Raw genomic sequence first — 142,821 nt, forward strand, 5'->3', positions numbered from 1 at the left:
TTTGAGATTTTCCTCATTTTCAATGGAAAATCTTTTACAATTACAGCAACACAGTTACAATCTATACAGAAAAAATATTGGGTTGTCTGGGGAGTCCTGACATGCCAATATGCACATACATATTCAAGCATGCTGCATGTGTTTTGGGGGTATTAAAACATTTTTTTTATTTGCTACTAAATATGGTGCTGTTTACAGGTTAGAAGAAATTATTTAATAGAAACCATATACATCTATTAGAAACCCATGTGTTCCCACATGCTCACCAAGAAACAGATGGAAAAAATGGATGGGCATAATAGCTCATTAAAAAGTAAATAGCACTTTCTGTTGATAACCCGGGGGGGAAATCTAGGAGCTACATGGAATCCACACCACACTTCACTCCTGTATTCTCAGGGGTAGGAACCAAAATTTCTCATGGTGGACATGTACTGGCGTGTGTGGTCGACAATTTAATGATGTCCTATGGACCTACAGAAAACCTCACTGGTATCCTTGTACCACTTTGCCTATTCCTGTTACACCTAAGTGACACCCTCATACAACTGTACCATGGCAGATATGGATGCTAGATTGAGTAAACAAGCTTAGGAACACTTTGCATTTAAGTGTAGGCTTGGCGTAAATGTGGAGTTGCAAGGAAGCTCAATGATGAAAGCCCTGTTTAAGACAATGGGTGGCAGGGCCAAGAAATTGTAGATATTAAGGTGGATATTAATGGGAAAAGACTTGAAGGTTAACGTTTTTAACCACAGACATAATCTTTAATGTCATTATGCAAACATGGGACAAATATGCCAAGCTAATATATAAGGGTTTGGAATCCATCAACTTTTTTGTATACCAACATAACATTTAAAATATGTTTTGCACTTCACATCTTATTGTAGTATGAAACGTGTGTCCTTACATTGAACTGATTTGCCTGCTGGAACAGTTTACATGAGCTAGGACACAGATTAATAGCTGGGGTCCCTGGGGATGAGCTCCAGTACAGTAAAGTATATTCATGGCTCTTCGGTTTCCTTCGAAATGTGGCAACCAAAGAAATACAAATTTCACCTACTGTACAAACTGCTGAGAGCAGGGTCACAAGAGACCCAGGGGGTCAAGAAGACCTCAACGTGACCTTAAAATACAGTCCATCCCAGGTCTATCCAGGGACATTCAGCCTAGCCAGGCTGCTTTGATTTCCAGATGAACTTTAGCTGAACCTCTGCCTGGGGGAAGGAGGCTGCAGGACAGAGGTGCTGAGAGGAGGTCCCGGGACAAGCCATCAGCTTGAGTAAATATTGAAGCAGTCCATCGGATGGTTGGGGTAAAATAAAGCTGTCAGAGCAGGGTAAACTAAAGGGAGCTCACAAAATGAAGAGAAAGAGATATTTAGTGCTCTTCAGAGCCCTAAGGGCACCTGAGCAAAAAAGATGTGGAGAGTGGTCTTGGTGGATTGGTGAAATGGAGGAATAAGAGGAAGGTCATTTTTAGGACACCACGTCTTGGCTCACCTAGCTGCTAAACCGTATCTTTTCAACGAGCATTAACTGGCACTACGGTGGAACATATTTACCTTTAAGTATTGCTTTTCTGTTTTCTTAATGTAAACACAAGTGTGTCCTGTCCATTCCCAGCAGCTAAACCAATAGACATCTTAGGATGAATCATGTTTGACTTTCCTAAGTTCCTTACGAAGTGGGATGGCAGTACCCAGAAAACCAGTTTAGATTCAAAGTGGTGAGACAAAAAAATGCCAATTACATCTTAAAACGAATAAGTTGTCAGAATATCTCCTAAAGCCATGTGCACCTTGATTTATCTTCACATGCAGAGTTACCTATTCGAGATGTTTACTATATTCCTCCCTGAAAACTGAGGTTTTCCTTAACACAAAATTAAATGCCCCGACAATTCCCATAGGTGGCAGTTCTGTGTGATAATATCGGCCGATTGTGTTGATCACATCGTGATTATTTAGGAGGCAAAAGGCTTGTAAACCTTTAAAAGATCAATGGAAGCAGCATGTAACCTGCTTTTCCAAGCACACAAATAAAGGATAAAAGTGTTTTTGATGTCTGCGAGCACACAAATCCCATCCTGTCTGCGGGGCATGGACAGTTTGGAATATAAATACAGACCTCACATGCAACATTCTGAAACCCCTATTCAGTTTTAAATTGTGAGAGTTTTGTTGGCTTTTGTTATGGTCAAGATCAGACAAAAAATACAAGGATGTGTTCCTTGTAACCAAGCAGGTCTGATCACCACATGCTAGACTGGAGCCCGGATTAATTTGAATTGATACATTCGTTCTCTTTACTATGGCAATGTTCTCAAAATATTTAGAATACATATAGCAACTAATTCTTAAATGTATAACTGAAAATCTAAAATGGTCACCACCAACTACTTAGACATCGTGCCATATGATTTATTAATGGATGATACCGATTTACCCATAATACGCAGCTGCTGAATATGATGGCGCTATATCAATGAATATGAAATAATCGGTTATTGCTAGGCCAGATTTTATCTTGGCAGAGAAATCATTTGTATTTTAATTCGTATGCAGTTCTTAAACATGAATTTCAAAAGCCTAAAATTAGATAGATGAATTTATCTTTAGTCAAGGAGATAAAAAAGAGACTTATTAAGTAGTATAAACAAACCCGGTTTTCTTTATTTTTATTTCTCCATAGAAACGTAATCTGTACTACCAAATGGTTTAACATATATAAGAACAATTTGCACACTTTGACATATTATAGAATTTAATCTGACTCTCCCTTTAAATTAATATATTATAACATCCTATAGCGCATCTAACACACCTTACTGATCTCTTACAAGCACTGGTGTTAAATGGCATCTATACATTCCCATTACGCTGAATTCCAATACCAATTAGTTCAGCAGTAGTGCAAACCTTTATTTTTCTTCATATGAAAGGTATCATTTGTATTAAAAGGCCCTAATCTTTTTATCACACACCGATACCTTTCACACTGCATAACATATATATAAATGTGGACCCACATTGAGGACATATGACCTGATTTATTGTGTAGACCAAAAAATAGAAGTGTCTCAACGTGCTGCTCTCCCCAAAACAGGGTGTCCCTGAGAGTAATCAACGAGTTCTTTTTGTTTTTGATCAGTTGATACAAAGGTGACTTTGTAAAATATTTTCTCCTTTAGTTATATAAATAAGAAGACATTTGTAGAACAAAATAAACTATATACAAAATCTGGGTAAACCTTTAAGTGTCACTTGTCCGTTTAAAAACTCTTCTATACTGAGTTTGGAGAGGCGTCAGGTGAAGTGGAACTAGAAAGGTCTGATACCTCACTGCCCTCCTTTAGTGACCCCTGTATGATACAAGGGGCCAGACCTTCCTTCTCTCTCTTCTTCTGCTTCATCCTTCGGTTCTGGAACCAGATCTTCACCTGGGTTTCGTTGAGTTCCAGAGTGGCCGCTATCTCCACCCGCCTGGCTCTGGTCAGGTACTTGTTAAAGTGGAACTCCTTTTCCAGTTCGGTCAGCTGCTTGGTGGTGAAATTGGTTCTGATGCTGTTCTGCTGGGTGCTTAAACCATAGTCTGCTGATTTAGCTGTTGACAAAGTAAAATCACACATTAATTACCATTCATTCAAAACTTGTTTTTAATATTTTGGATGACGGTGTTATTCTGCTTGATATGCATTAGATATTGCACATTTACACTTGCCATTTGTAACCCAAAATTCTTTAATCTGTTTCATAGAGTCATGTACCCTGTGTTCGACAAAATGTCGCCCCTTATCAGTCAAAACGAATAAATATCTGTCTATGATGGGAATACACATTTTCCAATCCGGTGTAGGTTTCTGAAATATCCAGCTAATAAATGATGCTGTAATTTCTTCTGAAGGTTCTGGTGACTTTAGTTTTTAATGTTTCTTATATTGTAAGACACTATACATGAATCGGTTACATGAATCGTCTTAACACGATTGAAAGTAAAACACTAACTCTTCAAACGCACAATATTTTAGTTTTATAACACGTCCCAGTGATTGCTGTTAATACTCTCCCCACTATTCATTCTGTACAGCTTGATAATTATTAATGCTGTAATTATAGTCTGTGTTAAAACTTTCTATACAATTTTCGTAGTAAAAATAAATAAACAGTAATGGTGTGTGTAACCATAGCTCGCAGATTTGTTTTCTTCTGTTAACACTTACAGAGAAATGGTTTATTATGGCAAACAGAAACCCTTACTGACATGTGGGATCAGATAGGATTAATTGCTTTTTAATGCTCTTCACCCACAAACAGATACATTGTGAACTTGAGGCCTGACTGTAGCAAAGGCAATAAGCTCATCATAATGTGGAGGAACTGCTACTTACTGGTTTTTGGTGGGTTTCTCTTCACTTTCATCCAGTCAAACGTGTTGGAGGCTTGCTGTTCAGTTTGGCAGGAGAAGTCCTTTTCCTCATGGAGTGCTTGGGGTTGGTGGTTATATGATTGCAACAACCCTTGATGCTCTTGCCCATATGGATGCTGGTGATAATGAGTGGAGCCTGCCACTCCTCCACAGTAACCTTCAGTCAAAGGGCCGGTGTTGGAACCTGTGTTGGCAGTATATTGGGACTGTGGAAAGTAGACTCCATCTGGCTCTTGGCCCATATAGACCTGGTGCCCATAACTTTGACTGCAGGACTGTGGAGTGTAGGTTGGTATGGAATTGGTGTAAGGGAGAGTAGCGCTAGAGGGATGGTGATGATGATAGTTGTGACTCTGCTGATGGAGATGGTTTGGAATAGCACCAGTTCCTCCTACCATAAATCTTCCATCACCGTTATAAATGTCAGTTGTGCCTGGACAGGCTGGAAAGGAAGGTGTCCCTTGGTCCAAATGATGGTATCCTCTGGGTGAGTAGGCGCTAGTCCCACGGTTACAAATTGCATACTCCAGAAATGAGCCCATTCTAGTATTGTCCATCTGCCAGCGATGGAGGAGGGTCAACCTGTTTCAGGGGGATTCCTTCTGCCCTACAACCTTTAGGTAGTATGTCAAAGCTGTAAACTTTCATCCATGGATTGCCAGGCTTCAAACCCTCTGTCCCTCACAGAAAGGACACGTGATTCTCTGGGGACCAATCGCTGAAGACCTCCTGAAGCTTGTCAGATATCTTGCCCCATCCATCATGCCCTGTGACATTTGCATGACAAAGAAACTTCAATCAAACCCAGCCCATCAATCTGATAACGACACGTTAGCGTCAGAATCTTTCTTCAGAGCCTCTAAAGAAAAACTTGGAATTATTCAGGACTTTTTTAAGTGTTAAAAGACCTCAAGCAAAAGGGAAAAAATGTGCCAAATTGGATGAGAACTTTGTTTTTAATCTAAAGAGTTTTTCCTGGAGCTCCATCTGGCAGTGTGAGGAAGGACCTCTTTTCAAATATGCGTTTTTTTCCTCTCTTTTCATTCTGATAAGGAACATACCAGATTATATTTAGAATCCCTCTGTTCTACACTTCCAAATGGAATAAAATGTAATTAAGTAAATATAAATAAATATGCATACTGTGTTATATTAATCTAGTCATGTTACAGCCATCTTACAAAACTCCAGCAAACATTATGATTGATTGTATTTGTATGGTGTATGGATCCTCATTGTATACAATTTTACATGTATAGGAAATACATACAATGTTGTACAATGTTGGAGTGTAGTAAACACACACAGAAGTGGCCGGTGGATACAGTTCTGTGCATTTCCTCTGCCACCCTTAATTCCTGTGGTTTTTATCCTCATAACCCACTGGGCTTGTGGCATTGAAGTGCCCCAGCTCCTCAAAAGTCTTTGTTAGAGGAAGAGGATTGGGAAATAAGTCTCTCCCACTCAGTATCCGTATTAAAAGAAACAGTTAGGTAAGCAACATTTATTTACTTGTTACAACATGGGAGACAAGAGCCATGTAACAATATAACGCCTACTCTCATTTGTAAAACTTGTCAGAAAACCAACTGGCTTCTATAGACTGGGGACCTCGGACAGAAGTTCATGTTATGTACTTTAGCAGCAACTCTTTCATCTAAATCGCTTTTAATGAACAATTTGTACAAGAGGTTTATAGGTCCCACAGGAACTGCTTTGGGCTGAATTTATGATGGTGAATTATTTCGAGGATTATGCCATTGTGTTAATAATATGATATCGTTTAATATGTGCTTGTGCTATTACATCACAATACTCAGAAAAATATTTGAGTATATATATATATATATATATGTGTGTGTGTGTGTGTGTGTGTGTGTGTAACTGTGTCTGTTCCAAAAGATGTGGGGATTGAATTCAATCTCACTCTAATTTCTAAAATGTCAAGAGGTATTATTTTAGAGACCGCGTAATACATTTATCCCCATGATTGGAAAGTATAAAATACCTCATAACCTTAACCTTGCATTACTATAACGTGCCCAGTCTTCCTCCGTATTCTGGAACCCCTAACTTATTTAGTCATTAAAGAATAAGCATTATATTTCTCTTGATCATTATTATTTATCCATCTGACCATAAGAATGGACCGAACGTTTCACCTGGATGTATGTTTTTGTTTTGTTTTGTCTTTTGTGTGTGTGTTTGGGGGGGAGCGCATTTTGTTGCTGTGCGGTTGTGTAGTTAAAATTTGACATAATTTTCCTTTTGTATATGTCATACTGACAATATTATGACTTCCCAAATGATACTTTGTTACATTCTGTGCGTATTGCTTGCAGGCAGGGAGTTCTGAATGAATTAATGCATTTCTGTCAGTCTGCCAATTTGTGTCTTATTGCCTGGGTCCCGATGAAGCATCATTCCAAAAATGAATGGCTCCTGTAGCTTTTAGTTCTTGTATTGTTCACAGTGTGTCCGTCTATGATACCAGAATTGTGTGGACAAATATTGTTGCTGGCTGTGCTGCATGGTTATTCTGTGTATATTAGTGTCTGCCTTATTTTTTGTGTATTGGTGGCTGTTCTACTGTGTCTATTTGTGGCTGGGTGACCCTGGGTATTTTACTAATGGTATACGACACTGCATGCATTTAGAGATGGATCACTGGCTCTGTGTTACACTTGATATATTTTTGTCTGTCCTTTACTCTGCTTATATTACCCAGCATATTGCTGCTTGTGTGTTTCTCTGTGCCTAATTGGCTGTATATAGTGCTGGTTGCATGCTATTCTGACTGTATGTTACACCATATTACTATGTCAGAGTTAATTCTTGTATGTTACTGGCTATGTTACATTGTGAATGTTACTGGCTGTATTGTACTGTGAAGCAGCATTGCAGGGGATCCAGCTAGAGTCAGACCCCCAGACCCCAGCTGCTATTGCCTATACCCACAATGTGGTCTATTGTGGTGCAGAAGTATGATCTCCCCCTCCAACACACCACACTCTCTTCTTCTGATACTATGCCTGTCTGAGGGACCAGGGAGTTTTATATTGAAGCACAATATCACAGCAGAGACCTGCAAAGGAGCAGTAATAGAGAAATCTGAATGAAAAGAAAGCTCCTACCCATGTCTTCCTGGGCCCCATGAAACAAAATTCTCAAACAGTCCCTTTTTGTGAAACACATATCTCCCTGCTTCTTTCCACCAGTCCACCAATTATGGCATCCACATTATCCCAACCTCTACAGGTAAGAGATGAAATTGTAGTGGGAGTGGTGGTGGTATTGTCCTTCGCCAGAATTAGCCAATATGTATATATATATGCTCTCTATGCCAAGATCTTCTCCGGATGTGATTTTACCATTTAAATGCCACTCATACAACTGACCCATGGACCTTAGGGTAACCCTGACTCTTTTTAAAGACCACATTGCAATTCAAAAGCAGGCTGGCAACGTTGTGTTCAATGGGCTGCTCCTACCAAAACTCAGACAATATCCCTGACTCTTATGCCACAGAGACCTTTCACCAAGTCTTAGCCACCTTACATAAGTCTACTTTCACTCAATTTATCTTCACATGAAATACATTTTAAGGGAATTGTTCCAACTATTCCACTCCATATGGAAGCATCATTGGTATTGAATATCCTTTCTGGAAATATTTTTAAATCTTGTAAAAAATTGCCTCATTCTTATTGAGAATTAATAGAAATTATAGAATGCAAGAGGGGAAAAGGAGGTGACCCTACGAATTAATATTTCCTCAGCGTCCCAAGACAACTAGGATCCAACAAAAGTGTTGGTAGGAGAGGCTAGATGCTTCAACACAAAATGGACTTTACATGAGAGGACATTCTTTAACTTTGATACCGACACCCACTAGTAATATTGTGTCATAAAACTCATAGCATTTTATGACAAAGCAAAGGGGATTGTGGGCAATCACATGAACCTACAGGCCTATGTAGTTTTGGCACCAGCAGCTACAATGCTTTTTTAAAAATACATTTGTCAACAGTTTCACTAGCACCACTTACATATGACGTGTGATATTTACCCACGGTAGGCCTTGTCACCCAACCATTTGTGTATGTTATTTTAAGCAGTTACATAAGATAATATTCTATATACTTTATATATTCAGAGCTTTCTTACTGATTTTAAATGCAATTGTTACCTTTTGTAAACTATTTTAACCCATATGGTTTCCATTCTGGGCATGCAGTACATTCTAGCGGTGAATTTCTACTGAGATGTTTGGATGGGGTCGGTCCCTGGGCGACATATTTCTTGGAAGCACTTGTATTCTATAGTTCTTGATTGGAGTGGATACTGTTTTTCCCACCTTTACATCAATTGTGGATTATATTGTTGTTGTAATGGAGTGCTGTGTTGAAGATGATATTCGCTACGGGAAGCATTTGTTTTATGTGTTTTCATATTTTCACTTAGTCACTTCATTTTTGTTCTTCCCCCATCAGCATTATCTCTCAAAACAGTTCATGTCATTTTAGTCAAAGTTGATACTTTTTATCAGGCCAACAGAGAAAGTGGAGTCACTGGTCTTCAGGGCCTCTCTTCTTCAGTTTGTGAAAAGAGCTCCTGAAAAATGGTGTGACTATTATTTATTTGTTAGCCATATAACATGTATCAGGTTTGACTAAACATCATCTTCTCTTGGACCAATATGGCTATATCCATTTTCCTTATAAAGACTGTTATGAAAGGTGAATTAATGCAATAATACAAATGTTTTCCTGTATCATAGCTCTCACTGACCACAAGCTACTGATAAACAGCTGATATTTACCTCTGTCTCTCCTCCTTTGTTTCATTTTCATTCTCACTCTGTGTGTCTTAGTAGAAGACTTCTGGCTGCAAGTTAAACAAAGAAAGGGAGAGACAGAAAGGATTTACAGTATGTTACAGCTAAGTTCGCTATAATTGCAAATAATTTATTCACTTGTAGAAGAAATGTTCAAGGATCTTGTGAAAGTGCAGGAAAAAGGAATACGGTTCTTGTGAAGCCCACCTGCTATGTGAAATAGTTGCATGTTAGTCTGTGTGATTCTGGCTTTGTGGTATTCCCATTGTTTTGCTGTGTTTCTATGTATACATGCCATTCGATACTGTCTGGATAACTGAATGTATACTATTCTTGTGGGGGGTTTTTAAGTTTGCAAGAGTGTTTGATATCAATTTATTAACTTTACTATTCAGTCTTTAAGGGAAAATCTGATTTCACTAATCTGCACACAAGGCCAAGCTCTTGCATGATATGCTCACTGGATTGTACAAATTTCCACTTCCGTGAGTAAACCCTCACTGTAGCATGGCTTCATTTGTGTTCTGCTTGCTGTATATTAATATCTGTTGGTTACTAATTGGGTCCCCCTATTGTATCGACTGCATATAGTGAATGTCAGCTTTTTAGCAGACTTCTTTACCTAATATACCGGTTTTTCTTATTCTGTCAATACTAGTTGTCATACCCTTTGAATGTGTATACTGTAATAATTGTCTTCCTTTTTTATAATGTGTTGACTGGGTAGGTATTTTTTTATTGGCCATGTGTTTTTCCATGTGTGTTACTGTCTGTCTACTGCATTGATAGCTGTGTAACGCTGCTTTTAATTCCGTTATTTTTATTAAATGTATGTAACCAGATTTACGTTCAATAATTGAGATTGAAAGGACAGAGGAAGCAGGGGGGTAAAGGATACAGCACATGGAAGCTGTGCTCTGTGTGTTGCACAATAGACAGTGTAATGGATGGGCACATTCAAGGCAGATATATTAAAGAGCCATCATTCAAATGCTTTGTATGGTGGATAACAAACCATATATGTTTGTGTGAAAGATCTGATCGAGACTTTATTACTGGACAAGCATGGTCTTTTCAGATGAGTAGTGACTCAGACCCCAAGGCAACACCACAATTGCAGTGTTTCCATGTTTAAACCCAGCATTGCTGTATAAGATCTGTGCGAGATAGAAACATCATACACAGCAACTTTATAAATCACCCTGTGCCAAAAATATGGCAGGTGGATCCATTGCTGGACATTGAGATGAATGTCGAGCTTTGTTCCTGCGTGACAGAAGCTACAGTATCATTAAACATTCAAGAGCTTGGGCGTGAGTAACATATTGCTTACTTGCCTAGTTAGTTTAACTAGTTAGGTTTCATTTTAGTTTTGTTTGGGAACCAAAATCTAAGAAGTCTTGATTTTGTTAAACAATCCTTTAATAGAATATTTTTGTTGACTATACATTAAATAAACAACATTTGTGCAAGGTCACCAACAATGGTACTTTTTCTCTATATGCAATAATAACCAAAGCATACATTTTACACATGTCAATGGCGTGTTCAGAGACACAGCTAGATAGATCCAAACCAGGATACATTCACACAACAGAAGGGGCCGCAGTATAACGTGTTATTCCACCGTTTTTTCTGTGAGGACCAAATATTGCCTTATTATTGCCTGCTTTATTCTGGAATAAATTACAATTTTCATTGAAGCTGTGTCCTTCTTCTGGTAAATATACTGAGTCAAAGCTGAGTCCTGGGGTAAATGCCAGCTATTTTATACCTCTCATTATAATTTGTTTACTTTGATTTGCAGATTTTAACCCTTCAAATTCCAGAAAGGTGGCAAGGGATTGGTCACAGCTGTGGTACTCAAACCGTCTTTCTCGGCAGAGAGTTTCGCACAGAAAAGAGGTTTATGATTATGTGATAGATTACTCATAAAGAAATAGTCATGTCAAAAAATGACATAACCTTTCCTTTAAAGACATATTTTAATAAGAGGACTTTGTTGTTCCACATTGCCTAAGGCTGTCTGTAATGAAACCGATGCATGTAGCAATTAAAATCTATTGCTGCATTTTCTTTCCTGACTAGATGTAGTATGAAACATGCTTGTGTCTGTTTTGCTCACAGTGGGTTAAATAAATAAAAATGTAAATCTGACTTGATATATTTAAGTAATTGCCACATTAGACCCATTACAGGATGTGGAGACTAGAGTAGGACTGCTCACATAGCAATAGAGTGGATGGCCTCCCTTCATATAGTGATTTTATTTAATGGCATTATTAGGCCATGAACACAATTTTTACTTAACATTTTTTCTTACTGATCACTATTTCACTCCAACTATTGCTTTATCAATCCTGCAATTATAAATTTGAGCAAAGTAATCGTTTAACATCTGAATTAGTAATGATGTTTTACAATGGTTACTGCAAACCCTCCAGAATGATATGGTAAATGGCAGAATCCTGTTCAACAGTGGCCCCCATTCATGATATCCTGCCTCTTCACCCCCCCCACTAAAAGACTGTTGGAGTTTTTTCTTTTATACCTGCCACGAGGGAGCACTGATATAATCTAAGAAGCAATCCCAAGTAGTGCCTATGAACATCAGATGACAATATTTAAAAAAATAGGGGAGATGAGATTTCATTTTTAAAATAACGCCATCCATCCATTTTTTTTTTTAACTCTCCAAGTCATTCAGTTTAGCAAATATTTGTGTGTGTATGTGCATGTATGTACATATGTGCATGTATATATACCCCATGTGATGGGGTAAAACAAGAGTGAACGCTCAGTGGGTCTGAACTGTGCCTAGACCCTGAAAACGTTCTAGGTAGGTAGGATAGGGGCCAAAGAAATTAACCAATGAATGTAGGAGTAGAGTTGCAAGGTCTTTAAGGGTTCTTCTCAATTCCTCTTCTGGGTTTGGGACGAGCACTAAGAAGGGAAGACCTATCCAGGTGAGGTAGGGAAACCTTAATCGTATAATAATCGTATGCCCGTTATATATAATTTGAAAGTATTGGGGGAAAGTTTGTGATTTAGAAGAAGTTGTTTTTTAAAACAACATATAAACACATAACAGTGGGAAAAGGGGAAGGGAAAAACAAAAAAAGGACAGCCAATGGATATACAAGTGCATTGCAAGACCCTGATGCAGCAGGATAGTCCACATTATGGCATTAACAAGCATGGAAACAGCCCGCCAAGGAAGAGGAATAGCGCCAATAATCAACACAACAATACCAATAGGCCAATGGCATTTGGGTGGAAGGCTCTGACAAGAATCGGAACCAATAGAACCAGGTCCGTCGGTGCCATTCACCGAGGTGATCAGAGCTGGCCACCAACTTCTCTATAGCCTGCACATTCTCAACGCTCATTACCCATTCCCTAAAAGAAGGCAGGGAAATTTCACCCCAATGCAGGGAGACCAAAGCTTTCGCCTTGTTCAGTAAGCGCCTAACCACCGATTTTTTTATAAACAGAGACCGGCAGGGAAGTATGATGCAACAAACAACTAGCGGGATCAAAAGGTGGCAGGGAATCAGAGGAAGCACAATAAGTGCAATTGTACAAAGTTGTATAATATATATATTTAGATAAAATGGAGGTCTTGCAATTCAATTACTGTAATAATGGTTGTTTAGGAAATCTTTATCCATGTGAGTCCTGTTATTCTCCCCTGAACATTTTATGTTTCATTGTTTAAAGATTCAAATTTAAACAATAGCAGACAATACATTTAACGCAGAATGATTTGCTAAATACAATGTTTGATAGCATGATCTGCTGAGGTAAAGGCTCAAGTGCTTGTATACAGTATAATGTAATGCTTTTGATTTCTACCTTCTGAGGATCTTGTGCCACAGATGAAAAGCAAATTGAGCTAGAAATGAAATAAAATCTACTATTTTTAATTTTGCCTAAGGACCTGATGCTATACATATGTGTGCTTTAACATTAGTGATGACTTCACTATAGAAGATGTTGACTTTGCCTTTAGATCTTCTTGGCAGATGGATTTAAACGTTTGGGAGCAAGTTCTGACAAGTTTATGATGGAGCCATTCTATTTCAGTTTCTTAGTTTAGACTACGAGGGTCTTTTTAACATTTGGATATGAGTGTCTTGGTCCTAGGGGGCCCTTACCTCCACGGTGCCAAACTATTTAGTTACAGCTCTGAATCTGATGGCATTATTATTATTATTATTCCATTTTATTTATAGAGAACCAATAGTTTCCATAGCACTATTACACTGCGAGATAAAATTAACAACATTAACAATATACAGGAGCACATTTAAGACATACTGGTATGAAAGGAGAAGAAAAGTCTGCTCTTGCAACCTTACAGTCAGGGATGAACCAGGACTAAAAAAACTAAAATGACAGACCTATACGTGAGGCCGTATGCTGCACTTTCTAGTGTTTCACACCAAAGCTTTTGGCATTTGCCCAGTCAATGACCAGCCCTGTCTGCTTATGGTTGACTTTAATTGTGAACTATACCATCCTAACAGGGAGTGCTTCCTTGCTAGGGGTTCATTGGATATGCTATTTATTGCCACCTTCACACCCGTGCAGTAGATAAATTCACCCCCCCCACTTTGATTATTGATACTACAAATTGGGTTATGCTTAAACAAAATAAAGTATTGAATGTAAAATTTAACAAGAAGAATTTAAAGTGCAAATTAAAAACCGCAACAGATTTGAGTTCCAGTAATGGCATTAAACACTAGATAGGTGTTTATTACCTTTAACAATGTCTCCCTGACAAAGGAACCATCTACTAACGACACAATTTAAAATCTTATCTGGATTTGCGTACATATATATCTCTATGGTGTAAGACAATGGTGCTAACTAATGCGGACATTAGCATCAAAGCCTTTTCTTAATAACCATTAATGCTAACCAGTTTCACAAATAGTTTTCAAATGAGAATTTTGCTTTTTTTGCAATGAAATATGAATGAGTAAGAGTGTACAATTAAAGGCTTATTGTAATTCAAATCTGAAAGTTTATAAAGTACTGGAATAAAAATTAATAAATTAACTCCATGCAATAGTCATTTTCATTCATTTAAAGACATTCAAATTATTATATTTTATTTATAAAGTCGTCAGCGTGTTCAGTAGTGCCCCTTAATGTGGTAATAAATAAACAGAATGCCATGAGTTACCACTAACAAGAGATGCTGCAGTCTCTAAGCTTCCAAATTGGGAGAACCAATATTGTAATTAAAATAGGGACAAAATGCTTCTCTTTTTTTATGTCTGGTATAGAAAGCCACTTTCTAAGCCTGGTGGTAAAAAGGCTTATTATACATAAACTAATCAACACAATACTTATGATCACCGGTTTTTTTAATGCATTGTGAAATCTGCTCCCCTTCCCCTGAGGGGGCACTTAGATCAAGGGGGGCTCTAAACAGCTGCTTAATTTGTTTGTATGGTAACCCCGATACTGGATATAAAACTGTTCCCAGGTTGCTGCTATATGATAAAGACCATAAGTGCATAAAACAAAGCAAGAATTTAGTGCATACCCAGCGAATCCCATTCAAAAAACACCTATCTAAGGCATAAATATTGGGGATTCTGTCAAACTATACGGCTAAATATTGCTTACCCCACCGCTACGTCAAAGTACCCCAAGTTTGGCAAGCCCTATTTAATTTTTTATGGCTGTATTCCTTTTGTATGTTACAAAACATACACATAGATGCATGCATACATTATGCCCTAGACATGAATTTGCATAAGAATACTCACATATGGGACACAAATGGTGACCGCCCTAATGCATAGAACGTGGCATCAGCCACCAGCTTGTACTGAGGCGCCCCCTATTGGATGGCAAGTTACACACATCTAATTCCTGTTTAACGTAGAGCTGTTGTTTTCAGTCTTCATCACATTCAGTCTCAAATACTGTTACATAAAACACAAAGCAGTGTCGCATGGCAGTATCTCACATTCTTTTCCTGATCGTCCAGCTCCATAGGGTGGCAGGTGCCTCGTGGTCACTGTGACTATGTGTTAGCCTGTGTGTTACATAATATTTATACCCCTGTGAAACAGAAAGTCGTGGTTCAACAATGTCTTGTTCCTAGTCACCCAGGTGTGCTAAAAATGTAAAGTATCAATGAGAATATACTTCAACTATATCTTTCTTATATGAATTCATAGCGGTGCCAATAATTGTGCCACACATATATTTATTTATTATAAACCTGTGTTGTGTTTGCAGTTGTTTAATATACATGAGAACAGAGTATTTATTTTAATCAAGGGTTAAACAAAAAAGAAAATGTATCACAGCCTTTTTTGCTCATATTTACCAGAGGTGCCAATATTAATGGAGGGCACTGTAGAATTGCACCTAAGGTACCCGCTCTTAAACAGTCATTCTAATAATCCAAATAATGACACATTATGGCGTAATTGGACATGCTGTACGTGGGACTGGATATGGATGTTATGCTTGTTACTCAGCCTTTCCAAATGTGGTGTATTCATGATCATAGTGACCTATATCTTAAACAGACACCTTATTTATTATATTTATAATAAATCTCCTGCGCCTTTTATATACTCTGGTATTTTAAGTGCATGTTCTTATACCTAGAAGCTGACAGTCGCCCGGCCAAATGGTGCCATCTTGTTTTAATTTCATTTGGAGTTGTGGCCTCCCATGCCTTCTTTGTCCTGTGATTTCCATTCTCAGCCATGCTCTTGTTTTCCTGTTTGCAGCCGGCTTAGCTCCCATGGTTGTCCCTGGGAATAGGCCGTCTCCATGCCCCAGTTGTGGGAATTAATGCTGTCACAAGTAAGTGGTGTTGTCAGCACATCTGTATAACTCAAAGTGCCCTGTCCAGACTCATTGATTTCAGCTTTTTTCAAGACTCCATAAGATGGTAATTTCTAGCCCCATACAATGTCACTTATTTTTGTATTTCTTTCTGCCTTACCATAGCCACTGCTATTTAGTGAAGGTTACAACATATTGTGACATTACTGCCTGGTGTTGTCATACAGCAAGGTGATGTGGCTATTTAAAGCACCATTAAAAAGGTCTATTTTTTTCTTCAACAATTGGAACATAGTTTGCCCCCTAGTCACAATACTTAAAATGACTAGTTTTGCCTCTCCCCCTTGTTCTACATTGCAGCTCTGCTAGAGGATTGTGGGAATTGTAGTTTAACCAGAAGACCTTTTTCCCTGAAGAGAAAAAAGTAAATGTGATGCACCTGCCTTTGCAATACCTAAATTGGTTTATTGAAAACCAAAGTCCCAGTCAGTTGAATGAATGTGGCTTAAAAAGATAACCTCGTGGAGGCTTAGATCTGCAGTAGCCTGTTTTACAGCCAGCAAGGAAGAATAATGATGCAGATCCCTGAAAACAGGACGTTTGCATGGCTGATCCCATTGTGTACACATAAGGAGGGATTTAATTCATATATGTTAGCCATTAATCATTATGTCACAGGCTGGCCTCCCTTGCACTGGGCATTTATTCTGTCCAGTAGTACCCTGGCTGTGTTTGGTGACACTGACCAGGTGCATCCATACTACCAGAAACAGTCCCTCTTCAGATACTTCCAATGTAAACCCTGTGTGCACCGCTGGGAATTTATTGAAGAGGTTGTATATGACAGCTTTATTTCTGGACTCCAGTCTCTATTCTGACAACAGGTTTCAGTGTAATACTTTAATTATGTCACTCTTCACCTCACCAGTCCAAGCAGGTGCATTGCATTTCATGGGGATACTGTTCCTGTGCTTTGTGGTAATGATAACTTTATATACAAGAGGTTATACAGGCCACTGTATATCTAAATTATATGTATATATAAGATTTTATATAGAAGTAAGAAATTATATAATTATATATAAACGAATATTTGCTATTGATGCGTGTCATACAAGTATTCGTTCACTTTACTACAGGAAAACATGGGATCACATTTCCACCAGAAGTGTCCAGTATCCACACCCTGATCCCTGAGTGGGGGCACAGTGGAGACAGAGCTCTCTTCATCCACCGCAAGCCTTTAAAGACGCTGGGTGCTGCTCCTTAACGAAGACAATCACGCAGAGGTAAGTCCGGCCGCAGTAATTAGTAGTAATAGAAAAGTTGCGGCTGGAATAAAAGTGTCATTTATTAAGTCCGGGGAGTAGGGGGAGGATTGATCGCTGAGCGGCATCTTCACCGAGCTGCCAGCAACTTTAAAAAGTCATTATAGCCTCGCAGGTCCTTGTTAGAGATGTGTATTGATGAGATGTCAGTGTTTACATTAGCAATATACACGATTACCGCAATTCGCATCCAGTCTGCTGCGCCCACGGAAAGCATCCAGTGCCCCTCACTGTGCGGCTTTGGCTCCCCCTCCTCGGGGGGGGCGCTTTAACAAAGCTCAGGCCCGCTCCTGCCCAGGACCTCTCTACGGACCAACCTCCCCTTGCAGTAACTAAGCTCACCCACACCATCTGCTATTCATTCGTGTCTCCCCTCATTCAGATATTACATCAGACCAAATCCCATCTTCCTCGCCCAGTGTCCTCAGTCCTCACACGCTTACAAAATACCAACACATCCTTCTTATTGCCACATAGGACGCCGTAATGAAGATGATAGCAGCTAAATCATATCTCTCATCCCATAGCCCTACGGTAACACTTCATTCAACAGGTTCCTCTAGATCCCATCTTGAAAAATATCGCCATCACAAAGTATCCTCCCATAGCTGAATTGACCACCCTTAGATTTATGTAACCCCAAACACTTTATTCATTCTGTTAGCCAAGAAGGCCCTGCCTACAAACAGCTTTAAATTCCCCTAAGCCTCTATTACCCCTAGGCCTCACATCCTATTGTTATATGGTCCAGGGTACTAGACCATTCGAGGTAACAACAGTCCTTGCAGAGTATATCTTTAGAGTCGCCCTAAGCCTAGTTTTGACTCCTTTCATATTAATATATAATTAAAAGAAAAAAAACACTAAGCTAAATATATAAAATATATCGTTATCGATATTGTGTGACTTTAAGTTATCCCACTAAACAGCTTATTTTATACTATAAAAATAAGTATAATGTAATGTCATCAGATCTGTTTGTTGCCATTTGTACACAAAATAATACCGGTTGTCCACAATGATTACCATAATAAATAAGGTTTCTTTACTGACCCACACAAAATTTGTATACATTGTATATATCCTATAAGACCAACTGCAATACTACTGATTTCAGTAAACGACAAGAGAGCTGTTTGTATAATATTTTATTATGCCGATGAGAAAATAATGTAACAGCAAAATGTACATCGAATGTGATTTGGGGACTTTTCAGAGAGAAAAAAACATTTTAACTGCAAGATTCCCCTGCTGTGCCTCCCAGACTGTGAAAGGAAAGTGTTAGAAAGCACTGGAGTACAAAGGGTGCACAAAACCCCATTTTTTATTGCTTGGGCTAGCTAGGGGTTTCCATAAATCAGAACAATTTATATGTGATCCGTATAGACAAAAAATGCACTAATTTCTTTATAATATCAACATTTCCATCAGACTTGTGCAGATCTCGCATGATAAGATGTGTCTCCTGTGGATTTTTGAAGACCATTAATATTTTATGCACAGATGCTTTGGAGATACAATGTTACAATTTATCCCACACTGAAGCACAGTTATACACTCCCCACTCACAATAGCAGCCCACCATAGTACACATCTGTTAGTATTGTTATATTTGGTTAAAAGATGGGATTTATTACATTTTGTTTAAGGTCTGGGGTATAATTTAGCATGGTACTTGTAAGTCCGGGGCTGTGTTATGTGGCAAGTGTGTGTGTGGGGCTACATGGTAGGCCTATTGTCTGGCCTTTGCTGAAAGCGCCATTTTGAGGGTCCTGGACTAATGTTTTCTCCCTTTCTTCTTAATCTGTCTGTACTGATGTTCATTATTTATCACCTACAATCGTCTGAATAATACAATTTTATGAGGATTTTATGTACGTCATATATGCAGAAGTGTCGGTTTACCTCGAGATATTTGTTTCTAGTAAAAGACATTGTTATTATTATTAGTACTAGTAGTAGTATTATTTTAACCCACTTATGTTTTATTATACCTAAATCAGATTCAACATGAAATAGTGTCTCAAGGTATAGAAAACAAATAATAAAAAAAATCAAGAAATAAGCCTTGGCTAGATGTAAAATATTTAGTTCATTATTTTTACATTTAAAAAAAATAAAATCGTACCAGAACCAAATTTTAATTGAAGATGTCGAAAAATAAAACGAAATATTGATACCGTTAATAAAACGGAATATGATACGATATTAATCAATGCTAATAAACCAGTTTCGTTTTTGTTCGTTAATGCTTTGAGATTTTTTTTTTATGCTATTTTGTTATCAGGAATATGTGCTTTAACTATACATGGAATTTAATAAATTCTTCTTTGTGTCTTTGTAAGTCGGGTGGTGATGTGCGGAACGGTTTAAGGAGGAGATAAAAAAAGGCAACCTAATAATCGTAATTAACTTTGATTTTTTTTTTATTAACATGATAAAATTAACACACACATTGTTATAAAGACGATTATTTAGTCTATGAAAATAATGTACAATAAATATCAAATCCCTAATAAAGACTTTAAATAATCTAGAACGAAAAAGTTCCTTCCTATGAAATCTAAATATTCATTTGAATTCCTGAGGCTTCACTAAAATAAATTACAAAATGATTCATTTGTCTAAACCAGAAATGGTTTCTAATTCCGAATCGAATTTTCAAATCGTGATTTCACATGATTAAGATACATATACTCTGTGATAACAACCAGCGACTGATTTACCGGATTCCTTAAATAAATATAAATTACATTTACACATATTTTTGTGCCTGTGATTAGATCTGTGTGCAATAAAAAGCAGCTTTCGTTAAAAATCTAGCTGCTGGAGATCTTTGCTGCAAAGTGTGCTAGTGAGAAAGTCAATATCTTCTTCTGAAAAATGGACAGGACTATTGAGGGATTCGTGCAAGCTTGAGATACCATCTGTAATGTGTAGGCAGGAGTCTGAAGAGAATAAAGTGAAGTCTGACAATAAGGAGTTGTCCTGTGTCTCTGAGAGGACATTGTCCATGCTACCCACCTCTATTCTGGGCTCAGTCTCACTGGTGGGCGTTTGGTACTTGGGGCTCCTTGCGGTCGACTCTTGGCTAGAAGTGTGCTGTTGGCTGGTGGTTATGCTGGCCAGTTTAGGGTTCTCAGATTGATGCTGGTCAGTATCCCTGAATGAGTCATTGCTGTCCATTCCTATCTGGTATGGTGGACTCTCGTCTCCATCATCGGTAGGGTCACCGTCATCCAAGTTGGAGAAGCTCTGGTCTCCATCCAGTGAGTCTTTATGCTGAGTTTGTCTTTTGTGCTTCATTCTCCGGTTCTGGAACCAAACTTTGACTTGTCTTTCTGTCAGATCTAACAATGCAGCTATCTCCACCCTCCTGGGTCTGCACAGATATTTATTAAAGTGAAACTCTTTCTCCAGCTCAAGTAATTGGGTGTTGGTGTAAGCAGTCCTCAGCCTCCTTGAGCCCCCGCTAGTATCTTGAAGCCCGGGTGGCTCTGAAAATAGAGTCAGGTTGTTAGATATTTAAACGTTGCCATTTGTCACATCGAAATATCAACCAAAGGCATTAACCATCATGCTGCCATTAATCCAGTAAAGGATTGTTTTGTAATGCTTCGCTGCACCCCCCCCCACACGCCACTCTGGTGGACAAAGGGTTAAGGATTCTTTGCTACTAATTCTTGGGAACGAAAAATCTAATGCCGATCTTGTGGTTAGATCTGTACAGAACCACACTTCTTGTGTGTCTGCCAACCGTTTGTTGATACAATATAATCAATTAAATATATTCCTTCATAAAAATAACAAAACGAAGTGTCACCCATCTTAATTCCACATTACACAGTAGTTTGAAATGATACAGATCTGTGGCTGCAATTTATTGGAATGTCGCAAAATGAGACAGCCCAACATGCCCTTTATCTGTGAAAATACTGGATTATATGGCTAATTGTGGTAAGACTGGTAAAAGAGGAATTACTTGTACAAATGACCCTCACCCCCATTTACAGACCTGCTGGAGAACCTCCTGTAGATTCGGGAGCTGGGACGGGTGGGGACCCCTGGTTGCTCTTCTTAGCCGATTTTTTCTCTTTCATCCAAGGGAATTCGGTGGCCAAGTGGCAAGTCTGGAGCTGAGGCTGTTGGACCAGGCCATTATCAGACCGTTTTTGGCTCCTGGACCTCGGCTGGCTGCCGGATCCGGGATTCAGGCTGGGGATGGTTTGCTCAAAAGGAGGAGGAATTAATGTCGACTCCTTGATTGATGAAGTTTGAAATGTCTCCAGGACAGCAGGGAAGGACGTCAGGCACTCTGCTAGCGAAGGCTGGCTGTTTATGAATCCGATCTCCCTCTCAAATTCAAAATTCATGGCTTCCCTGGGCCAGCCTGGGGGTGGGAGAGCAAATATTAGGGTCCCAATAATCCAGAGGCCCTATTATTGTATATTGCTGATAAATCAGGCGTATGGGGACCCTACCGTATTAAACCGGAGACTCGGTGACTTGCAGCCAATTCCTGGTCACATGACCAGGGCTGACCAATAGTACAGTAGGCCTGCTAAAAACAGAGAGCATTATTACTGCAAATTAATTCGTACTTATGTGTGGGGGGTTCCCAAAACAGGTCCCTGTTTCGTTTATTATTTGCTAATGCTGGTAGCCATGGAGGCAGAAGTGGAATTTGATGAACAGGTAGATACTTGGGTGTTGGACAGGAATAACATCCATCCCTATTAAATGAAGCCCTCTACACAAACAGGATAGACCTCCTAACGGAGCAAACAAGCAGCATATGCGTAAGAAATCGGGATCTCAAATATGAAGTCTATAAGACTAACCTCTCTATGCCAATATTTCAGATATCTAACCCATTAACCCTTCAGTGCAATTCTCAGGGCAAGTAAGAAGCGCTTTCCTCACCTCCAGAATAAATCCTAATGGAGAGGCTGGAGAGCTGTTGGGAATCCTAAACCGTTTTAAAAGAAAAGTGATCAATCTTTCGAGTGGAGAGTCACTGTCAGACAAGAATTTCGGCCTCCACTGCAACCGACATGGGAAAGAAACTCTGAAACCTACCAAGACAAACAAAAGACAATCTTACCCCAGCGAACTGGGGGAAAATAAGCAAGAAATGGACCTAAAATAAGCAGAGTGGGGCTGAGAATGTGGAGGCTTCTGGTCACAATGAGCAGTTTTCATCTGGAGCTGCTCATTTCTTTAGCTTGGTAACTTTTGTTGTTACAAAAATTCGTGTGGGTGGTGGGGGTATAATAGAGAGAGAAAGCCAGCCAAGCTCAGTAAGGATAAAAGTGGTGACAAATGAGGGTAACTGAGTCCGTGTAAGTTATTTTTACAGGAAAAATATTTTTGTTTAGATTATTTTTTGTCATTTTATTTTCCTGGATCACAGTTAAAATCTTCTGGAATTCCTATTAATCTGATTTTTCCATAGAATATCACAGAAGCTGAGGTCTGTTATGTTGATCGTGAAGTCAGACATTTATCCTGCAAGAGCTGCCAGTGGAAAAAAACAGATTTTGGAGGGGAGGGGGGCTCTGCTGATTTTTTTGCCGTTTCTCAAATAAAGCTGGGAGGTAAGGATCTATTTAGGGATTTATTTTTTAATGCGAAATCCTTATCACTCCATGGGTGATATGTTAGACCGTACAAAATGTAGACACTGAAACGTATAAATATAAGAAGCAGGCTTAATGTAAACGAATGGTTCCATGTTTCTAGCATTTTACATTGATAATAGTATGCATTTACCGATAAATGCACGCATATATGTGGGATCGAATGTCTCAATAGAGAAGAATTATATTAGGATGCATACACATGTTTAAGCGTTGTCTATATGTGTATGGACAGATGTGTGTTATTTTTTTCCCTTTATGTAAAATTCATATATGTTTTGAGTCCATGCCAGCAGAAATACGTCTATATATACAAATGCTGACTACATATTCTCAATTGTATGCATTGTTGATATACTGATCCGTACTTAGAGTTGTTAGGATACTGTCGTTTTTATTCTACAATTCTGTAAAAAAATTGATATAATTAGATGCGTTTCTATATACATAAATTGTGTTAATTCAATGTTTATATTGTCAAATATTGCAACACCAGGACCCATAAGTGGCAGCATATTAAGAAGATTCAGATTTCGAAATATACCTGTTTGTTTTATTCGTTTTAGTCGGCATTCTGGACTCGTTTTATTACGAAAAAATAAACATCAATGTTTTTTTCTCTTTTCGCCGATGGCGACCTTCAAGATTCGCCCACTCCACGACCCCACAAACATGGCCGCCTTCTATTGTACACACACACAGCTGCCTGAGATACTTAGTACTGCTTTAGCTCCGGCACACACTGAAGGCTAGAAAGACGTGTGATATATCGAGAATCCGAACATGTGTCACTTCTCCCTATGTTCTCTTACTGGGATCACTAATACATATATATTCAATTTATTGTATAAACAGCATAATGCGCGGAATAGCTCGAAATTACAATTGACACCGTTTTAATAAACTGTGAAGTCCACTGGCTGCGTTTTTATTTTCTTGTCAAGGGAGCAGTCTATATATATATATATATATATATATATATATATATATATATATATATATATATATATATAGCTGGCTTTATTGTATATGCTTACTGTAGAGACACTCTTTAATGACTGATATAAATCTAGAGTCACAGATGTGTCCGGTGACCGTGTCTTAAATTCTGCACGTCATAATTTTAAGATAAAACAAGATGGAAGTCTTTAATCATCATGTCTTCTCCCCTGTTGGTTATATTCTTTGTCTGCACTTTGTCAACTCTAAACCCCAAGTATACACTTCTTTTGTGTTTAGATTTTTTAATTAATTATTATGTTATGATCCCACCTCCAAACACCAAGTACAAGCCTCCTTTATTTTAGATTTTTTTAATAACCTCCCTGTTGTTTTTTCCCTTTAAATCATTCCCCAAATTTTTTTTTAAAATGTCTTGCCTTAGAGATTTTCCCATATTCCCTCTCCCTCCCTCCCTATTCTTGTATTTACAGTCCCAAGCCTTCAATCCTTTGTCTGTTTCTTTATATATTTGTTGAATACTCAGAGAGGGTTTACCTTGATACAAAACTAGATCAAGTTTCTCTACCCCTTTCCATACTTCCTTCCATCAAATATATCCATAAGGGCAACTAATAATTAAGAGTAAATATTGACATTCCTGAGTCCCAAGCACATACAATTTTAAACTTGCTGGTGTGGATTGATGTTAACAGTGACCTCCAAAGCTCTAGGAATGGAACCAACTAGAAAAATCACATTTTATAACAGAAAGTTTATTCCAGATTTCAACAGACATTTTTTTTTGCAAAGAAATATGACCTACAAAGAACAAAGAGATGGTGGGGGTGGGGGGTCCCGAAGATACTGTGCAGCCTGTCTATCAGAGGCAAGACAGTAACATTTGGATTGCTCGTCTCATGCCTCCTGTCTCACTAATAACGTTATCCAGAAGTACAAGTAAACAGAAACTAACATATCTCTAAATTACTAGAATTAAATAGGATTTCTTTACAATGACATGGGAAAACACAACTTTTAGAACATGTAAATACTCAAATGGGGTACACTTTCCTTCTTAATTCTTATAAATACGTTAATATGCTGGATAAATAATACAAAACAAAAAGTTAGAAAAGGAAAAAATATTTCAATCGGCTTTATAAGCAGCAATTCTAGAGGTCTGTTCCCAAGATCACGCAAGCCTGATAGTCTCCAGGTTTGAGCAAGCTGTGTCTCCAAGCTGTTCTCACGTAGTTCATGTAAACTAAGTGCAATCGAGATGTCCACACAGAGATAGCTTAGCAAACACTGATTTAATTCACTGTGCTTAGATTGGTGGGCAGACATCTCCTTTATAATATACCCTGTATTCACGTTAAGACATGATAATGATTATTCTAGTCCTTTCTTTAGGGGACTGGAAGAATTGTACTTTTGGAAATTCACACTTCTTTCACACAGAGGTGACACACCAAGCAATTATCTAGATAGTGAAACTACCTTTGATCTTAAGGCCTAGATTCCTACCACTACGAATGCAACAATTGTAATTTGATCGTAATTTACAGAATATTTCAAATTCAATAAACAATACTTATCACCCGTGTTTGTGCATAATATTCTATATTTACCTACAAGGAAAATATTGAAACTGAGATTTAGGGAATTAATCTCCAAATCTATAGTTAACTTTTTTGGATTTGGGTTAATAATTTATCATAGTACCTTTCCCATTTGGGACGTCTGAATAGTACATTTGAAGATAATAAAAGTCAATATTTTGCACATATATTGTTAGGCTGTTTGGAATAATAAAGTGGTGTTCTCCAACCTAAAAACACTCAGGCTTCAGAAGCACTTACATGGATTGAATGATGCATTCAAATTACTGTGCAACATAAATATTGTAATAATCTTGTTCATGAAACTAAATAAAAATGTAATAAATAAAATATCCCATCAACACAAATGCTTCTTTTTGCTCTTGGCGGTGCCTGAGCTCAGCGCCCTCTGCAGTCTGAATGGGGGACTTTATCACTAAATCACAAATGGGTCAGTTTGGGGGCTTCCTGGATCCTTCCCTGATGATGCGTGGAGAGCTCTGTGTAGGTAGGGAGCGGGTCACAAGGTGCATGATGCTGGCTGCTTGGCATGGAAGGTGCTCCATTGTAGTCCATATTGGTTGGCTGGTGTGCAAGGTGATTAAGACCATAGAGAGGGGGGGCTTGTGTTGGCACAGAATCCACATAATTGCCCCCTACATACACTGGACTCCCTTGCATATTGGGAGACATATAGTTGCCCCCATTCCCTTGTAAGCCATGATGATCATACTCAGCAGCTGTGTTTCCATATTTCTGTTGAGAAGGGCAACCTTTTGCAGGGGTCTGGTAGTAGGCATTCTGGTGTGACTTGTTAAAGGGAGGTGGGGAATGTGCCTCATAGTTAGCAGTCATTGAATGCATAGATCCCATAAACCCTGCAGAAGATTGTATGCTCAGGGGTGGAGTGCTGGTTGGTGAGGGTCCTCCAGAAGATGACGACATGCCCTTTACCTTTTGATCTTTTTTGTACTTCATTCTGCGGTTCTGAAACCAAATCTTGATTTGCCTTTCACTCAGGTTAAGTAAATTGGCCATTTCCACCCTTCTTGGCCGGCACAGATAGCGGTTAAAGTGAAATTCCTTCTCCAGCTCCACTAGCTGAGCACTGGTGTAGGCAGTGCGGGCTCTCTTGGAGGCTGAAGAACCCGGGGGGCTCCTGTCACCACTGCAACTCTCCGCCGCTTCAAATGAAATAAACCATAATTACTACACTCAGAAATTGAAAGCATTATTTGTTAATAAATTCTCAAACATGCGCCCAGACCTGGCCTTCTACAGATTAGTCTGCACTTCATAAGCCTGGCATTTATTAAGAGCTCTTGATCCATAACTGCCCCATATTTTATCGTCATATTTTATTTTTATGATTTTTGTAAATTTATAATTTAATTCGTACTGTTATGATTTTACCATTGAAATAATAATAATAGTAATAATAATGATAATTACCTACTCGTTGTAATAAAGGTTTCTGGTTTAAATTCCTTGTCAACACAGTAATAATACATGTAATGATACATGAAAGTATCAGAAGGCCATGGATATTTGGTAATAACAATTAGTAATACTCAGCACATATCCATATTTGTTATCGCATTGAATGCACAAGACACTCTTCATTACATCCTATGACAAATAATATCTGGATAATATAAATTTTATGAGGGGCTTGCCTCCTCCCCATAAAATGCCAATTTAACCCATTACGTCCTAGTATGTCTCTCCCTGCCTTTTCACGTAATTCATTGTTGCATTTGCATGGAAGAGGTTAAGGGCAGGGAGACTGGACTTGTGGGAGATCAATTACCTGGAACTGGGGGGCTGTTTTTTTGCTTGGCGTTTTGTCTAGATTCTTTCATCCAAGGGAAGATCTGTTTGGTGGCTGGACTGGAGTTCGACTGGGGTTTTGTGGGGGAGGACTTGCTGGCCCCAGGCAGGACACTACCGTTGTTGTTACCGGCAGCCGTGGGGTTTTCCGGTGGGGATAGGGAGGTGGGCTGGTGGTGCTCAGTTGACAAACTTGGACGCATACAACTCCCATTTAGGTTTTTAGGTTTGGCCACCGGGCCACCATGTCCTAGTGACTGCAGGGAGCAGGACGATCGTTGGAAGTCATTATCGATGTGAGAGGAGCTTGCAAAAGATTGCTGGGGGCCCTCATAACCCAAAGAGCCCGCCTGGTACGGGTACCCTCCAAACAGCGTGGGATTGTCATAATAGGACGCTTTCTGCATCTCCCGGCTCCCAAAAACGTACTGTCACCGAGCTGGAGGGTGTCCCCACCCGTACAGAATAACATTGGCACCCCGCAGTCTGCTGGCACCGGGACCCTCTGTGCCGCTTGGAAGAAGACCCTAAGAGAACAGAATCGCAGCACAGTCAGAAGCAACTAATGTCTAACGTTAACCTTAAAATAGGCAGTGTTTTCCGAAATTAACTTCTGTATTTACTAAACAAGCAAAAAATTCTATTTTTCTTATTAAAATATAAGACATGTAGTAAAACATACTGCATAGTTTTTTACACGTGAAACATTTACAATCACCAAAGAAGAATATATATATATATATATATATATATATATATTGTGCATGCTTGTTCATCTGATACTGTCCTAGTGGGACTAAACATTTTTTATCGGAACTCAACCTCCTAAAAGAATAATAAACCATAATAAAGGTGCAGTTTTTTCTGTAGTTGTTTTAGTTTTTCTTAATTAGAAATCTTCTTAAACCGGAAAAACTGGCGTTTCAGCGCCTGCCTGGAGCGTTCAGCTTTTGCCCAAGAATTCAGCATAATAGGTGCTGTCCTGAGCCCAGAGCCATGATGTATGAGGGTCAATCCAACAGCCGGGATCTTATACAGCTTCACAATTCCTTTTCTTCTTCAGAATGAGAAATCACAGATGAATTTATCTTTGTATACTCCACTACACTGGCTTCATCCTCCTTCTAAGCTCTCGTTTTATCTATTTTGTTTTTTATTTTATTTCACTAGTTACACGTTTTACATAAAATAAGTTTACATTTAAAATATATTTTACTTTTTAAAATATAAGCATAGTATTTGCCTGTCCATTATTATATGTATTCTATTTCATTTTTGGAAACTAAAGCGATTTTTTCCCTTTCCATAAAAAATCAGGGATGTTTTGTATTAAAATACTGATGCGTTTTATATCCCAGCAAGTGGGTTGTATAAAAGTGAGAGGAGATGTTAGTGTTTAACAATTCGATGCATTATTACAATTTTTTGTTTCATTTTTGCGTGAAGAGGCCAATAACATTTAAAACATAGGATAAGTTATTTAAAGAGAGACAGAGAGAGGAGAGAGGCAGACCCTCTGAACAGCTTTTGTACCTCATCTCTCAACACGTCACAAATGTCGCTCATTTATCTCTGTCCAAATCCTAATTATTTACTCCAAGGAATTGTTAAAAAAAAAATTCTACCTGAATAATAAATATTAAATGATATGCTGTTCCAATTAGTTTGAGCTGACCCCAATCTCACGACTTTCATATTTTAGAACACATTTGTAGGGAAAGTAGCAAAATTATATTTTACACTGCAATATAGTTAAATGTATTGACATATATGTATTTTTTTTTTTTTTTAAAAAAAGAAAAAACAAACAAACAAAAATAAAACAAAAAATGTCCATACTTCGGCGGTGTTAAATGATTAATGATAAATCTGTATTTGCAGTAAGTGAAATGGCGTCTGAAGGCTCGGTATTGTTGTAATGTGAATTATAGAACCCTGCTGGGATGGAAAGAAAACGAAAAAAGACCCAAAACACATATAATAATAGGAACAAACATATTTCCTAAACGCACAGATTTATCCAGGCTGCAGACAATAGCGACTGGAGAGCGCACCTGGGTGAGAAGCTGACTGCTAGAATGTGCGTGAAATTACGAAGCTTCTGTTATTTTTTTGCGATAATTCGTATGAATAGTTTACAGCAAATAGACGTATAATGAGGAAGAAAGAAGGAAAGTGTGTGAGTGGAGGGGAGCTTAAGGCTGGTGTGAACTCTTCTTGAACCGAGATTCCAGTCATATGGTCATAAATCACTGGGACACAGACTCCGCCATTCAAGTGATAGACTATTTGGGTCCAGCTTACCTTAGCAGACTCTGACGAGCAAACCCCAGGCAGACATCATCATATCTCTCCACTCCGGGCGCAATCAATAGGCAGCGAGTCCTCCTGGCAGCTTGCTGAGGAGCATGAGGACCCGGGCAGGAGCCCAGGAGGGAGAGGCTCCGGTGGCAGACAGAGCTGGGAGAGGATCCGAGCTAATCTCAGGGCTTTGAATGGCCAAGCCGAGCTTCAAGGCTGCCCCTCTACACCGCCCTACTCCCTACTAACAATGGCCTCGGATTCCTAGCGCACGAACGGCCGCAAAAATCATCGCAATCCCGCTCCGCAGCGGCACTTTCCAAGCAAATGCGGGTAGATAATTACTAAAAATCACCATTTGTGTTTACACCACAAGACAGCGGCCGTTATTGCTCTAAACACAGCGTCACCACTGAGGGATTATGCTAATTACAGACGTGGACAGAGGCCTAGTCTTGGAAGTAGCTGAGCACTCTCTCCCCACTGCTCATTAGGTGCCAGTGTATGCTAATGGGCGCCGTGCACTCACCTCCACTCACTGTCACATTCCGTCTATTTTATCCACGGAGTCTAGTTGTTTTCCCAGTATTTGCTTAATGCTTAACCCTTTTGATTCCGCCTTGGCATGCATTAGATTTCAATGTAATATATAGTCATAAAAGAATGTTATCCCACTCTACTTAAAATTCGCTCCACTTACAATCCAGAAATAAACCGGGTCTTAAGTACATAAATCATTTTCTAATTAATCTCTATGTTGTCCTCTGTCAGAAACGGTTTGGTTCCTTTTCCTCTCCAGTCGCAGGTTACTACAGTTTTGTAATTCATGGAAATACATGAAATGTTTTGTAAATTGTTGATATTTTGCTAGGGACAAGTAGAGCACAGGAAGGCAAGTGGGGGGGGGGTGTCATTTTAGAACAACGAGAAAAGCCAAATCCCACTATCAATAATGCATACATTTTATCTTTTTAATAATTATAATTTTTTTAGTTCTCCAGACCTCTGTGATTACATGGTGCATGTCAAACGCCTGGTAAGGGGACCTGTAAAAGGAGCAGGAGGAGCTATGTACTCTGCAGGATTTCCCTGGTAACTCAGTGCGTGGAATGGAAGATTTATGGCTCTGTCAGAGGGATAAACTGCGACCCTTTCACTGCCAGATAACAATACGACAAGCTTAAATGGCAGAAATTGGGTGAACCTTTTATCTGCCATGCATGAGAGCAAAGCAATGTGTTGCTCAACTATCAGGCAGTCAGTGGGTTAAAACCTCTTTTGTTTGTGTTCGAAGGGGGCGGAGCTTAGCAAGTCTGGAAGGCACGACCAAAACCTGTCATATTTGTTGTTATTGGTCTCGCATTCCTTTGGATTACTGAAAAGCAAAATAATAGCATCTAGCTTTTTATACAGCTTGTTAGATGGGAATCCACGGACAGCTTCCGGTTATAGAAATGAAAGCACTGTACTGTTCAACAATTGCTCAAGCTATGGGTGTATTTAAATATTTATATTCATTTTATAACTGACAAGGGGAGTTGGAAAAAAAGACAGATCACAATTTATTGTTTGGGTCAATCATTTATGGTATATTTATCATTTCCCCCACTACCATGGGCATTAAAGGGTCTAGTAGTGAAATCATGTTGTATGTGTGTATTATAGTATGTGTTTTTACTTATACCGGGTGTACACTATAAATGCACCTCACTTTATCCCTACTATATGTACATACTAGATGTACATTTTCAGGTATGAGGGTCAGGCACACCTCTCTCTCTAGTGATATAACTATTATTAAAATATGTATGTGGATGCCTTTGTATCGTGTAATACTAATGCCAGAAGGATCAACACAGAGGAATAGGACAATAACCTACTGGTCTATCTATTTTGCCCATTTCAGATGCACTATTAATATGTGCTGTCCACTCACCATCATACATATGATCCCAGGCGGGTAGATATTTGAAAATACTCTGTAGAAGACCATATCGGTAGCTGTGTTATGATCTGAATAAGAACACATGCATGTACAGCCTAAATCTATAATTTATGTTTCTCTGCTCTGTAATTAACCCATATTTTATTTATATTATGTATATGAGATGGCATATTGCACTGCTCTACATCTGTTTCCTCATTCACTATTATGTTTTAGGTGTGTTTTGTACATTTGCCATTTGTGAATAATGTATGTTTATTTATTATTTCATGCTACAAATCCTATACATATATGTCTATACCAATCCTACAGATATGTGCTTCATAATGGTCATTAGTATGTACACATATTTTACAGTATATCATACAGATGTTACTTACTATGTACATATATGCTATAAAATGTTGCTGTGTGATGCAGTGGGCACTATATTGCCCTCCTGTCACGAGCAGATATGGTATTACGGCAGGCATGGAAACATATTAACAGAAATGTACAAAGAACAAATGGTCATCCTCTGAAACTGGATAACAAAGATTTAATATACTATAAAGGAGGGGATTCTTTACAGCAAGGACAATCAATGTATGGAATTCACTGCCAAAAGTGGTGGTGCCATCAAATACAATCCATACTTTGAAAAATAGTTTTTTTTTTTTTTTTTTTAGAAATGCAGAACATACAGGGCTATAAATGATAGAACAAGCATTAATACTTAGAGCTTCTTAATTCAGGGAGAAATCTGATTGCCTTTTTGGAGTTAGGAACATCTTAATTATTATTGTTTGCCTTCTTTTGGATTAAAAGCAGAAGGGTTGATAGAAAGGTGGAAGTTGATGGACTTTTTCAACCTAAATTACTATGTTACTGTGTATATGTTACACTACTTATTTGAGTGTCCTCTGTGTAATGTTCTCTTAAACTTATTGTGTACTGTACTATAAAACATTGGGATGTCACTTTGTGCTAAACATTGCACAGTTATGTTACTATATTCCTACCATGTATCTGAGATCATACAACTTATTTCAGAAGCATTCAGAGAAGAAAATTATCACATTAATTGACCCAAGATACCCATAGCATAGAGGCCTCACACTCTTCTAATTAGTAAAGTATTAGTAAATTATGCCCATTACTTAACAGTAAAATAGTCCTTACTGACAACAATGGCCTTAGGTGTGTACTCTACAATGAGTCCTAAACCAGCTGTACCGGAAGTGTCACTGACACATAATAACAAGATTGCAAGCCTATGATCAATTATGCCTTCTCTACTTTAGTATAAACATTGTGTCTGCAAGTAGTTACAATATACCAAAATGAAATATTCCAAATACAAAATATCAGATACTTACCAAAGTCTTGTCCAATTAATACCAGATTGTGGGAATGAGTAGGAGGTTTTGTCTGTGGAATTAAGGTGACAAATGTTATATAAGGCATTAACATACATTTTTAGACAATCTTCAGGAAAATAATAATAAAAACACTATGTAGTAAAAATATATTGGCCCCCTGCCCTGCATCGACCACTACACCCATTTTACTTAACCTTATGGTCTACAACCTTAACAACTCTCAGTCACCCCAGGGCTGGCTAAGCATGATGTGCTTGTGTGTAAGGGAAAGACAGTTATTATTTTTTTATTCGCAGTATGCTCGTATTATGAGCTGTGCTATAATAAAGCCTATATATATATATACACCAACCACTGCATTGTATGAGACGATGAGGTGGACATTGAGGTGAAGATATGGACCAAACTTAAAACCGGTAACCTAAATAAACATTCTCCAGGTTGGTTTGAAATGCAAGTGTTTAATGGAATGTATCGCTTAATAACCATAACCACCTTACATGTTCACAATTCACAATTAAAACAGCACACTGATTAAATAGATAATTAATAATAATAATAATAACAATAATAAATACACTGATATATAGGCTTGCTGGAGACACGTGGTTTCTGCAGGGCTTAGTGTTAGATCTGTGAAATATATCGAGTCTCACAGATAAATCCCCTTTCAGTGTCTGAGTTACTGCTCTTTAAGTGTTATTAGCACATTTTCCCCGTGTGAAACCGTCACAAATCACTATGACTTTCCCGAGTGTGAAGCTTCTGGTTAGATATACTTCATCACACGCGGCCCTGGCACAATTCCACAGAACATGGAACCGGGTCACTTAATTAGCAGTTTTTCGCTAGATTAAAGATAAATTAAGGATGTGATCCCAAAATCTATACATTATAGCAATATCAAAGATCAGCGGGGCAACGGAATAACCCGCGTAAATCTCATAATTTTAAGTAAGTACGTGGAGTTACTGAAGCCTTCAGCATTAGTGCTGTAAAACAACCGGTAGACGCAAAATTTGTATTATTTTGATGAATGACTTTTGCTATGTATTTTAATTTGAAAAAAAGGAAACTCACCAAGAGGTTAAATGACTCCTAGCATAAATATTTTGGCCCTCTACTTGAATGCAGGACTTCCCCCAGGATTCCATCAGAGGTCATCTCTTCTCTAAAATCATTCCTAGTGACCTTAGGTAACTGACACTCGGACACATCTATCACATCTGTTCTGGTCAGTTTTTTTGAAGAGCATCTTGGGACGGTCGAGAACCCTGAAAAGGGTCACATCTGACTCTTTCCCTGGCAAATCTTCCCCGAATCTCAGAATTCCAGGGGTTTTGTGGGTGGACCTTGCTCTTGGGGGTAGTCCCGCATATTGTTTTCCAACAATATCTTAAATGACGAGAATCTCAGTATTCTGAATCCTGTTCTGGAGTGCGATAAAGGCAAAATACCAGGTAACATTCCATCTTGTTGCAGGACCTGCTTTCTCTTCAAAGAAGCTGCTTTAGGTGGCCACCGTTATTTTTCTCTATTTCCCTCAATGTGATAACCTGACGCTGGATTATCTAAAAGGAGGTGGACTACTTTGCACCCACGCCCCATATGAATTTACCAAAGGACAAGCCCCTGTTTTGTCTTCTCCAATTCCACGCGGGAACTCGAAACAAAGTCAATTATATGCCCAGTGCTAAGGTGACCTCGTGTAAGAGGTATGGGCAAGAGACAGAAGAAGGCTGTTCTGAAACAATTTACTGATGTTTTATTTTTAATTTAAAAGCAACCTCTGATATATTAACCCTAATATGGCAAAATGAGTTCATACCTCTTTGAATGAGAAATTTGGATTCAACAAACATCAACAGCATGCCAAGGGCAACGATTCTTAATAAAACACCGTATATCCGTTTTTGTATCATTATAAATGGAAAACCTTCCTGTATATGATCACCCGCTATTTTTCCCACACGCTCTTGTTTTCTCTTAAATAGTTAATATTTAATCGTAAGGGAAAATAATATGGTCGTTAATGTTTAACAGGGTGTCAACGTCTTTGTTGTAAGACGGTCTCTTTGTAGGGTCTTTAAGACCGAGGTCATACCCCGAGCTATTTTGGATCTTCTAGAAGCCACAAGTATTGACTCAAAATTCGTCATGTTTCATTGTATGGAGATAATTATTTGTACTCCGCTAACACGGGATAATTCTACGCAATCCCCGTTGCTTATACAATGCATTTGTTCTAACTATACGCGAAAAAATATTTTTTTTTGCTGGATTATAAAGCGAACTAATGGCGAATTACTATACAAAAAGAGAAAATAATGAATCCCCAAATAAAGCAATATAATCACTCACACAGGAAGGACATCTAATCTGGATTTCTCTTACAGAAGGAGGAAAGGGAAAGACATCGACCCTCTTAGACTGAAAACAATAATATGGGTGGTTTAAATTTCGCATAAAAACTCCATTAATATCAATTTGCTTCAATGAAAACTTTGTTTCTTCATCAAATAGATGATAGATGATAAAATCAATTACATTAAGGTCACTGAGGAACTTGTGGTTCTTCTCAGATTTCATCCCTAAACAGATGAACCGCTTGGTAAAAAAATATTTCCAGTAGCTGGAGGCAAACAGTAATAATTCCGAGACAGAGAAAATTTAATGGAAGCCAATTCAAAGCAAAATATGAAGCTTTCGTTTTATATGCCTTTTCTACAGCTCCCTACATACCGAGTTGCCCGAGGAAACCAGTTAAAAAATAGCCAGGCCAACTTTCTTTATGTAGATAATGGATGTGAGTATTTGTGATCCTTCTTTTTTAATTTCATGTACATTTTTATTTCATCAGATGCCCTTCAAATTTCTCTAAAATTGATATTTTTAGCATACTTTTTCTTGGTGATGATATTGATTTTTATTTCGCTTCCCAGATCTCTTTCCAATATTTAGAATATTGAAACAGTTACGTTTAGTGCTTTTTCTTCGTAGGGATTTACCAATAGTTGGTGTTTTGTTTCTTATTTAGTGTAGTCCCTTGATTGTTCCGTTGATCTTTTTCGATTTATAGGATTTAAAAAATAAATAAACATACTCTACATATAGACAGAGTTATGTGAATAAATACAATTTCGTATTACATATGTGTGTGCACGCACATATTTATGTGTTATGTGTTCATAGCTGTGGACTGGCCTCATTGAAAGTTTGAAAGTTGAGTGTTATAAATCAGACCCTCCTCCTCCTCTCTGCACTTTAACACTTCGCTTTTTCAGGATCCGTTTGTAGTTTCTGTGCCAAAATCTGGAGAGGTGATAGTCTTAATGGAAATAATTGGAATCACAGGATTTCTAAATAGAAGAGACACATGGCTCTTTGAAATATCACTAGAGCACAGTTGTGTACACATATAGGCACATGCAAACAAAGAATCAGACAAAGCTTGGCACAAGGACTTTGAAGCATCTGTGTCCGGTGTTGGCTCACCTGGTAATTTCCCAAAGACGCCAAACACAAATAGCTTAGTGACACAGATATATATATATATTCTGAAATGTGTGTAATATGAGAGGTGTATATATATATATATGTATGTATATATATATATATATATATACACCTCTCATATTACACACATTTCAGAATGATCTATTCTCAAACAGCTGTATGGGCCTTTGTGTATGTCACATTAAGGAGAACACACACTAGATACACACATCATTTAGTTTTTTAATATGTGTATATAATAATTTATGCCTAGTGCTGTGCATGGCTATTGATAAAAAGAGAACACTATACAGACAATGACATTGCAATCATTAATAATTCAGCATGCCAAATTATTCTGCATTTGTTTTGTTTGTTTTTGTTTTGCATTGTATTGTTATTTAGTATGGGATTGCATACCATTTTGATTTGGATTTCGGATACGTCACCAATTTAGTGAAATAATACAGTATTTAATGTGGTCTCTTTTTGTAATAAATACGGTATTTTTCATGCAAATAATAGTTAAAGGGTTCACACTCTGCAGTGCAGCTGACCCCTTTGTATAGAAAGTTTGTGAACAAATGTAGCACTGAGGAGGTTAATCAGAGGGAAATCGTGTACATATATACAGTGATTCATTCTACTGGTGGATACAACAAAACAAATAAAAACATCGAAAATACACTGTACCTCGAAATATATTTAAAAAAATATATAAATTTAGGAGAGAATTAACGAGCTGTGCTTATGTCCATAAAATAAAAATACAGTGTCCACGCTTAAGGAAATCAAGGGAGTAAGTGTGTTCTATCAGAAATCTTTGTGTATACGAAATATGAACTAAAAAATAAAAGAAGACCATTTCTGCTACCGTATTTATATATATAAAGTGCTTCGGAATGTGATGGCACTATATAAAACAATATATATATATATATATATATATATATATATATATATATATATATATATATATATATATATATACATACACACACTAAGATTTACATGTAGAAATGTATAAATACTACACTCCTTATATCAAAGTCGTTCCCCGGGTACATGTAAAATCATATTTGATAAGGGGATCTCGTTTACCACGAGACTCGTGAAAAGCGGAATTACTATTTTATTGTGGAGTCAGATCCCATGCCCTGCAGACACGGGCACTAGGGTTATACTATCTAGATAAAGTGTGTTCCGTAGCCTCTATAAATGCAGGGCACTCTGAGGGTAAACTAACCTCTCCAGCCCATAAGTCCAAGAGTCATTCATAAGCTATAGCCGTATATATGCGTAATTGTATTATTCTGTTTGAATGTATGTCCTATAGAAACGACACGCAACACAGCTCCAGCCTGCATGAGAATCTTGTATATAATAACTGTGTGGGTATATATATCTATATATAGAGATAGATACATAGATATGTAGATATTTATATATAGATATATGTGCGTGTGTTTTTTGTGTATTTTCTTTGTATAGATGTGTGTGTGAATTCTAAATATAGCACTTTGTAACTCTACCACTTTGTATAGTACTATCACTTCAGTATATTGAAAAAATAAAAAAAAATATATATATAATTTTAGTAGATGCTGACTGATGTTGATACAGACCCCTGTGTCTTAGTGCCTTTGATCTGTTAGCACCCATTGCTTGTTAGGGGTGTGAACCATAGATACAGACAATTTAAATGATCATTTTCTCTCTGGCTAGTGTGTAAAATAGCACTTAGTTTAAACTCAATACCCAGAGCTCCACCCTTTTATACTTGCAGTGGTGTAATATGAGACCCCTGGCTTCTTATATGCCGAATAACTGCGGTTTTATTGCAAACGATCCAGAATGGGGTGGATAAAAAGTCTAAAATGTCTCCTTATTCTGGATTATGATCAGCAGCTGATCCTGAGAAATGATTCACTGCAGACAGCATCATAAACAACACAATTCTCATACAAACACACAATGGTAGCAGCACCGTGGTGACATCCTTATTGTCGTAAATCAAGAAAACCTAGTGTGGGAATAAAGCTAAAAATCTGTGTGGATGGCTCTGTGGGTATAAACACACATAGCACGGAGTGAGGAGGAATGGCAGGAAATGAAGATCCCTATTTGTCACAGTTTACGACAATAACATTAATAAGACACAATAAATTTACATGGACACAGACAGACACAGGGAATCCCTGCTACTTACAATAATCCAGCCCACGGTGTGGCTCTGATCCCACTTGTTTTATTGCAGCTTCTCTCTCTCTCCCTCTCTCCCTTTTTCTCCCTCTCTTTCTCTGCTATAGGCTGTTTTTTAAGGACAGTTGAATTTCACGTCAGACACAAGGAGACCATGTCTGCGATTTTCCTGACGAATACATATCTATCCTGCAACCTCTGCATTAATTATTTAATGAATCACGTGACAGCAGTGGGGGAGGGGGTCTTACTTCCATACACAGAGGGCCACTATGACCTTCCACAAAAACACCCACTATCTTTTATACCATGAGCTGAAAACTACATGCTACATATGTATAACACACAATAAAGTGTATGAACAGAAGTTTCTGTACATGGACCTTCCACAAATACCTCTCTATAAATGTCCAGGTAGAGAGTCTCCACATCTCAGATCTCAGGCATTCAATATTTTCTAGATTGAAACCCTCCACTATATTGTTTTATTGTGCTGAAGCGGTAATGTGTCAATATGTTTTTGGGGCAAGGCGAGAAATGTTGCGCAAACAACATTGGTTTCCATGGTAATTGCGCCACTTTAAGTCATATATGTTCTTTTTAATATACCCCCATTCCTCATGCAATACCTAAACTGGCAAAGATCCTGTTCCCCATTCGATACTTTCAAAGTATTATGGTGTGTGCCTATACTTGCTCGTAAAACTATCAAAAAGGGAATATATCATATAATAAAACGTAACCTACATATATGGTAAAAGCCCCCTCTTTCGTTCCAGAATAACATTGGAGAGATTAGATTCCCGTATTAGTGCCTGTACAAACAATAGCCAAACAATAGCTTATGTGATGACTTTCTTCTGGAATGGTAAATTGGCGATATTTTATGGTTTACAGGCATACAAGGAGCCCTTATTTCGTTTGATTTTAAACACTTACCCTGGACTAATAAAATATGAACTGGTGAAATTGTTTTATTTGATGCTGAAATTGTCTTAAAAAAACAACTTCTAAACTCACATCAAGATTGTAGAAAACCAAAGGGAGTCGTTAGACCTGTGGGTGAGATCTTCAAAGCATTTTTTGGGAGATAAAACTTAGGTTTATGTAATGAGAAAGGGAGATTGATTTAGGAATTTAAACAAGCTGCTTTTTATTGGTCGTCATAAATCTGTCACTGAGGAAAAGGAGCTGAAAAAACCCCATGGCTGGTTCCTTAGAACAATAAGGAATCTCTCTCAGCTTACTGGGGTCTGAGCATCCAAAGATTCCTTTTTTAACCTCTCTGTTAAGTGGCATATTTATTTAATTTTGTGCACTATATGTGTGAACTTTATTATCATGTAGTGCTGCAAACACATCTAAAACGCGGCTATTTATAAGTCCTCGTATATTTAATTTTTCTTTCAAGAGGCTAGGTCTCCAGAACAAAAGAAAAAAATATGTATTGTTTGTTTTACATAAACCGATGTTAATTTTATGTTTATGTCAAGAGTATGCTCTCAAATTTATTAATCGAACGAATTACACATTATTTACAGAATTTTTTTTTAGGATTTTTGAATAGGTATATCAAATGGTTGCATATATATGTATAGGTATATATATATATATATATATATATATATATATGCAACCATTTGATATACCTATACATATATATATATATATATAGGTGTGTTTGTGTCAAGTGCCGTCAGGTCCTTAGCTATACACAATCAATATCACTACATTCCAGACTTTCTAGGTGTGTCCTATATAATACATGTTTGCATTTAGTGTGAACCAGGTTTACACAGTTTAAAAACTAGAGAGATTCTAGAAACAACTCGCTATATGCCACTGTATGTGGACCTATAAATGTGCAAATAGGTCAATATCGCAGCTCTAGATCAGCCCTAGGCCTCTGGAAGTGGTCAAAGTTTAATTTCTACTGTCTTGTTCTGTGTAGCAGAAGCAGAACAATGCTCTGTCCAGTCTCAAAGAGGTCACTGGGGCAGACTTCAGTTATTATACTAACTTGCCCTGCAGATGAACTCTTAGCTCATCCCTCCCGCATTCTTTGGACTTCTCTTTTTCCCGTACTTACATTTATTTGGCCCAAAATGAACGCAGTTTACCTAAAACAAGCAGACAGCAGCGGGTTTCTCTTGGGAAATCCCTTGGGAAGACAGTCTTATTCTTATAAGGCATATCTGCTACTGTATTTTCTCAGCTGACCGGCACTTAACACCTTTAAACCTTAACGCACAAATCGTGGCAAATGTGAGAAAAAAAGCATGCGTAAATCATTAAAACTGAGTATTATTAAGGAATTTCGTATTTTCTGGACACAGATAAGTGCCTGTTTAATCGAGAATTAAGTATTTGTTTCGCTGGTCAATATATTGGCTACAAATTACTGCCCTGGTTTTTTTTTTTAATGAATGAATAATTCATCTCGAAGTTGATATTATCTTACCAAACATCTGGTTTACTGGTCGACTTTTCGTCCAGAAATTCACATGTGGTTCACAGAAAATTCGAAGGAGAATTTTATATTAAAACAGGCACTTATGCCAGCACCCAATAAAACAATGAAAAAACGCAGTTAGTATGACAGGGCTGTGTTACCTTGTGCGATCCGGGGCCCTGATCCCAGGACTTCTGATTTTAAAGTCATGTTTGGATAAGTTTTCCAAAGTGGAAATAAAGAAAAAAGGAACAGCAAAACACTGGATGATCTAATCCTGTGTTTCTCAGAAGAATCCAGAAGTCGCCTGCACCTTTTTTTTCCTCTCAACAGACGGTCTTCACAGATTTGCTGTTGAATAACAAAGACACAGAGTAAGTATTTTTTTTAAAGAAGTGATTAATGATTTTTCTGTATAATTCTCACATTTTTCTTTGGCCTCTGTCTGCAAATAATGGTTGTGAAATTTAGATTCAACGGAGAAAGCTGTCCAAAAGCCTTTATCTCTTCACAAAATATAATCTTTTATTCCAGACAAAGTAAAATGCGAATATATATTCAGACTTCGGTAGCAGATGTTTTTTTTTTTTTAAAATAAACTGGCATAATTATAGGTTGATTTAATAGTATTCGCTCAAGTTTTTTTAGATTCACACATAAATTATTTTGTTTAATGATATGGTTCTACAGAAAGTGTTTTTAAAAGCACTTTTGACACTACATAAAGCTGAATATTGGTGTTCAACTATTAAATTATGTAAGAAATATTTTTATAGTCTGGGAAACGATAAAAAAATAAAACTAGATCATCCCGTCGAATTTCATACATCTAATCAGCTTTATGAATATTTCAATATTGCAAATATAAACAAGCACGTGGTCAACGGTTAATACGAAATTAAAATACAACTTATTTGTTAAAAAAATACAATTACAGGAAAACAGTATTTAGTTCTGCACTGAAAGTCGATATGAGAAAGAAAATGAAAATTAATACAAGATCCGTGTCACAAAAGAACTCATTTGTCTTGTTGATTATCTATTTGCTTGTCAGAGTTTGAGCTATAGCAGTGGCCAGGCTCCTTTGTAATATAAAAACACTCAGAAAACCTGGATGCACCGAGAAACATCTGTGCAAAAGAGAGTCTCATTATTGTATTAAACGTAGAGAGTGCTCCTTATACAAGATGGATACCCCTTCAATGACTGGAGGGGGACTCAAGTATACAATAAACTCTCAGCTTTACTGAAGTGCTATTTGCAAAGGGATAGTTCTAGTCATGTAGTTGTGTTACAGAAAACTTGAACTAATATGTCTTAATGTAAAGGTAAAGAGGACTTACTGATAAAGTGACTTGCAGGTCAGGGCGACACAAGCAAATCAAACATTTTAATTATACAAACAAGCAGGACATCCAAGTGAGAACAAAAATATTTATTATTTTATCAATATTTACAGCAATCAAGGGCAGCTTCAAATTGGACTTGTGCAAAGAAGTTAAAGGGAGAGCTGCCAGCTATGTAATAATGTTTGATGTTACTAATCCATGTCCTTTGTCTGTCAGGCCCCTTGAATGTGACTTTCTTTTTTTGCTAGGTTAGATTTATATCATGGAATGAAAAAAACACAGCACGTCAAGGCTTCAATGCTATGGGTCACAATCAGAACTAGGCCTGACTCTGGATACCCAATGGTGACGGCAGTTCGTGATCATAGACTAGTACCAGGTCCCAGGTCTCCGATAAACTAGCTAACTATTATTAGTACTAACAGTGGTAAGACCCTTCCCACAAGAGCTAGCTCTCTACATATATCATGTTACGTTCATGGATGTCAGAACCGCCACAGAACATTCTACCGAGGCACAAAGGAGTAGGAAAAAAAACAGTCCCAGTAAAACAAGGGAGCCTCATTTATTAAAGTGAGCGTCGGTTTTGTCAGACGAGGTTCATCCTTTGTACCGCAGTGTAAACATGACAAATGGGCCAGAGTTTGGCGTGATTAAAGATGAAACATAGATCTATCTTCTCCAAATCTGAAATCTATCTATAGGCTTCTCCCGAAATGAGGCGAGGAACAAAGCCAAGCCTGCTTCTCCTAACAGAGCATCCCCCTTTATATAAATAAAAAATAGTTTATATATATATATACAGTTTTTTTAAAATAAGTCCTGGGTATTGTGTTGAGGGGCTTCATGGTCACACGGGGGTCCCTTTGGTCTTGTTGGGGGACACTCCAGCCACTGAGAGGCTTGAAGAGGGGTTTGATCTGATTTTGGTGTTTGGGAGCTTGTGGTCCTTTTTCCATTTCATCCTCCTGTTCTGGAACCAGATTTTGATCTGACGCTCAGAGAGACGCAATGTATGCGCAATCTCTACCCTTCGTCTGCGGGTCAGGTAGCGGTTATAATGAAACTCCTTCTCCAGTTCCAGCACTTGCTGTCTGGTGTATGCTGTCCTGGAGCGCTTGGCTTCTCCTCCAGAATAAGTAGAATTGGCTGCAACAAAAAATCACATACAATGCAAACTATGTTTCACTAATGTGTTTTATGGCTAATAAACTGCAAGAGAAGAGCAGTTTTGTATGCGAGCTGTTTGTTTAATTTAACCCCCTGGGCTATTCCCAAACCACACATTTCACTCAAAGGTCTGTTTTATGCTATAAGGCTGTTAACTCCTTGCTACTGTCAGCTTCTACTTTCTAACAACAGAACGTTAAAGTGACAGCAAGCAGTGAAAGTTTACCCAATCTGCCACTTAAACACAAATTAGCAAAGCATAAAACCTTAATGTAGGAAGGCCCAGAGTACTAAAAAGGGGCTTTGGAGAAATTTAAGAGGAATGTTAACTCTACTTCAAAAGCTGTTGGCCAAGCAGGGCAATAAAAATTTATGGAGGATGTAATTATACTGCCCTGCAAACAGTAGATCGTAAATCTAGAGGACGGCCATTTTCTAAATAGTGGGATAGATGGAAGAGAAATAAAACTGCTTCACTTACCACTGGAGATGTGCACCTTCTTCATCCATGGGTACACCACCGGGTCCTGGCATCCAGAGGCTGTGGGCTGCTTGCTGTCCAAAGACATTTGGCTACAGGATGGAGGCGAATTGGGGCTGCTGGACTGGCAGTGGTGCTTGTCTTCAGGGATCAGTCCAGCTGGGGGGTGAGTCCGAGGGGATAATAAAGAAGGCTGGAGCCCGGAGCCGGGGCAGGGAGGGTAGGGTTGGCTGGAGCAGGCTGATCGGGGGTAGGTCACCAATTGCTGGAAGCTGCTTTCCCTCTTCTGGCTGCTGAAATATTCCGGAGAGTGGCTGGGCAGATAATCAGTCTGAGAGTACTCCTCACACGGTGGAAACTTGGGGTCCACATAATTGGAACTAATCAGAAACGAGCTCATACTCATTTATTTGTTTGAATTGCACCCAAACCCATGTACAATTTATTCCTGGAGTCCTAGTCGTTTTCCTGTTTGGTAAAACCCTCCTACTTACTGTCAAGTGAACAAAGTTGGGTTTTGCATGTGACACCCAGAGCCAATGGGAACGCTTTCACCATCCCCGGATAAGGAAACGTGCTCCACATTCCCAGTAACACCAGTCAGGTTATTCTCCCCCAGTAATTAACTACCCGCCCTTCAGCTACCTTCTATGGCCCCTGTAGATTAAAAAAAGGCTGAAGCCCTTAAACCTGCATAAATCGAAATATTTAATTCATTCACCCTAAAAACATATTTTCTAAATTAAATTGCAGTCTCCTTCAGGTTACTGTATCAGAGAGGCGTTTTGGGGCAAAATAACAGCTTTTATGGCTATAGTTGCGTCTCTTGTGAATGCAGAGGACGGTTTGCAGAGGACTTTGTCAGAGATAAATAAGTCTTGCATTAGATCGATAGAAAATTCATCAACTAATTCGGGAATTCTTGCTTTACTAAATTCCATTTAGGTACAATATTAAACTGCCAAATTCAAGGCTAAAACACACTCAGCGCTTAGGCACGTTGGAGAATATGATCCTAATAGAGAATATAAAGTCTAAAAAACACAGACATTGCGTGGATCTAGCAATATAAGCAGCCCACGCAATCGTCATTAATGATTATCTGTAATGCTTGAATCCACCCAAAACAGCTAAAGCATTGATATGATCCAGAGATTACTCAGATGCATTCATTTTCTAAATTAACTAAGTCATAAGACACTCAATTCATTGTGCAAAATATGCGTCACATCCTTGTTTCTTTGCGTCTGTAGCGTTTGTGTCAACTGCATATCCCCCCAGACACGAATTTGTGACATTATTTTTATCACACAAATTCGGATCTACAGGGTACATACAGAAGACAGACAAATCTGTAATTTCCACGTGAGTCTCTGTAGAGCAACACAATAAACCTTCTAATGCAAGCACATTAATGTTCAGACAGATAAAATGCAATATTTCGTCGAAGTTGGGGACATAATTCCTTGCTTGTTAAAAAAAAGATAAATATACCGTATACATTTATATAAACTACATGCAGACATTCAAAGGATTTTGAAGTAACTAGTAAATATGCAAGTATATATATAATCAACTGCAAAATGTATATTGAGTAAATAAACCGATTGATATCTGTGTTGTTTATATAAATGAGAACCAAAAAACTTTTTCCAAGTACTCAGGCGATACATTATTTAGCACATAGTAATTCCATGTTTTATACAGTGGGAAGAATCAATGCATCAATCTATGAATTCATGTTCAGGAATTTAGAAAATGTAAATAAATTATGTATCAGTTTCCAAAGCTGCTTCAAACAATCAATTTAAGTACTTATAAAATATCTCGCTTATCTACAGGGGTGATTTTATCTCCATATCTCAATCAGTATCTCATCTTTTCATTAGGCCCGCAGATGATAAAGTATAAGATATTCATGTGATACAGTCATCACTGGATATTTATAAGAAAAGAGTTTACCTTTGTTTACCAGGTTAAAAAAAGATCTAACGAAACACTTTGTTTATCAGCAAAAGAAACATGCCTGAGCAAAAAAATATTAGCAAAATCTTTCTGTACATCTTAGTAAAATAATTACATATTGAGAACACCAATTAACAATAAGAATTGCGTGACACTAATATTAGTATTAATTTAACTAAGCACATATGTGTATCTATATATGCATACATGTGCAAACACGGTAATCTATTCAAAACAGCCGTTTTAGATTATATATATATATGTGTGTGTGTGTGTGTGCTGAATACACACACACACACATATATATATAATTTAAAAAAAGCTGTTTTGAAAAATTAGTGGTGCATTCTTTTACGGTATATAAAATAAAATGCAGGTGTCACCAGTCGCTAGTAAGCCCCCTTTCCCAGTGCACCCCCTCCTTGGTAGTTTCGGGCCCCTCTGCCTTTTGTTAAATTATGCATATTGTTTTCCAATGTTAAAAAAGGAGACTTATTCTCTTTAACCCTGCCACTAGGTGGAACTAAATAATTCTAGCATTTTGTACCTGTATTGTGATAGAAATTACAAAATTGAATCGTGAAGCACCCATATGTTTCCGTACGGGAATTAAAGGGTTAAAATCTTGTTCTTCCCAGTCATTCAATGTACCTTACAACCTGAACTGCCCGGACCTGCACCCAGCAGAATCATGCCCTCCTGCTGCCTTCCATCAATATCCCCTGTTCTCCTAATTGACCTCACCTACCTTGGTGGATGCTGCAACTCCAGTTCTGGATCCTTTCCCTCCCTTCATAAAAAAGACATTTGCCCGCAAATAAAGTTGACATTAAGCTCCCACCTCTCACTCCTCTTCCTGCCTTCACCTAGACCTTTAATTTGCTGCAATAATAATGTCTTGCAGCACTGTGCTCCTTCCTGTGGTCAGTAACAGGCCTTATGAGAAGTTATCGCACGTTTGTTAAGGGTATTAATCTCATACCTTTGTTAGCCTTTGTTAAACTGCCAGGCGTGGTGTGTGAATCCCTGTGGCATTTTCATATTACTTACACGCTATGACCTGCGATTCACCCTGTACTAGCCTCTCCCACTCCACGCTGAACTCGCTTTAATTGTTGCTTCGAATTGAATCAGTACTTAGAGGAAAAAAACAGAACTGGCAAAAAACACAGAGTAATCACAGGATTTGCCAATTTTCATGTAGTATATTTGCTGCCGGTGGCAACAAATAAGACGCAAAATTTGATATTCAATTTTGCTTTTTAAAATAACGCCAATCTTCCTTCAAAACAATTATAGATATATTGAATTAGTAAACCTAACCATTCGCCAAGCGGTAATAACAAATGTATTATTATTATTATTTAAAACGAACTTCTACTAGATATTTAATATAATTATTGTTATGAAACAAAAAACACCATACATATACATTGATATCTGTGCTTTCAATATTTCCAGTATTTGATTCTATTTATAAGTATACAATTATAATTAGGAGCAAGATTATTGTTTAATTTGTGATTTTATTTTCCTTGCCTCTCTAATCTTCTTTACTTATATGCATTGTTGTTGTGTTGTCAAAATAGCCTAATAAATGTTAATAATAATAAACAAATTTGTGTTATCTTGAAACAGCAATTAGGGGGTAACATGATTGGGATCTGGAGCAGCAAAGTTCTTGAATTCTCTGAATATGCATATGTATATTATTCAAGAATTCATATTTTATATATATATACATTTATATATAAAATATGAATTCTTGAATATATATATATATATATATATATAATGTATTACGTTTTAATGGACATGATTGTGATTGTATCAAGACAAACAGTGTAAATAAGTAAATAAACAGATTCAAAGAAAGAAATATTCGTTAAATCACCCATTAAACAATACGCGGGTTTCTGATGGCATTAAACAGAATTTACTTTAGAGCAATCTGCGACAGTTACTGTTTTGCTGTTACATATCGGTTTGTGCGTGAGTTCGATTATGAGCACTTTACTAAGTGAGTTTTGTGTAGAAGGAGCTCTACCATTTTTTTTTCTGGTATAATTGATTTTGTGAGTTGTTAAAGTGTGGATGCCTTTCCTGTCTTTGGTACTATTTGTCTGTCCCATTAAAATAACGTTCCTTTATCGATGGCCATATGCCCCTACTGTTTCCAACAAACTTTATATAAGTAGGTGTGTATATGTGGGGCACTATACTGGCTGCGTTGTCCTATGGATTATACCAATAGCTCATTTGTACTCTACATGCGACTCCAGTCACCCAGTGTAGTAATCCTATGGCAATTTATTAATGAGTGGATGTGTGGACCATTATCAATTTCTCGTGGTTCTAGTGCATTAACGTATTACCCTTGTAATACTGCATTAAAGTTTGGGTTTATTAAACAAATTGCCATTAAGTTCTCCTTATTAATAAATGTATCAATAATGGGTTAACAATAACCCTTACAAGATTATGTGGCTCTGTATATGTGAGCCTTTTACATAACGTGCCAACAACGATGAAGAAGCAATTCTTTATTTTTTTCACAACATGTTTGGGTCCAAATGATTAAATATCACTTACTAGTTTTTTTCGGGATTTTGTGTAGAGTCTACCACAATGAGTTAAATTAGATCCGTATATATAATACGTCAGTATTAGTGCAGAAGTGCACTCTTTATTTTTCCCTGACACTGCATGCGGTTCTAGGTCTCTGGTTATAGATCTGTAGAGCTGCAGTATTGAGTCAGGCACAGCGTAAACTTTTGACCCTGCACTTCTTGACCCCAATGAACTATAATATGGCGCTAACAAGCCTCTGGCAGGCTTCCTTCAGTTTACAACAGACAGCCTGCAATTTGGCCTCTTCTGAGAATACCGTACGATTCTTTATATGTACCACACCAGGTGGGAGAAAATACTGGTGAACGTTATTTTGTTTCATGCGATATTAGATGGTCGTGTTCATGCTAATATTGATGGTATGTCTGTGTGAATTCTATTAACTAAATACAGAATGACCAACAGTAAGAAATAAGCTTAGCCATTGATAAGTTCCTCGCTTTCAGGTTGATGCATAGATGTGCATTTGTATTTAGCATAAGATAGCATGTGACCATGGGGTAAGGGTTCCAGAATGATAGCTATGAACAAGGTCTGAAGCGGGCTCTGCTGGTCAGTTAAAGGTACTGCAGACTCAAGACCTTCATTGTTTCTTCTTAATTGCATTAAATAAAATGTGACTATTTTTAGTCTCATCTCACCTCAAATCCCCCCTGGTATCGAAAAAGAGAATTTAATTCAATAGTATCCAACTAATGCGAACTGTTAGTACGCACCGTTGCCTTATAGCTCTATGTTATAAAAGCAAGACTTATAAAGTGCACAGAATGTGTTAGATGTATGGCTACTTTACAGGATAAAATACGTCGTTATGAAGCCATTAGCCCGATTGCAGGGTAAGATGCCCAGTATAGGAGCCACGGCTCTTGCTTGGTGCTCTGCTTGTGCACAAGTCTGCTGACCTCGCAATGATCCTTATACATGAATAATTAATGGCGTATGAGCAGCGCTTCTCCCATTCAGCATGCAAACCCCATTATCCTGCTAAAATGGCGATTTAATCGTTGAGAATAGCTGTGCTTTTTCAACTCATTTGAGCCTCTTTTGCTTTTCATTTGATATTCCTAATTAAATCGTTTACCAAATTTCAATCACTTCACTTACAACCAAATAAAACATCCCACACATTTGGATTCACCAAGTTTTGTCGCATTAAAAGGAAAGAGAAGGGAACACGCTGGCAATTATTGAAAATGTTAATTCCAGCAACATTATAGCAAAAGGTGAACGAGGGTTCAAGAACATAAATGAAATGCTCCGGGGGTAAAAGTGCAAGCCTGATGCTGCGGTGGTGGCCAGTGACGCAATGCGAATTTCTGATGCAGGTCTTTTGACGCAGCTTTAACCGCGACACTGCAAAAAATCTTTGTTGGTAAAACAGATAGTAAACGTAAAATGTGAATATAATGGCGTTCGTTTAAGCCTTTCTGGGAGATAAAGCAGGAGATCTTTCGAAATCCCCCACCCCAAAAATACAATAATTTGTTTGTTACAGGAGATCTACACAGTCCTAAACTGATAGAAACCATATCTTAATTAATACAAATGTTACAAATCCTGTTTTCCCATCGATCTGCAGATAAAACACTTCAAGCTCAGAAAACTGATCAAATTATAGATGTAAATGATAGATCAATCCTTTTAAACCCTCTGCTACTGACAGGAGGAACTAAAAGCAAATATTGCATAGATGAATGAAATCACCCATCAATACAGAAACACATGTATAAAGGGATATATATGTGCATTAAAATAATGGAATAACTGCAATTCACACACTGGCATAAAGGGCATAGACAGATGTGGTTTTGACAAGTAACAGGATAAAGGAAATGTATAATTAATATACAAGGAAGGAAAATACATTTCTACACAAGATCGTGCTGTGTTTTTCATGTTAATGACACGCTTATATTACGCTGTATTTAAGGCAGGGTAATATGGATTAAGCGTGTAGGTTATTTCAGTTATAACATTCCCAACTATTTTTCATGTTAAAATGAAAAAAAAAACTGCCATAAAGTAAAAGGAAACTGGGGTAAATTGCAGTAAAAACCCCCTGTCTGCACAACCTTCTCCCAGCTTTCCTGTTTACTTTGTAACACTCCATCCGCCTGGAAGAGAGCACAAAACACCCACTCAACTTTCTGCTTTAAGGAAGGGGGGGGGGGTGCAGTCTAAACCCACCCGTGACCCCACCCTGCAGCTACACGGATGGATTCACTAATACACGTAAATGCCGAGAAAACCTAGAGGCCTCATATAACAGCCTGCGACTAAAAACTAACACCCAGAAACGGGAAATAACAATAATACATAACGATGGCAACCCGGGATTCTAGTAAATTATGACTTTTGTTGAAATAACAATAACCCGTAACCAATAACCAATAATACAGTATAGGCTAATGAGACTCAATAAACGAGTTTTAGAGGATTAGTCGTCTGTAATTTGCTACAAAATCCATGTTGCATTACCGCAAATAGCCAACTGCGTAAATTCAGAACCCAAACCAGATTTTACCCCTGTACGCTCGGTATATGAACTCTATACATATATAGAATTATAAACGTGTTTCCCCTCATACATATTTTTATACTAAGAAAAGAATATATATATATATATATATATATATATATATAATATAATTATATCTATATAAGCTCATATGTACAAGTCCGTATGTCCTTCGAACGCACTCACATACACTTATTCATACACATTTATACCCGACCCCCCCAATATGTAGCTTAGAAAGCAAAAGTGTTCTTTTTCTGTTGGTGGCAAAAATAGTAGATCAGTCTATGAGACATTGCTCCCTGGAAAAAACTAAATTGTCAATGTTATTGTCAGGCTACTGATAGTGTCAAATAAATATTCTTTACAGGTTTTTTCAAGTTCTAATGTCAATATATTTGAAGACCAGACATTGAGGGACATACAGTGAAAGGTCCCGTTTACAGGTTCCTACAGGTTACAGAGGGGTTGCAAATTCAGCCCAGCACTCCTTGTGTTGCTCTAATGCTTAATCTTAATATCTCAGTATTTGGGTTTTTTATTTTCTATTTTTAAAATAACGTATCATAACGTATAGATATTGTAGCAAATATGACAACAGTTAAAGAACAGCGAATTCCGCAATGATTTCCACAGCTTTTAACGTCTATAGGATATAGATGTGTAAAACTTACTTTTTGTGGATCCTCTGGTCTTCTGCAGTAAACCCTCACAGTCTGATATTCTCTCTAGAAGCTCATCTGCTAAAATACTCGCAGCGTCCCTCACCAGCCTGTTAAACTGTCACTTAACATTCCGGAGAATGTGAATTATATTGTACATTGTCAACTCCCTAAAACCATAAACCGAACTTTATGGACCTCACGTGACTTTTGAGAGCCAGTGAGGGGGTATCTGTCTGAGGTCTGGCCGATTTTTACGATCTAACTTCTAGATAAAAACGAACCCATTTGACATGTAAATGTCATACCTACTTCGGATGGACTTTGCTTCTACTAAAAATGGGCGAACAGGACTGTGCCTAGAGGCTTCTAGAAGGGCCCACAGAACGCATACATTGGGTAAGTCCACAATCTCACCTTTTGCTAAAAAAAAATCATAATTTCCTGTAGTGTTGGTAGAGTATGACCGTTTGGGTTTGACTGTTGCTGACTTCAGAAAAAAGTAATGGACTTAGTACATACTTACGATATGTTTACACACCTCAGGATTCCAGGCAATACAATATAGAAACTATTTTAGTTTTTTATTTTGGTTATAAAACTCTTTTTTTAAATTTATAAAAACAATAAAATGAAAAAACAAAATTAAAAGGCTGCTGGAAGGATATTTTTGAAGCTGTAAATGTACACATACAGACACATGAATGGACACGATAAACTTTTTTATACAGCAGAAACTTTTTATTTATTCTACAAACAAATACAAAAAAATGGATTTTATATCCCCAGCCAGCCAAACACGACAGGTACCTTTACATAACATGTGACACACTCCCCCAACACATATCACCTATATGTCTAAACATACAGGGCGACAGTAAACACAGCGGACATATTCCGCTTAAGAGTCTAAAAAGAGTCAATTAAAAGAACAATAATAAAATATATACACAGTGAAACTTTTAAAAAAGAGAACAAAACAACGGCTAAAACTACAAGACTTCACACTGATAAAAAAGGAGCCTTTTTAGTGCATTCATAGCCTATCTGGGCTGATACAGAAAATTCCAACCTGTAAACATAAAATGTATTTTTTTCATTAATTATAAATAAGTTATACCATATAAGAGCTTTAATAAACATGCGATGTTCTCCAAAAGCAGCATCATGTCACGGTCACAAACATTTAGGACAACACCGGAAAATGAGAGCATTGAGTTTAACTAGAAATGAGACAGGGGTGCAGTCCATTGGAGGACTCCCCTTTAATTTGTCCTTAATACCGACATGCCAAGAATTCCCCCAGTAGTTGACCTGGGAACAGTCCAGAAAATGGGCTGCTGTCCCCTCAGGGCTGAAAGGCATTGCCTGTGGTGGCCAGACTCATACTTTTCAATTTATTATCCTTTTTCCATTTCATCCTCCTGTTCTGGAACCAGATCTTGATCTGACGCTCAGACAGGCACAGGGCATGGGCTATCTCAATCCTCCTTCTCCTGGTCAGGTACCTATTGAAATGAAACTCCTTCTCCAGCTCCAGGGTCTGATAACGGGTGTAAGCTGTTCTCGCCCGCTTTCCATCAGGACCTGTCATGTCTGGATCATGAGGACAACGTTTCGGGTTATTAGACAATCATTCCACACAGCCTTTCAGTTCTTAATCCCCATCCCACTCACACCTGTACTAGCGATCTAGAAAACTACATAGCTTCTGTAGCAAACAATAGCAATGCACCTTTACACATACTGAGTGTACCTGTACTTTTAGACTTGCGTTTTAGATTTTACTCCCCATTCTGCGTAAATGTGCTTTTATGGGAGCATTCGCCATTATATTATTTTATTGTGTTTAATATAACACAATGCACTGTATTACTGCGTTATATTATAATTTACAATGTAACGATTTAAAGTACACGATACATAGCTTGCTACTCCCATAATACCTCATTATACTAAAGTATTTGTTGTTGAAATAAATGCATTTATTTTAGGATTCTAGAAAGCTGCATATATCGCCGGGGCTAGCATTTCCCAGCACATCGTAACTCTCTTTGTACAAGAATATTCAGTTTATTTCTTGCATATATTTGCATTGAGCAGAAATCCTATCTCACCTTTCCTGATTCACCCGTATCTTGACCAATAAGAAATACAAACGGTTGTTTTCGTTTTAGCCCCTGCCAAAGGAAAGTAAAAAAAAGCAGCGGTACCGTGACTAATGTGCAGCTTCCTCATCCAGGGGAATATCTGTGGAGTCTGACCCTCTGCTCTGGCTCCTCCAGGGGGGCTGCTTTGTGACTGAGCCCGGCTGACACTGGTGCTGGTTCTCGGGGTGGCGTCTTCTGTTTCTGAGGATGCACTGGTCTCCTCTACCTCTGTGAAATGGGTGTTTGAGGTGGCTGAGTCTGACGATGGAGGCTCGCTCTTTCCCCCGTGGCTCTGGGACTCTGGGGAGGAAATAGGGCAGCTGGAGGCTGCTCTGAACCTGCTCTCCTGAGCTGGAAACCCTTCTGAGCTATCCCCATAGTGGCTGCTGGAAGCGGATCCCCGGCTGACGCTGAGGTCCATGCCATTGTAGTTGTAACCATAAGAAGTAGGCTGCATGCTGCCTGGTTCCCTGTAAGATCCGTTCACATTGCTGCTGCCAGTTCCATAATTTAACACATGGTAGTCGGGGCCATTAGAATAGCGCCCTGAGAACGAGTTCACAAAGTAGGAACTCATTTGGGTGATTTTGGAGGCTTGATTTGTGGATCACCCTGTGTCTCACGATTTATGATGTATTAATGAATTATAGCAATGCACTGTACTTCGTTTTGCTATGTATGCGGCCAAATATGGGGGTGTGGGTGCGTTTGGAAATCACGTGCTTTTGTTGACCAGTCGTAAATTCTCACTGATGACCTCAAGAGGTAATTCATGCTCTATGGTTACAAATAATGACGATCTGAGAATCGTTAGGCCCAAGTCAATGTGCAGCTCCCAAAAAATCACTGGGAAAAAGCTCTCTGCATGTTGGCAAACCGCGCCACCTACCGGAGATACTGGGAACTTGCACTTAGTACACACCCAAAAATTTAGATATATAGGCTCATTCGGTCCATATATTTAAGGCTTCCTAAAATAAGTATGCGTTTGTTTAATAGCAACTAATTAAGAGACAAAACGTTACATTATTTCGGGTGCAAAATAATAAATATAATTGACTTAACCCAATGATAAAAAAGTCGATTTCTAGAAACCCAATCCTCTTCTATATAAAAACAAACGCATCCTAGTTGGAAAACAACGCCTTGAGTTAAAATAGACAACTAATTGATTAATAGTATATATTTCTAGGGCATCTAATCTTCGAGAGAAGAGACGTATATGCATTTAGTTCATAATGTTAAGGAGTAGATAATGCAATAAGTGAACAATAGGCATGTGAAGTAAAGGCGACTTGTATTGGTTATGGTTCGCGTGTGTATGATTGGGTTTAATAAGAAAACTACCTGGCCTTTCGAGAGTTGGTGATCATGACATTGGGACACTTTATAATGCTTCGTATTTAATTACAATAATGAATCCTCATGAAAAAAAAAAATATAGATTTAACCTTAAACCTTTCCTTGCATCCACGCAGTCCTCACACGGTCATTTATTTATTATCGTTAAAACTGTTTTTAAATTCGATTTTTATGATAAGCAGACAACAGACAGTAATTAAATGACAGTGATTTTCTAGCGGAGATTTAATAAGTAATGTGATCTGCACCTATAAATGATTTATAATACTACCGCAAAATAATAGTGAATAAATGCAGGATAAAAACCCCTCAAAAACACATAAAAGCATTTATTATTTCCCAGTCCCACATATACAGACAAAATAGGTTTAATTTCAGCAAAACATTTAATGAAATATCTCAAACAAGCTGCATCCTTAACATCATAGAATTGGATTAGTGAGATGTGCAGATGCTGAGCTGGTAAAATGAATGTGTATTTTTTCTATTTATGATACCTCTTATTTTTAATGTTGGGAATGTACAGGAAGACAGCCAATGTTTTAATGATAACGGATGTTTGGTCAGTCTGGATTCCCAGGGGCCATGTGCTAAAAAATACAGACACCAAACTATCTGTGCTTCCAGTATAACAGTGCAGTAGTAACAATGTATGGATGCCAGTATGCATGAGATATTGTTCAGTTCAATTGAATATTATTATCCAACATAATACATTAATAAAATAATTTCATAGCATATTAGACCATTACTCATAAAAACTACAAGTAAAAATCACAAACCAACGACATAAAAATAATAAAATATAGCATTTCACGATTTGAATCTAGGCAGCAAATTTCTTCTACTTTCAGTAGATATGAAAGAAAAAAAGAACAGACAGAACACTCAATATGCCAACCGTGCATAAGACACTCCTAAACAAGGCGACTCGAGAAAGTATGCATATATTACACACACGCACATTATATGTATATATATATATATATATATATATATATATATATATATATGTATATATATATAATGTAAATGTCACTGTTGCGGACTGCCGTCATTCATAGGTAGTAGATAAGACAGAAGATCTGTGTTACTAGTTTCTTTCTTTACCAGTCTTTTGTGCTGCAATAATTTATTCAAGATACAGGGATTGTGGAACAGGGTGTAGCTGTCACTCGGCGGCTTTTTCTTCCTCCCCTGCACTCTGCACTGAGGAGTTGAGAAGTTTACTCTCCTTTTTCCACTTCATCCTCCTGTTTTGGAACCAGATCTTGATTTGACGCTCAGTCAGACACAGGGAGTGCGCTATTTCTATTCTGCGCCGTCGGGTCAGGTAGCGGTTAAAATGAAATTCTTTCTCCAGTTCCAGGGTCTGGTATCTGGTGTAGGTCTGTCTGCCTCTCCTCCCACTGGGCCCGAACACTGAACCTGCACACAGAAAGACGTTAGAAAAATTCACTCACCTTCCATTCCTTTGCAAAACAATATTTGCTGCTATTTACTAACAACACAATAATTATGAACAGTGTGTTCAGTATATGCGTAAATGCGGAATGGCTGAGTGGAATGGCAGCTGCAAAAGTTCGATGTGGATTTTTTTTCTACACACCTAAATCTATCTATCTGTCTTTAATGCAGGTTACGTACACATATTTTATTATAGAACTTTACTATAAATATTTGCCACTACTATACATGTTTTTCATGAGTAACAGAGAAAGAATAAGGGCCAAATATAATATTAATACTTGAATTTATACATGTGGGTTCACACACACACACATATATATATATATATCTATATATAGATATATATATCTATAGATATATATATATATATCTATATATATATATCTATATATAGATATATATAGATATATATATAAACTGTAAACTTTCTACATAGGTGTTTACATAGGTATAGAAGTTTGCTTCCTGGCTTCCATCTCCTGTATATCCAGCTTGTGTTCCTCGGTTTCACTAGCAGGTTATAACAGTAGGTTTCAGCATTTAAGCCATAATGAAATGTATTGATCGTTACAGGTCCTGCGCTGTAATGGATTCAACACTTTATATCCTGACTAATGGGCGCCAGAGAAACTGAATCTGTGAATGTGGGGACCCTCACTTTGTTACTAAGGGAATATTGCACTTAAACCGGCAATAAGTCACTCTCCTAAGCTATCTTTGGGGAGTGATTCATTATAGTATACTTGCATTACACTTGTAAAGCAATTCATACATACATTCCTAATGTATATCTGATGTACAGTTACAGTTATTTAGATAATAAAAAGGAGGCATGATAAACATGACTGCATGTGGAGAACAAGAAGGGAAACTGGAAGGCAAAGTGTGCAGAATGGTAAAGAAAAGTGTAAGAAACGAATGTGGTATAGCTCTTGTCTACAAGGAGGGAGAGGTCTGTGGAAGTTTAGTAAATAAAAAAAGGACATTTAGGGGGACATGATGTTTGTATGGGTGTCAGACCAGGTTGTGAAAGAGGGAAGGAGGGAGAAACTGAGAAAAAAGTATTAAAGAAAGTGAGAGAAAGGAAGGCTCGCTAAGCTTCATGGCACCTTATCAAACAGAAATGCACATTTGGCTAGAGCTATGTGATTTATGGCTGTCTTGGCTTTGCTGCAGAAGAGGAAGGCATGTGGGTAATAAACTTAAAAGAAACTTACTGTTACACGAGTTCATCCTTTGCATCCAGGGGTAAACCGGCGTGGAGCACTTAGCGTCGTCTTGGTCGTCATACAGCATCTTGCTGTGCGCACAGTCCGGCTTGCGCTGCTCCTGGTTATACTGGGACTGATCATCTATAGAGGACAGGGCGCAGGAAGGCTCCTTGTCCCTATAGAATCCAGCTGCGCCATAGTCACAAGCTGCTGTCCGGCTGTATGCCCCATTAGCCTGCTGGTAATATGGAGAGGAAGCATAGCCCTTGTCCTGGACTCCAGTGGCCCCGTAGCCTGCAGGATAGTGTCTTAAAGGATCCGCATAGCCTGAAGAATATAGCGGTATCTGACCCAGGAAGGGTTCCTGCCCACCAGGCAGAGTTACCGGGAAAGTGGAGTTGACAAAATAGGAACTCATTGGGAGGAGGCAGCGGCGCTTCCTGGCTTTATGATTTGTTGTGTTTTATAGTCCAAGTGGTTTAGCTATTAGTAGTTTATCGGAGATTGGGTTTTAGCTGAAGGGGGATGGCCGGGTGCCAGTGAGGGACAGAAGGAAATTGCAGCATATGATCACATACTGACCAATAGCGAGAGCCCGAGATTGCGAAATAGCACCCCAGAGGGGCTTCCATTCCACCAGGGACCCTCTGAACAAACCAGCAGCATCTCCAAAGAAACACAACACAAGCCACTATATAACAGATCACCTTATATATATAAATATCTGCTTCCGTAATAATATAAAAATATATAATAAAAACTTTATCGGTGTAAAATAAATCAAATCACTCACAGCAATAGGACAAAGCAAGGCAAAGTACACTACAAGTTACACCTTTATGGCTACAAAGGGCTAAAAGGAAAGTTTGATACCCGGATAATACCGAAAAGTGTGCACCCTGTCTGAGATATTAAACAAAATAGTTCTGTCCAGTCCAGCCATATATCGCACCGGGGTCCTGCATTTAGACCCTATAGAAATTGCTCTGTCTCAGGAACACATACACTGAGAATTCGTTTTGAAAGACTGCTGATGAATCTATACCTGGCTCTTAAGAGCTGAATAATGCATTTATCGATTTGCCTTTTTTTCCTGAGGTTTTAACGAGAAGTGGATCAGGGTTGTTCTCCTGCATCTGTATTCCTTCCAAATCGGATTAGGGAGTTTATTTTTGACAAGGAAACCGAATATAAATGTATGTATGTAAATGCAGCATTGGGAAGTGATTTTTTTATGCATAACTCACGTATTTTCCCCAAAATGAGTCAAAGTACACGTGGTGGTTTGCTGTGTGATTTACGAATTAAGAAAGGGTGGGGGTTATGGGGTTTAGTCTTAAATCTACGAGGTCTCCTTAGATCTGACTTAAAGCCCGGTATTATAATTCCATTAATTTCCCTGATGGAATCGCTGTATATTCAATGAGTTGATGTCGTATTTATGGATTGTTTATTTGCAATAACTAGGAATGTTGTAGTGTAAAATGATATTACCGTACAATTCTTCACTTAATGATAAAAACCGCTTGTGATAAAATCAGCAAATGTTTGTCTTTTCAGGGGGGCGAATTTTGGTGACTGAACCACAGATGTTTGGAAATATTTTTTCACAATATGTATCTGGGAAACTAAAATTTAAAAAAGAGCAACTACGTGGATGTATAGTTGGTCTACAACTACAGAGAAAAAGAGGACTAAAATCCGATTTCACTAAACCGGATGGGTGATCGGATAAAACTCAGCGAACCCCGATACCTTCTGAATCTGCACTAAAATCCGGTGAATGAATGGATTCCGGCTGAACCATCACAGAGGTGTCCGGCAGCCATGTATGCGAATTATTTATCAAGTAACACTTTGTGATATATATATATATATATATATATATATATATATATATATATATATATATATATTTATAAATATTATACATTACCTGAACCCTTTAGAACCAAGCAAATTACTGATTCCTATTAATTTATACTGTTTATAATTATACATTGTACATATACAGTATCTAATATATGTATATATGTTATTTTCTTAATATATTACTAAATATGACATGCATGTTTTCACTTTGTCTTACAATATATATATACATGTTATTTTTTAATATATTACTAAATATGACATGCATGTTTTCGCGTTGACTGTCTTACGCTATATATATATATATATATATATATATATATATATATATATATATATATATATAAAATCTATTCGTTATTGTATTAGTAAAATAATTAAATATTGCATGTATATCTTACTATAAACTTTTCACGAGTTCTTTATTTGTTTTTCGGTTATTTTTGTGGGAAGTGTACAATACAAGTAATCAATGTTCCGTAAATAAAATTGTTTATCATTTTTTTTCGTGTAAAACATGGATAATTCGCTCAACAATCCTTGTTTGAAAAATATCAAAGCATTTTTCTGCTCCAGTGAACGGATATAAAAGCATTTCCTGATAGTTCTCCCTGTAACAACCAAACAAACACAGACAGTCCAGGTCCCTGTTGGAATCTTTGGATCTAAATGAAGTGCGCTCTCAGCATGAATCCTCACTTCAGGACCTTATTGCTGTCATAAAACCTACTTCTGAATGCTTTGTAATTTTACAACACAGGACAGTCAGAAAAAAACAGGCCTAGGACTGAAGCGTATGGTCTTAATTATTGGTTTAACAGATCTTCAAGGCAGTATTCTAGTTTACTTTGACTTTAATTTACAAATTAAGGTGATCGTGTTATTGCTTGAGAGATGGTCAAAATATCATTATATATATATAAATATATATATATATATATATATATATATACGACACACATTCTATATATAGATATATATACTCGACACACATTACATATATTATATATATATATATACACACACACCAAGGTACAAGCTACCAACCAATTTAAAGTTATTTAATTACTGCAGCTGCCTAGATCAATACCCTACAATCAAAACTCAAGACATAACTACATTTATGTTTATATAATTTACATATATATATACTTTGTATATATAGTGTATATATTTCGTTTTAACGACTCGCCGTGTATAGTTTTTTGCAACACAGTTTTGTAATATCACAATCAGGATAACCAAAAGCCGCTGTTCACTTTAAGGTGTTTGACTAATTATTTTTTTTACCTTACATTACTTATGAATTATAAAATATTCCGCAAATATCCCTCAAAAATATAAGTATAAAATACAATCAGTATCTATTATATTTCACATTACAAAAAAAATGACATACTCGGCAGAAATTCTGTTCTTTCAAAAGGTATATTTATTTTTTTCCCGGTAGAAAAAAATAAAAAAAAGCATTAAAAAGAAATGTTATTTCGATGTAATTGTTATTATTTGATGCCTGGTGTCTTCCAGCAAACGTGAGGTAATAGCAAGTTCCTGACAGCAGATGGCGGCAGATTACATAATTTGATCATAGACACCAAAGTGGTTTAAACAGAAACCTTTTAGCATGCTTTACTACAGAGGAGAGTAAATAAGGCAGGAGTCTAATGCTGTTCATTTAGAATGATGATGCACACATTGCAACAAAAACTAAGTGTCAAACTATAATTCTAATCGGCAAATAATAGCGACATATATCCCAACGCATCTACAAGTGATTTTATTAACATATTTCTATTTCATTAGAATTAAACTATTTCTAATATGCAGAGCTCTGACAATTTCAATTAATAGAAATACGACTTGAAGGATTAATACTGAAATCATACATGTTATAAAAGGGCTATATATATATATATATATATATATATATATATATATATATGCGCATACATGTTATATACTGGCACATATATGCATTAAATGTGTGAGTGTATGTATTATATTATAATTATGAGTCACAGTTATTTTGTTAGGTTGTATGGTGTAATTAGAAGTTGTGTAAATTAGCAATGTATGTGGCAGGTTTGAGCTGTTCTGGATTCTGAGACCATCGCGTGTGGTATACTGCGCCATTCGCAGATATGATAACAGAACACAATAACCTACCCAATGCATTCACATTCTGAAATAAAACTACAGAAAACGAATTTACCTGTGGAAAGAGAAACGGATCCCAGTTTCGACTGCCTGAAAAATCTGCCCCTGAATGATGTGAAGTACAAATCTGTCTTCCCTTTTATCTCCTCCCACTGCCTATGTGTCTCTAATATTCCTTGGATGTATGGATCTATACATGTACATTTCCAAATATCTTTGTCTGACCATCTATCTAGTTATCTATCTATCCATCTATCGACGTATTACCCATCGATCCATCACACCCGAGCTGTATGTATATAAAAATTATAATCACGTTCTAAGAATTCTGTTCACGTCCTACACAGTTTATAAGCGTTCATCACGAATAATATATCTATCTATCTATCTATCTATCTATCTATCTATCTATCTATCTATCTATCTATCTATATATATATATTTCCAAATGTTTGCCAGTTTCAGAATTTAATGTCACATATAACCAGTAATAGAAATATAATGTTATTACATGTCTATGTAACTCTATCTGTAATATTTACCTAGAAGGAAATACAAATGTCGCAAATCAGGAGAACCACAACTATAGAACATGCTCCATCATCTATACAGTGATCACACACACATATAGCCGTCATACTGCATTAGCACAGATAACGCCATGGAGCAGTGGTTAGTGTGTGTGCCAGGCATGGGGCATTAAGATGAGGATAAGGGAATGTTTCTGTACCTTTGCAGGGTAGGTGCTGGTTATTTGTAGCTGACACATTGTCCCAGGCTGAGATCCGAGGTTCCCTCTGTCTTCTGATTGCTTTTAGATTTCTGTCATTTGTCTCAAAAATAGAGCAAGTTCCCAGCTTGAGAAATGCTGCTCTCAGCCTGCAGCTCCTCAGCTCCTCCACTCCTGCCCTCCATCTTCTTCCAGACTCCATGAATGCTCTCCTTCCGCTCTCACTACTCCCTTAAACCCGCAGACAGGACACAGACAGGAGCCCTGAAGGAGATACTGATCCTACCCAAGGTGCGGTGGCCGAAAGACTGGTGCAATATAACCACATGGGAAATGATAAAAGTTCATGTTCACGGCTACAAGTCCACATGACCGGCCCTGGCCAATCCCAGGACCCAGCCACTCATAAACTTCTAGCACAAAGTTGTAAATTTTCATAAAACAACAAGGAATTTATTGCATTTCTTCATGAGTGCTTTAAGAGCAGCCTTTCCTCAGCCGCCATCTTTTTTTCTCTAAAACGAAAAGGAAGATCTTGCAGATCTTGGGCTCTGATGATTAAACAGCAACCAGACGAATTTGGCTTCATCGTGTTTGTGAATAGGAAGGCTTGTCAGGTAGATACCTGCGTGTTCTTCTGTGATCACATCCCTCCAGCAGTGGGGTCCACGCATTATCTTCACAGCCCACATGTTTCTATCAGACAGAACCCAGACACCCAGCCGGGCGTGGGCTTATTCCGCCTTATATATCGATATATATGTTATTTACTCACCAAACCTGGGCACAGCGAATAACATGCAACGCATGTGCTGCTGATGCGCGTGTGCTGCCATGCTTGTTGGCGTGTGCATGCACATGTATGTGTTCTGTATCATGTGCTGGAGTGTCTGCATGGGAATAATTTATCGAATATGTACGTCAGCATCGTTATGTGTCCATCTTTTATAGAGTAATACATGGGGAAAAAAAGTAATTCTCACATCTCTGCACTCAACGGCAGCCCCCTTCGCGTGTGTATAGAGAATGCGCGATATACATCGAATTTACTAAACTCCGGCGGCCTTTCAGAGGTCGATCAGCTAAATGTGTAGGCCCTAATTTTAGGTGGTCCAGGTTTTGGCTTTTAATCTTATAACGAAGTTAAGAAAAAAAGAAAAAAGAAACAAAGAAAAACAAGGAAAGATAGAATGAAAGAATCTTGACATGTGCCGATATACATGGATTTTTAAAATGCAGGATTCTTTTTTTTATAAGTTTTATAATGTCAGCATGCCACAGAAGTGTAATATATATGTATATATATATATATAATAATATAAAACCATGAGTTTGTGATAGACGGAGACATAGCTTTAAGTATGCGTGTGCCTGTATATTAAATTTATTAAATAATGCATACATACATATACACTAAATTTATATTTTTTTGGTAAAAATATTAATGTTTCTAACCATGATATACCCAACAAATTTACTTTTAAAGATAAACAAGCAACATTTGTATTAACTGCGATTTTATTTTTAAGGACGTATCACAAGAACAGCGCATTAAAAAAAAAAACAATTAAAATACAGACTATGATTAAATTATATTAAAATTAATTTTACACCACAGCTTTAACTGCACAGAATTTTACACAATCCTTTATGGAGATCTTCCTATAGTACAAGTAAAATATCTATTTTTTAAACGTTTTCACAATGGAAGAGGGGGTGAATGAAAACCTCACCGCACAGTTAATATGAACAACACAATCCTACACAAAGAGTTGGGGTCCCACTTTACGTCGATTTTTTTACGAACTAGTCAAACACAGTCACGAAATTCTATCACGATCTCTCACGAAGTCTTCGGAAACTTTAAGAATCTGCAAATACTTTTTTGCTAAATGAGGTGTCACATAGAAATGGTCCTATTTTGTCACCACGTGGGATAGGTAGCTAATACTATAGTAGAAAATGGATCTAGGTAGTAGTATGCCAGCATCCAGAAGATCCAGTAGATCTTGGGGTCACCAGTCTCTTGGGGTGGATTTATTCCTCCTCTTCCTCCTCAGTCTCCGGCTTTTCTTGGCTGTTTGAGGAAGGACTGGTCGTTTTATTCTCCTTCTTCCACTTCATCCTCCTGTTTTGGAACCAGATCTTGATCTGCCTCTCGGTCAGACACAGGGCATGGGCTATCTCAATCCGTCTCCGGCGGGTCAGGTAGCGGTTATAGTGAAACTCCTTCTCCAGCTCCAGAGTCTGATATCTGGTGTAGGTCTGACGGCCCCTTTTTCTGTCGGCACCTGCAAGAGAGAGAATTGGTCAGGAATAAATATAAAACGAATTGTGGCCAAAATAATACAATTTCAAATGCAGCCCGAATTAATTATTTTGCTGGTTGTTCCTTAGTAAGCATTTTCACCAACATTACATCGGTTTGATTTGATAAATAAGGCCCAGATAAATATTTTGGGACTGAGAGTGGAATCGCACATACAGGTTGTTATGTTAACAATATTATTCGAGTGTGATTGAGGTTTGGGTGGGCTCAATATTGTCCATGGAGGATGCGATTTTGGGGTTATGGGTCCAGATATCTGCGAATTATCTATATATATATATATATATATATATATATATATATATATATATACCTCTTTAAATTAACTTTGGGTGAACTGTGAAAACAACTATAGTCAATGATAGAACTGCATATTATAGGGATAATAACAGTTTGATAGTTATAGCTGCCGGGAGCTGTCACTAATTATATACCCGATTCCATGGGACCTTTAGTAATCTTGTATGTACCTTTTTTGGGGACCTGGGGCAATAATTACCGAAAAATCTTGGGGGCTGGAGGAAACATCAAATTGATGTGTGATGTATTTTTTATGTATCTACTTTAATCTTGTAGGGCGTATTTTAAGGCTCTATTGGTAAAGAATATTGTTACAAGTGTAGAATTAAATTGTAACAATGCGCAGACACATTTGATGGTATTTCAAATATATTACATTCTTTTGTGTGTCGTGGGGGGATCAAGGTTCTGACGTTGGTCAGTGACCATTATTTCTAAATCCGTAGGGTCTACTGAAATAATCAGTGCCCATATATGTTGAACTTGCCTTGTTGATATGCAGGGAGATCGTCACACACACATCTGCCCCAGGTCTCCAAAAAAGGTACATATATATGTAGATTGTGCTGTTTATATATATATATAGTATATATATATATATTGTAATATCATCGCCTCCCACATAAATAATAACTATTTTATTCAGCCATCCATTCCTGAAGAATCATAAGCCAAACTTTGAAGGCAACTAACATGACCATAAACATGGAACACACAAGCTTTTATCAAGAAGTTCAATATAACAGACATTCAATTGTATAAATAATATTGTCCATGACGGACATTTAAGGATTATGAGGATTATAAAAGGATTGCTCTCACTGCTTGGCAAGGGCTGTTAACACAGATACAAAATATTCGCTGCACTCTAAATCTGAAAGCCTAGAAAACCATTAAATGCTCAGCACTAAAAGTTTGTGCGATGTGCAGACACACACCCCGCATCCATTACATTGCTAAATTTAGTGTCAGTGATTTCATCGTTGAATTTACCCCAAATAAAGGTGAATAATAAAAAAGAACCCAAAATAAAGCTTCTGCATACAAGATTCTGAGTGTAAGCTTCAAATCTCAGTCACAGTTTATTTTGTTACATATTGTGAGACAAAAGTCGCTGCGAGGGTAGAGATGTAAGATGACGTCACAAATATTAACTGGTTCTTTTACGGAGAGAATTCAGAAAAGGCAATATTTAAGAGAAGACATGTTTAATTTCAGATATCGAGAGAGTTAATAAACAGATAGATAGATAGATAGAGTTAAATATAATAGATAATACATATATACATTGACAGTGTCAAATTGAGAAAAAGGAGACTGATTCAGACAGAGAATAAATGCTTAGCCACAGATAGGGTGAGGGTCGGTATAGAGATTGGCTGTAGATTAATATATGAGGAGAGGAATAGGCCATTGGAAATAAAAGTGCATTTTACAGTGGAGTCCCTACATTCCCAGTCCATTCCCAGTTCAGGGTCTGTAATATACAGTCAGTGTATTGTATTAGAGTCATTCTCCCTGTCAGCCGTTTATTGCACATTTACTGAAGTGACATCTCCCTGTAAATACACCGCTCTCCTCCCTCTCAGGAGTTATGTATCATCCAGCTCTCCTATTTGCATAGCTGCTTAGCAATGGCTTTGTAGCACTATAGTGTCTATGTGTAATCTCCTTCAATCTCACACAGTTCTTCTTGGAGCTAAACACTCAATCTGTCACCGGTTTATTACACTTTGTCTTCGGAATAATTCCTACAATGACTTCCATGTTTTTCCCCCAGTCAGATCTAAGTTACTTTGTGCCATATGCTGTGCTGGTTTAATAATCACATTATGTGCTGAAACTCCTAATCACGGAGACCAACAGAGAAAAGTCTGTCCCACTACCCCAGTGATTCCAGCTAAACCAGAATGAATTCCTTTTTCCTGAGAACGTCATAATGGTTCCTGGATTAATCCCAGGCGCCATATAATAATTGACTTCCATCCCTGAGGTGCCATTGCCTCCCCTTTCTCTCTCGCTCTCTCTTACCTGTGCTCCTCATCCAGGGGTAAATTCGGAAGTTGCTCTCAGTCTGCAGATCCGAGTCCCTGTGCTCCGTCTTGGTGCAGTTCTGCTTGGAGGAGTCACCCGGACACATTAGGGAGAGGTTCTGGTCAAAGGGAGCGCAGTGCATATTGAACGAGGCAGCGTCCAGCCCGTAGCCGGCGGGATACATAGCGGGGCTCTGGGGGTGCAAGCTGCCTCCATTGCTGTATATTCCGGGCATGGACCCCGGGAACGATGAGCTGGAGCCGGTCCCATAGGCAGCCCGTTGGCTGTTGGAAGCAAAGGCGCACGAAGTTTGTTCAGGGAAAACCCCGGACGGGAAGACAGAACTTGCAGTTTGATATTTGGAGAATAAAGCGTTCGCATAATACAACGAACTCATAATTTGGCCGGATGATTTGTAGGCCGGGACGTTTTAGTGTCGGTTTTACGAGGTACCGTGATATATTACAGAATTAGAGTCCAGATTTACACCAAAAAGGACCCCCTTTTTCCTCCCTGACCATGTGACTTTAGAGCACGTGATTTTCCTCCACCCAATCCAAACTGTGCTTCCCACAGCTTCTTGTAATGTGGAAAAATGGTACTGCTAGATTTATAAAATATGATAAATATTTGATGCGATCTAACCTGCTCGGATCTATGCTTTAAGGTGAAATTACAATGCAGTCGATAAGCGACTCCTAATCCCTTCCAAACGAGACAAAAGGCTGGCCGATAAAACCTCTCTGCCGTTCACTTCTCGGGCTCCGAGAAACCCGAGAGCTATTTATTTGGGTATTGATTTGCGCTAACGCGTGTGTCTGCGCTCCGCGATATCTCACTAGCCGTGCCATGGTTATTAATGGATCCTGCCTAATGCCTCTCACGCCAGGACCGGCTAACGACCGCAAGAAGACCAAAACATCCAAAGAAGAACTGTTCCTCTTACCGTGATTGCAAGTTCTTACTAAACGCGGAATTGCCGGAGATCTATAAATACTCTGCCAGGTTTCAGAGCAAATTGTTCTGTAATACACGGGCCGCAATTAACCCCCCAGTTACCTCTTCCCTTCTACTCCTGCACCCCTTTCTCATATTCAGTTTAACCTAATCGATGCCAAAGCACTGCCTCCCTATGGATCTCGAGTACACGCTCGGGAAACGTTCTATTTACATTCAGTTTTTATAAACAATAAGAAAAAAACATTCAAAACTCCGATGGCGTTTACCTGGAGTCTTGTAGACGGTCCACAAAACCGAGGTGTCTTGAATAAATTCTAGAAAGCCTTCTACATGTTTTTAGACACACAGAGACCCCCATTCGCTCTTCCAAGCAACCCCCCCCGCCCCCAGACAGTATCCAGCTCTCTGCAGTCTCCGTCTGGCCCTTCCATAGCACGGTCTGGACACTGAACACAAATACATTTTTCGGGCTTTTCTTTCCACCCAGCTCACCCCAGAGGAAGCCAAACACGCATGATGTCACGACTCCCTCTTGTAAACTTTTATTACAGGTCTTCTTCCGCCGCTTCATGGTTTAGACAATAGAACAAAGTGTGCAGAACAAACAAAATAAAGAATCAACCCCCACCCCTCATAAAAAAGGTATTCACATATACAGTATACAGTCTGCTCACAGGAACCCTAATACCACAACTGCGCGCATGCTAACTCAAATCCTGCAAACACTGGGGACAAAACAAAGATGGGGATCTAATGTGTTAGAGGGACCTACAGCTCAATTAGGCAGTTTCATGTTGTTGGTTTCTTTCTTTTATATATATATATATCTGTACATATATAAAGAAATACAGTTACCACAAACAGGATAGTGCACACAAAACTTCTATAGCAAACGTTTTCCCGACCAAATAAACCCCAAGTTAAGATCCACAAAAGCTATTGCGTTAAACACAAACACTAGAAAGTCATTTTGTCCACGCTGACCCACCCCCACCAGAGATAGGAAGACATCATGTCTTAAGGGGCACTGGTAATTTATGTATCAAATAAGATGGGTTACAGAGAGGGGTTAGGGCCGGATCTCATCCAGGGGCATTGTGTCTCCCTCCTGTATTATTTGATGGAAGGTAGGACAACAATAAGGAAGCCTCCTCGATGGCTTAAAGTCCACATTAATTACTCTTTTCCCCCTTTTGTCCATCCATCCCTTCCTCTGTGTCCTGCGCCCTCTCCATTTTCTGTTTCTCCATTTCTTCCTGCTCACATTTGCTGCTGGGGAACTTGTCCTTGTTATTTTCTTTTTTCCATTTCATCCTCCTGTTCTGGAACCAGATTTTGACCTGTCTCTCGGTGAGTCCTAGAGCATGAGATACCTCAATGCGCCTTTTGCGCGTCAGGTAGGGATTGAAGAGGAATTCTTTCTCCAGTTCCAGGGTCTGGTAGCGGCTGTAAGTCTGCCTTCCTCTCCTACGGCCGGCAGCTGCTGGAGACGAGAAAAAAGAAGTGGAGGATAAATGGGGTGGAAGGAGAAACGGGACAATAACACAAAGTGCAGCAGAGAGGAGCAAGCATACTAAATCAAACCAGCTAATAACAATAAAGAAATATACAGATAATCCCCACGCACATCCTCATTTACAATTTCAAAGGGTTTGGGGAAGGAGTGGGTAAAATTCCGAGGAAGCAGCTGTAAAAAGACAAAATAACATCCGGACAATTAAACTAGAAAGCCATTCACAAGTGCACAAGTTTAGACCCATCGTAAAACAGTAAAAGTAGCCGGGGTCACTTTTATGGGCTGCAGTTCCACTTTGCCTCACCTTGTGGTCTCATCCACGGAAAGAGCTGCGTGGGAGAGGGGCTCTGCTCAGAGCTTTCTGCTTCTTCCCCCAGGCCAGCTGAGGCCAGCTTGCAGTCAGCGTATTGGACTAAGTCCGAGTCCTGGGTGCTGAACAGGCTCTGTCTTTGTAAATGGTCGTATCCATAGAAGCTGCTTGGATCCCCGTGGCAGGTCACAGCGCAGGGATTTTGCTGGTAAGGGGGTGAGGACAGAGAGGATGTTCCGTGGTAAAACTCCTGAATTTGGGTAGGATGCTGAAAGGTTCCCCCAGCACTGGGTCCATAGACAACTGTGGGTCTACCTCCTAGATCCTGAGCAAACCCACAATCATAGTAATTGGGGCGCAAAGATTCCCCAGTTTTGTATTTGGAGAAGAGTGAATTGACAAAATAAGAGCTCATTTTAATAGTTTTACAGACAGAGGAGAAGAGGCTTAAGATGCAGGCTGGAGTGGCTGTGATTTCCAGGAATATAAAAGGAGTCACAATCAAAAGTCTATGCCTGGATGGTATTGCATCCCTTTTTTAAAAAAATACCACTTAAAGACTTCTCGCTTTACATTTCCAAGAAGGGGATGCCAGTTCATAAACAGTATCTGTGATTTACTTCGTAGCAAATGAGTTGTTTCATATTTTGCAGTGTCTTTTCACGAGCATTTGCATCTATTAGAAATGCCTTCCTCCTATTGGCTTCTCGAGATCCACACGGATTGTGATCAGGAGTGGGAGAGGGGAAGAGACTCAGAGAATAAAAAAACCAGCTCAAGAGGGGGAGAGCTGGAGAGAATATACGGATTAAATATGTTTAACTACCTCCACTAATGAGATATCTCCCCCTCACAACAAATCACATACCTAGCCCACCCAAAGATTGATTTTTGGGGAGTGCTGGAAATTAAAGACAGGGACATTTAGTCGTTAATTTCCAAATTTTAACGAGGCAGTTTTAGCCCTTTCTAAATGTCAGGGTCGGTTTAGAAAACTGTAAAAGTACACGATTTAATTGCAACTAGTTTTTAAAAAGTCCAATAAATGTAATTGGGATTTTAATACAAGTTATCAAATCATACCGATTCTTAGCCTAAACGTATTTTAAAACAAACGAGCTAGTCATATTTAACATTTTAATGATCAATCCCCCTATTATTGATAAAGGTTTAACTGTTCACATGAAAGGAATGGGGTTTTGTAATCGCCAAAAAGGCTGTAAACTGTTTAGCAAACTATAAAACGCTATAAAGCCGAGATGTTGATGTTGTTTATACCGCAACATATAAAAGCTGTTAGCGTTTTATGAGATGCCTTCCGTTACTGCAATAAAGCACAGGCTTCGATTGGAACCTTCCACATTATTGCAAGATGCTGCAAGTGTCAATACTGAATTCAAATAATGATCGGCTCCAGAATAACACTTTTCTTTCCATTATTTTGTTTCTTCTTAATAATTTCTTTCTGGAACCCGACTTTTGGAAATGTTTCTACATACCCCCAGACCAAGGGAGAGGGGTATTGTCTATATAAATATTCTATCCTTGTGGTTCCCTTTCGCCTCTTCATTGATTGTAAAGAATCGCCTAAAAAATAAAACACCTTTTTTTCCTCCCCACATCCCAGGTAAACAAAAAGGCAAGTAATTCACGCGTTTAGTGGAAATTTCCCCCGTTTCTTCTGTACTACGCTGCACTCAGTGTTGGTGCTCCTACACTTTCAATATGAGGAATAATCACCCAATTTAGATTTTAAGAGAAACAGTGGAAACTATTTGTAAACTAATGGAGCCCTATGTGGAACATCTTGGGGGTGGCAATTTGGAAACAGAGACCTTTTAATTCTGTATGCGTGCCCTAAACTAGCACCAGCCAATATACCTCATATTGGGTGAATTTAATGAATTAAAAGTTACTGATCATAAGAGACTGCAATTTTCCACAATGAATAAATAATTAAGACGTTGTAGGGGAATGTAGATGCAGGAGGTTAAACACAGCGCTATTTATTAACCAGTTTGTTCCCAGTGCAGGCCGGTGTCCCACTGTTTGATGGTCCATTGCAAAAATAGTTGATAGATCTAAATAATTTTTAAAGTAAAAACAACAAAATCCAGTGAAATTTTCTGTGTGTGAAACCTTGCTCATATAAGGTATCTCCTGCTAATTTGCACAAAACTTTAGACAGTAGAGGCCTACTTTTTATTTTTTGAATAAATTATTTTAAACACTGATTTTAATGATTTGAAAAGAACACTGGGCATAACTACAGTTATTCCTATGCATTTCTGCATATTTGTCCCAAAAAAGAACAGAATGCATGGCATTCACCGGAGATTGCTTGCATCTAGCCTGGGTTTTATTTTTATATTAAGGGGGACACAAAATAAATTCCTCAGTGAGCCAGTGGACGAATTACCTCTGCATTGTATCTACAGAGCTATACATTTGTTTAAAGTTTAAATGTTTGTGGTTTTTTAAGAGGGTTGTGCATTTTTGTCTTTCTATGTAAACATGTACGGACACGGTGGTAATAATAAAGAACCCAAATCATATTTAGAGATTTACCCATACAATAACCGAATGGGTAGAATTATTTCATTAACCTTTTTTCTTAAATGGTGTCAATAAAAGCAAGCGCTGCTTAACATACCAACATGAGTTAAAATTGATTATTGATGTATGCAGAACGCTATTCTCCATGGATAAAGATGTTTCAAAGCTAATGCAGGGATTACAAATATTTCCTGTGTATGGTAAATACAGTTGATGTTTCCATTGTTTATTGAAAAACGCTTGCGATGTGGATTTAACTATATATATATATATATATATATATATATATATATATATATATATAGTCAATGCTGTAATAATTTATATTGGATAAATACATTTTTTATTAACACTTTGGGATCTGACTGTGTTTAATGTATGCTATGGACCTTGCAAAATTGTGAGACGTTTGATTATTGCCTTCTGGTAATACAATGTGATTTAATAGTTCACATGTATCTGTACGAAATAAAAAAATCTAAAACAAGAATACCACAGATAGCAATTAGTAACAAAGAGTTCGTGCTCTCTTCTCACAATCCCTCGACTCAATAGTCTTCTTTAAATTGACATGCATGTAGGAAAGAATACTTTTTATTTAACTATACTAAATCGGATCTTGCTACACTAATCCCTCTAATTCCATATTATTCACTATAGTTTAAAGATAGTTAAAACATTTTACAGTATAATAAACCAGAATTATTTGCTACAATTCCATTTACAATCTACTACGTTTTCATGTTTCACTTCTTATGGCAGTGGTTTGAAATATAGCATCAATGTAGAAAAACAATTTTATATTAAAAAAAATAACAACACACATGTTTAAATGGGGAATTTTTGTGCATTTGCTGTGTTTTTTGAACCCTTGGATAAAGGATTCTACTTCGAAACGTGGATCAAGTGCGCCACCTAGCGTCTGTTAATGGAATAAACAAAAACATTGCAACATTGTAGTATTCTAGTTAGTTTATGGTATTTGGACAGTGAAGTTTATGTAAGGAGTAAATAAATAGAAAGAGTTAACACTAAGGCACCCGAAATAGCGCTAAACACACTAGGTAACAACAAATGTTAAAACTATTTCCATAAAACGAGTACTGGTGTTTAGTGTCAGAACAGAGGTTGCAGGCTATGTGAAGGGAGGTAGAAGCTGAGGAGCTTTTATTCTTTTTGTTAGCTACTGATAAAGAAAATTCATTTCCAGACGTCTCGCCAGAGATCTGTTGTTTCCAGGTTTATGACTTAGATACTTGTAGCCTGGAACTGCTAAGGAATAGAAAAGAGGGAAAGAAAGAACAAAGAGATTAATTCCCAGAGAGGAGTTTCCAAGGCTTCTCAAAAGAGGAAAAAAACCCTGAACAATTCCCAGCTTCCCTCTCTCTCATCATATATTTTGTCTGAACTGTTGAAAGGTATTTACATGGCGTGTTCAGTGGCCAAACCTCCGGAGTCACAGAAACTTCCACACAGCTCTCTTCTTACTTCCATGTCCATAAAGTTTTACAGCGGCCGTATTGTTTTATGGAAGAGCACTAAACGGAATTTTCCTTTTATGACCATTTCTTAGGTTTTTAAGCTCATCATCTCTCTTTGTTTTCAAAAAGAATTATGCAAATGGTGGCAAAAAGGCAACACTCACCAGACATTTCCCAAACCCACATATCTCTGTTTTATCCTGGGTGATAAAGATCCTATTATTTTTCAGCTTATGTAATTTAGAAGAAATATGACATTTATACTGCTGATTGCTGGTTTTCAGAACCGTTGATGTATTATATGTATATATATATATATATATATACTAAACTATGTGTAGTTTTTTTGCATGTGCTATGTGTGTTGTGTACTTTTTAATTTTAACCCATCGGGAATGGTTGAAACTTGTGATAAAATGTTTTCAGGATAATTCTGCGTGTCATTTTTAAATTATTTTAAATGCGACATTTTCAACATTTCATAAATTGTGACATTAATGCATCATACGAATTACATAACAAAATAAAATCAAGAGGACTGGATGGTAATTCGTGGCACTATTTTAATAACAGTTTTGGAAAATAAACCACAACATCATGAAAATACAAATTGCCTCCCAAATTGTAAACAGTTTGACCACATAGCTTAGTAGTAACACTTACAAACACAAGTCAAGTATAAAGCTCCCCACCTTAAACAGAGAATATACAAACACTTTACTTGGCACAATTACAGCAATCTACCAATTGTAAAAACTTCATTTCACAATAAATTATAAATAGCTACCACTACCAATACATTCACCTTCATTATCTATCTTATAGAACTAGAAAAAATGGTTCTTTTTTTTTTATTCCTTTAAATTTTCTAAAAAACTATTTTAGCAAAGTGAGAACATCCAGTGTGCTTTAATTATTATGTCAGGACTCAGGTTAGAAAATGAATGTGAAACTCCTTGTTTTGATGCAAAGTATATATATATATCTATATATATATATATATATATATAGATATATATATATATATGGAAATGCAGTATCAATGTATAGTGCAGGCCGATTCCTAAATTGCCGGAGAACTGTTATAATTACTCAAGTAGTTCTTGGTCCCATAAGGGTTAGACCCCCCTCTCCTTCCTTGTAGCCCCCTGCCATTCACCCACCTTTCAATAAGTCACATGCTCTATTTCCAAATTTCACGTGAGTTATCTAATGAAGCACATAACAGCACATAAATTAACGTTAAGGATTTCCGATTGCATCCTACCTATTAATTAGAAGTAGGCTTTTTGGGGGAAAAATCACCATGCAAAATATGGAAAGTCCTATGTGGGTTGCTTATGATCTGTTCTGTCCTGGTACCATAAACAGGGAGCAGCAGGTGCTCAGAGGGGGAAATGCTTCTTAATCTTTGCCTTGCTCTTTGTTGAGTTTCTTCATTTTCATCCTGCGGTTCTGAAACCAGATTTTGACCTGTCTCTCGCTCAGATTAAGCAGTCGGGCCACCTCATGCCTCCTGTCCCTTGTTAGGTACATGTTGAACAGAAACTCCTTCTCCAGTTCCAAGGTCTGGTACTTGGTGTAAGGACATCTTTTTTTCCTGGAGGACCGTGCGTGGAGCCAGTTAGCAGAAGGATTGGCTGTAATATAACAAGACACAGACAATAAATAATAGATATTTTATATCAGGAAATTGCCAGCCTGTCATTCCTACTTACAAACCACCTACATATAAATTAAGTCATAACTCATCCCTATTCTATTTTATGACTGTAGTATATGCGCACATCCACCTACTTATATATATTTATTTAGGTTTGTAATCTGGTCAATCTTTTACATGGTTCGTTTGGATTTGGATTATTTCCATAGGAGAATATCTAGTTTTTCTTCGTAATGAATACGTAGTAAATTAAGAATATATATATATATATCTATATATATATATATATATATATATATATATATATATATATATATATATATATATATATAGATATATATATATAGTAAAATTAACTACTATCAAAACTATGGTTGAGTTTAGTTGTCCTTTTAATTGTGAAATATACAGTAATCTATTTAACCTGCTTTTCTGAATTAATAATGATAGGAAAATAAATATATTTTAGTTTTTGAAAAAGTAAAATGCGACTAGCGTTGATTTTATTTGTCATCTTAATCCTGAAATATACCATAATCTGTTCAATTGTTCACTGGGATTAACAATCCAGTAGAACAATGAATGTCTTGTATTTTTCATAATGAATAAGTAGTAAAATGCCGCTTTTTAAAATACACTCGCCTCCCAGTGCAGGTGGAAAAGGCGATTATAAGGGATTTTTTATTACTATTGTAGAGTTTGGGACTTGACATGGATTAGTTATTGCAGAAGGAAAAATAAATAATTCTTTGTCTGTGCGATTAAAGTGCCAGACAATTCACATTCCTCTAATGAAAAATACATGGTAATATGTGATCGCTGCTCTGCCTAGAAAATATAAATGCTGCTTTCTCCATGTGTAACTTTGTGTCTTCCAATTCCGTCTTTGTTTCACCAGACTCCATATAATTCGCAGGAAAATTAAATATTAAAGAGAATTAAATCGGTTAATAATTAATACACTTAATACGGCTGCTTATCAAGATTGCTGTGTGAGGGTTTATTTTTGTGCAAATATTTTCTTAATAAGATTTTAATTTCAGTAAAAAAAACCACCTTTTTTTGTAATTATTTACTATTTTGAAAAAAAACCTCAAATCATTTTGAGTCCTGATAAATCATATTAGTATATATTATATTAATATATATTAGAACGATACAATGTATTATTACATATAAGAATAATATATACATCATCATTATTATAGAAAAGGATTATATTTTATTTCTACAACGCATAGAACCAGTTAGATATTTCATTTTGATGAAATCAGACAAAAGCAACAAAAGAATATCACAAATATACACAGAAATAACAGAATCTTGAGAACAGCCTTCTTCCCTGATTTTGTCATTTTAAATGGATATTAAGTATAGAGACTGCTGAGGCTCCTTGAATCCCTGTATTTATAGTGGAGTTAGTTCTGGATGCCTGCCCACTTAAGAGGAATATCATTTCTTTAAAGTATAGATCAAGATGCATTCATAATATCACCATTTATCAAGGTAAAGTGCTTTACTGATCATTCTATCTGCAATTGCTGAATATTTAGGGTGAAATTCAAAAACACATATTCTAATAAATACAACTACACGATATGAGTTGTGACTCGGAAAATGGGATCATCTGGGTTTTATTCATCGTGTTACCTGTATGTCTCTTGTAAATAGTGCATTGCCCCATCTGATGGCAGAATAGATACTATGGGACCAATAGGAGAAGTTGAAAAATGTAAATTTTGTTAACGTGCTCACAATTTATGAATGGGTCTGAGTAGTCTGGATGGTGTGTATGTGTGCTGTGGCTACTGTATGGGATTTTAGCTGTTATTCATGTCTCCTCCATACTGTTACAGGGTTTAATATTTTGATCTGAATGTCCGAATGGTCACCTCAGGCTAATTTGCACTAACTAACTAGGTATATTCAGTCAATGTTACTATGTATTGATAACAGACTCCCAGCCCTTTTCCGCCCCAGGAGCTGGACCTGATCAAATATTGCCCAGCTTGTACAGTATTCTTTTTATTGCACGTCTAAGCTGACTTGTTCTTCACTTCCTCGGTTTATAACTTACTTTGATGTGGCCTGTCTTTGTCCTCGCTTGCTCCACACACTTTATTGTCTTGGTAAGTGGGCCTCTCACTCGGCTCATCCCTTCCAGGAGGCGATTCTATATTATACTCTTGGGCTCCCAGTTTCTGGAGGTCCCCGGGGTGTCCCAGCAGCGGTTCGGCTTTCACAGCTCCCTGTCCTGCTCCAGGCTCTGTCCTGGGCAGGGGCTCCAGCCAGCCCCGTAAGTACCTGGCTTCTGCAGTGGGGGCACCTTGCTGGATGTAGGGGTGGTAGACAGAGGGTAGAGGGGCAGCGCCGTGAGGGTTCAGGGGAGTCCACGATGCACTGAACACGGGTTTGGGCTGGAAGCTGCAGGAGGGGAAGTCCAGAGCCTCTGAGGGGGCTGCCGACCGGGGGCTGGGGTACTGTCCAGAGAATTTGGCTGCTGGAGGCTCCTCACTCTCAGGGCTTATTATAGACTCCACAAAGTAGTTACTGAGAGTTCCAGAAATGGACATTCTTGGACATCATACACAGCAGGTTCATTGAAGGGAATGGGGGTGCAGGGCAGATGCAGATGTCTATCCTCCCCAACTTCCCAGCCAACAAAGTGCACTTGGGCTGCTGCCGTGTGAGCTCCTGGCAAATGATTGGTCAAACTTTATCCGGGTGCTTGATAAAGCGTCAGAGGGACATCAATCAATCGGAGGGGCCGCACGGAGCTGTCAGCAGGGACATCAAGGAGCCATTGTTTTATGTGGATGTGGCTTGGAACACGCCTGAGATCCGACCGACAGCAACACTTCTCACCGACACTTAGTGACTCACAGGCTGCAGGTAGTGGTGCCTTCTAGTGACCGGGACACTTATCTGATTGGGACACATCATGGCCGAGCTCACACTGCTCACAGAGCTTGAAGTGTCAGGATATTCAACAGTTAATGTAGTGCAAACAGTGGCAAAAAATGCACAATGTAAGCAGTGGGTTAACCCGTATTCATTTTAATAAATCACTATACTGTGTGAAAGAGGGGTAAGTGAAAGAAGGAATATACAGGTTAACTAAACACACACAACTTATATACACACTTATAGTTTTATATATATATTATTGTACAATAATTACTGTATCACATACACTAATATGTTTCATTGCACATTTGCAATAATATATCTTGAATATTTCAATATTTAAAATACATTACATAACACTTGCTTTGCATTATATTGCTATACTTTATGACCTCATCATATATTACATAACCTTCTGCATTGTTATAAAACAGTCAGGCGCCGACAATATGCAATGTATATGTGTATGTAGCTCATGCACACGTGTATGATTTATGTATGTATTACTGCAAATACGTGACACTAAGTAATATATCATGTGCTCTTTATTCTAAGTTAAAGAATAACACTAAACATAGTTCTAAAGGAATATTACTACAAAGTCCTACCCCTCATAACCCACGTAATTATAAATATATTCTATAACCCATATGTCAGATTATTGTATAGATCACATATTGTTTATGTCTACTATGTATTATCCTAAAAGTTGTTAACATATCTTATAATATTGTGGTAACTTCATCTCACATATACATTAACTTGAATCACTATAAAACCTCACACCATCATTTCCCATAACATTATGCAAATATTAAACACCCCAGATCCTGTTTTTTCTGTAAAATGTGGCCTGTAATAATGAGAATATGATATATATAACACTCTTCCGACATTACCTATAAAAAGAAACTCCTACAGACTATATGTTCCATTAAAACAAAAAATATTCTCAATTTTTTTTTAAAATATATGCTTTTTTAACAGGTGTGATAAACACTTTACTAGTTCTCTGAACATGTCCCACACATTATATATACTTGTTCATGTTATATTATGTATTAGAGTATAATCCATGTGTTAAAATTTTATTAACATCAATTTACGTATTGACTTGCATTTAAAAAATCTTGGGCAGTCTTAAATCTAAATTAATATCAAACCCATCAGGTAAAACACATAAGTCAGTAGTCATGTGTTGTTATGTTCAGAATATATATATGTATGTATGTGTGTGTGTATATATTCTTGTTTTGTTTTACTTTTCATCTTACTTTAGCATAACTTTCCATAAAATATATCAATTGTCTTAAATTATCTTAAAATGCAGCAGTCAAAATAAAACTTTCTTTTAAATATGTTATATACATCCTATAAGCCCATATAAGAGACTAACGCAATTTTCCGGAAAAAATAATAATTAAGAATGAAAGAATTAAGCTTTTTCAAAAAATGATATGGCGTTTGTTCTAAATGATCCCATATTTATTCCATAATTCATATCCCATATATAGCATACACATAATTCTGTATACGTACAATTATTACCCCATGTAGTTTAAAACACACTGAATTCAGGATTACACACATTTTCGTAGATTAGTTAATATTCACATTATATTAATATATTTATATATATAAATTACGCTGTTCCCTTTGGGTACGGATATGGATTATTTGTCACTTTTTACATATTGCCACATTGTTTACTACATTATTTTTACACTGCTTTAACGAAACACATTGAAGATAGATTGCTTTCTACCTGAGTTCTTTCAGAAAGGTAAAGCAAAGGTGAGGAGCAGAATATAAAAGTTTCATATAAGTTTTATATACCAGGCATTTTTATTCTCTTATCTAGATGTATTTTTTTTGGAAGCTAGACACAACTAAAAAGTATTTACCAGACATCTTTACAAAAGCAAATCAATAACAAAAACCCATGAAATGTAGAATTTGCATTTAGATAGGTGAAGATACAATTTTGACTCAACATAAGGCTGCAAGTTGTCATGACATGCGCGCATTTCGCTCCATTAGAGAGCTGTGACAGAACTTGTAGTGGCTACAATGATCATGGCAAAGGCAGAAGTGACATCAAACATAGAAAGCAAACCATATAAATCCCATCTGCATTACTAGTGTAATTTAGCATCTCTGGTAACCCTTGAAGTGCCTGAGGGGGTGACCTTGCACTCACCTCTGGTACTGAAGTAGTTAACTGATGTTATTTCAAATGACATCCTCTCTGCATGTAGACTAAACTTCTTAAGTCACATTTAGTGCTCAGGAAATGGGGAAAGATCTAGAGATCAGGTTTTTATTACAAAAGATAAAACAGAATATATACCGCAATAAATTATAGGATTATAAATATTCTGCAGATCCAGCAACCTCAACTCAAATTATAATTCGATTATCACAAGCAGATAAAGCTTAATATACGATTTGATTTACTCTCACGCGATGTGGAATTCCCTACTTACAAAGTTTATTTTATTTTATTATTTTTAGTTTTTTGGATGGCTGGTCCTTGAACCGATTGTGCAAACAGGTTCATTAATTTCATTTATGACTAGAACGTGTTTGAGGCTGTATTGATCTCTCCATGCTGCCCACTGGACAGGGTAATGCATGTTTATTCATAATTTCATATTAATATAGCATATACCCATATGTGTGCTTAGATTTGCAGTTTGATTAAAGATCTTGATTTTAAGGGCCGAGACGTCGATCATTCAAATATGTAATTTTGTGGATGTCCGCTCATAAATGCCCTTTCTTTGAAATAATAATAAATAATAATAATCATAATGTTTATATGTCTACATGTATACATATTTTAATATCTTAATATACATATATATATATATACACACTCTAAGATTCGAAACTGTATAAGTATTTTTTTGGAATACATCTCTCCAGATGTTCTATTATAATCTTTTTTTATGATATTTAGATAACTCATTAAACTAACTTCTGCTAGAGCTGTGTGCGTAACTTTTTATTTATAAGTAAAAAAAGTTTCTGGAAGATTTGGAAGAATTTGTTCCAGAAACATATCCTTTTACAGACTTTTATTTAATACGTAAGAACTGACTTGAGGAAGAGTTGTCTTTGACTTGCACTGATCTATTCCCAGTACCAACTAAGCTAACAAGTTGTGATCATGGGTGGCCGGTAAGTGATTCCGAACTGGAATCGGTGGGATAATTATAATTATTGTGATTTTCTACAGAATCATACTATAAAGAATCATATGTATATATATATATATATATATATATATATATATATATATATATATATATATATATATATATATATAAAATATTTCTCAGGTCCAAGTAGACTAAGTTACTCACACATATTATTTACAATATGACATATATATATATATACACACACACATAAATATATATAAATACAATGCACATTGTGTGTATATAGATATATATATATATATATATATATATATATGTATTAATGTAGATAGATAGATACACATAAATATATTGTCTAATATCGCGTATTCGTTTTCCAGATTTGTTATGTCAGATACTTCCCCGTTACAATGTATACATTTTTAGATAAAATCTAAGAAATATGATCCTTTAACAATCCGGGTAACATCTGCACATCGAATTTGTGTAGTTCTGTTCATAGAATTTGTATTAATATGGCCTTTGCCAATAAGTGTTGAGTCCTTTAACTGTTAACCCCCAGGACCAGAAGAATTTAGCTCTGCAGCAGTCTCAGGGCAGTGGGAGAAGCCTTTTGTTTGATTTTGTGATCCTGGTGTGAGGGAAGTAGGAGGGTTTGGAAAACAACTAGCTTTTATTTGGGAACCTGGGTCAGACTTCCTTGTTATTTACAAATCTATATTTATTACTATATAACCCCTTTAAACGAGTTATTGCCCTGCTTTTGAAGTGATTGCTCCACCATTTTCTTTTTGTTAGACTCTAAAAAACCCTTTTTGTGTGTGTTCTTAACACATCTGGTTAGGGATTGAAAATCCTAAAACATTCTTCAAGAATATTTTTAAACCCCTTCATTTATAAAGTGAAATTCCACTTCTTCCCTTTTCCTTCTTCACAATTAATCAAATCATATATTGATACCTTAAGTAAACAAAACTTGAATATTGAAACCCCGACACAATTCATTTTTTGTAGATAACAAATGAGCAGCGAGAAAGTATTTTCACTTAATTACACAAATTGATAAAATTAGGTAAAATTAACATGTTAATGTTTGAAAAAATAGTGGAAATATAAAACGATGAATATAATTTTCTTTAACAAGTCTGGCTGCTAATATATTAAAAAAAATTGCAAGGAAAACGCATTTTAAAATAATTTTTCTAGTACAAATACATTTGACAAAGTATTATAGAAGTACAATGTGTGACAATTATTTCTAAATTATATGTTCCTGCACACAGGTTAGTTTAAAAATCCAAACAAATATATGTAATATATTTTTTGGAAGCTATGATAGATTTGTTAGAAAAAATTGTAAAAAAAACGAAAGGACAAACTGAACTAATGCTGTTGATATATTTAATTTCAATTTATAAATGTGTATTTTTAACGGCAAAATAAAAATTCTTGTTCATATCTCTAAAGTTGATTTCGATCTTACCTGAAATAAATCCAATCGGAGTTAAAAGGACTTTCTAGAGGCTTCAGGTCCCAGGCAAAGTTATGTTAGCTCTTCAAAGAGCTTGATCCTACTTAGTGTCCAGTGAAGTTGAAGGGTGAGGCATTAAATCTCAAGAAACCGGAAGAAGGCAAAGTTGACATAACTCCACTCAAAAACCTACAACTTCATCTTTCCAGTATATCTGTTTCTAATTTCTTGTTTTATATATCTATATCAATTTTAAAGCTGAGTCTCTGCACAAATATAATTCATTAATTGCATGTTTTATCTAGAGTACACAATACCATACAAAATAATAATCTATACCAGAGGAATGCTTAGAAGTTGAAATTTGGAAGCAGATTTGCCTATAAAGTATTCGAAGATATCGAAGCCAATCAATAAATATGTTGCTATATGGACTGAAAGTAAGATTTTGCTACATTTTGGATTTAAGATTTTTGCAATAAGTTTTTAATGTATACAACATCCTGTTTTTTTATATATAATTTCTCTGGAAATAAATATGTAACGTGATTGCTTTAACCAGGGAATATAACATGTTAACATTTATTTGTTGTACATATCACAGAAATAATTTGGCAAATTATTTTCCTCCAAGCTGTTTGAGGGCTGTAGCTCCTTGGTGTGAAACTCGTCGCTGCCGACAGAGGGAGCCCTTTACCTAGCTAAACCTGCTTTGGGCATTATGTCAGGGGATCAGGTAAGAGGAACCTTTTTATGGATAACAAAGGTCATTTGGGCCTTTTTATACACAATGGGTAAAGTGTACTTTTTAATTAGTACAGATGCACTTGGCTTTTTGCTGCCGGAGTTTTGCTATGAACCATGAATCAATCAAGCATGTTTATTTTACCAGCATGTGGGATGTATGAGCTCCTTACTCGTTTAAATGGTAAAATAATATTAAATATTTATTGAATGTTGTTTTTTATAATAACTGAGTGAAACTTGTAGCCATTGTTAGTTTGGTGGTTGCTGCCTTCACTTCTTTCCAGAGTTACAGGTAAGTGCAGCAATGAGTGCCAGAAATGTACCTTGCCTAGGTAGCTAGAAGGTGTCAAGTTCAATTAAAGACTCTAAGATATTAAATGTTAAAAACAGAATGATCCCTTAATCACTACTATTTCAATGAATATGTGCAGCCCTAATTGCCATTGCTTGCCAAAAACAACCAATGGTAAATGCAATTGCAGTCACCTCCTGCACACTGAAGCTTTGCATTCCCTACAGTAAATCGTTAGCTGTTTTCTCTGCTTTCAGCTTTAATTGTAATATAAGCCTCTGGTTATGTACTTTATAGCATTATAATTATAACGTGTTAGCCGGGTATGCACATGATTTCTACATTAAAACCATTTTCAACTTTGAAATCTCCAGCTTTATTATCCCTTTAGCTCATTTTTAAGCCTTTTTACTTTTGAATTTAGCCATGGTTTACATTCCTCAGAATAAGGAAGGGCATAGTTAGAACCATCAATTGTTGGAACCATCAATAATAACAGCAATAACCAATGACACTACCCAAGGGTGTAACTATAAACCACAGGGCCCTAGTGTGAAAATTGCCCCAACTTCATAAAGCAACATGTCCCATAGTGCCCTTAACAACTTGTAAGTGCCACCTTTGCCCCAAACAACTTGTGAGTGCCTTTGCCCCAAGTATCTTATATGTGCCATTCTAACCCCCAAACAGGCTGCCTGTGCCATCATTGCCCTCAAGCAGCTTGGCTGTGTCATTATTACCCCAAACAATTGGTTTGTGCCTCCTTTGCCCCTTGCCTTCCCTCCAACATACATCTGACACACATAGCTGAACACACTTACACAAATGACACATGCTAACACACACACTTACTCATACTCACAAACACACTCACATTCATTCTAACACACTCCCCTTCACACCACTCATGCCAGCACACACAACTTACACATACATGCTCACACAGAGAGACTGTGGGTTTACGTTGTGCAGCACGTATTCTACACCTGGTGGTAATTACACCTGACGGGCAGTGTAGGCTTTCGAAACTAGTTGAAAAGTGCCTCAAGATTGCCGAGCACTTGCACGGCAGCATGAAAGCAAGCAAGCAGCTGAGGGAGGATCAGGAGAAGGCAGGCCTACTCCACTACTGCCTACTTCAGGATGCCTTCTCCTGCACCTCCTTCAGCTGCTTACTTGCCTTCACACTGCAGTGAAAGTGCTCAGCAATCACCCTGGACATGATGGAGCGGATCCTAGAGCAGCAGTGAGTTCTTCACTCCATGTCCTGTGAGCAGAGCATTGGGGTGTCCAGTTTATTGGGCAGATGGGAATGATGGGAGTTTGTTTAAAGAGAATTCTTTCTAAAAGCTGTTACACCCATATATTGATTTTTTTCTTCAGCAGTTCACCTGCTGACCTGCAGGTGGCGCCAACAGCTATTGACTTTCCTCTAATACGTGATTTCGCAGGACGAAGAAAGCAGGCAGATCTCTTTCACTTTCACTTAACTGGAAGTAGTTTAAGGAAAAGGTCTTCATAATTCTTAAAGCAGATCTAGTTAGAATTTCATTTTTTTCTACCTATGCCTTATTCTTTATCTCTATATCTTTCTCTAGTAGAGCTTGGCATCTTTTGAAATATCTGATCATATCAGTTTTCTGTCTAATCTTCAAGTGTCATGGGGGACCCTCCAACCTCTATCGTGCCCCCTGATGAGGAAAACTTCTCAAATGTCATCTTTAATCGAGTGGAGAAATCCTACAAGGCTAACACTGATATTTTGTGCAGCTTTATATACTCTCAAAACTTCCAGCCAAAGAAGAAAGACTGGATTGGAATCTTCAAGGTAGGGCGATATTGTTATGATTATTTATTTATTGTTTTATATAGCACCATCAAATTCCATAGCTCTGTGTTATTATTTATTATTATTAATTATTATTAACCCCTGCAGTCCCAGGGTTTTTTGGTACCTCTGCTGTCAGGGGGAGTCCAGGCTGTGATCTCCTGCCGCAAGAAGGGCAGGACGTACGGTTACGTCCATAGCGGACTGAAGGGATTAATATTGTGTGTATATCATGTACTTTATAGATCAGGGGGTCTTCAAGCAAGCTGCAGGTAGATCAGATGGAGTTGAAGGGCAAGCGTGTATATATATATATAGAGAGAGAGAGAGAGAGAGAGAGAGAGAGAGAGAGATACTTAATGCAAAGGGTTATAATTAAAAATGTAGTCAAATAATATATATTTATAAGCTGGGAAATTCTATAATAGTTTAACCTTTTTTTTTTTAATTTCAAATCTAAAGGTTGGTTGGAAAACAACCCGAGAATACTTTACCTGGACATCTGCAGCCAGTGATCAGGAAGGCTTGGAGAGAAGAATATTTTTTAAAGGTGAGAGAATTTCAGTGTTTTCGGTGTGATTATAGTTTCCAATCAGAGGGCCGTGTTTGTATTAATTGTAAGGTGGGCTCTAACCTCAATGTGGCCACAAAGTGAGGGGCGCACTCGAGCTGCCTTCTTGTGCTTCCATCCACTTCTGGAAGCGGATGTGCAATCAGTCCGGGCTGCACCCTCTGGACTTGCCCCATATGTCAGGATCCCTAATTACAGCTATCATTTCACCCTTATTGTTTGCATTATTTTGAGGTAGGAAACCCATGGATTGATACAGTAAGATTTCTGTGCTATTGTGGATTAGAAAGAAAACACAGATAGAGAGGTTGATGCTGTTATAAGTTATAATTCACTGCTCCCAGCAGTATGGGACACCCATTATTTATATTGCCCCATAAATAGAAGGCCATGGAATAAATTGCATGCTATTTCTTTGTAGCTTACTATTTGCCAAAGGAAAGTGAAAATTACTACCAGTTCTGCTATGTTGATGGAAAAGGAGAGGTGCGTGGAGCCAGCACCCCCTTCCTCTTTACTAACGAGAATAAGGAGGAGGATTGTGAAATCCTAATGGTGATGACAGAGGTATGTATTTGTCCATTATCATGGTGAGAGAGCATGTTAACATGGTTTGAGCTGAGGTGTGATGTCATATCCAACTCACTCTATTATGTGACGGTATCATGAGATCATTTTATGCTGCACCACTTGAAGCCCCTTGGGTTTCACATAGGGTTGCCAAATTCAAACAGGAAAAAAAATATTGTTGACACAGTGACCCAATGCTTGCATCACACCAACTATCCAACCCATCTACTTGATACATTGTTTACATGATGCCATCACATTCTGGCCTGGGGTTCTATTTATAAGGGCACTATGGAAGGCAGTATATGGCAATACTCTGCTGGGAGGCCTGAGGCGTGAGACTGTAGGCAAGGACCTGCATGACATGCCCAGGCATATTACGGGTTTGTTCTATATCTTGGGGCCAGGCTACTGTTATGGTAGCCCTAGACACATATTTTTGGCAATGTTGGTCTTTGGAGTATATGTAAGATTGTTTTTAGTTAGTATTCAGTGACACTAGTACTTAGCATGTGTTTTTTCAAGGATGATTTATGTTTTCTTCTTGTATCTGTGGAAACCAAGGAAGAACAGAAGATGAACACTCAACGTATTTTGGAGTTACAGGTAGACAATGCTACATACTGTACTATTGTGATTAATTATTAGAGCTGGAGAGCTAATGTGTGCCTGATGTCAAGCATGGCTTGTCAAGGATGGTGGAGGACAAGCCGATGTCAAGACAGAACATGGAAAGGGCCACTTTGTTCTTCCCCTTCCATCACTGGGTCCCTGCACATGTTCAGGATGGCATATGCAAGGACCTGTGCTTCAGTGGGCAAGAACTCTTGATGAACCGGGCAAGAGTCCTAACGTGGAGTCCTACACCCGGTTATAGACATGTCCCCCTTTCTGTCTATAGATCTCACTTTATATAGGTTGGAATGCAAAACACTGGTGGGTGTGCTGGGTTTAATACTTTGCAAGCACTATTACCCAGATATCACTATTGCCCTGGGTGCTCCATTGTGGTTTCTTTAGTAAAAGAAAAAGTAGATTCAAAATATAATAAATAAATCTAGAAATATAAATGTTTATTCATGAGATTCACGCAGTGCCTATTTTAGTAGGTTTGGGGTGGTTACTGAAGATGCTGGTTGTGGTGTAGTGGGTATATGCAGAAGATGTTTTCTTGTTATGTCATACTTGACATGTCTGTAATTGTGTCGTTTTTTAATATTGTGATCAAATGTTCTTTTTCTTTAATCTCTGGAAATAAGGAAGAACAGCAGAGAAGTGCTAAGCAGATTTCTGAGCTCAAGGTAGAACATATACGTTTCTGATACATTGTTATTATTTTTTGATTGCCTGTGCAGTGACAGTGTGTATTCTTTTTACTTTCTCATTCTCAATCTTCATTCTTTCACTGTTCTTTTCAGTTGAAAACACGATTACTCTGAGACTGCACCTTGATTTGATTAAAAATATATATTTTTTTTATATTGGAACATATAAGAGTAGGAAAAACATGATTACGCGCAGGATTTAAGGATGCCCGTTTTAGTATGTTTTGGTGCAATTACTTAAGGTGTTTTGTGATTTCTAGGAGTCGTTGGCACAGGTGCAGATAGAGAAAGATTCTCTAAACAATATGGTGTCTTCCCTCGAGAAAGAGAAATTGTCGCAGACAAGCCAGATAGAAGACTTTGAAGCAAAGCTGGAAACTTGTATGGACAACCGTGAGAAACTGGAGCTTGAGAAAAAGGTGATGGGATTTAAATGCTGGGATTCTGGAGAGACAGCAATGGATGGCTCTTTCTGTTGGTAATAACAGACGGTCCCACCACTTCTTGATTGTAGTTATTTTGCTTTCAGGAAATTCAAATCCAGCTGAATTTGGAGAGGAACAAAAAGGATGACGAGACCAAGCAGTTAGAAAAAATGAAGACACAGCATAAGTTAGACCATGAAGAGTATGTTTCGCTCGTATAATTCCGATTTTGTAATGTATTTCCCAATGCACGTTTAAGGTGCCCGATTTCTGCAGGTGGGAGAAGAACATCCAGAGACTACAGGCTGAATTGAAGCAGGTGGAACTATCCTTTGATACGTCCCTCAGGGAAAACGAGAACATGAAGGTGAGAACGGAAAATAAATCCAACTAGTGCTGCATGGTGGGTCACACTTAATCCCCCCAAAACTGTTCTATATCTTTCTATATTTGCTTACCAGACTACCAGGGCAGGTTAAATGCTGTCTGTCTGATTCACAACCTTAAAGAGGAACACATGCTTATAAACATGGGTTATCCCGCTGACCTGTGCTGGCCACATGAGGTATCTGTAGGTATATCCTAGGCTGGATCAGTCAAGTCCCCCGGTCTCTGAAAAATAGGCTGCTCAGTCCCCAATGACACCTTTTCCCTACCTTTTCTACTGAAAATACCCATTGTCCGAGATCCTGGAGGTTTCTTCGGTGATCATGGGGGTTGCTTTCTCTTTACAGTTAGAAAACGAGGCTCAACAGAAGAAAATGGCAGCGCTAAATGTCGACATGGCGTTGAAAGAGATTTTAATCTCTGAGTTGAAGGTAATGTGTGTGTGTAAATTATGTAAATGTTATGTAAATGTGCACCAAGACCTAATATCTATCAAGATATAGACATGGGTTCAAAACCAGCCTTTGGATATATTTTGTATATAAAGACGCCATTACCGCTTTATTTTGGGGTAGGGTCATTCCATGAACGAGGTCACCATATTTCTTATGATATTTCACAATATTGTATTCTGCCGTTGAAAAGGAATACTAATGTATACGACTTTATTGTGCCTTCACATTTGCAACACCATAAATTCAGGCTGAGATAAAGCAATAAGAGAAAGAGAAAGAGAATGCACATCGCGTAGCGTGGTCTGTCCAGCCAATGTTTGCACCGTACAGCACTATGCGTAATATATCATCTAATTGCCATTATTGCATTATTAGTATACAAAACATAATAACCTAATATATTCAGGCTGAATGCAAAACATTTTATCCCACAAAATAAGCTTTGCAAAATATATAGCGTTTATGAAGAACTCTAGAATTCAAACATTCTATGCTAAGTTGCTGAAGAAACCTGCAGTGAACAGAAAAGCTCGTATTTTATGTAAAAATGACTTTTTAAAGGGCGCAGCCATGACTTTTAGATGATTTATAAAAACACTTGCTTTGTTCTATGAAAGGATCAATCCCAAGATCTGAAGAAGTTCAGAAAGGAGGTAGAGACGTTGCAGGATACATTGAAAGATCAGGTAAGGAAGCGCAATAATATGCGATATTTACACTGAATAGGGTGGGATTGAAGAAACATAACCCTATGCAGAGGTGGATGACTTACAAGCCCCCTGATGCTCAGGACCCCATGAGACCCCGTTGGTTTCCCACCAAACTCACTTTTTGAACCATCCCAACGCAGCGAAAGCTTGCCCAAGCCATTGGTTATTTACCCCTGGTCTTTGGCTTACTGTTTTTTCTCTTTAAGTGTTTGAAAGTTTTTGTAAAGTTTGTCATGACCTCTTCCTACAGAGAGCTAAAGAGCTGGAGACAACCAAAAAAATGGCTTCTGATAAAGAGAAACAGTCAATTCTGGAAAAGGATCTGGATCAGCAGAAGGTAACACTTTGATCGAGTAAAACCCATGTTTGAAAGTGCAGATATAAAATATAAGGAAAAATCGGCCTAAATCTTAATTTTTGGTAATTAAATATGATAATTGTAACCTTGAACTTCCTTCGTTCCTAGCAAAGCTTGCATTCTGAATATATATTTTCTTTTATAGCTTTTAAGTGCAACGTTTGAAAAGGAAATGGAGACTCTTGTGTTGACTGTCGCTGAACGAGAAGCAGATATAAGGAAATTGCATGAACTGAATCAGGTAATGGCGCAAATGCTGGGAAACATCGTTCTTTTAACTTAAGTTCAAGGAATATTCCGTGAAGCGAGTGATAGCAATGGCACATTTTTGGGGCACTGTGCCATGGGCAGATTGGAGAGATCTGGTTCAGATCTATCCCAATTGGCACACAGTATTGAGGATGGAGGATATATTTACACATCTACACCAATAGCTTCCAACCCAGTCTTCAATACATACTAACAGGGGCAGGTGGGCAGGTTTTGGTAATTACCCTATTCTGTTCCAGTAGAGAGATTCCCAAAGCCTGGATATTGATGTGCCTTGATGACTGTGTTGAAAGCCACGCGTCTACAAGAGGAGGGCTGGTACCTTTGGGCCTTGGGGGCATGTAAAGCCATGTGGCCTTCTGCCCCCCCCGTCACTAGCACACAAACACTCTTACACACAGAAACAAGCAGAAATAGTAACATACTCATCGTAACACACATTCACGCTTACTCTGTACAGAACCTGGGTTTATATTCAGGGCAGCTTGCATATGGCGCATGGGGAACAGCCCCCCCCCCGCCTCCCAGGCCAGCCTGTCCCTGCACACATATACACCTAATGCGGCTCAATCAGTATCTGTTACAGAGGGAGAAGTGCACCAGGTGCATGTCTGCGTCTGCGGCCCTTGTGTCTAGTTATTGTATGCATGTAAGGCGTAAAAGACCGGTTCTCCATTAACTTTGCACTTTAATATAAAAGGAGCAGCTGAACAAAATTGAGAAGGAGAAAGAAAGGTTTAAGGAAGAACTGGAGAAACGGGTAAGAATGAATATACAGTGCCTGTCAGCCAGTTGTCTAGAACCTTACGATCTCCTTTAGATTGCCTTTTTGACAAATAAATGCCCCCTACTCTCCTCAGAATGCTAGCGCAGAGGAGAAGGAGCAGGAGATGAGAAACCGGTTGAAGTCTAATGAGCAGAATACGTTGACTCTGCAAAGGCAGCTTGATGAGCGGAAGGTAATATTTTGTCTACCTGCCCATGGCTACCGTAGGTGGGAAGACAGCTGCAACATCTTTTACCGATAAAGCTGACATTTTTGTTATTATAAAATAATAATAACAGTGAAAGGACAAAAGGTGGGGGATGACTACGATGCAGGGGGCTTTCGGATGGGAGTACAAGATAAAGGTGCCGTGCAGGGGCTTAAACAGAGGTTTTGGGCTGAAAACATTTTAGAGAGAGATAACTTCGCTGTGTTGTGCATTTTCTTTTTGAAATGTTCATATTGCTATATTTTGCAGAAAGAAATGGAAATGATGTCTATTGAACTCAATGACCTGCATTGTACAGTTCACCTGCGAGAGGTAGAGATTAGTGAACTGAAAGACGAACGCAAGGTAACGACGATCTTTCCTTTTCCTAACACACAGAATAGAGCATTTAAATTGTTTTTATGTGAAATCGTGCCAAATGTCTAGTAGCCAAGTATGGGGTTTCTAGCGCTTTAGGTGAAGCATGTCTCTGATACCCCCGCTCTGTGTGTTGGGGGGACTTCTGACTCCCTGGACCTGCTCCCGTGTGGCCATTCGGCGTAGGCTGCAATAACCTCGATCAGCTCGCACCCTGTATGTCTGGTGTAGATATTTGGTAGAGCTGGCGCCCCGACCAGGCCAGACACAAAGCAGGGTTTGGGGCTATTACTTAAAAGATTATACGCTGATAAACGCTGTGATTTGCTTCATGGTAACGAGAGAACAAAAATGTCTGACATTGAGCCCAATTATAGTTCTGCAGAATAAAGGCTGCTGCTTTAACACCGCTGGAAGAGAATTCAGTGAAACACCGTAAATGTTCCAAATGACTAAATACAAGGATAGACTTCTCTTTACTTCTTTTTACACCTCTACATCCACTGTGATCTAAAGTGATCCGTCCACGCAATGTCATGGTGATCCTTCTGTTTTTATTTTTGCAGAGAACGCATGAAGAGATGGATCATCTGAACCAAGTACTAAATCAGAGGTCCATGGGAACATTTTCTTCTTGCCTATCTTACAGGAACCCGTATCAAGGTACACACCGCTTTCGCCAAATAATCCAGCAAATAATCCAATAATCTGAACTGCGATTTCAATATTAATATTTCCAATATTTAAACAGTTATGTACGTTATCATACATAATATTAGAATGTACGTTATCATACACTGGGGACATACCCGGTTTAGTATTAGAATGTACGTTATCATACACTGGGGACATACCCGGTTTAGTATTAGAATGTACGTTATCATACACTGGGGACATACCCGGTTTAGTATTAGAATGTACGTTATCATACACTGGGGACATACCCGTTTTAGTATTAGAATGTACGTTATCATACACTGGGGACATACCCGGTTTAGTATTAGAATGTACGTTATCATACACTGGGGACATACCCGGTTTAGTATTAGAATGTACGTTATCATACACTGGGGACATACCCGGTTTAGTATTAGAATGTACGTTATCATACACTGGGGACATACCCATTTTAGTATTAGAATGTACGTTATCATACACTGGGGACATACCCGGTTTAGTATTAGAATGTACGTTATCATACACTGGGGACATACCTGTTTTGATATTAGAATGTACGTTATCATACACTGGGGACATACTCGTTTTAATATTAGAATGTACGTTATCATACACTGGGGACATACCTGTTTTAATATTAGAATGTACGTTATCATACACTGAGGACATACCCGGTTTAGTATTAGAATGTACGTTATCATACACTGGGGACATACCCGGTTTAGTATTAGAATGTACGTTATCATACACTGGGGACATACCCGTTTTGATATTAGAATGTACGTTATCATACACTGGGGACATACCCGTTTTGATATTAGAATGTACGTTATCATACACTGGGGACATACCCGTTTTGATATTAGAATGTACGTTATCATACACTGGGGACATACCTGTTTTAATATTAGAATGTACGTTATCATACACTGAGGACATACCCGGTTTAGTATTAGAATGTACGTTATCATACACTGGGGACATACCCGGTTTAGTATTAGAATGTACGTTATCATACACTGGGGACATACCCGGTTTAGTATTAGAATGTATGTTATCATACAACGTATGAAGCTTTTTACGGCTACTTATCAATCTGTCAAGCTTAGCATGTAAATGGTACTTACTAGGAGGGTTTTTTGGTAGTAACTTAACCTCTTAAACGCTGCTTGTGTTTTGCAGAAGAAGGCTTGTGGCCCCTTGTCGGAGGTGTAAGTATGAAACGGGCTCTGTGGCACACAACAAATTGTAACTGTAATATCTAACTTATTGGTAAATTGCCAACATATACTACTGTATATAACTGTACAAAGCTTAAAGGGGGTTCTGCATCATTGTAAAAAACACCCTTACTTTTCCAGCAGGAGAGGCAGCCTGACCTGGAATGTCCGATATGCAAGGAAAAATTTCTGGGGAGCCAAGAGCAACTGCTTTATGATCATATGCTGTGTCACGAAATCGAACAGCATGATTAACCGGAGCATAGCCTTTTGCTTTGATTATATGCGAAGCCACGACAGATTACATGATTGATTCTCATTTTTAAAAATAAGTGCAATAATCATCTCTAACAATGGTTTTATTATATGCCATAGCATTACCAAATACACATTACATGTTAAAGAATAGGCAGACATGCTACGTGAGAACATTTAAAGCTTGCAACGTATGAACGTAGATACATTTCTGTCCTTTGTTTTGAAGCCTAAGTGATTTTTCCCTTTATAGAGAGTTTGTCGGTCCACGAGATACAAAGTAAAGCCCAAGGGCTGAATCCAGTTTGAGCTTTTGCAGCAGAGTGTGAATAGGTCACAAAGAGTATGAGTTGAGGTAAGCAGAGGAATTGTGATACTGGTGTCAAGGCTGGATTCCCCATAAGGCAGAACTTCCCAGGCCAGGCTATCTGGAGCTCTCCCTTTTCTGGTGGAGCGGCTTTGCAAGGACCAGGCCTAGACGGCCCCATAGGCAGATCTAGCTCCAAACGGTATTGAGTAGGAAGTGAAGTGGAGATGGCTAAACATGACTCCATCTGCACTGTGTAATTAGGTGTGTTGCTGTTTTGTGTGTAGTGTTTGCGCAAGTTAGTTAAGGTGGGTATGGGGGGCCCTTTGCTTTATATGTCCCCTAGATCAAAAAGGTGCCAGCTCTCCCCTACTAACAGGGTGGGCAACTTTGTAAAAGTGAAGTCAAAGGCAATCAAAACATGGTAACCAGCTTTCCCCTGCAAAGGTTATTTGCAGATCAAGAGTTAATGAGGCCTTTTGGCCAGTAAATGCACAGGATATCCTGAAAAATGACCTTGGCTTCCACAGCGAGAAGCAGATCCAAGATCGCAAAACTCACATTTAGAGAGTTTTACTGGTAAAAATGTTATTGCAATTTTAGGAAGTTCCTTTATGTTCCTTTATGTGCTCCCACACGGTGGTCTCAGAAATAACATAGGCTATACAGCTACATTAATATACGGTACTTACTATTTTCCTCCTTTAATATTTAAACAGTGACACTTAGCACATCGCTCTACGTACGTGTCTTCATATAATTATATGGTAAATAGCGAAGAATTCTTAATATTATTTACAGAGGTGGATACATCTGGAGTTTACTCGTTTCTCTTGTCAGACGTATTGTTGCTTTTTATGTCACCACCCTTCCTGCATCCTCCTCGCAAGCTGAACCTTAGTTTACCCGAGATCTCGGTTTCAGAGACAGGACTACAGCGACACTTAGTGGTGAATGGATAGAGACAGAAAGGCTCTGCTTTTATGTTTTCTCCCTTTTTTTCTCTAATCCATCTGGAGCCGTTTTACCGTCTTCACAGTGGAAGCACCAAAGAGTGGACTTAATTTAAAGAGTCGTCGAAGCCTTAAGTGATGTTTTTCATTCATCTCCGTGACTGAACCCAAACTTACCATTGTTGAATCAAGACAGCGATTAATAAAAAGGTTACATTGTAATTAATTGCAAACGGTTTCTACTACGATTTAATGGGGGGGGGGTTGCAGAGAATTTATACATTTAACACATATATTCTTGACCATTCAAAACTTTGTCTACAAATGTTTGAATACAGTTTGAATATTCTCTCCGCAAACTGACAGTGTAACCATAGCACAGCTTAAGTTTGTGGTTTTGTTAAGAGGAAGCATTGTCGGTCGTTCTACTACCTCTGTTTTATGGATCGAAAGTGAAGAGGTGGGGCGTAACAATCCTTGGACCTTCTAGAAAGCTGTGTTGAGCCACCCATGAATGAACCCTGTTTTTTGTTCTAAATCCTCGTTTTGTGACTGTCTTCTTAAATGGTTTTGTCTCCTATGAAAAGGAGCACAGTTTAGTAATATAGAAATACGAGACAGGTTTTACATGAAACAATGTGAAGGAAAACAGAGGAACGACTGTTCCACCTTCCAGGTTAAGGAGAAGTACCCAGGGAAATAAGACTCTAAACCATGAAAGAAATTGGCAATAGATTTCAAGACCGATACACTCTCCTTATTACTGAAGCAATTATAAGCCTTCAGTACTTGTGCCAGATAAGGGATTTGTTACTTTACTTATCATAAAAGTACCAGATGGTACCAAGCAGGAGGAAGACAGGGCTGTTAATTTACTAGAAGAAAGTGATATGAAAGCCCTGCACGGAGAAGGGAAGGGTGTGGGGCAGGAACCCAGAAGGGGAAAAGTCCTCTACTGAGGTCTATATTTGGCTCCTAACCTCACAAAACATACAGAGATTGTGATTGATATAGAATATTTACTAAATAACAGGATGATTTAGTAAGTAATAAATTGAAAATCGTAACATTAATCAAGGCGGTAAACAAACAACCTAAGGGTAATGCGGTGCGCTCGTGAAAAAATAAAGCCTGTTTTATTTCTTTGTAAGCACGTTTTTGGATTTGTTCTGACCCGATTGAGAAATACATGTATAAACACTAGTATTTGCAGTTTCACTCATCGCTACGCACCCTATCACTATATCTCCATGAATACACCACATAGACTTGGATTAATACACTAAATGTGGGCAAATTCCACTGATTTGGTATGGCTCTCCTAGTTATATCACAGACTTATGAATTATGAATTATAAAATTAGATTCAAACTGTAGCTTTTAGCAATGAGGAAGCAGCTAGAGGGATTCTGATTATTCAATTTCAAACAACAAGAAGAGGTGAGGAAAATATAAACAAAAACAATACGCAGTGCAGACATTTATTATATTGTCACCCAGATTTACCAGCCTTAGTCTGTAATCTAACAAAATGTTTCAGATAATTCTGAATTTAGGATGTACTTTAGTCATATGATATGTTTAATAAAGAACTTAAATTATGTATTGTCCTTTTAAACCACAAAAAGCTATATAATGCGCCAAACAAGTAGTTCATTTTCTTTATTTTCCTTTACGGCATGACCTTTTTACAGATATGATTTCAATGTTCTCCAGATTAAAAAAAAAAAGACAAAAAACACCAGATCATTTGCAGGTGAATTTATGACCAATGAAAAAGTCCAATATATGTTTAAATTCAATACACTGCTCATCCACCAAAATGCTTTACCTGCACATTATTTTTTTACCATATTGTTTTGTTTTAATTGTTTGACTAGCAGTTTCATAGTTTGTATTTTATGCTTCTGTCTTTGTGCTCGTCTTGTTAAACGTCTTATTTTCTTTTTAAGCTTAATGACGGAAGGGCTCAAACTAGAAAAAGGGATATCTTCCAGTTCACTGCAAGCTACTGAATACGTGTGGTCAATGTGGTCTTCTGGGTTATAGGATTCCGAATGTCCATTCTCATCGTCAGAGTCTATATCCTTACTTATTTTTTCTGGCAGTTTTCGCTTCCTCTTCTTTGAATTTTTTCTTGAGTGGACACTTTTTTTCCCACCTCTTTGCAAAGCATGAAAGACAGAAGGCACTGCGTCCTCTCGCAGGCGAGGAAATAGTGCTCCTGGGAGTAAAACAAAGTCATCTTCAGTAAAATGATCGCTGCAGAGCGTATCAGATGGTTTCCAGTTCTGATGTTGAAATGCAGCGACCCATTTGGAGAAACGTTCCCGATCTTTAACCGGAAAACTGTTTAAAGATAAATAAAAAGATTAGCATCCAGATATTTTATAGTTAAAACCTTTAAACCTTTCCATGTCATTTCACTGTATGGGGGACAACACAGAACTGACTGATGAGCCATTTTTTAAATAACTTTAAGTAGTTAGATAAGTATATAAAAGTAGAAATCCATATTAAGCAGCAGGCTGAAGAGATTTACACGCACATGGATCCTGCCTTCTCTACTGCAAGCGATTGTGCAGGGGTATGGGATGATAGCCCTGCATCACTAGTGACAGAGCAGCCAATGAGGAACCTGGGAAGAGGAGAACTGAGCAATGTATAACTCTAGATGTAATACCTGAAAAACTGTTTCCCGCTTTCTTTAAAATAACGACTATTACAACCGCACGCTGCACAAGTCATTGGTATTTTCTTCTAGACCGGAGGTTTTCTAAAGCAGTAGAGAAAAAAAAAAGTATACAAGAAAATACAATATATCACAAATTACCATTTCACACTCCTACTTACATCGCAATTGATTTGAAACATCTTAATATTTTTAGAGATAAGCATCTGTATTATTGTTATTATTTATTGTTTTGTATAGCACCATCATATGGGTAGACAGGACATAACAAATAGTATATAACATAACAATTTGACTGAGACAACAGGTGAGGAGGGCCCTGCGCACAGGAGTATAGTACGCATGTTTGTGTTAACTAGATTATTATTAGTATTATTTTGTTACTAGAGTCCAGCTTTGGCTGAATAAAACCGGATTCTGGTGCAGTGTTTATAAAGGGTGATCTTATCACCATAGCAACCAACCAGGCCATTACTTAGGTTGCTATGGTAATAAGACCACATTGCAGGTATTCCACCATAAACACTTTCTATAAATAACCCCACTAGCATAGCATGCAAGAAATCTAATATCAGTGGAAAACATCTTTATATTATAGAAGCAGAAGCATGTCGAATAATTACACAGGAAGTAGAATCAGGAATGTAACAGAAACAAAATACACAAAACGTTTTCTCCATAACTGTTTTATAGTTGGGTAACCTACGGAACTATAGTGAATACTAAGACTAATCTATTTAAAAGACATTCAAATACAGTAAACATTCATCAACATTTTATATTACGTACGCAGAAATAAACAAAATCCTCTTACAAACCAAAAAAATGGCTGCATGTCGTCCTAGCGGGAACGGTTTTGTTTTACGGTGCGTATTTTTAAAGAATCAATTCAACTTCCGTCGGAAATACAAAGAGACACTCTGGTACGCGCTCCATGGTACTTACGCTAAGCTAGGTTTCGTCTTCCGTGAAAGAGAGTGCTAGGGGGTTTTATGACAGCGACAGCCTCTCTATCCTCCAGTCTCGTTGCTCCGGAGTCCCGGAAGTGAGTGTGAAACGGAATGGCGGAGAGTCCGGCAGCCGAGGCGATCATTCTCCCGGGTGCGACGGCAGCAGGAGGTGGTTTGGTGCCTCACCTTACCGGCCTTCATCCGCCCGGGACATCGCATTTGGCCACGTCCTCTGTGTGGGATCCCACGGCTAGTACGGACTGGGATAACGAGAGGGCGTCAGCTCAGTGTGTGCTGAGGATCAAACGGTGAGCGGCTGTCCCTGTCAAACCGCAGAATACACCGTGCCTGATTATCATAAACTCGCTCAGTGTCATACCGGCCCGTGTCTGTCAGAACTTTTCGGTGCACGTCCATCAGATAACCGGGGCTGTGAGGGGGCTTCGACTGATTACTAACCGCCCATAATACTTGGTTATAAGAAGCATCTTTCACGCCAAAAGGTTTCACTTGGACCCAGATTCTGAATGCTTCCTTCTTTGTAAGCTGATGTGAGCAGGGCCCTCGTCACCTCATAGTGTTAGTGCTTACGCCCTGTGCAGAGCTGAAGAGTATAATGGTGCTAAATAAATCAATACATTTCAGGCATAAATGTAAATCGGCTTCACTTTTCCCGTTAATGTGTGAATGCCAGCCTCTTGTGTCGTGTCATCACGCCATGTTTTGACAGGTGTGTCTGTTGGAGCCCCGACAGCCTCTTGTGTTTCCCGAGGTGGCATTGGGAATGTGCAAATGCTTGCGCAAGCAGTGGCCCCAGCTTTGCTGCCTGCGTAGAGGTGGGCCGCAGCTGGGGAAACTCTTGGTTTCTGTATTATGTATTTCAATTGTTGGTAGAAGTACGAGGAAACAAATCGTACCGGGTACCTTACTTCCTTAATGTTTTAAAGTTTTACTTTTCATGTTTCCAAGAAGATGAAAGCTTTTCTTTCCCTTAAACCCTCTAGGGATATCATGACCATTTATAAGGAGCCTCCCCCAGGAATGGTTGTGGTGCCAGATCCTCATGACATGACAAAGGTACTAGTACAAAATCCATGGAGGGAGAGCCCTAGCTCAACAAATTGGGGTTTTCCTCTTATAAAGGGTAGTGGCATCAACCAGTCAAATCAGTCTCCTGTTTTGGGCCATTAGCCACACCTAAGAAATAATCATTAGTTGGGTGAGGGGGGTGTATGTGTGTGTGTATATATATATATAATATATATATATATATGTGTTTATGCCTTAGGTCATTGCTTCCTTATGTCCCTGAGTTGTCAATCACTGTTGTAAATTATCGGCACAGCTTTGCTGTTTGCTTAGTTGAGATGATTAATTACATAACCGATGCTCTATTCTTGTCAAGTGCGTTAGTGAGCCTCTTATTTTGCAGATTCATGCTCTCATCACAGGCCCATTTGATACACCTTACGAAGGAGGATTCTTCTTGTTCCTGTTTCGATGTCCACCAGATTATCCAATTCACCCACCTCGTGTAAAACTGATGACCACTGGAAACAACACAGTGAGATTTAACCCCAATTTCTACCGCAATGGCAAAGTCTGCTTAAGTATTCTTGGGTAAGGACATGTAGTGTTAGAGCACACCAGAAATGTCCTATATGTAGGAAGAAATTGTGATAACCCTTCAGTGATGTGCAATACGTTTATGGTTTTATTTACGTTGATGTCCAAGTTCATCATTTTGGAATGTAAAGACTTTTTTTGTAAAAAGATCAATTGAAATTACTAAGGTTTGAAACCTTAGTTTTTTGTCCTAATGTGCAAATTTGTTTTCTTGTTCAAATACTAGAACTTGGACTGGGCCAGCATGGAGTCCGGCACAGAGCCTGTCTTCAGTACTTATATCTATTCAGTCCTTGATGACGGAGAATCCTTATCACAATGAGCCGGGATTTGAGCAGGTAACTAGCTGCCTTCGGGTGCAGTGGGCTCAGCATCAGCCAGAGAGTTATTAGTCATCTGTGTAAAAGCCCTGGGTTGTGACTTGGTTAAAACTGAGGGAAGTAAACCCCTAAACGCTATTTCTAGTTGTTTCAGAAATGCAAAAATAAATTAGTGAATCGCACGTTTTAAATAGGGACTTTCAGCACAGCTTTTAGCCCCAAAATCAATTAACCCATTCACTCAAAGTCCCTTTGGACAGTCCTTAAAAGCTGTGCCAAGATGCACATTAGGGGATATTAGTTTCAGTGTTGTTCCTATGAAAACATTGTAGATGGGGTGAGAGGGAAGCTCCATTACAGAACGATTTAACCTTTTCTGTATGTTTTTCTCTTTTTTAATATTTTAAGGAAAGACACTCGGGGGACAGTAAAAACTACAATGAATGCATTCGACATGAGACAATTAGAGTGGCAGTTTGTGATATGCTGGAGGGAAAATGCCAATGTCCTGATGCCTTAAGGTTTGTGACTGTTTTTTTTTTTTTATTATTATTATTGCTTGTAATTAAGCATAGAGCTCAGCATATGTGCTTCTGCTGTGTATGCTGAGTGTGTGCAGAGCAGCAAGTGATTGGATTGTGAATATTGATTGTGATATTTTCAAGGTATATAGGATGTGATGAATGGCCTGTTTACGTTGATTATATGTAAGGGGATTTAAAATGTACCTTTTATTATTACTAGATAATATAATCCACAGACACAGTGGACAAAATGATAATTCTTGCATATCAAAAATCTTTGTAAATGTCATGTGGGGTATAAACTGTTTTTACTCGAGGGTATGAAAAAACCTCAATGGCCTTTTCATTTTGTCCATGATTAAATACGGGTTTGGACAAATATTTCAACCTTACTTAAGGTCTGACCCCAACATTTGTTTCTGCTTGTTGCAGAACCTAAACATAGTGGAAATTGCCTTTGTTTTACAAAAAAAATAAATCATCATGGTAAACAGTGTCGCCGACCGGAACGACAGGTTGTGTATCGTTTAGATCATCTGACTTTTGCAAGAGTGAACCATATGTACTTAAAACCTTAAGGTGTTAAAGGAAGGTTATACACGATGTTCAGAAAGGTTAATTATACAACTGCATTATACAACTTTTTTGTTTGTTTGTTACAGGAGCGTGATGGAAAAATCATTTATGGAATATTATGATTTTTATGAGGTGGTTTGCAAGGATAGGTTTCACCTACAGGGACAAAACATGCAGGTAATTGTTCTCTCCCTTGTGACAGGAATGGTATGAAAGCATTATTTATTCACTAAAGTTTTGGGTTTGTTTTGTGTCATATTTTCAGGACCCATTTGGGGAAAAACGTGGTCACTTTGATTATCAGTCTTTGCTCAGCCGCTTGCAGAATATAAAACAGAAGGTTCGAGAGAAACATCGAAGAGAAGCAGTGGACATAGACTCTGACTCCAGCTCCTCCGAGGCAGAAACGGACACACAGGGAAGCTCAAACCCCTAAAATGTTTGTAGCGATGTAACTGCCTGATGGATGCTGTCAGCACAGACAATGTTAGCAGAGTACAAGGGATCTTGCTTGACAAGGATGGACTTTGGTACACAAAGCCACTTTACTTTGGCTGCTGTTTTGGAGGCAGGTTAATGAATTTTGCTCCCTGTAAGTACAAACGGATAGGAGATATCCTGTGGGATCTTTATTGCATCATTGTAGAGAGCACAGAGCTCTGGTTCCTGGATCTAGCACGAAGACAGCACTTTCCGTCTAAGAATGAAGATTCTTCCTTCGTGGAATGGCCAATTACTGGTCCAGATAAGCCAGAGTTCATTAATAAGGGAGCAGAAGTAACCCCATCCATAACTCCCTCCTATAACACGATTGGCCATTTTAAGTTTCAGAAGCCACTACCTTTTTTATTATTATTTAGATTTACATGCTTTCCACCCCACAAAATGCACTTTCTTTTACATACTGGGCTTTGTAGGTGTTTCACATATTTGCAATAGGAATAAATCAAGACTTCTTCGGAATATCTCTTGGTTTCTTTCGCTTGTTAATATTTTTGTTTTACCTGTACGTTAGCAATTACCGTTTACTCTGCTTTTTATAACCAAGAACCTTGGGGCAAAAAAAGTCACAAGTGCATTGCTATTAGATCTGCTGAAATCCTTGTTTAAGTTTCTGGAATCATTTGTCTTCTGTTTTTATGTGAATTGGATTGTTTTGCTTATGGTCAAATCACAATAGTAACTTTTGAAATATTGTATTTAGTATTCTAAACATCCACTTTGGGAAATGATATAGATAAGAGACATGTTTGGCTTTTTTTTTTTAATATGTTACACTGTGCCCTATTTCTGACATCTGACAGACATATCTTTTCTTTTTTTTTTCTCCAAAAAGCCTTTTTTGAGGTAGGGAGGAGGAAGATAAACCAAGACAATCTTATTAATGACTGAAGTATTCTTGGGCTCTACATGTATAAAGGTGAATTTGGTATTTTGAACGTGATTAATGTTTGGCTTAACTAGTGCACAGCAGTCTAATTTCAGCACATGTAAATGAGCTCATTAGAAAATATTGTATTTTTTTTTATTTTTAATAAAATACGGTACTTGCTGCTCTCTGATAGTTAGAATGGATTAAATCTCGTAATTTCGTGCATGCGTCGGGTTCTGGTTTGCGTGGCAGTTTTTTATGCAGGTGATATTTCTTGGGCATGGCGTTTTTGATCGAGAAATCACTTTCATAAATATTGAAAATGACTGAACGGAATTGATCATGGTATAGTACATGGGTTTCACTCCCAAAACCATGATTTGGGGTAAGATGATATTTCATTCGCCTCTGCAACATCATGCGTAATGGGAGTCATTGTTCTGAGGTTCTTCTGTAGGATAGGCCAAGCTGCTTCTGCACAACGTGGAATCGGTTCTGTTGTGCTCTTTACTATTTTGCACACTAAACTATACTAAATTTAGATATTAATACTGGCTAGGACTGTTTTGAAATCATTTGTTGTGGAGACGTTTTAAAGATGCTGTTCCATCTCATCTGCTGTATTTAACACTTGTATCTAAATGCAGCATGTCCGTGAATTTCCTAGAGTACCTTTACAAAGGCACCAGGAACAAACCAAATGCCACCCTTAACTTAAAAAAATATCTTAATGAGGAAGAATAAGTGTGCAGATCATGAGAACAGAAAGGCGAGATACCTGTTGCCAAGGTCTACACATGGTGGGTTACGTCTACATATATTGCATATTTTTATCTGCTTTAACAGCCTTGCATTGGTATTGTTAGTGAACTGCAAGATACAATAATTGGTAAAAGCACCAGATCTGCTTTGAAGCATCATTAATGGTAAGTGTTAAATGTTGGGAATTGTTTTTACATTTAGATCTCATACTGTATATGGAAACATGGCAGGGCTTTTTTTTTTAAAGGAAAAATATGTGTATTTCATGATACAGCGATTGGGTCATTAAAATGATCATGCTTATACTTTGTGTTTATTTTGTTGTGTATGATCGTTGCCTCATCCCATTTTGTAGCCTTAGCTATAAACATTTTTTTTTACTTGTATCGTCAGATTCCTAAATCTAGTTAGAATCGCCACCATACTGGGAGTATCATCGTTTCTCAGATTTATTAAACATCAATTATTATATAGTCTTCCCTAAAACCAACAGCCGAGACGCTGTTTCTGATTACCCATCGCTATCAAATAGTACTGTATGCTGAGCTTACTGCATCTGGAAATCTTCCGATATTTTATTTATAGAAAGTATAATACATTGCTTATGATTCAAAGAGCGCTCCTGCGTATCAAACAGAATATTTAACATATTACTCCAGAATGATCCCAACACTTTATACCATTCATTGGCCAGATGTATATGTGGACCAGCTGTCACTTAGGTTGTGCCACCACCCTCCTAGCCAAAACGAAAACTTTTTTTATTCAATCCCCAAGTTGTAAATTTATGTACTATTGCTAAAATTACTTTGGTTGAAGCCCCCCCCCCCCATTTTAACTTGGATTTTTCCCCCAATACCACCATTTGAGATTGTGCCTGCTCTAGCCTTTGCAACCATTCACTTTTAGTGGAAGCATTTACTATTAGCCTAATATAACATTATATATATACATAGCCTTATTGGTCCAAGAAAAGACTTTAGTCAAAGGTGATACCTTTTGTCGGCGTTATATATACAGCCAGCTAGGCTTTAACAGCCATCAGAAGAAAGAGGTAACAGTTCTGTTTCTTCGGGTCTTAAAAGCTCGGCTGACTCTACATCTTTTTCTACGCCTACCTAATAAAAGGTATCACCTGTGAATAAAGACTTATCTTCTGGCAAGATACACAAAGATATACTTGTCAATATATGCACACCTAAAACATTCCAGGTAGAGATTCACAGGTAAGGAAAAATGCCTGTCAATCTTTGATTCCTTATATTACGGTTACATGGGCTACCTGCCTAATATACAGTATTAGACACAGGAGTTGTTGTGGGGTCCTGGGTTTTTTACCTTCAATCTTGTTAGATCTGATCAGGAAAGCACACGGCTCTCAGCACATCGTCTACAGAGAAGGCGAGGCTCACGACATTGCATATAATCTTTATAATTACCGTAACAGAACATCTCAAAGCCACTTCTAGTGCAGACGTTTAAGGAGCCAGACGAGGTACTCACCATGTTTATTAAGAGCTACAATTACTCTGCAATATTCACTTCATTGGGAGCTCCTTGCCGAAGATTTGAGCAAAACAAACAGAACGTACAATGATTCTGCGAATGTACAAATGCATGGCTAGAGCGGATCGGAAAATGAAACCTCGGCTCTTGTGGGGCTCACCTCACTTACTTATAAAAGCTGGAGGACCACTTTAAAGGTGCATGGAACTAAAGAATGGAGGAGGTTACACTAGAAAAGGGGGGGGGGGGTTGTTGGTTTTGTGTCTTTATCTTAACGAAGAGCCAAAGAGAAAAATATCAAAAATATATCTCCAAGTCCTTACAGTTGGTAACCTGGCAGAAGAAAATACATTTTTCCCTCAGAGGCATTGTGTTTGACAGATCAGTCTGAGGTAGCATTGATTTCGTCCTGCTTCTGAAGAGTCAAGAAGTACTACCCTTTGTCTCGTCGAGAGTAATTTGTTGGGAATAAAGTTCAGTGTAGAGAGCTGGCAGCCAGTACTCTGCCTCCCCTGTTGCTTGCAAATCCAACCAGGCCAATCCTTCCTTCAGCAAATGCTCCTAGGTAAGAGAACAGAGGTCAGCATTAAAACAGGAATAGCGAGAGTAACCAAATTACGTTACACAAGATGACTTTAATGTATTATTTACATTAATGTTGTGTCACTCAATCTCTATCTGTTACGGGCAATAACATAGAATTTGATGGCAGATAAGAACTTTTGGGCCCACCTATTTTATTAGAAAGACCTTAATCAGTCCTTGGTCTTGTCTTAGATTAAACAGGGAGAAGGAGAAAGGTGGAAGCTCGGCTGTAGGCCTCCCTTAGCCCAATCATACTTGCACGAGGGTCCCTGCAGCTACAGACAGATTTCGCTACTAACTCTTTGTCCTTTATGGAAGAGCCGGCTTACACAAGAGATCCTGGTGGCCTAACGAGACCCCCTGTGTGCATGAGCAGAAAGCACTTCCCAGCAAGCGACTGGCTGCTTCAACGAGTCAAAAACTGATGCAAAACTTGGAATGTGGAGGGGGCCGAGCATTTTAGGAAGGTTAGTATTTTTTCTCTTATTTTAACAGCTAAATAAAACATATTAAAGTACAAAGTCCTTTAACGTGTATTAATGTTCATTGATAAGGATGTATGGGGCATTAAACTGACGCTTACTTACCAACACATGTTTGGCTCTTTCTGTCTCCCAATTCAGGCTTGATTTAATTTCACCAACTGTTACATAACCTTTTTTCTGTGAGATCAAAAAAATAAAAAGTATGAAATAAGGGAAATCAGAAGAATTGCAACAAATTAGGAAAAAATGCCATCCAGTAAAGATGATGAAATGCCATGAATGACCAGACACCCAAGTAGTGCATTCAAGAGGTTTATCGCTCTTACTGGAAAGAACGTCCTGTTTTGCTTAAGATGGAACTGTGGCTAGAACTGCGAGGACCCCGATATAGACCCTGAAGGTCAGAGTAAATAACTCTATTTAGCTAAAATACCCCTATTCCACTATTTACGTAGCTCTTCTTTGTACTCTTTCCAATTCAATCTCATCTTGTTATGAATTAGCGGCCACAATTGAACCGCGTATTCTAAATGATGCCTAACTAATGTTTCAGTTCATTCCCTGAACTTGCATCGATGCCCCTATTTAATGAATGCTAGTAAATTATTTGCCTCAGCAGCTGCTTCGTGACATTGCCTATTGTCAACTAGCACCCCATTTCTTCTGAAACGATCATCCTGCAATCTGACCTTATTTATCACGTTATTAGCTTGTGTGTTTTCACTATGCAAATGACTTGACATTTATCAATATTAAATCTCATCATGCTTTCTCCCGATTTAATTAAATCCGTCTGCAGCAAACATACACCATGAACTGAATTTAAAGCCCTAAACAATTTGTCATTTGCAAAAAACAGGCATTTTACTATGAATAGCTTGTTTTACTGTCAATTCTCAGTTTTGTTTTTTTAATCTACATACAAATATTATACCTTAAATCGCCTCAATTTAGAGGCCACTCTACCACAAGGCACGGAATTAAATATGCATATTAAAATATTTATGCAGTTTTTAAAAAGTTTATATTTGTTGAAGATGTCTGGGGCAGCAGTCTTTATTTAACGTAAATCTATACTTTTCCTAGAATGCACCTACCTCTGCCAGCTGCAGTACGACCGTGTGATCCATGTTAAGCTCTGCGGGAACCGACTGCACCAGGTAAGAGCCACCCACAGGGATAATGCCAAACCCGCTGCCAAGGACCTTTAGTTTCTTGATAGCTCTGATGACATCATCCCTGGAAGCACACATTCCGTCATTAGACATAACGCACGTGATTTACCTGACATAATCATTTAAATAAAATGCTACCTACTGACTAACATCCTGAGCAAGCTTTCCTCTTCCCTTCAAAACCTGTTGATGAAGCTCAGCCAACATTATTAGACCTAGAGAGAAGAAGAGCGGCGTCTTACACAGAGCACAAGTCTGCAAAACAGCACATCCCGTAAAGCGGCACATCCCCAAATCACGTGTGTCCAGTGCCTAAAACATTTCAAAAACAATAAAAACCATACAGGGCGGGAGACTAGAAAGCCGACTGGGTGGATTTTATTAATTATTATTATTATTTAATGGTTTTTGAGTAATTCCTGTGCTGGTCAATGCTATTTGAGCTCTCACTTTTAAATTTGCCCTCTTAAGCCATAAGAATATTTAGAAAGGAGGAGAACGTTTTATATATCAAAGTTATATTTAATATTTAATCATCCATGTTTGCAAAATCAACGTGCAGAACGGTCTGCTTATTGTGTAGTCCATAGCACCTTATGCTAGTTTATTTTTGATTGATCTTAATTTTGGATAGGTGCATCTTGAGAGGTCTGAGGATGTCCCTATGTGGTCTACATTAAAAGACAATACTGTTCTGATTTGTTTGTTTACTGAATAAGGGCACAATACTTATGGTACACAACTATTCGATGAAGAGTCCTACATTTAGGCCAAGTCCCCCTAAAAACGTTAAAACCCTTCCCCCATTTGCATCAGTAACTTATGTTGACTTTGCATACAATAAGGTTGTATAGTTCTCTACGGTACCCACCTCCATTGTGGTGCTTCAGAGCTAAACAAACTTCAACTATCTGAACACCAAGTTCATAGTAAAAGTCTCCGACGCCCAGCATTTCCGACCAGAATCCCTTGCCAGCTGTAAAAAACAAGGGTACGTTATTCACTGATTTCATATTGCATATATACTGTGTTTAATTCACATGTGGATCTCCCTAAAGTAACCGCAATGCGTGACACGCTGTTAATGTATTGCTATAATGGAACAGAAACGCAGGATAGGGAGGCAGAGGCAAGATCCCTTACATGCTAAAGGGTCCACGCCAATTGTGGCACACATGTCTTGGAACTGGACCCTGAATTGCGGATTTTTACGAATCTCTTGCTTGTGTTTACTGGCAAACTCTTCCAGATTGGTTTTAAACATCTCCAGCTGCTTTGACATCTGAAACAAACAAAAAAAACAAAAACATTTGCTATCTAGATCTATTTAATAAAAAATTCTGGTAGACGCATGGTTGTTAAAGCAAAGTTGACCAAGGTGGTTTGCAGCCGTTGTAGTTTGAACTCCTTTACCCCACATTATGAAGGTCCATCACCTGATCCTCACCTGAGCCAGCTGATCCTCAGCCAAGACAGTTCCCCGCTCCTTGTACTTGGCCTGAAATGAAAAGCTCGGTTAAACACATCTGTCCATTTTAGGCACAATGTATATAAATGCAGATGTATTCCAAATCCGTTCCTCCACTACCAAGTAATGTCATGCAACGGATACTTATCATGCAATGCGCGCTTAAACCGGTGTTCTTCAGCCATGGGATGGAACAAAACATTAGCTTGATATAGGCACATTCACCCCAAAGTACAATACTTCCTGTAACCTTTATTGTTGGTTTATAAGTTGTGTATGGTTGTGCATACACAAATAATTAAGAAAATTATGACATGTAATAACATACTATGGCACGTGTTTTCTTGCCCACTCAAGCATCTGTATGAATAACAGATTTAACGTTAATGGACGTTCTCCCATAGGGCAGATGTTTTTTTGGAAAGTGACACCGGAGCTTATCCAACGGTATCTCAAAACAAACTGCAGATTTAGCAAGAAAAAAGTTATTTTTAGGTGTCTTGATTTTTAAGCAAAACCTTGCTGTATTCTAGCTTTTGGAGAAGAGGTTTTCTCCTTTTTGATTCTTCCTCGTTGCAACTGGACTTCAGAGCCAATTTAAGGTCTAAGTTATAGGATGTGTTTGCATTAACTGTTTAACAATACAAACCTAGACAAGATATTAGTATTAGTATTTTTTACAGTATTACATTTTTTTAGAAACCGCTCCTGAGTTTCAGTTTTGATTACTTTTTAATACATAGGTCACAAAATGAAACACTATGGCCAAATCATTCAAAGTGACTGCAGAATGGCATGAGAAGCTATAGCAGGGAGTAGCTTGTCAATCATAATACCGAGCCTGCTATTAAACCGTACACTTTATGTACATTAAGCAGGTGTCAGGGCGACAGAGAGCCAACTAACACAAGTGCTGCAGAGAGTGTGGAGTCGGCCATTCGTCCGTTACTTTTGAGATCCAGGTGAAGGAGAAAGGGAATCGCCTATGAAAGCTGAGTTCCTGTTAGATGAGGGTGTTTGGGAAGCATTGAAAACAATAACATTTCCGCTTGCAGGTTATTAATGGAATGTAACCATTTAGATCTATAGTCTGGGGGCCAAACAACAGATTGGGGGCCACAGTGGGAGGGGAACCCCAGGCTCAGCCCCGCCCCTTATCCCATCACCTCCGCCAGCTTCTTCTTGGCTATCGCCCCCGCGCCCACCCCTCTCCGGTGCATGGCTGAAGCTTCCAAGCAGTACTTCCGCAATGGAACGTCACTGGTGTGCGACACTGGAGTCATACAATCGCCTCAACAGATTATAAACACCAGAGAAGCAACTCATCTTTACTTCCGTAACGTTTACACTCAGCGGTTTTTATCTCTGTAGTGAAAAAGTTATATGATACGGAATGATAAATTACGCGCTCATTACGCCTGGAATGCACATAGAGCCATAAAATGATGCTAAATATGCCTGCCAGGCAGTGTTTACTGAGCAATATTATTTGAGGTGCCTGCAGAATATAAACTACTGCATTTTGCCCAACGTTTCAGCGGGTTAGAGGTACTAAAACCGTATGATTTATTGATTGCAGCTTGTCAGATTGGGCTGAGTGTAGCAGATTTGAGTTACACAGTTTATATATATATATATAAATTATACATTGTTGTGACTTTTCGGTTTATAGAGCACCACAGGTTGCCATTGACATCCAGCCTTCTGACTTTAAAGAAGGCGCCAGGTGAGAGGAAGAGCCGCAGCCGGCTCCTTTTGCCCCTGAGGCAAGAACAGAAAATTGTGCTCCCCCACTATATATTTCTATAGGTTATTTTAAGGAACGTAGATAAATTAATAAGCAAATGAATGATATTAGAACTACAGAGATTTTTTTAAAAAGTTGTAAAACTTCCCATTTTGTGCTGGTCAGGGCCTGAGCGAGTGTTTTGCTTGAGCTTTATGGGCATTAGGGACAATGGTGCAGTAAATCAACTTCTGTCACACCCATTATGTATGCGCAGGAACTATAGCATAGCCCTCATCAGCATACAAGTAGCCAGACGTATATATATGATACAGCACAGCTCATCATAAGCAAATAATGAGCCTGACTTATGTGGAACAGCATAAATCTATATACTGAGCCAGACACTGATGGTTATACTGCATAATGCCCATCATTATATATTGAGCTAGAGAACTACAGTGGTACAGCATAACTCCCATCATTAAATAGTAAGCCAGACGCTGAGTGTGGAACAGCATTACTCACTTCATTATATACTGAGCCCTACAGGGGTACACCACAGCTCTCAGCTGCTTGGACTACTACTGTGCTTCAGGATATCCACAGTGCTGTACGAGAACTGGGCTCCAGGGACCAAATAAGAAGCCAAAATGTCATGGTATCACACATCTATCTGTGTATCCTGGGTGTCGCGAACCAAGATTGATTACTGCAACTTTATTCTGGATGTTGTAGTGCAGTTTTATCATAAATGCTTGATGGCCTATTTACAAAGTACAGTTAAGTAAATAATGTCCCCATTTGTTTGTCTCAATGGATTTACATAGGATGCGTCTCTGTCGAAATAAAAAGAGGACTTATCTCCCTTCAGCTGAGTGGTGCTCAAGAAATGTTGGCACCAGAGCAACATGTGAAGTCAAACACAGAGTTTCGTAAGTAGACATTTGGTTATATTTATTTAAAAGTTATACCAAGGCTGGTAATTCTTCGAGAAAAGGTGGCAACCCCAGCAGTAGAGTAACTCTAATATGTTTTGATTTTTCTACTATAGTTTTTAATGACCCGGTTTGTCCTGAGCATATTCCTCAGACTGAATTTAAAATTATAAAGTTTGCCCAGAGAATATTCCTCAGACTGAATTTAGAAATTATAGCTTTGCACAGCCAGTTATCTTGCATTCTACTTGAAACTGATTGATATCTCTGCTTAAATTCATACCAAAGATATCTTTAAGTTTCACATGTTAGGGTTTTCAACGTGGACCAGATTTAGAAACGTTTAAGGGCAATTAGAATGTTGCTACATAAAATTGTCACAATTAACTTATTTTGGAGTGTTTCTGTGTCAAATTTGGCTCATTTAGAAAGTCGCTGAGTTTGCAAATGTTTTAACCATTTGTTGCTGCTTCTTTTGGAGTGAGGAACAGCCTAGGGATTAAAATCAACCATGGTCGGTAATGATAATTGGCGCAAATACATCCAGCTGCAGTATACACGTGGCTGTACGCTATGCTTTTACCCTTCTACAGTGTAGGAAGGGACCTGCTGCATGAGCGGTAATAAAGGTACATGGGAAGCGTCAGTTCTGGTCTGCTGAGTATTTGTATGCAATAGGGTTTTCTTCCTTTGTTTATGCTCCAAGTATGAACATGGTATATAACAGGACAAATATGCTGGAAAAACAGCCATATTTAACCCATCCTCAATGGGGAAATTCCAATGTTTGAGGAATAACAAAGAAGTAGCAAGTGAAAAGTTATTTATCTGAGTATCACCATTTCAAGAGCTGGAGCATAATCAGGGAGTCAAGGGGATTAGCCTGTATTAATTGGTGGCATGTTTATGCATACGGATGATTATTTATCCTCAATCACCCTGAGATCAGAAAATAATCCAAGGACCAATTTAGATACCTTATCCTGCCATCATGGAATGGTTCTAGATTTCAATCTCAACCATAGGCAGGGATGAGGCAGTGAAATGAAGAAGGTGAGTATTAGTCACAGGTCTGTGTATCATACGCTCTATGTCTTCACAGAAACTGCAGACAGTGGTTTTGAAATGTAGTTCTTTTATTTCTTTACACTGTGATACATAATGAACACTGATAGCTAATAGAGCATTGAATATTTTGACAGCTTTTCCATCTGCGAACACCAAACTCCATGGATCGTGGATATTCACAAGTTAAGAGAATCTAACGGGAAGAAATACAGCTTTTTCAGTTCATTAAAACGTTTACTTTTTCTTAGCATTTCATTATGTGATGTGTATAAGAGGCAAAACTGGATATAATAAATATTCATTATACCTACCTCCCCCTGCACATATCTGTTGACATAAGCAGATCCAATACCTCCTCGCATAATGTAGCTTTTGCGTCATTGTGGGAGCTGCGCATAAACACAGCAGCAGTTAGAAGGCATCGGAGTGTGTACGGAGCGCATTATTTCAATGAGGCTGCTGGTGTTCCGGATTTAATGTTTTATTGTCTGCTTTAGCATTTGTGTGTTTTCTTTTTGAAAAAGGCTTTGCTGTTTAACAGTCTGAGCAGTTCAAGCACCTAAAATGTTTGGCGTTTCATTGGGGTTTAGGTGCCAAAGGGAGAGTTGTAGTTTTAAGTCTAATGTCACTATTAACTTTGAAGGGCCAACACTGGCAGGTTTCTCCTACAAGACGGCAGAGCTGGCGCTGTATAATGCATAATCCAGTGTGTAAGGAGTCTTTAAATAAATCTCACTGATTTAGCTAAACTTTACAGAGGGTCAACCAATCTCTTCCTGCAGCAGAAGCTCACGGAGATTGGGCCTTCTTAATGTGTAGTGAAGTCAAGAAGCTGAGAGTCAACTCTGATGAAAACTCCCCTTTTAGTGAAGAAATAAAACGGTGTTTTTTTTGCTTTGCCGATAATGGCAGGTATGGATACTGAATCGGCTTTGGTGTCGCGTACTGAGACAGTCCCTGTCCCGTATGTGTTTGTTTAGGGTTTGCTGTTTGCTATGTGAATATTGGGCACATTGTTGCAGAGTTTACACAATGTTGCATTGTAGGTAAAAGATTAGCTCTTGTTTTTGCTCTCTCTATATACACGTTATGTATTTATATTGCACAGGTCGTTCAGCGTGAGTGTATTAATTATGCAGTAATTTACCTGTCTCTGTGTTTGTTTCTAGCTAGCCAGGTCAGAAAGTACTTTTTTCCTTCTAACTCTGATTGAGTGTCAGCCTCCTTTATTCCCAGCTCTGGGAACTGGAAATCAGCTTCTCTCTTGGTTGAATCTGAAACATTTCTGCAGGAGAAAGCAAGAATGGTATAAACCTGGATTAAAGGTGCTGTTCCATTTAGACAGATCATTAACTGAACTGTGGTATGCTACTTATATTATATTTACTAGATAGACATATCCTCGCTCTGTTATCATCTAGGACAGCTCTCCATTTTTGTTTTTTGGTTTTGAAGGTGCGGTCAATAAATTATAGGGCTTTTCCTGCAATAAATACACATTTAATGAGAGAGAGAAATCCCTTACTCGCTTTTCTTCTCCCTTCTGCCCAGTAACCAGTCCACAAAGTTCTTTTTCAACATGTTATCTACGGATCTGCTATAATCGCTGGCGAGGATGGCCTCTGAGTACCGTCTTTGCATGGACTGAGGTGCTTCACTGCTTAATGAGGCCCTGTTGTATACATTAAAACAAGGAGAGAATAAAAAGCTGTTCAAAATGTGCTCATAGTTTATTAGATGGTTATTGTATTCATCATATTTTATTTATGCCATATAGTTTTGTTAATGCCGCTTTGACTTTTATTTCACAGTCAAATGTTTTGTGAATAGTTTCTCATTCCTTTTTACTTCTTCCCATAAACAAAACACAGAATGAGCATTATTTTTCAGGAAACATGCACAAAGTCGCGTACACGGGAATATATTAAGTATGTTATGAGCAACAAAATGCACGGTATAAAAGTAATGGGTGGAAATGTAAAGTGGGCAAATTCTAATAACCCCGCTCCACATGGAAACATTTTAACGACAAAAGCAGTTCAAATACCTTAGCTTAGTTTCTTCTCCATCTGCAGTGTTAAAGATGATAAAGGAGAAAAGGAACGCAAGATATTTCAGGCCCATCATGTTCTTTCTAAGCTGAGAAACACGTAAAACACAAAGGCAATTACACAAAAGTAAGATTTTGAAAATGTATCGTCGCATGCAAAGCATTTTATACTGCGATTATAAGCGTGCTTTAATATTTTTTTTTTAAGTAATTGTGCTATCGCTACTTGTAATGCTAAACTGCATTCACATTAATATGCAGAGAATCAAAACTTTTTTCTCTTATGGTTTCTTTGTGTGAAATAAGGATTTTCTTCAATTTGAAGTTATAAAAATCCAGTCCCCAAAGGCTGGATTAATGGAAGAGAGATGACAACATTTACCCAAGCAAGGGTATCCATTTCCAAATCCTCATGAATCGTATGATAATTATTGAATACTAATTTAACAATTTAAACTAAGGAAAACACGTAACCATGACATTTGGCTAAGGATTTCAGAATTATCTCTTGAACCAAACTTTTTTCAAACTCTGAATTTTTAGGGACTCAACATTGCAATGAACAAACTCAAAATCTCTTGTGGTTTTGTATGAAGTATTTGCGGTCCAAGTGAGGAGCACAAGAGTACCTCGAAAACCACGTTTCTCTGTTAATTTGAAGTGCCCCAAAATGTAATTATTAAAGAAAAATGAATACTTACTGTAAAGGGTGTCCGGTGGTTTGGATGAACCTAGGGCGGAATTCGGCCTTAAATATACCACCAAGTATTGTGATTGGCTGGCCAAAAACGTGCCAGGTGTCCAACGTAGGATGCCGATTATCTGCTTCGTTTGGCTCATTGACCTGATCTTCATGGCCTGCTGGGTTGCAATTAATGTAACTTAGTTAATTGTATGACCAATAAATATCATGTTTCTGCAAAGCACTTGTTGCTAGTTATAACGCCATAATGGAACTTCCTACTGAAAAACTATGACAATCCCAGCAGCCATTTAATCAATAAAGCTCACATCATATTGTGCTCCATTTGTCAAATTGCAATTAGGGCCATTTGTGAAATTAAGCAGCACTTACATCTTGTAACTATGTAGTCATGACTTCCTGAGAATGGAAATCTACCCCGTAGCGCTGTAATGAAATTAAAGGGACATTCCAGCCATCATATGCACATTAATGCATGATGGCTTAGTAGCCCCTTTTCATCTGGACCCCCTTGCAAATATATGTAGGAATTGTGCAGAACCCCCATGCCCTTTTCCTCTTTTCCCACCCCATATATTTTCCTGTTTTCTGACCCCCCCATGTGTATGTTTAGAAGAGGCTCCTATTGATTTGAATGTGAGATCTTTCTTGCAAACAGTTGGTTCCTTCAAGCAGCTAATCATTGACACAAAATGCCAGACCATGGAGTGGGCATTGGCACCGCAGTTCTGGTGCTGCAGCTCGCCCTAAAGGTTTTTTTTCTCCCTACGGCTTTAATGAATGCATATTACAGGATGTACAAAGTACTTAATAGTGCCTTGTTTCTTAACTTGCATTACTTATCCAGCACAGTTGTGTTCTGTTGGTATTTTCTAGCTTATTCCTGGATGAGTTTGGTGTGGAAGAACTTGATAAACCTCACAAACGCGCTACTGGATAAATGGGCAAAAATGTTCCATGGAAACACTCCAAAATCTTGTGGAAAGCCTTCCCAGAAGAGTGGCGGCTGCAGGGGTAGGGAGCTCTTCATCAATAAAAAATTGCAGATTTTAAATAGAGCGATTTTACTTTTCTGTAACACTAGAGAAATGAGGATTTCATGATCAGCATATGAAAAGTGTATTTGTAGTTAGAGTAGTAAAGATAAGTAATCCACTGACGCAATGACATGACTTCGAAGCGCAGCCCCTGTACACAGACATCCTCATGGCTCCTGTCTCTACGTGTTTTTTGTCAGCCACTGTACACATTACCAGCTGGAAACATTAAATGATGAAAACATTAAATATGATGCCACATCTACTCTACGTAAGCAGATGAAGACGCAATTGAAGATAGGTCTCTTGTGTCCTCTTTTATACACATACATGCATAAATGCATACTCATTCACACACACACACACTCATTAATTCACACATACCCATTCATACTCCCACCCGCAATCACCTCACCTGCTGATTTCTCTGTGGTGCGCACACACTGTGTGAGCAACTTCTCTTTTACTGCTCAGGGGGGCAGGAAAGCACCAGGGTCACATAATGTAATGTCGCACAGTGTGAGAGCAACACAAAGGCAAGCTGTTGGCGCACATGGAAGTTTTGTCCAAGGTAGGTTGCGACCCTTGCAACGACGGTGGTTCCAGGCTATGAGCCCCCAGGAATTACTAGGCCAGGGGAGCTGCCCCTTTTAAAGACGGCCCTGTCTGAAACTGCCACTTGAAATTTGGCGGTTAATTATGTTCTTGGTGCTGGACCCTAACAAATATTTAATGCAGATGTGCCACGTTTTAAGGTGTGAACCTTGACTAAATATCAAAATAAAATAAAATTGGACGTATTGTGATTTTACATTTAGTATACATTACTTAATCGAGTAGTATTATACGCTTTAAGTGCTCTATTCCTGTTCAGCCGATGTGGAAGGTTCCCTGATTTCTAATGAGCCCTAATAGCAAATATATTTGCTCATTACCTGCCCAAAGGTAACAGAGAGCATTATAAAACCAAGGACTTTCCATTGCTGTGATGTTGGTTTTGTGTAAACACCTTCACGATATGGTGCGTAATCTGGTTAATTGCCTTGATTGTGATTTGTACAGATAACGGAAAGTACTAGCATCGAACTGTTGGAAATTTCAGCAGCTGACAAATTGGCGTTAACTAGAGCCTGAAGCAAGAGAAAGTACGGGCTTCAGTACTGGGTGACTGAGCGATAAGGCTGTGGAGTCAATAGAGACGCTAAGCAGAGTGCTGCGGAACTGAGTAACAGATAGGGGAAGGTAGACAGTTTTATACATCAGTGAGAGTGACTGCATTCCCACCCCACTCACCTACCTGCTGGGAAACCTTGCTAAATATTAGATATCCCTTAAACAGAATAAAGGTTTGTACTGGTAAACCTTTAATCACTCCGTAGGAATATGATTGCAGGACTAGTGGCTATTTGTGGATTTTGTCATTGAGAAAGCATGGCTGTGAATGCATCTGGACATTAATATTTATTATGTGTCTATACAGCGCTTTCATAGCCTTCACCACCTGATCTATGACGTTCTTACACAGATTGAGTGAATGTCATCCACACAGGTGTATCTGAAAGAAATGTTAAAGGCAGGGGAATTCATTTTTCTTTTTACATTTATATTGTCAGTATGGTACCTAGCAAACGGTCTTACATAAGATTTTGGGTGTTCCTATTTTTCCGAGTGTGATTTACAGGCAGTCTGTCCTGGCTGGACGTTGTACACTAAGGCACGGTACTAACCTGGTCTATGTTATCTTTAAAAATCTATTGTAATAATATAATTTATTAAAGAAATATTATGTACAGTAAAAAAAAAGTAAATTGAATATAATTAACCCTTCACATCCTATATTTTCCTATATAAAGTACGTCCTATGGTTTTTGCACTGGCGTGTGTCAGGCCACTTTGCGTTTCCCTTCATTCACAAAGGGGCCTGCTAGGCCTGGTGACTGTGTGCTGTTGTGGGTGTATGACAGTGATGTTGCCTCTGTGACCTCGTTTCCTGCTGTTTTTCTATTTAAATACGTGGATTTTAAATATGTTATTAAATTATACTCTCTAAAGTGGATTTTAAATTGAAATTGCGTGCATCTCGTTCTGCCCTATTTAAAACGTATTAAGGACTGTCTTAAGTAAAACCTCCTTATTACACCATAACTATGAGTTCAAAATGATTTAGAACTCTCTAGAGGGCTCCCACCATTTTGTATTCTTGTTAGGACGCATCATGAATGTCTCTTTATTGGTGCCTTCTACTGAATCTCAAGTCTTAATTCTCACCTGAAAAGCTCTTCAAAATGGTTCCTCTATGTACATCTCCTCTATTATCTCCTCTACATGGCAAATTAGTCCCTCAACTTACCTGATGGTCTTTGCCTGTCCCTTTTGCCTGATATGTAAAAAAAAAAAAAAAAAAACCCTATAGAAAAAATATTTTTTTTCATGTTCTAGAGGGCAACACCCATCTCTTACATAATGATCAAGAATTTGTATAATAACAATGTACTGGCGCTATTATTTACACAATATTTACACTAAGATACGTTAGTGCGGCTGGTCCACCCAAACCATTTGAACATCACTTGTGTAATATGTATCACCCATCTGCTTCTAGATTGTAAACTCACTTGAGCAGGACCCCCCTCATCTTCTTTTTGTCCAAATGATTGTACTAAAGACAAATAATTAATTAAATCCCTGAAGAGTAATGGAATTACTACAAGTGAAAGAGCTGAGTTTAAATAAAACATTCGATGACACTATCCTCAAAAATATGAGAATAGAGCCACCATGTGGACAAACATTGAATTAAAAGGTAACGCTTAATGAGTCTGCGACGATGTAATAGTCCTTTTAAGTTTATGGAAACCCCCGTGTATATAATGGCTGATAACCTCTTAAATTACGATATAATATGTCTATCTAACTGGAGTAGGGACAACAGGTCAAAGTCCCAGTAGGGAGCAGTGCGGGTTCCAAAACAGTCGACCTGGGAATAGAGACCAAAAAAGAGAATTAGCACTCCCATCTAACATACAAAAATACGTCACACAGGTCAGTTTCGGGAAGGAACCATGTCTGCCAGGAAGCCAGCTACGTAGTCCTGTGAAGAACGGCGATAGGAGGAAGTACCTGAAGTGGTAGATGAGGAGTTTACGATTAATGGGACAGACTGGTCCAGGATTGCTCTTTGAAGATCATGAAATTATTTTGGTGAAATAAACACAGTAATTCCACCATATATGGCAATTTGGCTTCAAGCTTGTCCTCCGGCAGTTCTACTGGGACTAGATACTTGATCCTATTTGCCGCCTGTGCTGGAAGAACCCTGCGTGGAATTCCGTAAGATCCTGCATTCACCCACTGAACGTTTATCCGTAAACTGCTTAAGGCTATAATTGGGGATTACTCTAGCCTTGGTGTAGAGCTAATCTTTGCATTACTTCTTTACTCCAGACCTCCAGCAGCAAAGAAACAGATAAAACATATGAAAAAAACAGCCAATCAGAAAACAGAATAGAGTCCATAAATAACTCCTCGGAACCTCCAACTTCCTCTTCTTTGATGTGCGGAAACAGGAAGCACAGTAAGCATCCTCAGAAAAGGAACTCAGGACAGAAAAAACACGGACCACAGAACACAGATCCTCAAAACGAACGGAAACACGTCTGCAGCAGAATCAAGCTGTGAATGAAGACCGAGAAAACATCGTGAAAGTAAACTGTATACAAAGAAACGTCGAATAGACGTAAAAGACAAGAAGCAGTGAGAAAAAGTACACCCAAACATATAACAGAGCAACAAAAAAACAAATATAGGGAGGGAGAAAAAATAAAAAACAGGGTGGGAAATATTCACCTCCTGTCTTTAATAACATTTAGATTAGCTCTACACCAAGGCTAGAGTAGGGGGCTTCATATTTGCAGTTTTAAAGCGACCCTAAGAACCCAGAAGAAGCATGAGCGCGAGGACGGTAATAAAAATTACGAAAGGTTGACTCCCTAGACCAGTCTGCCGTGGAAAGAGAACCTCCCAAATCAAACGCAGCAGAAGCAGCTGCGCCCCGAACGAACTGTCCACACCGGCCATTCGCACGATGCATTTTATCCACCTAGCCACCGTAGGGGAAGACACCAGTTTAAAAGGAGAAACATAGGAGATAAAGGCCCAGGTGATGAAGATCTTAGCGATATAGTGGCAGATAAATATGCATGGACACACGCAGCCACGCAAAGACTGGGGCAATTGGGGAAATAGGGGTAAACCACCAAGAAGAGAAACATTTGGTTCTACGCGAGATAGAAACCGTGGCTCCTTCAGAGGTGAAGGAAAAGGAATCCGTATTAAAAGTCCTAATATCTGATACTCTGCAAAAAGAGACCAGGCAGAGATAAGCCAATTTAGCCAAAATCTGGCGTAAAGACATTGGCATTAAAGCCAAAAACGGAGAAATTCTGCGATGTGGGAAGAAGCTGCCCATTCTGAAGACCTCAGATGTCGCAAAGTAGGAGGATCGAACATAGGCAGGCTGGCAGCATCCAAAATCTCCGTCCCCACGGCAGCCGTCGAGGTGGAAGGTTGAGAATCCACGACCATCTCACGGGCGTGGGAAGGGACCGGCCAGAGAAGAAGACGCTTTGGAGGTCTCAATGGGGCAGTCGTCCACGACCTCATAATCCTCATCGGGCTCCTCAGGTCCCATGGTGGTTGCGGATGGGCATGAAGGGCCCTGTAATGGACATTTAGACTTCTTTAGCCCACTGACACTTGCGTTGGCGAGCCGTATCAGCCGTGTGCTGGGACTCCTCAGAGTCTGAATCCTCCCCTCAAGGGGTTCCGCTGATTTTTCACCTCTGGTCTGTTAATGTTGGGAAGTATGATTAGTGGTGTATTCCGGCCTAGGCCGGTGCAGTTCCAGGGGAGCGCTAGCCCCTTTCTTGAGTGATCTTTCTCCCTGTAGCATCACTGTTCAGCAGACTGGTTAAAAGGTAGAAAAGTGATCTACTAAGTTGGCACTGACTTCATAGTTCAATTCTGCCTGGCACTATGTGACCTCAAAAAGGCAGAGGGCCGGGATATGACGTGATATCCCAGAGCTCAACAGTAAGAAAGTCCGCTGGGATGGGGAGGCTGGTGGCTCTGCCCTGAGTTGAGCCTAGGGCAGCTCTGAGGTAGATACATATTGCTGACCAGTGTAGATAATGTGGTCCATACATGTGGTATGTTTAGACTTAATGAAGGGAACCAAATCATTTATACATCCCCATACTGCAGGGCAGCATTTTATCTGGGCTGGTCAGCAATATGTAAAAGTTGTGTTGTCCTGGAAAACACGGCCGATGTGGTCACCTTATGATTCCCTGTAGACAAAGCCCAATTTGTGTTTTCATTCCAAAGATTTTGTGGCTAGAGCAGCCACCAGATGGAGTCTTTTCATTAAGTATTATAGTTTCATACAAGAATACTTCATGCATTCGCCATATATGCCAATATTTTGTGGCTTTTTAAAAGGAAAACGTCCTTAAATATACAAGGCTCAAAAATGTTGTGTTGATGATCACATTTATAGAAACACCTGTCTGAATGATTTAATGATAAGTGGTTGTTGCTGTCCTCCCTTTATTTCAGTAAAGTGAGCAGACATTCACAGTTTGTTTACACTACCTGTCCGCATTAGTGGGTGATTGGGCTCCCTGTCCATCGCTCCTCGATTGACCACTTTAAGAGATCGGAGATGGTCCATGTTGATGGACATCTATACCACAGAGGTCTGTGCTTAGCCAGTACAAACTCTGTAGTACATCTGTCCCATCTTGTGTTTATGAGGCGTATCATTTTGTTATGACATAAGGCACAATGAAGAGACCGTCTATGAGGTAGGTTTTATGGGGTGGCTGGGGAAGCTGATCTGGGTTGGACCTGGACACCATCAACCATTTCAGGTGTCCAAGGATTTGGAGTGTTGCAAGGAGGCCAGGGGAGATGAGGCCAAGAGAGATGACAGGATCTCAACAATGCCCTCAAAAGCAGGGCAGGGTGGTGGCTACCCAGGACAGTGCCTGAAATTTGTGACTGTCCTGTAAGATGATTGTGGGGTATGGGCCTAGGGCCTAGCTGTACCTAATAAAGTGTCCAGTGAGTGTACATCCCCATCTTGCAGGGCAGCATTTTATCTGGGCTGGTCAGCAATATGTGAAAATGAAGTGTCCTGGAAAACACGGCTGATATGGTCACCCTGGGGACGTTGGCACTGCCCTCAGTTAGGCCTAGGGCCACACAGACGGGAAATATGTCACTGCTTGCAATTAACTCTTAATTGTTCAGATATCAACCAGGATTTGTAAGGAAACACTTTGATAATGAGGTTACTAAAAACCTTTGTGATACTCAAATTAGCAATGTATTTAATTAAACAATATAAAGTATTATAGCACCAGATATTGTTTGCAAGAATTAAATAAGTTAAGAAAACATTTGTCAGACCCCTGGCAACAGAAGAGGGCCAAATGTAGCAACCCATTATTCATAACATGTCATGGAAACCACTTTTGCTGACCGAGTGAGAATCTTGAGGCTATCCCATTAAAACCGAAAAAGAGCCTGCTCAGTCATTTTCCACACCTGCTACGTGTAGCTCTCTAAACTAAGACTTTAGCCGGAGCACACAGGTAGCACGGACATCAGAAGCTGCTGATCACCTGAGTAACTGCACGTATGTTTAGATGCATGAAAGAAATCCCCCGCTGTCATTAAGTAAATTACACGAAGGCATTATCAAAACTGGAAGGGGTTCAGAAATTGCTTGAGGAGACTTGGAAGAAGAAAAAAATTATTGTAGCCCTACATCTATGCAAAATTCCAAACCAAATAGATTCCCAATATACACACATATTAATACATTCTTGACACAGTGTCAATCGAGCGATACACTAATCACGTCACGATGCAGCTAACGAATACGCAGAGATAGAGCAAAAGGAGAAAACACATTCAGGTGACATTATCAGCATCAGGCTACGTCCCGTAAACTAAGTCTGTATAATTCATTCTTTTTAGGCATAATGATTTATGTTCCTATCCTAGCTCTTCAGTCAGAAGACGGCTTCTCCGAAACATGATGATACCATTATAATATTTCCCAGACCGTCACATAGTTTGAGGACCAAAAAGCAAACCATATCTCCTCTCGTGAAAGCATCTTTAGAAAAAAGGTGAGCATCTTTTTTTACACACAATAGAGAGACGTGCTCATTATGCGATCAATATTGTTATTATAGCCACAGGAAAGCTTGACATGAAAGGTTATTCATTAGGCTCTGTAACTGGATAATGTTCTCATTATCTGTAATGAGAGCCACAGCTGAATTGGGAAGCTATTAAGCTATAAATGCGTTGGGTCAATTGCTGGGCTAACCCAGTTAGTCAATGATCTTGAGTATGTATGAGGCAGGGGGAGGTGGCAAGGACCCCTACAATTTTTAATTTCTTTGATGTTTCGCCCCATCCCACCAAAGAAAGACGATATGGAAGCTAATGGGTTTGGTATTCTCAACTAACATGCACTGTAATGAATCAAAAGACATGGAATACTCGGCAAAGGATTTCACCAAAGGATGTGGGAGCTTTAAGTTATTACATGCCCCATGTGTGTGTTATGGACTATATATCGCCCTCGTTTTCCTTGCGTTGTGTCTCTTGCATATGTCTGTAGTGAAAACAAAAAATGGTTAAAAATAAAAGTGCGGCTACTCACAAAGTGTGCGAGAGGCTATAAGGAAAAGCTCTGGGCAAGTTAAGGCTGTGAGATGTGATTGATGGAGTGGGATATGATAAAGTGAGTATGCTTAGTGTAACTGTGTGTTAGTGTGTTTGTTGCTACACTGAGTATGGGTAAGATTGTGTATGTGTTATAGTGAGTGCGTCTACTACTGACAAAATTAAACATAAATTTACCCTCGACATATTTTTCAAAAGAACCGCTAATAATAAAACCTTTTGGTTTCTACCAGTGCCTCACTACCATAACATTTTTGTATTGCATTGGTAAATATTTATATCTAATATTTACAGAGTCTTAGAGTCTGCGTATTTCTAAAGTTTCCGAGACACATCGTAATGCGTTGTTAAGCTGGCGAGATAAAGTGTTTCATCTCGCCTCAACTAACCTTCTACCGCTTGGTCGATATGCCCCCTTTTGAGAGGTTCTGTAGGATGTGGGGTTAAATTCACTTGCATAAATCCACCCTATGCTGTATGTGATCTGCATCCATTGTCTGTCCATTTCGGATCTAGAAAGCCTTTTATACATTTCATTTTTCATTTGTGATTCATTTTGGACGCCGGGTCGTGGTGTATGGGGTTACTGCCAGAGACTTCTAATTCATTAATAATAATAAAAACATTCGTATATCTTTTGATTTGCCACCAGCTGTATTCAGAAAACATCCCATACCTCCCCAAATTTAAAAATCGCTGGAGGGGGCAGTTTTTGTTTTGGGCGGTGTGGTAGCTTTTTATGTAATTAAGCAGTTTAGAAGATTGTATTTTGTTGGCACAGTTTTAGTCATAAACATGTTTTGGCGGTTTATGTAAGCTTTATTGTGATTGTTGTAATGTTACGGGCCGTAAAACTCTGTGATTAAACAAACATTCATTGTTTTTCTTATACATTAGACTGTGAACTTCCAAAAACAGGCCTCCCTCTCCCCTTTTGTGCGTCATAACACATTTATTTTGTTTTTTATTAGATGTTGGTAATTTGGTATTGGGCTGTATTGTAATAGTTTTTCAAATTCTCTAAAAAATGTACATATTTTATAATACATGCATATACTGTGCATACATTAACAGTGTAATATGTTTCAATAATACAAGCACAGCTTTATGTGTAGTATCCTAGCAGTTTGGTGACCTCTACAATATATATTGGAGTAAATCTTTAATCCATCTCAGTTGCTATGGCACATCTCCAAGGCAATGCCTCCGACTGCCAGCTAAGGGTTAACGGCCGCGCATGCGCACCGTGCCTGGAAGTGCTGAGACAGCAGCCTGTCGCGGGCCAGTTCAAAAGACGCAAGGGAGTGATGGAGAGGAGCCGGTGCCCTGTGCCCGGGAGCTGAGACCGCGCTTCCCCCGGGATCACGCGCACTGGGCGAGCATGACAGCGGCTCGGCGTGCAGGCTTCGCTGTCTAGCGCAGGTGGTGGCGGCGGCGTCGGTGTGACCCGGACCCGTGGAACCCATCTCTCCGTCACCTGTTTCTGGGGTGCAGAGGGTGAGGGCAGAAAGCAAGGCGGGATCTGACTGCCCTCCCAGGGGTGAGTAACATACATCTTCATCATACATACATATATACATACATACATACATACATACATCTTCATCATACATATATATATATACGGCTTCATGATACATACATACATACATACATACAGCTTCATGATACATACATACATACATACATACATACAGATTCATGCAGGCATGCATGCATACATACATACATACATACATACATACAGCTTCATGATACATATATACATACATACATGCGGCTTCCTGATCCATACATGCATACATACATACATATATGCGGCTTCATGATCCAGACATGTCATGTGTGCACAGACATGCGTGGGTGCCGGTATCTGTGACATAATACACCTTTACTTACAGAGAATTGTATGAAGACAAGCCAGGTAGATGTATAATGTCCTCATAGCTATGTCTGACTCTATATATATTATATTATATTATATTTTATATATATATATTACATACACACACAACTAATGCTTGCTTGACATTTGCATTTTAAGCATCCTGTTGACCCATAATGACACTTTTTATATGTAATCTTTGCTCATAAATTAAATTATATAAACCATGTCTCTCTCTCTCTCTCTCTCTCCCCAAATGGTTAATTTTAATACAATAAATTAACCATGCCCAGGAGTTCAGCGTGTGCCCTCAATGTTGATAATTTTATAACATAAACATTTTAATACCACATAAAAACTGTACCATTTTGGGGAAAATAATTACATCGGAGGAGAAATAATTACAGTAAAAAATAAATTAAGGACCGGTAACTATATATTTTTTTGCAAACTTCCAAAATTTGGTTTTATCTTTTTTATTGACTTATTTCTGGAAAATATTACATGTTTTGCTTGAAAAATCCATCTCCAGTATAAACCAATATGTTTATATCTAGATAAATATATGTTCCGATATGTATGTGTTTAAACGTATAGTTGCATTTACTATATGTGTAAACGTTTACCTTTTCATGCAAATAATTGTGTGTGTTGTCATACAAGGAAAAAATAGAAATAGAACAAATTGTGGAGTATGTGTGAGCGATTTGTCTGTAGAATGCATGCATGTATGTTCGTCCAGGTCTGCCTTTGGGATGTATGGGTGATATAGTTGGGTATAGTCGTACTGGCACGCCTATGGGTTCGTCTGAGAGCCAGCAGGGGGTCACTTGTTACTCTGGGTGGGGTTGAAGAAGACCCTCTTGTAGCTTAAGGTCCCACCCCGACTAGCTGACTGCAGGAGGTCCACAAACAGCACGTGACAGTAAGATGACCAGATGGTTCCTTCAACCAGGGACTGTTATAGAAATGTTGTGTTAGAAGGTTCCATTAATAAATAGCCGCCCTGCATGATACGTGTTCTTATGAACATGCCCATCAGGTTACCCTATATGACAAGGTAAGTGGAACATTTGGTTGTAGGCATGGTGGCCAGTGGGTTCCACAGTAGGCATTGGGAACTAACTAGGCTGGTAAAATGTTGATGTGGCTCGTTAAACCTCAAAAGAAAAAAGCTACGATTCCCACAATGGAGATTTGGTGGTGGGAATTGGATTGAATTGTGTGTTTGTGCTGCGTCGGAGGCTGGTTTGTTGAAACAAATATATACATTTTATGTCGTATGCAGTGCGTTAAAGACTCTGGTATTTATATTTGTAGCCCCCGTCCTTTGTGCATAAATGCATTTATTACATCTCTTGGCTGTCCTGTGTGCATGCATATATACATACATTTATTACGTATGTATATACATATAGCAGATGTATGTATATCTGTTTGTAAACTATCCCTATATCCGACTGGCCATTTACTTATTTATCCATCTATTGGACGCTTTGACCATCAAGACAGTTTTAAGACAGAAAATGTTCCTGAATGTAGAACAAATCCCTACACACATTCGTACCAAGCATGTTTCAGAGCTTACAAGTGAGCTGGGTGTCTATGACCGACGGTGCTTTCTTTCTTGCCTTGTCCAGATGCCATGACAAGTTGAAGAGCTCTGTGTGCTGCGCAGTCATCACCTGCTTATAGATCCAGAACACCATCAAGTCAGCTGTTAAACACATTTCCAGTTTGATGTTTAAGTCCAGTATATCCGTATTCTTACACAAAATGAAGAAGCAGAACATTAGGACCCTGTCACTTATCCTCTGCATGTTTTCTTACCTCCTGGTGGGAGCTGCTGTTTTTGATGCCCTTGAATCGGAGTCCGAAAGCTCCAGAAAGAGAATTCTGGAGGAGAAGAGGACTGATCTCAAAAAGAAATACCAGTTTTCTGACGAGGACTACAGAGAGATAGAGCGGATGGTGTTACAATCTGAGCCTCATCGTGCAGGAAAGCAGTGGAAATTTGCTGGCTCCTTCTATTTTGCAATCACAGTTATTACTACCATTGGTAAGTGTGGCTGCATTGCTTAATGAGATGTTCCTACGAAGCAAGAATGTTTCTTTGTGACTGTTAATGGTGTGTACCAAAGAGTATAGTAGCTAAGTGTCCCGAAAATAATTTTCTGTTCTTGTGTTTATTTATGTAATCATATCTGGAACGTCTTTGGGGTTTTTAGCCAATCTCAGGATAAATGTGCACATTGTCAGTGTCCCGGATTATGGGACTGATTCCTCCATATTCTTTTGTGATTTATTAGGTGTGGCATCCCACCTTAGTTTTTTCCCCACTGGTATATCATAATCTAATTCCCTGCTTTGATACAGGTGACTTAATGACTTCCTGACAATGGTTTAAATAAAGACTGTTATTAGAACAATTCTTCCCCATTAATGAGTCACTACAATAAAATGTTTGCGAGGGACTTTTAAGGGATTAATATTTGAAGAGTCTAAGGGTCATCTCAATTAGCATGTTGCCGGTTATGTATATTTCTACTGGTCTAGTGGCTACAGAGGTCAAGGAGTCAACCAGAAGATGCTCTTCAAGAGCTACTACAAGCAATATGGTCTCTGATTTGTTAATTTTAACAAACTTTCTCAACGTTCTACACTTTATATTTTGTTACTCTAAGTAATCCAATGTTTTAAAATTGAAATATGTCTATGATTATTCCCCTACATTAGGTCATTTTCTCCTGTTGTTAAGTAGTGCTTTTGGAAGGGAGGATGAGGAGAAGGGAACTTCAGGACAGGAATCTGATTATCCAACTGGGCTGTTGTTGTTCAAAATGTACATTACAGGGCTGCATGATTATATGTATAATTTAAGAGCCAGATAGAGAAATAATTAGGGGCCAGTTTGCTTTTTTCCCCCGAGCCAGGAATACATTCATGCATAAAGATCAATATAAGAGAGCAGTATCAATCATGGCTGCTAGTATTTATCCTATACCTACTGTATATATGTATATAATATATATATATATATGTATAATATATATATATATGTATAATATATATATATATATATGTATAATATATATATATATATATATGTATAATATATATATATATATATATATATATATATATAATATATATATATATATATATATATATATATATATATATATATATATTATATATTATAATAAATTGATGTCATTCTTGTGGTGGTTTTATTAACAATTGAAGGGGAAATTGACGCACAGCACACCAGCTAAGAAGGAAAAACAGCCTTTTCATACGGGGTGCGGTATTAGGCATGTTCTTCTATTCAGAGAAACTGTTTGAAATCGTATTGAATCAGAACCTTTTTATGTTCTTATATTTTGACAGGCCTTTCCTTTTGTTTGTTTTCAAAAGTGTAAAAGTTGAAAAAACGTTGAATGCGGTTTAAAGGACACACAAAGCCTACGTGTGATAATTTGCTTACAATTCATACCTTTTTAGAAATAAATGTATCTCGCAAAACTAAACCTTGAGGTGGGAGGTGAAAGTTAGAAAGCGTATATCTTGGTTGGTTAGGAAGAAGACATCTTGAAATCAGCAGATTTATTTCTCTGCATTTCTCAAAAAAGGACAATTCTAGTAATCCATAGGGTTAAAAACCATCATTATTATGTTAGTGAATTTGTTGCCAATTTATAGATGAAAAGTAATGTTGGCAACAGGGATTAAGCTAATACCTCAAAGGCATTTTTATAAAGATTAACCTACAAATTCGGCTGTTGAGTCTCTTTGTATGACTGGGGGTGTCCTGGGTGCAAAACATGTAAAAGTTGTGCAGTCACCATAGCGACCATTGGTAAGAAAATAGTTATGAAGAGATCACGATTTCTTTTTTAAGCCGGTGTAAACTGTTTTGCGAAACGAAGCAAAGAGCTTTGGATTTTCCTTTTGATTTGTGTTTTTGTCTTTCACTCATGCTCCCACACCTCATGTTCTCTCTGAATGTCTCCGTATCATCTTCACCGACTGCTTCTGTATCCCTGTCTCCTTGCTCCACTTCATCTCTTGCATCGTCTTCTTTTTTTCATCCAGTGCTCCTCGTGTCTTCTTTCTTTGTCCGCCTCTCCATGGCCATGGCCCCCTGGGAAACCTCTATAAAAGTGAGTATCCTTCGGGGATACTCTCTACCCCAAAGAGTTAGAGGTTTTCCTAGTGGCTCTGCACTTTTGCAGATGTTCACCGGGAGGCCAGAATACCGAAGATGAGGAGCTGCAGGTCAAGGAGACGGGGACACAGAATAAGACAGCAGAGGTCAGCAGAGAATGTAGGGGGCGAGATTTAGAATGAGTGTGCATACACTCCAAAAATGAATGGACCAAGAACGGAACAAAAAATTAGTCCAAATCCACTATATAAATATATAATCCACTAAATAAATATATCACAGAGATGCTCCCAGTTTTGCAGCATGGGTACTGGCGCTACCCTAGGCATAGGCCAGGATACATGGCTATATTTGTGTGTCTGTGTGTGTGTGTGTGTGTGTGTGTGTGTGTGTATATATAATATATAATATACACACACACACATTCTATGGACAAAAGTATTGAGACACCTGACCGTTACACCAACAGGGACTTTGATGACATTGCATTTTATACACATAGACATTAATATGTAGTTGCCCATAGCAGCTTCCACTCCTCTGGGAAGCATTTCCACGAGATTTTGGAGTACTTCTGTAGGAATTTTTGTCCATTCATCCAATAACGGATTTGTGAGGTCAGGCACTGATGTTGAACGAGACGCCCGGCTCGCAATCTTTGCTCCAGTTCATCCCAAAGGTATTCAAAGTGGTTGAGGTAAAGGCTCTGAGTGGGCCAGTCAACTTCTTCCACACCAGACTCATCCAACCATGTCTTTATGGACCTTGCTTTGTGACCCCAAGAACACAATCCCCACCGTCAAACATGCAGGTGGAAATATTATGCTTTGGGGGATGATAGATGGGGCCGTGTACCATCAAATCTTGGGTGAGAACCTCCTTCCCTCAGCCAGGGCACTGAAAATTCCAGTATGACAACGACCCAAAACACATGGCCAAGGCAACAAAGTAGTGGCTCAAGAAGAAGCACATTAAGGTCCTGGAGTGGCCTAGCAACAAGGGGTTTGCCACCAAGTACTAAATCATGTTTTGCAAAGGGGTCACTGAATAAAATGTGCTATTCTGGATTTTTTTTTGTTGTAATCCTGTCTCTCACTGTTCAAATACACCTACAATTAACTTAAAAGGGGTAGGATAAAAGCGCTAAAAGCAACAACAACAAAAAACGAGAGAAAAGAAAAAAAAAGAAAAAAAAAAAAAAAAGTCCTTTTTAAAACAAAGTTATTATAGATGATGATGTAGCAGCAGAACCACTTGCCAAGGTTTCCTCTTCTTGGCTTAGACAGGTAGAGTAGTTCACAAGGGGGTTAGTGGCTGCGCTCTCACGGATGTGTATGAAATATATAAAAGAAAGAAAAACACAATAGTGCAATATGTCTCAAAGCTTATTTTTGTTTGAAATGAAGGCCACAAAGGGCTACTCACATTTGGTAGGGGCTTCTTCAGTTAGCCCCAAAGTATACGCTTGGGCGATATAATCCTCGCCTTAAAGATTTCTTTGGCAGCACTATGTAATATGGGCTTCTTCAGTTAGCCCCAAAATGTGCATTTAGGTGGTATAATCCTTGCCTTGGAATTTCTTTAGCCTCAGCCTTTGAAGCAGTCTGGAGTGTCCACAGTTCCTTTTTGGTGAGCAATGATAGAGTTGCTCACTCCTCAGCGCATAGGTGGTAAAATCCCCACCAAGGATATAGTTGTGGCTGACAAGATATTTTGTCTTATAAATTAAAAAAGGTCCAGGAGCAAGATAAAAGAGTTTTTAAAAAAACTTATTTATTTTAAACTTTTGGTAATAAAAAGCAATAAAAACCAACAAAGGGTTAATATAAAATAATACACAAACGCGTTTCGCCTAGCACAGGCTTCCTCAGAGTGTATAGAAAAGCTCCTGATACATTGAATGTTTTTATGCAGTTTGAAATGTCTAAAATGGCGCCAAATGACGTCATCAACAAGGGGTGTGGCTTATCACAATTTTTTTTTTTTTTTTTTTTTTTTTTTTTTTAAAACAAGCATAGTTGGAACATTACAGAAAGAGGTGCATGTCAAAATCTATATTTAACCCTTCAGGGGTTAGGGTTTTTAAACAATATATCCAATACAATTCAGTCTTTCCTAAAATCTTCACAATATCCCCTCCTCTCCAGGGTATGGATATTTTTTTTATAGCAGTAAATTTTAATAACTTTGGATCTTTATTATGATTTAAAAAATGTTTAGAGACGCTATGGGTGACAATTCCATTTCTAATATTGCGACAATGTTCTGATATTCTAACTTTTAGACATCTTGTCGTCATACCTACATACTGTAAGCCACAAGGGCATTCTAGTAGATAGATTACATTTTTAGAATTACAGGTAATGCATTCTTGTATTTTATATTCTTTATTTGTGATATTTGATTTAAACATTATTTGTTTTCTTTGCGTGTCAGTAGTTAATCTACATGCTAAACATGAATTGCATTTATAAAAACCTTTGTCATTATTAAAAAACATTCCTTTCGTATCCGTATGTTTGCGTGTAAAATTCTTTGTTAATAACATTTTTAAATTAGGTGCACCTCTAAAAACAATTTTTGGGTTATCTGGGAGTATTTTTCTTAAGATGTCATCCTCTTTTAGAATATTCCAATTTTTTTTAATAATTCTTTTAAAAATGTTATTCTTATTATTAAAATCGGTTACTATAGGTAGGATAAAGTTTGTATTTGTTTTATCTGGCTTTTCTTTATACTTTATTAAATCTTTTCTTTCCAGGTTTTCTATGCTAGCTATTGTGTGTTGAATTTTCTGTGCATTGTAGTTTTTTTCTAAAAATTTGTTTTTTAAAAAATCCGCTTGTGCTTTAAAAACAGGGGTCTCTGTGCAATTCCTTCTAATTCGTAGCATTTGGCTCTTGGGTATTCCTTCCAACCAAGGACCATAGTGGCAGCTAGATTGTTCAATATAAGTATTTGTGCATACTTTTTTAAAAATATGCGCTGAGGAGTGAGCAACTCTATCATTGCTCACCAAAAAGGAACTGTGGACACTCCAGACTGCTTCAAAGGCTGAGGCTAAAGAAATTCCAAGGCAAGGATTATACCACCTAAATGCACATTTTGGGGCTAACTGAAGAAGCCCATATTACATAGTGCTGCCAAAGAAATCTTTAAGGCGAGGATTATATCGCCCAAGCGTATACTTTGGGGCTAACTGAAGAAGCCCCTACCAAATGTGAGTAGCCCTTTGTGGCCTTCATTTCAAACAAAAATAAGCTTTGAGACATATTGCACTATTGTGTTTTTCTTTCTTTTATATATTTCATACACATCCGTGAGAGCGCAGCCACTAACCCCCTTGTGAACTACTCTACCTGTCTAAGCCAAGAAGAGGAAACCTTGGCAAGTGGTTCTGCTGCTACATCATCATCTATAATAACTTTGTTTTAAAAAGGACTTTTTTTTTTTTTTTTCTTTTTTTTTCTTTTCTCTCGTTTTTTGTTGTTGTTGCTTTTAGCGCTTTTATCCTACCCCTTTTAAGTTTACTCTTATCTCCGGTTTCCTCTGGATAAAAGCTGCTCAAATTTTTTATATATAATGTCTATATTTGAATATAGAACAAAACATAAGATAGATATGGAAATTTTTAATGAACCAAATGAAAACACCAGGTTCCCAACTCCCATACAAACGAGGGAATCCCAGAGAGAACTATTTTTCCAATTAGAAAAATGCATCAGTAAGGAAATTAAAATCAAATGGGAAATAGCCACTTTGAAAAAATACACTGATGAAAAAATAACCCCACGTGGTCTAAGATTGTTTAAATTACCTACTACCTACAGAGAAGATGGGGACTTCATGAATGATTGGCACAACCAATTAGAAAGTTGTACCTTTGGCCTCATGAACCTGTTAATTCAAAAAAAGAAACACCATCTAGTACTACTTGATAAAAAAATCAATGAGTTAAAAGATAAATTAATTGAATTTGAGGACACTCAGGAATTCAAGCAGAACTCTGTATTAATTCAAAGTAAGGTAGAGAAGGTAGAGATGGAAACAAAACACATTAAAATTAAAAAATACATAAGAGACAAACAGGATTATGCTAAAAATGAAGTTAGGACTTTTAATCAAAAATCCAAATCCTATCAACCTAGGGGAAGAACACCAATAAGATATCAAACAAATTATGTAAAAAAACCCTACTTCAGAGACACATCCTCACCACAAAGATATAGAAAAAATGCACCACCCCTCACACGGAGGACACCAAGGAAAAACCAAGATCAACAAGATTTCACAAAACACTATAGCAACAGACAACAATATAACACAAGAAACCAGACACAATACAGAATGAAAATCCCACGTTCACCTGAATCACCAAAAACACAAATACACAGAAATAAATCACCTTTATGGAAAACTCATCACAACAAAGAATACAGAACTCATCAGCTCCTAAACAAATATCCCACTAGAGCACCTTCAATTTATGACACACCTCAACAATCACCAAAAGCTCGGAATACAATCACCCACAAACTAAGGAGTAGGTCACCACTAAGGAAGAAACTGACAATCCCCTATAGTGAAGTTTTAAAAAATAACAGATTTTATCCATTGTCCTCTGACTGTGAATCAGACTATGAGGAACATTTTTTAGAGATACGCACAGACACAAAAAGGAAAAAGTGCAATACTACGCTAGAGGAAATAGAGGTGGAAGAAGAGTACAAAAAAGGAAGAATAGGCCCATCACCACAGAAATAATTACAAAAAACAAAACAGAAAAAGAACAAGGTATTTTTAATTTGACAGATAAATCTTTTAACCCCACACAAATATCCGTTTTAAGTAAAGGTCTCAAATATGCGCCCACTCGTAATTTTAATCATTTTAAAGCTTTTATTGACCTTAATAAATTTACGAGAAATGTCACATTAAAAAGATTTTATAAAATTAAAGAGGATGAAGCTTTAGGCACGACAAAAAATAGAAGTACCGGGGAAAATATCTCAAAAACAAACTTAAAAGTTAAATCAAAATTTTATCCATACCAATATAAATCTAGTGCAATACAAACCTTTGAGAGGCTGGTCCTTAAAGATTTAGAAAAAATTAAAAAGAATAAATATGATTTTAATAATTTTACTAATAAAGAAAGAAAAATACTTAAAGAATTATATGAGGACAAAGAAATCGTTATAAAGCCTGCCGATAAAGGCGGAGGTCTGGTTATTTTAAGTAAAAAACAATATGAGGACGAAGCATATAAGCAGTTAAACGATAACAATGTATATAGAAAACTGAGCCATAACCCTATTGAACAAATAAAAGACAAACTTAAGGTTTTGCTGGAAAAGGGACTATTAAATCAACTTATCTCAAAAGAAGAATTGAATTACATAAACAACACCAATCCAATAACACCAGTGATCTATTTTTTACCAAAAATCCATAAGAATGAAAAGAATCCTCCAGGACGCCCTATTGTGTCAGGCGTTAACTCTATCCTGTCCAACTTATCTGAGTATATTGATATTATCCTCCAACCAGTAGTAAAAAAAACAAAAGCTTATCTAAAAGATACAATTAATTTATTGCAAATTTTAGAGGATTTTAAGTGGAATCCCAATTATATGATGGTGACATGTGACGTTCAGTCTTTGTACACGATAATTAATCATAATTTGGGCTGTCAAGCAGTAAAAAATCTTTTAGAATCAGATGGAAATTTTCCTCCTATTTTTATAGATTTTCTAATAGAAGCCATTAGGTTAATTTTGGAAAATAATTATTTCTGGTTCGATGACTCTTTTTATCTTCAATTAACAGGTACTGCTATGGGAACCAAGTTTGCGCCCAGTTACGCCAATTTGTTCATGGCGGACTGGGAAAATGACGTAATCTGGACCAATAACAAGTGGAGTGCAAACTTGGTCACCTATAGCAGATACATCGACGATGTGTTTTTTATTTGGGGAGGCTCTGTACCAGATCTTAATGATTTCTTAAAATTTTTAAATAACAATAATAGGGGAATAATCTTAACCTCTAATTTTAGTCAAGACAGTGTTAATTTTTTAGATTTAGATATTTATATAGAGGATAATAAAATTAAAACAAAAACTCATTTTAAAAAAGTATGCACAAATACTTATATTGAACAATCTAGCTGCCACTATGGTCCTTGGTTGGAAGGAATACCCAAGAGCCAAATGCTACGAATTAGAAGGAATTGCACAGAGACCCCTGTTTTTAAAGCACAAGCGGATTTTTTAAAAAACAAATTTTTAGAAAAAAACTACAATGCACAGAAAATTCAACACACAATAGCTAGCATAGAAAACCTGGAAAGAAAAGATTTAATAAAGTATAAAGAAAAGCCAGATAAAACAAATACAAACTTTATCCTACCTATAGTAACCGATTTTAATAATAAGAATAACATTTTTAAAAGAATTATTAAAAAAAATTGGAATATTCTAAAAGAGGATGACATCTTAAGAAAAATACTCCCAGATAACCCAAAAATTGTTTTTAGAGGTGCACCTAATTTAAAAATGTTATTAACAAAGAATTTTACACGCAAACATACGGATACGAAAGGAATGTTTTTTAATAATGACAAAGGTTTTTATAAATGCAATTCATGTTTAGCATGTAGATTAACTACTGACACGCAAAGAAAACAAATAATGTTTAAATCAAATATCACAAATAAAGAATATAAAATACAAGAATGCATTACCTGTAATTCTAAAAATGTAATCTATCTACTAGAATGCCCTTGTGGCTTACAGTATGTAGGTATGACGACAAGATGTCTAAAAGTTAGAATATCAGAACATTGTCGCAATATTAGAAATGGAATTGTCACCCATAGCGTCTCTAAACATTTTTTAAATCATAATAAAGATCCAAAGTTATTAAAATTTACTGCTATAAAAAAAATATCCATACCCTGGAGAGGAGGGGATATTGTGAAGATTTTAGGAAAGACTGAATTGTATTGGATATATTGTTTAAAAACCCTAACCCCTGAAGGGTTAAATATAGATTTTGACATGCACCTCTTTCTGTAATGTTCCAACTATGCTTGTTTTAAAAAAAAAAAAAAAAAAAAAAAAATTGTGATAAGCCACACCCCTTGTTGATGACGTCATTTGGCGCCATTTTAGACATTTCAAACTGCATAAAAACATTCAATGTATCAGGAGCTTTTCTATACACTCTGAGGAAGCCTGTGCTAGGCGAAACGCGTTTGTGTATTATTTTATATTAACCCTTTGTTGGTTTTTATTGCTTTTTATTACCAAAAGTTTAAAATAAATAAGTTTTTTTAAAAACTCTTTTATCTTGCTCCTGGACCTTTTTTAATTTATAAGACAAAATATCTTGTCAGCCACAACTATATCCTTGGTGGGGATTTTACCACCTATGCGCTGAGGAGTGAGCAACTCTATCATTGCTCACCAAAAAGGAACTGTGGACACTCCAGACTGCTTCAAAGGCTGAGGCTAAAGAAATTCCAAGGCAAGGATTATACCACCTAAATGCACATTTTGGGGCTAACTGAAGAAGCCCATATTACATAGTGCTGCCAAAGAAATCTTTAAGGCGAGGATTATATCGCCCAAGCGTATACTTTGGGGCTAACTGAAGAAGCCCCTACCAAATGTGAGTAGCCCTTTGTGGCCTTCATTTCAAACAAAAATAAGCTTTGAGACATATTGCACTATTGTGTTTTTCTTTCTTTTATATATTTCATACACATCCGTGAGAGCGCAGCCACTAACCCCCTTGTGAACTACTACACCTACAATTAACATTATAGACTGATCATGTCTTTCTCAGTGGGAAAACGTACAAAATCAGCAGAGGATCAAATCATTTTTTTCCTTCACTGTATATACACACATTATTGATCTTTACAGCTGTAAAACAGTGATGCTTATACCCACCAAATATTCCCCCCCTTAGAAAAAAGTGACTTTGTGGGAGGGGTGAAGGAAAGTTAAGGGCCCCTAGAATTCCTTGATTATAATAATTGTTCTTTCTTTCTTTCATTGATGGAGATGCCAATTGACTCTGCTGATAGTAGTGAGAAGGTCAACTCTTCCTCTTCCATATCTTTAAGGGCGATGGCATCCCGTATGGTTTATTTCCGGTTTTATTCCATGTAGTGATCGTATCTCACATAAATGTTTTATATTCCAGTATAGACAGCCCTATTATGGAGAATCTTCCTTTTTCAAATTAAATCTCCTGAATGACTCACCCTTGTAATCTTTTTCCAGTTCCAGAATATCCTTTTTATGGTGCCAGTTTATTAATATCTGTTTGTACAGAACATAAACCTTAAATGACTCTGCAATAATGAACAAAGAGATAATCTTCTTGTCCGTTTTATTAGTTGCTTTGTGAAGAAGTCAGAGGTTAAAGGCAGCCCTGTATTTGGACAAGCAAAATTATATGAAATTACTTATATCATTTTCTTCAATTCCTCCAAGCGTGCACCTTGACACCTATAAAACATTTTATTATTTTTGTTCTTGTTGCCATCCCCTTGGTAACTGTTAACCTTTTAGAAATGATGCCTGGATATATAAAGGAAAGAAAGACTATATGAAAAAAAGTATGAAATACAAAACATCATGCAGACAGAAGTTTCCGTGTTGATTTATTTCTGAAAAGGCATTATTTTGGAAGTGCTGTATTAAGTTTGTGTGAATTGTGACACGATGTTAAATCTTGTATCTTTTGTCCTCATCTCCACGGACATCGCTCGGCTGGAACTAATGGCAGAGCTTGCTGTGACATCTTCTCCCTGATCCTCTAGTCAGTGGAGAGGATGTCACCAAAAGCACCATCATTTTCCCTAACTTGAACTCAGGGCAATATGGCGGCACGTCCAGTGATGTCCTCTCTCAGATGCTCCAATCCAGATCCTCTGCCAGCTTACACCCACATGTGATTACTCTTGCCCCTCAAAAGATCAATATTCACATGCTGAAATGTTACTTTGGGTACTCCTTATTTTATGGGACACAGCTACCATTCATCATCCTCCATTTATATATAATACCCATTCATCAGATATTATCACGCATCATGGAGTAAAGTTAGTGGGGCTAAACTGTATTTACTTGCTAGATATCAGATTATCCACCTTCCCTGATGTGATGTTTAATCGTTATCTTCCTCCACACCTTCAATTGCTGTCATTCGGAGGTTGGTTACCTGTAAGCTGTAACTTCTGTAGTTATATGTCCTATTTTTCTCATTCTTGATTCATGATTACAGTAACGGGTCAGGGGCTATATAAAACGTCTTGCCTCTGAAACCCAATCTTATTGTCTCATTATTCCCTCCTTGTCTTACATACTTCTTTTTTCTTCTTCTCTAGTGACAACGCGCTACCTAGACAAATAACTGCTAATGTTAAACCTGCTTTTGTATTTAAATATAAACATAAATTCCTGATGTTTCTTTCTCTTTTTCTTTGTCATGTATGACTGTCAACAACAAAACAGGAGACCTGTGACATTTACTCAGTGACATCATTGTGATTTATGCTGTTTTAAGCTGCCACATGTACTTTGACTGTGTACACGGAGTTCACTGTGTTTATTGTTTTATGCATGAAAGAACATTGTGCTTATTTGGCTTGCACTTCCATGTTGGAAAACACATTATGATGATAGAAATGCTAATCCTTTAAAAGACGTCACTTTTTGATAAGGTGGCCAGCTTGCCACGTTGGGAGGCCTTCTTGCTTCTTGCTATTCAACAATAAAAAGGAATACAAACCCATAGAGAAGAGGAGAGTTTTTTTGTGGATGAAATGCCATTAGAAATGAAAGGGTTTAATTGGTATTATCATATTTGTATCCACAAGTTTTCATAGTTTATTCTTTTTTTTATTTTTATTTTATATCTAAAATATATTTTGTATTTACAAGAAGAAGACAACACTCCGAAAAGCCATGTTGACGGCAACCAAAGTTGAATAATTAATCGCATACTTCAGTAATATTTAACAGCAGCATTTATTATGCATTAAATGGAAATGTTCTATGAGAACTTTATAGGAAATGCTTTCCAGTCAGAATTTTAAGTAATAGGCGGTTAAAAGCAGAGCTAATTTGCTCTAAACAGGAGCACTTATCTTTGTCTGACATTCAAAGTGAACAGGGCTCTTGACGTATTAAACTTCCATCACACACTGAATTCGATATGTTTGTCCAGAGGAAAAGATAATTACCTTTTAGCGTTAATGTTACTGTGAGAACGATATTCTCCTTTGTGGTGTATTTTTAGACAAACTATTTTTTAGACTGCTATAATAATTTTTGTTGTATGAAATGCATAATCAAATACTTCATGTTTAGGGAAAAGGTCAGTGACGTAACTAAAAGGTGGAGTCCTGCGAGAGTTAATATGCCAGGGCTCTTTGCCTCTGCTCATCCCTCTGTAAGAGTCCAGGTAATCGTGAGGGCCCCAGCGAAAGATAACCCGAAGGGTTAATTCAGTTTGCCTCATACAGTCTCCACATTTAGTTTGCTTCTCTAATATGTATTTTAGTAGAAATATTGTGCTTAGAACATTGTCAGTATTTGGACATATAGGAAGTTTAAAACTTGAGATGCTCCCGAGCGGTGTATGTGTATTTTAAATAAGGGTATAATATAATTCTCTTGGTATGGGTCCTTTCGGCGGACAGGGTGTCCACTGGTGGGCTGCAGCACCATGACCCAAATGGAGAGATTAGAAGACGTCTCCTAAAATGCCCACGGTATTCTGTTTGCGAATCCGGCCACCAGCACAAACCACACATTAACAGCGCTTCTGTGCCAATAACCATCCATGTTAATCAAGCTTTTGTGTGTATTTCAGTATAAAATGTAATGTTAATATATATGTTTAATAATATACGTGTATCATGGATTTATTTACATTGCCCTATCTTCCAGAAACTAACCTAAAAGCATAACTGTTATTTTATTCGGCTGTATGGGAAAAAGTTGTGATAATATTGCTGTAAAATAATGTATTTCCCCCCCAAATAACCATATTGCTTTTCATGTGTTGCAGGGTATGGGCACGCTGCTCCTGGAACTGATGCTGG

General features: G+C 38.0%; 15 protein-coding genes and 1 long non-coding RNA gene across 20 annotated transcripts in view; 3 read left to right on the forward strand and 13 right to left on the reverse strand.

Moving 5' to 3' along the window:
- Window positions 1-3,291: 3,291 nt before the first annotated feature.
- On the reverse strand, window positions 3,292-4,990 carry HOXB1 (homeobox B1). The gene is made up of 2 exons (XM_053453120.1): window positions 4,396-4,990; window positions 3,292-3,611 (listed from the first exon to the last, which is right to left on the reverse strand). Exons 1-2 carry the CDS (start codon window positions 4,988-4,990, stop codon window positions 3,292-3,294), a joined length of 915 nt encoding a protein of 304 aa, XP_053309095.1.
- Window positions 4,991-19,831: 14,841 nt separating this feature from the next.
- On the reverse strand, window positions 19,832-21,917 carry HOXB2 (homeobox B2). Its single transcript, XM_053453118.1, has 2 exons — window positions 21,439-21,917; window positions 19,832-20,920 (listed from the first exon to the last, which is right to left on the reverse strand). Exons 1-2 carry the CDS (start codon window positions 21,794-21,796, stop codon window positions 20,235-20,237), a joined length of 1,044 nt encoding a protein of 347 aa, XP_053309093.1. The 5' UTR covers window positions 21,797-21,917; the 3' UTR covers window positions 19,832-20,234.
- A 2,839-nt stretch (window positions 21,918-24,756) lies between these two features.
- HOXB3 (homeobox B3) lies at window positions 24,757-28,140 on the reverse strand. The gene is made up of 2 exons (XM_053453117.1): window positions 27,416-28,140; window positions 24,757-26,789 (listed from the first exon to the last, which is right to left on the reverse strand). Exons 1-2 carry the CDS (start codon window positions 27,840-27,842, stop codon window positions 26,047-26,049), a joined length of 1,170 nt encoding a protein of 389 aa, XP_053309092.1. The 5' UTR covers window positions 27,843-28,140; the 3' UTR covers window positions 24,757-26,046.
- Window positions 28,141-32,604: 4,464 nt separating this feature from the next.
- LOC128471247 (uncharacterized) lies at window positions 32,605-63,586 on the reverse strand. Its single transcript, XR_008346100.1, has 3 exons — window positions 62,920-63,586; window positions 41,353-41,542; window positions 32,605-33,091 (listed from the first exon to the last, which is right to left on the reverse strand). It is a non-coding gene; the product is annotated as an uncharacterized LOC128471247 (long non-coding RNA).
- Window positions 42,611-45,471, reverse strand: HOXB4 (homeobox B4). Its single transcript, XM_053453125.1, has 2 exons — window positions 44,192-45,471; window positions 42,611-43,689 (listed from the first exon to the last, which is right to left on the reverse strand). Exons 1-2 carry the CDS (start codon window positions 44,595-44,597, stop codon window positions 43,391-43,393), a joined length of 705 nt encoding a protein of 234 aa, XP_053309100.1. The 5' UTR covers window positions 44,598-45,471; the 3' UTR covers window positions 42,611-43,390.
- HOXB5 (homeobox B5) lies at window positions 52,687-55,517 on the reverse strand. Its single transcript, XM_053453121.1, has 2 exons — window positions 54,181-55,517; window positions 52,687-53,563 (listed from the first exon to the last, which is right to left on the reverse strand). Exons 1-2 carry the CDS (start codon window positions 54,692-54,694, stop codon window positions 53,316-53,318), a joined length of 762 nt encoding a protein of 253 aa, XP_053309096.1. The 5' UTR covers window positions 54,695-55,517; the 3' UTR covers window positions 52,687-53,315.
- HOXB6 (homeobox B6) lies at window positions 55,681-58,871 on the reverse strand. The gene is made up of 2 exons (XM_053453126.1): window positions 58,167-58,871; window positions 55,681-56,907 (listed from the first exon to the last, which is right to left on the reverse strand). Exons 1-2 carry the CDS (start codon window positions 58,576-58,578, stop codon window positions 56,651-56,653), a joined length of 669 nt encoding a protein of 222 aa, XP_053309101.1. The 5' UTR covers window positions 58,579-58,871; the 3' UTR covers window positions 55,681-56,650.
- An 833-nt stretch (window positions 63,587-64,419) lies between the features above and the next one.
- HOXB7 (homeobox B7) lies at window positions 64,420-68,112 on the reverse strand. Its single transcript, XM_053453133.1, has 2 exons — window positions 67,580-68,112; window positions 64,420-65,210 (listed from the first exon to the last, which is right to left on the reverse strand). The coding sequence occupies exons 1-2, from the start codon at window positions 67,977-67,979 to the stop codon at window positions 64,957-64,959; spliced, it is 654 nt and encodes a 217-aa protein (XP_053309108.1). The 5' UTR covers window positions 67,980-68,112; the 3' UTR covers window positions 64,420-64,956.
- Window positions 68,113-69,061: 949 nt separating this feature from the next.
- On the reverse strand, window positions 69,062-70,783 carry HOXB8 (homeobox B8). Of its 2 annotated transcripts, none has more exons than XM_053453123.1 (2): window positions 70,363-70,783; window positions 69,062-70,022 (listed from the first exon to the last, which is right to left on the reverse strand). In XM_053453123.1, the coding sequence occupies exons 1-2, from the start codon at window positions 70,781-70,783 to the stop codon at window positions 69,715-69,717; spliced, it is 729 nt and encodes a 242-aa protein (XP_053309098.1). In that variant the 3' UTR covers window positions 69,062-69,714. The 2 variants fall into 2 exon arrangements, with proteins under 2 accessions (XP_053309098.1, XP_053309097.1); XM_053453122.1 differs by having other exon boundaries at window positions 69,062-70,025.
- A 4,819-nt stretch (window positions 70,784-75,602) lies between these two features.
- HOXB9 (homeobox B9) lies at window positions 75,603-78,840 on the reverse strand. The gene is made up of 2 exons (XM_053453124.1): window positions 78,146-78,840; window positions 75,603-76,045 (listed from the first exon to the last, which is right to left on the reverse strand). Exons 1-2 carry the CDS (start codon window positions 78,639-78,641, stop codon window positions 75,810-75,812), a joined length of 732 nt encoding a protein of 243 aa, XP_053309099.1. The 5' UTR covers window positions 78,642-78,840; the 3' UTR covers window positions 75,603-75,809.
- A 7,276-nt stretch (window positions 78,841-86,116) lies between these two features.
- Window positions 86,117-95,207, forward strand: CALCOCO2 (calcium binding and coiled-coil domain 2). Its single transcript, XM_053453116.1, has 18 exons — window positions 86,117-86,480; window positions 86,943-87,030; window positions 87,473-87,618; window positions 88,186-88,227; window positions 88,881-88,922; window positions 89,207-89,365; window positions 89,476-89,573; window positions 89,648-89,738; window positions 90,106-90,189; window positions 90,831-90,899; window positions 91,174-91,260; window positions 91,427-91,522; window positions 92,252-92,311; window positions 92,412-92,510; window positions 92,796-92,891; window positions 93,470-93,566; window positions 94,764-94,792; window positions 94,943-95,207. The coding sequence occupies exons 1-18, from the start codon at window positions 86,313-86,315 to the stop codon at window positions 95,054-95,056; spliced, it is 1,665 nt and encodes a 554-aa protein (XP_053309091.1). The 5' UTR covers window positions 86,117-86,312; the 3' UTR covers window positions 95,057-95,207.
- Window positions 95,208-97,848: 2,641 nt separating this feature from the next.
- LOC128471243 (THAP domain-containing protein 1-like) lies at window positions 97,849-99,974 on the reverse strand. 4 transcript variants are annotated; one of them, XM_053453138.1, is made up of 3 exons: window positions 99,954-99,974; window positions 99,000-99,092; window positions 97,849-98,665 (listed from the first exon to the last, which is right to left on the reverse strand). In XM_053453138.1, the coding sequence occupies exons 2-3, from the start codon at window positions 99,062-99,064 to the stop codon at window positions 98,155-98,157; spliced, it is 576 nt and encodes a 191-aa protein (XP_053309113.1). In that variant the 5' UTR covers window positions 99,065-99,092; window positions 99,954-99,974; the 3' UTR covers window positions 97,849-98,154. The 4 variants fall into 4 exon arrangements, with proteins under 4 accessions (XP_053309113.1, XP_053309109.1, XP_053309110.1 ...); XM_053453134.1 differs by lacking the exon at window positions 99,954-99,974 and adding an exon at window positions 99,827-99,907; XM_053453135.1 differs by lacking the exon at window positions 99,954-99,974 and adding an exon at window positions 99,823-99,899.
- A 7-nt stretch (window positions 99,975-99,981) lies between these two features.
- Window positions 99,982-103,442, forward strand: UBE2Z (ubiquitin conjugating enzyme E2 Z). The gene is made up of 7 exons (XM_053453119.1): window positions 99,982-100,266; window positions 100,963-101,035; window positions 101,391-101,578; window positions 101,811-101,922; window positions 102,313-102,425; window positions 103,091-103,181; window positions 103,270-103,442. Exons 1-7 carry the CDS (start codon window positions 100,070-100,072, stop codon window positions 103,438-103,440), a joined length of 945 nt encoding a protein of 314 aa, XP_053309094.1. The 5' UTR covers window positions 99,982-100,069; the 3' UTR covers window positions 103,441-103,442.
- Window positions 103,443-106,631: 3,189 nt separating this feature from the next.
- On the reverse strand, window positions 106,632-111,621 carry SNF8 (SNF8 subunit of ESCRT-II). Its single transcript, XM_053453312.1, has 8 exons — window positions 111,524-111,621; window positions 110,337-110,387; window positions 110,033-110,171; window positions 109,761-109,865; window positions 109,032-109,104; window positions 108,812-108,953; window positions 107,817-107,891; window positions 106,632-107,205 (listed from the first exon to the last, which is right to left on the reverse strand). Exons 1-8 carry the CDS (start codon window positions 111,575-111,577, stop codon window positions 107,068-107,070), a joined length of 777 nt encoding a protein of 258 aa, XP_053309287.1. The 5' UTR covers window positions 111,578-111,621; the 3' UTR covers window positions 106,632-107,067.
- Window positions 111,622-114,139: 2,518 nt separating this feature from the next.
- LOC128471665 (pro-glucagon-like) lies at window positions 114,140-116,859 on the reverse strand. Its single transcript, XM_053453629.1, has 6 exons — window positions 116,841-116,859; window positions 116,137-116,228; window positions 115,615-115,761; window positions 115,237-115,374; window positions 114,401-114,478; window positions 114,140-114,282 (listed from the first exon to the last, which is right to left on the reverse strand). The coding sequence occupies exons 2-6, from the start codon at window positions 116,214-116,216 to the stop codon at window positions 114,273-114,275; spliced, it is 453 nt and encodes a 150-aa protein (XP_053309604.1). The 5' UTR covers window positions 116,217-116,228; window positions 116,841-116,859; the 3' UTR covers window positions 114,140-114,272.
- Window positions 116,860-129,173: 12,314 nt separating this feature from the next.
- Window positions 129,174-142,821, forward strand: part of LOC128471753 (potassium channel subfamily K member 9-like) — a 14,568-nt gene continuing 920 nt past the window's right edge. The window contains exons 1-2 of the mRNA XM_053453732.1: window positions 129,174-129,587; window positions 142,788-142,821. The exon at window positions 142,788-142,821 is cut by the window's right edge and continues 920 nt beyond it. Coding sequence (XP_053309707.1) covers window positions 129,269-129,587; window positions 142,788-142,821 — 353 coding nt within the window. The 5' untranslated portion in view covers window positions 129,174-129,268. The remainder of the gene's footprint in view (window positions 129,588-142,787) is intronic.

The sequence above is a fragment of the Spea bombifrons genome, chromosome 13, assembly GCF_027358695.1.
Source record: "Spea bombifrons isolate aSpeBom1 chromosome 13, aSpeBom1.2.pri, whole genome shotgun sequence".
Lineage (NCBI taxonomy): Eukaryota > Metazoa > Chordata > Amphibia > Anura > Pelobatidae > Spea > Spea bombifrons.

Coding starts and splice junctions, on each gene's coding strand:
- HOXB1 (XM_053453120.1), bottom strand. CDS start 4,990: ATGGACAATACTAGAATGGGCTCATTTCTGGAGTATGCAATTTGTAAC. Junction 3,612..4,395: donor GAGAAACCCACCAAAAACCA/GTAAGTAGCAGT, acceptor CTTTGTCAACAG/CTAAATCAGCAGACTATGGT.
- HOXB2 (XM_053453118.1), bottom strand. CDS start 21,796: ATGAATTTTGAATTTGAGAGGGAGATCGGATTCATAAACAGCCAGCCT. Junction 20,921..21,438: donor TACAGGAGGTTCTCCAGCAG/GTCTGTAAATGG, acceptor CTCTATTTTCAG/AGCCACCCGGGCTTCAAGAT.
- HOXB3 (XM_053453117.1), bottom strand. CDS start 27,842: ATGCAGAAAGCGTCCTATTATGACAATCCCACGCTGTTTGGAGGGTAC. Junction 26,790..27,415: donor AAACAGCCCCCCAGTTCCAG/GTAATTGATCTC, acceptor TTTCATTTGAAG/CGGCGGAGAGTTGCAGTGGT.
- HOXB4 (XM_053453125.1), bottom strand. CDS start 44,597: ATGAGTATGAGCTCGTTTCTGATTAGTTCCAATTATGTGGACCCCAAG. Junction 43,690..44,191: donor GAAGGTGCACATCTCCAGTG/GTAAGTGAAGCA, acceptor TTTTTGTTGCAG/CCAATTCTACTTATTCTGGA.
- HOXB5 (XM_053453121.1), bottom strand. CDS start 54,694: ATGAGTTCCTACTTTGTGAACTCGTTCTCAGGGCGCTATTCTAATGGC. Junction 53,564..54,180: donor GAAGCTGCACATTAGTCACG/GTACCGCTGCTT, acceptor CTCATGATCCAG/ACATGACAGGTCCTGATGGA.
- HOXB6 (XM_053453126.1), bottom strand. CDS start 58,578: ATGAGTTCCTATTTTGTCAACTCCACTTTCCCGGTAACTCTGCCTGGT. Junction 56,908..58,166: donor AAGGATGAACTCGTGTAACA/GTAAGTTTCTTT, acceptor TTCTGTGTGCAG/GTTCAGTGTTCGGGCCCAGT.
- HOXB7 (XM_053453133.1), bottom strand. CDS start 67,979: ATGAGTTCGTTGTATTATGCGAACGCTTTATTCTCCAAATATCAAACT. Junction 65,211..67,579: donor CCCCTGGATGAGGAGCACAG/GTAAGAGAGAGC, acceptor TCTCTCTTGCAG/GTGCCGACAGAAAAAGGGGC.
- HOXB8 (XM_053453122.1), bottom strand. CDS start 70,783: ATGAGCTCTTATTTTGTCAATTCACTCTTCTCCAAATACAAAACTGGG. Junction 70,026..70,362: donor TCCGTGGATGAGACCACAAG/GTGAGGCAAAGT, acceptor TCTCGTCTCCAG/CAGCTGCCGGCCGTAGGAGA.
- HOXB9 (XM_053453124.1), bottom strand. CDS start 78,641: ATGTCCATTTCTGGAACTCTCAGTAACTACTTTGTGGAGTCTATAATA. Junction 76,046..78,145: donor CAAAGACAGGCCACATCAAA/GTAAGTTATAAA, acceptor GTTATATTACAG/CCAATCCTTCTGCTAACTGG.
- CALCOCO2 (XM_053453116.1), top strand. CDS start 86,313: ATGGGGGACCCTCCAACCTCTATCGTGCCCCCTGATGAGGAAAACTTC. Junction 91,261..91,426: donor AGGATCTGGATCAGCAGAAG/GTAACACTTTGA, acceptor TTTCTTTTATAG/CTTTTAAGTGCAACGTTTGA. Junction 92,892..93,469: donor AACTGAAAGACGAACGCAAG/GTAACGACGATC, acceptor TTATTTTTGCAG/AGAACGCATGAAGAGATGGA.
- LOC128471243 (XM_053453138.1), bottom strand. CDS start 99,064: ATGACTTGTGCAGCGTGCGGTTGTAATAGTCGTTATTTTAAAGAAAGC. Junction 98,666..98,999: donor AGCGGGAAACAGTTTTTCAG/GTATTACATCTA, acceptor ATCTTTAAACAG/TTTTCCGGTTAAAGATCGGG.
- UBE2Z (XM_053453119.1), top strand. CDS start 100,070: ATGGCGGAGAGTCCGGCAGCCGAGGCGATCATTCTCCCGGGTGCGACG. Junction 101,579..101,810: donor GTCTGCTTAAGTATTCTTGG/GTAAGGACATGT, acceptor TTCAAATACTAG/AACTTGGACTGGGCCAGCAT. Junction 101,923..102,312: donor ATGAGCCGGGATTTGAGCAG/GTAACTAGCTGC, acceptor TAATATTTTAAG/GAAAGACACTCGGGGGACAG.
- SNF8 (XM_053453312.1), bottom strand. CDS start 111,577: ATGCACCGGAGAGGGGTGGGCGCGGGGGCGATAGCCAAGAAGAAGCTG. Junction 109,866..110,032: donor TGGCGTGGACCCTTTAGCAT/GTAAGGGATCTT, acceptor TGTTTTTTACAG/CTGGCAAGGGATTCTGGTCG. Junction 108,954..109,031: donor CTTGCTCAGGATGTTAGTCA/GTAGGTAGCATT, acceptor GTGTGCTTCCAG/GGATGATGTCATCAGAGCTA.
- LOC128471665 (XM_053453629.1), bottom strand. CDS start 116,216: ATGATGGGCCTGAAATATCTTGCGTTCCTTTTCTCCTTTATCATCTTT. Junction 115,762..116,136: donor GGAGAAGAAACTAAGCTAAG/GTATTTGAACTG, acceptor TGTATACAACAG/GGCCTCATTAAGCAGTGAAG. Junction 115,375..115,614: donor AGAAGGGAGAAGAAAAGCGA/GTAAGGGATTTC, acceptor TTTCTCCTGCAG/AAATGTTTCAGATTCAACCA.